Source organism: Neomonachus schauinslandi, chromosome 5 (genome assembly GCF_002201575.2).
Source record: "Neomonachus schauinslandi chromosome 5, ASM220157v2, whole genome shotgun sequence".
Classification (NCBI taxonomy): Eukaryota; Metazoa; Chordata; class Mammalia; order Carnivora; family Phocidae; genus Neomonachus; species Neomonachus schauinslandi.
The window spans coordinates 15,477,873-15,616,466 of record NC_058407.1 but is presented as its reverse complement, the minus strand read 5'-3'; the positions used below and the strand labels follow the sequence as shown (position 1 = coordinate 15,616,466).

At 38.5% G+C, this 138,594-nt stretch overlaps 2 protein-coding genes and 2 pseudogenes across 3 annotated transcripts; all 4 read right to left on the bottom strand.

Moving 5' to 3' along the window:
- Positions 1–5,325: 5,325 nt before the first annotated feature.
- On the bottom strand, positions 5,326–14,012 carry MTERF2 (mitochondrial transcription termination factor 2). Of its 2 annotated transcripts, none has more exons than XM_021687605.1 (2): positions 13,848–14,012; positions 5,326–6,872 (listed from the first exon to the last, which is right to left on the bottom strand). In XM_021687605.1, exon 2 carries the CDS (start codon positions 6,811–6,813, stop codon positions 5,656–5,658), a length of 1,158 nt encoding a protein of 385 aa, XP_021543280.1. In that variant the 5' UTR covers positions 6,814–6,872; positions 13,848–14,012; the 3' UTR covers positions 5,326–5,655. The 2 variants fall into 2 exon arrangements, with proteins under 2 accessions (XP_021543280.1, XP_021543279.1); XM_021687604.1 differs by lacking the exon at positions 13,848–14,012 and adding an exon at positions 11,963–12,152.
- A 3,926-nt stretch (positions 14,013–17,938) lies between these two features.
- Positions 17,939–104,769, bottom strand: CRY1 (cryptochrome circadian regulator 1). The gene is made up of 13 exons (XM_021687606.1): positions 104,000–104,769; positions 52,508–52,616; positions 35,717–35,859; positions 30,174–30,358; positions 29,707–29,795; positions 28,985–29,125; positions 28,590–28,901; positions 27,238–27,389; positions 26,800–27,002; positions 26,600–26,695; positions 19,715–19,786; positions 19,521–19,624; positions 17,939–18,569 (listed from the first exon to the last, which is right to left on the bottom strand). Exons 1-12 carry the CDS (start codon positions 104,155–104,157, stop codon positions 19,521–19,523), a joined length of 1,764 nt encoding a protein of 587 aa, XP_021543281.1. The 5' UTR covers positions 104,158–104,769; the 3' UTR covers positions 17,939–18,569.
- On the bottom strand, positions 43,383–43,499 carry LOC123324894 (annotated as a pseudogene).
- Positions 91,952–92,343, bottom strand: LOC110578083 (annotated as a pseudogene).
- Positions 104,770–138,594: the final 33,825 nt, after the last annotated feature.

The window sequence follows — 138,594 nt, the reverse complement described above, 5'->3', positions numbered from 1 at the left end:
AGAGTAAGTCAGAAAACATCCTTGAGAACTTAAAACAGATCACTCCAACACCCAAGGCTTAAATGTTTGTTTCTAAACCACTAAGAGTTTTACATTAATAATGTGGAACAACAAATGGATAAGAACATAACTTTTAAAAGCTTTCATAAACACCAGTAGGGATCTTAAGTAAACCTACAAAGGTTCTTGAACCTACCGCTACATAGAAAACTGAAAATTAAATGGTCGTTTATTTCATGCACTATGATTTAAGGTATATTTGTTGGTATATCCGGTCAAATGTCATAATCAGCAAAAGGGATTTTTAAAAGAAACTCCAAAGTTAATAGATGAACACTAAACAATGATCTAAATAATGGTATTGGAGAACTTGTTTCCTGCTATTTGAAAGAAATTATTGCTTCATTGCTAGTTTATATTTCTAATTTATCTTCTATAGTCATAGGCTCTGCTGTGCTTTGTACCTGAATTTCTAAATACAGACTTTAGTTTACTTTGTGCTTGCATATTTATTTTCAACCTTGCTTGTCTTTAAAATTGCTTGAGGAAAAATGGTTGTAATTTCTGCCACCTGGTAGATTTTATCTCATCAAGTTTGTTTTAAACTTTGAACTATAACTTTATTCAGGGGAGGCTTTTGCAAGGATGGCAGAGAAGTGTACAAATGAATGGTTAGTTATAGAGGTTCTTGTTGCAATGAACTTGCCATTTGATGATACGTACAGCTGTACACTTGAGTCTTTTCCAGTTTATTTGCGTAGACTTAGCAGCTTGACCTGTGAAACCGTACTGGTTCACTTCAAGAAACTACAGTTGATACATACACTTGGAGGCGTCTGTTATTCAATGTATCTTTTGAGTGGGAATTTGGCACAATGAGGATGAACTTGTGTGACCCACTTGAATGACTGATCTAATAATGTTGACATGAATCCTGTACTTAGTGAAATGTCAGATAAAGACGACTGGTGATTAATAAAATTTTTTTTGTATTAAAGGAATGGGAAAAGAATACATAAATCTGTTAATAAAACACTATGATCTACAAAAGATGAAATGTTTCATAAAGATCTAAGGAAATAAAGGAAATTTAAAGGAAAAACAGGGCAGTCTTAGAATTTTTATAGTTCAGAAAGTACTGTAGTCAGTTTTTAATTTTTGATACTAATGCACAAACATGACAAAACATCTTCGAATATGTATTTTGATACCAAGACAATGAAATGCAAATATATTTTAGTCAACTCTGATGAAGATTAAAAATGCGGATTTTTAGGTTTTACCCCAACTTTCTGAATCTCTGCAGGGTGGGGCCCAGGACTGCAATTTAACAGCCTCCACAGGTGATTCTTGTCTACCATTTGGGATCTGATGGAGAAGTAGAGAGCACTTTACTCTGTCCTAAGTAACTATGGAACCAACTTGCACCCCTCACTAGACAGAAGTGACTCAAAGAGATGGGAAACAGTTGGAGGAAGGTAGAAAATGGATATATACTGGGTATCTACTTACCTGCCAGGTGCTGTCCATACATTATCTGATTTAGTCAGTGCTGGGGAAGTACCTCTTTACAAATATGAAACAGGCTTTCCGTGTTAGCAATTTCCCATTATCACTTTTTTTTTTTTAAGATTTTATTTGAGAGAGAATGAGAGAGAGAGAGCACATAAGAGGGGTTAGGGTAGGGTGCCTGGGTGGCTCAGTCGTTAAGCGTTTGCCTTCGGCTCAGGTCATGATCCCCGGGTCCTGGGATCGAGCCCCGCCTCGGGCTCCCTGCTCCGCGGGAAGCCTGCTTCTCCCTCTCCCACTCCCCCTGCTTGTGTTCCCTCTCTCGCTGTGTCTCTCTCTGTCAAATAAATAAAATCTTAAAAAAAAAAAAAAAAGAGGGGTTAGGGTCAGAGGGAGAAGCAGACTCCCCGCCGAGCAGGGACCCCGATGCGGAACTCGATCCTGGGACCCCAGGATCATGACCTGAGCCGAAGGCAGTCGCTTAACCAACTGAGCCACCCAGGCGCCCCCCATTATCACTTTTGAATTCGAGTAAGTCACAACTTCTCCAGTTAATATCCAGAAACAGAAATGGGGCTACTCAGTAGCCAGTACTTCATTCTGCTGTTGGCAGTCAGTGCTGACTATACGCTTGATTTCCCAGGCTAACTTGAGTTCCCTGGAAGTCTTATAGGTAATCATTTATTTTGGCAGCTAATTACATTTTGCCACAGGAATGAATTTAGTGTAAACTGTTGAAATAATTTTGTTATTAGAGCCTTTTTTTTTTCCACGGAGGAAATAAAATCTGACTCTAGTGTTTTATGTAAGGCTGTCTCTCCTTGCTATATTGTTGATTTTGAAGATTTCAAATTTTATTCTAGGAAGACAGAAATAAGAATGCAATTATGGAAAAAGGCAGAAAGGTTCAAGGGCTAAAAACTAATGGAATAGGATTTGGTCTAAGGGAAAATAAAGTCCGTAGACTATGTTTGGCCATGATGGCCAAATTTTCTAAAAATTTAATCTTGTCAAGTCAGAGTAAGCTACACATGTATTTCTATAACCGTGACTGCCTCTGGTTTTCCACGCCTGGACCTGAGCACAATTTTGCTAATGTACTGCCTAGGCTTTTTACAAATTAATGGCCACTCAACCCTGCCAAACTTTCTTATATACCCTCTTGTATGTTCATTTTCTTATTCCTCAAAACAACACTTCTCTTTCCAGCCCTCCTGCAGTACTCCCCTCCCATCCTACTGCCCTTTGTAAGAGGCAACCTGACAGCAACTCTCCTCTCACACCACTTACCCCATCACCCTGCCTGCATCCGTCCCCATGCTCTGTGGACCAGGACTACGATCTCTGCTCTGATCCCAAGTCAGTCCGCTATATCCTGCAGTTTTTCCATCTCATCCCTGTCTCTCTCCTGGGTCATATTCATCAGCATATAAACATGTTCTGGTATTTGCTTTCTTTAAAGAAAAATTATGCTTAATCTTACAACCATCATTTTCCTGCTTCCCTTCGCAGTATTTTTGAGAAACTTTATACAGTCTCTGCATCTTACTCATCTCCTGTTCTCGAGACCCGCTCCAGTTTCCTTCTTACCTTTCTCGTTGCACCAGAATCGCTCTTGATAGGGCAACCAATGATTTCCTTTTTGCCAAATCCATTGGTCACTTATCTGTATCTTAATTGACCATCCCATGGCATTCAATATTATTGGACATGCCCTCTTTTCTCGGCAGACCTCTTTTGGTCAACTCCTTCCAGGTGTGGCCAGCCACTACTACAAATCTATAATTATTTCTGGGCAATCTCATTTAGAGTCGTAGCTTTTATTAAAGATTTTATTTGACAGAGAGCGAGAGAGGGAACACAAGGAGGCTTCCTGCCAAGCAGGGAGCCTGATGCGGGGCTCGATCCCAGGACCCTGGGATCATGACCTGAGCCGAAGGCAGACGCTTGACGACTGAGCCACCCAGGCGCCCCTAGAGTCGTCATCATTGAAACACAGATGATCCCTGAATATCTATCTCCCATTCTGACTTCTCACAGTTCCAGACTTTGCCATTTGCCTGTTTGACATCTCTGCTCAGATATTTAGTAGGCATCTCAAAATAAAATGAACTAGAACTAAGGTAACCATATAAATGTATAATCTGTTCCAAACTAGGCCACTCCTGAGAGTGGAAGATAAGCACACCACTGATAATTATGTCAGGACAACAAGCGAACTTTTCATAGCACATTTCATCTGGGATATAGACCCAAGTCGTCTTCCTCACCACCAGCTCTGGAACACCACTTTCTTTCCAAAGGTTCCAAAGGTTTCCCATCACACTTAGAACAAGATCCTGTTCCTTAGATGGACAGGTGACACTCATCCTGTCCCACTCTCCCTGACACTCAGTCCTGCCCCAGCTGTTGCTGCCTGCCATTCTTTTGCTCAAACAAACGTTCCTGTTTAACTTTGGGTGACACCCTTTCTGTGCCTCCATCTCACTTGTGTAGCAGTAAATGGCGGTACCCAACTCTAAGGGTTCTAAGTACAGCATGCCTGGCAGTCAGTAGGTGCTACTTGGGAGTATCATTCACTACCCTAAGGAACCAAACATTTGGATAGTGAGGGTTACTTGCATTTGCTTACTGAATAAAGACATGGCCAGCATTTCTAATAGGTTTTTCATTACTTAAGAAAAGGCCATGCACACGTAGGATACAGATGTTTGTCAGAGTCAACTGTCTGGTTGTGTATTTGTTACAAAATTCAAACTCCACAGCTGAAAGTGAGCCAGTCTTTATCTGTATAATGTTTATCTTGGACCAAGATTTAGAAGTAGAAACTTGGAATGCTACTAAAATCAGTACCAACCATCACACACTTTCCCGTTCAGAGCCAGACCTGGATTTTTAGAGTTTTCTAAAAAGCTGCTTACTTCAAATGTATATAAATTAGATCACTTCAGGAGCACCTGGGCGGCTCAGTCGTTAAGCGTCTGCCTTCGGCTCAAGTCATGATACCAGGGTCCTGGGATTGAGCCCTGCACTGGGCTCCCTGCTTGGCAGGAAGCCTGCTTCTCCCTCTGCCTCTGCTTGTGTTCCTGCTCTCGCTATCTCTGTCAAATAAATAAAATCTTAAAAAAAAAAAATTAGGTCACTTCATATTTAAGGAATTTTACATAAAAATCCCTAAGTTTGTTGTTGGTACTCCTTTGGCATGTCAGGTAAGGATATGGCTTTTCTTTTTAAAAGACTCCTTTATTTATTTGAGAGAGAGAGAGCATGCAAGAGGGGGACAGGGCAGAGGGAGAGACTATCCAAGCAGACTTCCTGCCGAGCATGGAGCCATGAGATCAGGACCTGAGCTGAATCCAAGAGTCAACACTCAACCTATTGAGCCGCCCAGGCACCCCACGGTGTGGCTTTAAAGCAATCCTTTTTCTATTCACAGGTTTGAACAAAGTCAGATCATAGTAAATCTGGGCTCTGTCACTTGGCAGGACTCTCTAAGCTTGTTTCCTCATCTATAAAATGGGGAAAGTAATGAATGCACATAAAAGAGTTCTATGAGAGGAGATGGTCAGTTTTAAACTAACCACACAAGTAAGCTCTATTCTTTTTGAATGAGAAATACTTGGTTCTCAAAGGCACTCATTTATCCCAACCAAGAGATGAAATCAGCTTTTTCTAAAAAAAAAAATGTATTGGAAGTTTTCTAATTTCACTTAACACTAAGCTACAGGATTCAGACCACAGTAGAATGGTGTTTCAGAGCTGGTGGTGAGGAAGACGACTTGGGTCTATATCCCAGATGAAATGTGCTATGTAAATAAAAACATATCCATACTTTGAATTAAGGGAGTGCACTTGTCAATTTCTTAGAAATGATTCACTTATAAAGTTATCACTCTGATGTGCCATTTACTAGTACAGGAGTTTTTTGACATAGCAGTTCAAGGTAAAAATTACCAACTTATTTAAAATAAATGCAGTTTATAGTTTAAAATATAGCAAATGAGTCCGAGATTATCTACTCAGAGGTAACTTAGACACAGCTCAGAAGCTAAGTAGTTTCTTAGTGCCTATAAACTGCCTGACTCACTTAAGTCTTTGCCCCTCAGCTTCACTCTGCAATGCTAGAAAGCAGCAGCAGTCCCCAAGTTACTCTTCCACATTTAATGGTGCCACAGGGTTAAATAATGGCCTTTCTTTTTTGGCCTGAATTTTGCCAAAGTTAGCCTCAAACTCTTCTTTTGTTCCATTTAGATTTACTAGATGTCCATCCTTTATTCTATAGCCTAGGGAATTCAGTTTCCTTATCCTGTACTGTACTATCTGTGGAGTTAATTCAAGCACCATTGGTGTCTCTTTTATCTGAGCTATGGAAATTCCTTCTTTCAGTAATCCCTGAATTCTCTCTTCCAAAACTGGAACAGAATAATATAAAATGGCAGGACATTTCAAAACTAATTGCTTCAGGTCACGATCTGTGCATTTAAAAGCACTTTTAGAGAAGGTAATGCTGTTCTGTATACTTTCTGGGCAAAGTTGAAAAAGAAATCCTTTCAGTTTGGATAGAAGCTGGAGAATTTCAGAGTTTGTGAAACCTTGCTCCTGGAGAAATTCTAGTGTTTCCTTTATAGCTGCAGAAGAATTTAGCAAAATAAATGGATTTTGGCTTAATAATTTCAGTAACCAAACTTTCATGTTGGCCTCGGAGCCACCTAAATTTAGATAACTCTCTTGGAGAATACCTATCATTTGCTTATTCTTCTCAATAGGATTATGAAAAATATTAGATGCAGTTGTCAAAAATCTGCTAATGACCACATTTTTGAGTCCCAACTCTTGAAAGAACTGAATGTTCAGCTTCTGGGTTTCCTGGTCCTTAACAGTAAAGAAAGATTCTGGAAACTGTTCTATTAATTTGACTAACTCTTGCTCGTTTTTGCAGACCAACTGCCAGAGTTCTCTCTGGGTGTTAAAAGTGGCTGGACTGCAGACAATTGCTTCTGGGCAGTGTTCCAAAATACTGGCTATAGCAGCTTCATTGGCACCTAGCAGTTGTAAAACATTTGCAATTTCCTCAACATAGGTTTCATCTTCAAAAAGTACCCATCCTTTTAATCTGCGTATTTTCCTGATATCCACTGAAAATTTATAGAGCTTTTCCACAGTTCTTTTATTTTCTTTGTTTGACTGACGATCAGTTGCATAGGTGAAGCATTCTAAAGAGGGTCTGTATTTTGAAGCTGAGAGCATCTTTCTGAAAGAACACAGCCTGCAGGGCTGGGAGCTTATCAGCAATTTCCACAGCATGCCGGCAGTCCATTGGCTAATTCCCACCGTCCTGGGGACTCAGAATGTACTCAGCCTACCTGTAACAAAGAAAACATAGGTTTTAACATAAGGGGCATTGACTTTTAGAATGCAAAAATAAATCTGGGCTCTAAGCAGTAGACAGAAATAACATGGATTTAAATTAGACAGGAAAACTGAATTTTGCCAAAGTTAGCCTCAAACTTTTTGTGGAATATTACATATATACTCTTAAATAATTTATAAAGAAACTAACATACCTCTTCACAACTTAGACATCTTATACATTATAAACACATTGTCTATGTGAGCTTTGCCACAACCTTGTGAAGTAATTTCCATTTTATAGATCAGTAGCAAGCCCATGAAGAGTTCAAAGATCTCAAATGTTATTCTGACACAAATTCCCTTTCCTACAACTGTTATGTTTTTCCTTAGGAGACATATTTTACTTCTACACACACACACACACACACACACACACACACACACACACGGTTTTTAAATTTTTTTTAACATTTTACATTTTCAAGTTTATGTTTAGCTGAAGCAAACACTTATTGGGGAAGGGGAGTCATCTCTAATTTTATATTTTAGAGTAAATATTTCTGCTGAATAATTATTATCCAAAGTCAATTTATTTAAAATGAGTTAATAAGTATAAACTTGTTTTATGAGAATTATATGAAAATCTTTTTTATAAATCCAAAATTAAAGTCTTAGCCAGATAACGTGAGGAATGCTATGTGACTGCCCCAGTGGAGCAATGGGCAATCAAATTAAGTGGAATGGGGACCATACTTTTACAAGTCTAACCAGCTGTCCCCACTTGACAGCTTCAGGTCCCTAGAGATGGCTATACTGTGCCTAATGCATTATGGACTTCGGCACTATTTTCTTGTTATCTCTGGTAATGTAAACATGCCTAGTTTGTTGTTGTTGTTGTTTTATTTTAACATGTTATTTATTTAAGAGAGAGAGAATGAGAGAGAGAGAGAGAGCATGAGAGCGGGGAAGGGTCAGAGGGAGAGGCAGACTCCCCTGCTGAGCAGGGAGCCAGATGCCAGACTCAATCCTGAGACTCGATCCTGGGACTCCAGGATCATGACCCGAGGCCAAGGCAGTTGCTTAACCAACTGAGCCACCCAGGCGCCCCGCCTAGTTTGTTGTTTTAACTTTTTTTTTTTAAGACCGTATTTGAGAGAGAGCATGCACAAACGGGGGAGGGGGATAGAAGCAGAGGAAGAGGGAGAAGCAGACTCCCCAGTGAGCAGGGAGCTGACAAGGAGTCGATCCCAGGACCCTGAGATCATGACCTGAGCCAAAGGCAGACGCTTAACCACTGAGCCACCCAGGCACCCTGTTTTAACTTTTAGTAGCTGAGAGTGTTAAGTGTCGCATCCCTGCCACAAAAGCATTAACTGTTTAGCTAGTCAATAGCCTTCCCTTATTACTTGTAGGTTTGAAGGAAAGTTGAAAAAAGCCATAATCCAATCTCTGCCTTTAATAATGCCATCACCATATATGTCAAGGACTTTGCACTTTCAAGCCTGTCCTAATGCAAATAAATTGCTATTCTCTAAGGAAAAATAACAAGTAACAATGTTCTCAGTTTGGTTTACCATTTGTAATAATAGCTCATTGTTAGTGCCCATGGTGTCCCAAATAATTGTAGGCACAGTTTGTTTTACTACTGGTGGTTCAACCAGAGTTTTGTTCATATAATTCCTAATACCAGTTTCCTTTAGAGGATTCCTAATTAAGCTATTTCAAAATTTCTAGGAGGACCATGGATTTTAACAGGAAGGAGGAGATACTACATAATGAGGATGGGTACATGCAGATCTAATCTGGAGCCCCATACTCCACAGTCTTGGGCCTCACATCTGTACCACATGCTGGAAGAAGCGTGGGCTCTGTCGCCAAAATGTCCATGCTCAGTCCTGGTTCTAATTTATGGGGTCATCTTGGGAAAGTTACTTAGCCTCAGATTAAGTCAGTAAACAAGTAGTGATTAGAACAGTACCGCACAGTAAATGTTCAATAAGTATGACTACTAATAGTACCATCTGTAAAAGGGAAAGAAAGTACATAAACTTTACAGGGATACTGTGAGTCCAATACTTTGCACAGGTACATAGTAAGCACTCAATAAACAGTAGCCATTACTAGGAAAACCTGGAGCTAAAATTCTTGTACTAATACAACTTTAGATTGTATTTTACACAGAAGTACATTATTTACAAAGAATAAGTGAAAATTGTGAAAACTATTTTAAATACTTTGGTTGTCCCAAATAACTGTTTATAAAAGCAATACACTCCCACTAAAGGAAATGTGCCAAATTCTGAAAAAAATAAGGAAGTGGAAGAGTCCTTCAAAACTGTTCATATCTGATATACATGTCTGTTTTTTTCTGATTCTTGTCCCTTTTGTTTTAATTTTTTTTTTTTTAAAGATTTTTATTTATTTTTTTGACAGAGACACAGCGAGAGAGGGAACACAAGCAGGGGGAGTGGGAGAGAGAGAAGCAGGCTCCCCGCCGAGCAGGGAGCCCAATGCGGGGCTCGATCCCAGGACCCCGGATCATGACCTGAGCCGAAGGCAGACGCTTAACGATGAGCCACCCAGGCGCCCCTTGTTTTAATTTTTAAATACATAAAGCAAGGCTACCTTGTATATGAGAAATAGGGTCTTAAGCTCAGCCTACAATTTGAAATTGTGAAGACTCAGAATTTTTCTTGAAAATGTCTTAAGCAGGCACCACACTAAATACTGACATAATGTCTTCCAGTAAGGCTAGCACAGCAAGGGGTTCCTCAGCACTGAAGGAGATCCCGGTGTTTGGCTAAACACCAGATGAAGTTATTTGGCTTAGTGTGGGGGTTACACTATACAAAATGACAGGTTAAATGTTAGCACCACATGGACCACGGCAAGATGCTTCTGCCCAATGAGTCTGAGGGTAAAGCAGGCCGTCTCACATTTCCTGCTTACTCCAGGATGAACCATCATGTGCCCGGTGAGTTGTCCCACAATTAACGCTATCTTGCTCTTTCTTATTCTCTCTCTGATGAGCAAACACAGTTGACTGCAAAAGTGAAGAGCACAAATGTTGTGACTCCTCTATAATCAACACAAATTATATATACATTGATTTATTTTATGCACTCTAAGTATCTAAACTTGGCATAAGAACACTCTATAAACATTTAAAATGAGTACATGACATATGACAGACACACTGTAATTCTGTAATTCATTCCCTAAGAATGAGTATTTGGGCTATTTGTAGTATTTGTAATATGCTGATTATCTGTCCACATTTCATCATTTTTAGGATGAATCCCTAGGAGAATTACTGAAAAAGAGATGTGAGAACATTTTAAGAGCTAGGTTGTTAATTTACTATTCAGAAAAAAGATCTCAGTTGACCTTGTCACAAGCAGTATGACTGGTTCATCAGTTTTAATTCTGATATGTGAAAAATGAACACAATACTAATTTAACTCCATTTTCTTCTTTTAATGAGGCTGAGCTTAATGAATTATTTTGGCCATCTTTATTTCCTTTTGTGAGTTAACTATTCCTGCTTTTTTAAACAGGAATCTTTCTGTTTTTTAAAAACTGACTTATATAAATTCTTCATATATTAAAAAAAAATCCTCTTGTTTTTGGATTTTCTCCAATTCTCTTTCAGTTGTAAATGGTATATTCCAGCATTACCAAAGTGGTTACATTTTTTTATTGTGGTAAGATATAAATTTTACCATTTTTAGGTATATAATTCAGTGGCATTAAGTAAATTCACACAGTTGTACAACCTCTACCACTATTTCCAGGAACTTTTTCATCACCCCAAACACAAACTCTGTTCCCATTAAACAATAACTTCCCATTCTTTCCTCCTCTCAGCCCCTGGTAACTTCTACTTTCTGTCTCTAGGAATTTGCCTATTCTTGGTACTTCATATAAGTGGTCATACAATATTTGTCCTGTTGCATTTGGCTTGTTTCACTCGGCATAACATCTTCAAAGTTCATACACAGTATAGCACATGTCAGAACAAAGTGGTTAATTTTAAGTGGGCAAGGGTCATGGAAGTTTCCCTCTTCTTGATGATTCCTACTGCTTTTATGTACCACATGGTTAGACAAAAATTCATCCATATGTCCTTCTGTATTTTTGTTTGATTTTAAGAAGTTAGCTCCTTTAATTCACTTGAAATTTCTGTTGTGAGCTGAAAGTCTAAATAGATTATCAATAGCTTAGCTATCTCCAAGCACTGTTTTTGAGCAATCCTTTTCTTCCCCATGATTTGTGAGGTTTCCTTTACTATACATTAAATGTAGCTTTTGATTCTACCTAGCCTCTGTCCTCACTCTCCTGATATTTTGCAATTCCCTGAATGAGCCAGGAGGCTAATTTCTTTGCTGCAAACTCGGCTCCCTCTGCCAGACCATTCTAAAACAATCTCTGGGTCAATGCACTCTTGCATACCCCCGACAACGATGTCAAATCTCCTCAGCTTGGACCTCCAGCTTCTCCTGACCCCTACTCCACTCTCATCCAATGCTCTCGCCTCTACTCTGTACAAAGAAAGGAGAGCAACTCATCACACCAAACTTGTACCTTCTGCTATCTCCCCTTTCCTACAATTATACCTTTCAGCATCCAGGGTAATCCCTGCTTCTGTACTGATCCCAACCTCTCTGGCCTGAACACCTCCAGAGCCCTTTTTTCTCATATACTCACTCCTTCAGCTGTATCCTTCCCTCTGGGGCTCCCACCCTTCAGCTCAATGGATCTTCTCACTGCCACTCCAGCTAAAACCCTATTTTCTCTTACCCTCAGTTAATTCTTGCAGATCCTTCTTTCTCTCCAATTCCTCTCTTCCTACTTATATAGATCCCAATAAAGACAATTCCCATGTGATTAGAGCCAATGAGGTCTGTTCGTTCCTGTGTCTTCTGACCTCCGCAGCTTTCAGCATAGTCGACCACTTTCTCCATGAAATACTCTCTCACCTGATTTCCAGGACTTCCCACTCAGTTCTCTTCCCCCTCTTGCTACACTCTCACTTCCCTTTATCTATCTCCTTTGCAGGCTCATCTTCAAGGCTTGATTCTAGACCCTCTCCTCTTCTTACCTTACAGTTTCTCCTCAGAGATCCTGTCCTCATCCAGGGCTTCAGTTAATCACTTGGGCTTCTCTCCAACTTCTTCTCAAAATGTGATCTTGTCACCTCCCTGCAATAAACTTTTCAATGGCACTTTAGGATAAAGACATAAAACAAAATACAAATGCCTTACACCATGGTCTAAAAGGCCTCTCTGTCTGGGCTCTGTCACTACCCAAATCTGTGCCCATCTGCCCCACCCCCAACCCCACCAGCCACACCAGTTCTTTTCAGTCCCTGGTGCTCTGCCTGTGCCCACCACAGGGTCTTTGAAGGCTAAGGGCTGTTCCCCATGCCCAAAGTGGCCCTAACTCCTAGGTCTGAGGGTCACTCTCTCAGGGAAACTTCCCTGACCATCTTGAATAGACTAAGTCTCCTGTCCCCATTATAGGCTCTCATGGCACCAGAACTGCTCCTCTGTGCCACCTGTCATAGCCGCAGCTGTTCATGTGTTGTTTCTGTCTCACCCTCCAGGAGGGCAGAGACTCATCACCACCATGTTCCAATGAATTGCTTCCCTATCCTTCACTTCACTGGCATTGCTGACTCTAGGAGGCATTCCTGGACAAGGAGGATCTTTGTGTGTGCTCTTCCACTGCATCTTGCTCTTAACCTTACTGTAGCACTTAACCTCCTGTAAAGTTCTTCATCCATTCAACCAGTGGTTTTTCTTTTTTCTTTTTAAGCTCATGCTGTGTTGTCAGGCATTACGTTAGATACTAGCTGTTCCGCCACAGTTTCTTCCTAACTTTGGATCACAGACCCACTGGAGAACCTGGTAAGAGCCAGAGCCTCTTTCCAAAAAGAAAAAAAGAAAAGACCTGTACTCATAACATTTGCAAAAGATTTTACCAGGATTCATGGGCACCCTGCAGCCCAGCTGTAAACAACCTGTACTAGATTGCAAGCACTGGGAGGGCAGGGTCTGAGTTCTGTTCTTCTCTGTCCCTTGTACCCAGCAAAGAACTTGGTCCACAGAGGAACAAAATAAGTATTTGTCAACTGAAACTGAATGAACAAATCCAGTTCATGAGGCAGCCTAAGGCAGTGTGTAAAACTGTGGTCTGTATGGACTTAATTCCTGGTCATTGGTTGTGTTGTGATGTGGGAAAGTCACATCATCTCTCTGTGCCTCAGCTGGAGTGTCAGGAAAATAGGGACACTACATTCTGGGTGACTGTGAAGACTACATTGAGTTAATACCATAACCACTTACAGAGTACTCAGAAAAGTTATTAAATCACCACAAAAACCCATTTTAAAGATGAGGAAACAGATGCAGGTAAAATAACCTGCCCAAGGTTGCTCAGCTAACAGGGCAGACCTTGGATTCAAACCCAACAACTTGGCTCCAGAGTACAGCTCTTACCCTGTGCCCTACACAGCAATGCTCTGGGCAAATGTTTGTTAAATCACAATGTGGTCTATTCCCAGATACTTCATGCTTCTTAAGCATTCCTGAGGAGATAAGTTCACTTCTGGAATATGCAGTTTTCGTACTTAATACAGTCTGCTCTACAACATCAGTAATAATTCAATTAAGTTCTACTTTTATAACATGTATGATCTGCTGACAGTTTCAAATTAACCCTAATGTTTATAAATAAGTAAAAAATGAGGACCGAAAGAAGATCTCGGGGAATGATTGACAGCCACACATCCATCTTGTGGGGCCGGCGCTTGTCCAAAGGAACTTCTGACCTCCGGCGCCTGGGCATGTGCCCAGGCCAGGGAGGCTGAGCGGCCGGCGGGGAGTCCCGTTTCTCGGTGCGCGACCCCGGACCCCGGCCTGTCGGCCGCTTTGTTGCTGGTGAGGCTCCCCCCCCCCGGGGGCGGAGAAAGGGGTGCGACTCACCTGTCCACTCCGCGCAAGACGCACTGAGTCCCGGGTCCCCGGCTCCGTCCTTCCTCCCTCCCCCCCGCCGAGGTTCCCCGTGGCCTGCCGTCTTCCCGAGGCCTGGGAAGAGGGGACAAGGTCCCAAGACTAGGGTCCCAAGAGGGCCGCTCATTTCTCCCAGCACTGCTGTCCCGGCCCCCTGCCCCTCTACCCGCAGCCAATCACGGCACAGGACACCCATGAGCCCGCAGACGGACGCCCCCTCAGTCCCAACTCAGCCAATCAAGGTGAGGGACGCAGGCCACGCGACCCTCACGCAAGGCGGGGCTGCGCGACGGAGGCGGGCCAGCGTGGGAATCAGCTTTCCCGGAAACAGCCGGGTGCAGCAATTATTGAGCCTGGCATTTTCACACCCTTTCCTTGCCAGCAAGTTCCGGTCGTTTTGTCCCTTGGGGAATGTCACTAGCCCATAAGAGAAAACGTAAAAGTAACTCAGAAACCGCTGTATCTTGAAGCTATAGCCATTCAGAATTCCCCAAATAATTCGATAGGTAAAGAACTAATTTACAAAAAAAAAAAAAATGTAGTTCAAAAAACAAAAAACCTCTTTGGAACATAGCTAGCCTTACTGCTACCCCTCCCACCCACCCCCAGTAGTGAGCGACTGTGTCTGATATGTCTTTAAAAGCCTCCCCCTGCCACTTTCGCCTAAATACTTGCCTTTTCCGATAAACTGTCCAGTGGTTTACATTCTAATTATTACCAGTGATGCCAACCTCATAAATTTCTCCTTAAAGCCAGTCCGATGTCTATCCCATTTATTCTTATATTTATCTATCAAACAACAAATACTTATGGTATGCCTATTAAGTTCCAAGCATGTGAAACAGCAATGAGAAGACAGCAGTGGACAAGACAAGGGGGAATAAAGTACATTCCCGGTCCTGATGCAGTTTACATGTAGGACAGCGAAGGACAAAGACATTAACAACCAATAACATGATTAATCCCAACTAGAGTTAAATGTTTCCAAAGACAGGGTGCCCCGACCCTGCCTAGTTGTCCTATGCTCCTGTATAGAGTTGGGAGTCGGGAAAGCTGTGATTTTCCCAGGCTGGAGATCTCTCCCTTCATGAGTTTCATAGCACACTGTGCACAGTTCTAACACAGCCTGAACACACACCACCGTAATTCTTCCAGCCTGCCCTCTCACTTTGTGAACTCCTTGTGGAAACTTATGGATTTATTTTCCTATGAACAATATCTGGCACATTATAGGAACCCAGGAAATGCTAATTGGAGCCTAGCCTTAATATTCAGTTTGTGCTCAATAGGCTTTTTGAGATGGACTGACATTTGCACTTTAATTAAACTGAGCAGCAGCAAGAATCCTAGCTCTTTATCGCAAGATCAACTCTGATTTCCAGGACATTCTAAAATTAAATGAGTACCTCATGTATATGAGGCTAGGGCTGCTTGTCCAGTAACCCTTCTCCTTCTGAGTTATCCTTATATAAAAATCCTATTATTCATGGCTTTACTGAACACTTTTTCCTGCAATTCAAGGATCTGGGACCTGGATTAACCAAAATGTTTCACTGCATTAGGAAAAGGGAATTAGAGTAGGATACAGAGAAGGGAAGGCAGTCAAGGAATGTAAACTCAAGCACTTTAGAACTGCATGCTGCAATCACTGGTCAGGAGGAAGGGAGCAGACATGTACACTAGGGTGCTGGCAGCTTAGCTTGTACAAGGGCTCCACATAGTTGTATAAGAAATGGTAATACATATGATCATGTGCATTGTAATCAAAACTTGAAACTGACCAAGTCAGCTATGCCAACTGTATTAAATAAAGGCTACCTAAAGTTTTTTCCATTCCAAGTATTTAGTGAATTTCTAGGACCACACAATCAGAAAAAAAGCACTTGGATGGAGAAATGGAAAAAAGAAGTATTATGGATATTACCTATAGGAAAATTACAAACATATTTGAAATTGTGGGAAGATCCTGAAGTTTCTAGTACTTAAGAGATGTATTAAAAATATACTGTTATGGGCTGCATGGGTGGCTCAGTCGGTTAAGCTTCTGCCTTCGGCTCAGGTCATGATCTCAGGGTCCTGGGATCAAGCCCCATGTCGGGCTCCCTGCTCAGCGGGGAGTCTGCTTCTCCCTCTCCCTCTGCTGCTCCCCCTACTTGTGCTCTCTCTCAAATAAATAAATAAAATCTTTAAAAAAATATACTGTTATCAGTCTTTTATATCCCAATTTTACTAATTTATTTCAAGTGAATGTAAAAGCATAAAAACTTTGCATGCGTTCTTTCAAAAGTTTGGTTTCCTCAACTCAATTTTTCCAAGTTGCATAACAGAACAGGTTTTGTTAATAAGATTTCAAGATACATTTCCTGAATGAATATAAGGTCTTAAATCCCTCAACCACCAGCAGGGTTTTCAGAAACTAACCCTTCTGGTTAGGGGAAAACACTGTATTCAAATATCTGCTTACCTGAAATACACTAATACCTGTCTTTCCCTTTCAGTGATTCTTTTTAGTTACAATTTAGACCAAACTGAAAAAGCTTTCCAAAAAACCCCCTAAAAGCCCAAATCCCCCTACATTTAAAAGTAAAGTATCAGTGTCTATGCTGAAACAATGTTCTTTTACTAAAATATTTATTCACATTGAAACTGAATCTTTTAGGGGCGCCTGGATGGCTCAGTCTGTTAGGTGTCCGTCTTGATCTCTGCTCAGGTCTTGATCTCAGGCCCATGAGTTCAAGCCCCGCATTTGGCTCCACACTGGGCGTGGAGCCTACTTAAAAACAAAAAAAACCTGGACGCCTGGGTGGCTCAGTTGGTTGGGCGACTGCCTTCGGCCCAGGTCATGATCCTGGAGTCCCGGGATCGAGTCCTGCATCGGGCTCCCTGCTCGGCAGGGAGTCTGCTTCTCCCTGTGACCCTCCTTCCTCTCATGCTCTCTGTCTCTCATTCTCTCTCTCAAATAAATAAATAAAATCTTTAAAAACAAACAAACAAAAAAAAAAAAACAAAAAAAACCCCAAAAAAACCCTGAATCTTTTATTCCCCTGGATGATGATGGCAAATCCCAGGTCTATGAATTTCTCAATGCTGTACAGTACAATCAGGTCCAAAGAGTAGGTTGCTAAATAGAAGCATCATGAAAAACAATTAAAATATCACTCCTTATTAACAGTGGTGAAAGAAGATAAAACATATTTTTTTTCTTTTCTCAGTAATGGAACTTATCAATCAGTGTTAATTCATTATTCAGGATGCTTTTTAAAATGGGTATCATATAAAAAATATGTTACTGTTTTTGCATTTTAGACTCAAATTATTCTTAAGTTACCTTTAAATACAATTATCACACTGAACATCTATCACAACTAAGAGTGGGAAAATAAAAAAAAAAACACTGGTTATAATTCCAAAAGGAAAAAACTAGCCTACGAGAGACAGGAATGGGATAATAATAGTAATGAGAATAACAACAGCTAACCACAGCTGTAGCATACAGTTAGGTAGACTATGCACTGCACAATCCAGGGAGCTATAAAGCATGGCAGCCCTGCAGCTAACACTTATCGACTAACCTGCCACATGCCAGGCACTGTTATGAGCACTTCATATGTAGTATAAAGCAGATACTACTCTCATCCCTATATCATAAATAAGAAAAAAAAAAGGCACAGAAGGTTAATAACTTGCCCAAGATCTCAAATGAGTGGCAGAGCCAGGTCTTTGACTCCAGAGCTCACATTATTAACTGTAGTGACTAACTCATAGTCATAAGCCCCATTATCTGAAATAACCTCTTTGGTTTTAAATCTTTCTTGCAGATAGGTATTATAAAAAGTATAAAGCATTTGGAAGTTAGTAATCTTATTTGGAATAATTTTGAAAAATACTATATTACTAAATAAATGGGAGCTGTTCCTTCATCCAGAATGGTTACATGTGGTTTATAGACTCTGTCTCTGATTTGTAATCACATCTCACAGAACAATGCTCTCCCCCTTAACTAAAACAAAAACTTAAAAAGAAAAGAAAAAACAACCACCACCAAGTACACAAGATTCCATATATGCATATACTTTAATAACAAGGTCACTTAGCTGTAAATGAACAAAGGGAGACAAAGAGAACTTAACACATGATACTTCCACAGATTTGGGTCAAAACAGGCATACATGAAGATTTAAAACATATACTGTCTATGTTAACAGAGGCTATAACTACCAATTTTGATTGTGCACATTTTCTAAAACATTATTATCAAAGACTGTAAAGTTAGATCAAACAATGATATCAAGAAAATTTTGCTCTAAAATTTTAACAAAGTCTTTTAAGAAAGTCTAAAAACCTATTTTCCCACATTGACTCTCAAAACTTTTTTATATCAGAATATCAGTTTGCCACTTTAACTTTTACCATACATGAAAAATTATCAAAAATATATGGATGGGTCTATATTAATTGTGACTATTTATATTTACATTAAGCAAAACTTTTACCAAGTTATTTATATACAAATTACCATTTGTCCTATGTGAAATTCATTAAAAAGTTTAAAACTATAGAAATGTCATTAGAAACAATGCATTTCAAAATGTAACTGCTTTCCATCAATGAAGAACATTTTAAAATAATTTAACTGAAAAAAGTAGTCAACTCCCCACCAATTTCAGCTGCAACAGTATTCCTCCTGAATGTTTTCTGTGATTTAAGGGGGAAAAAAAAAAAACTGGGTAAAGTTTGACTGCAAGGAATTAAATGATAAAAATTTGATGAGTGTTTACTGATCTTATCTTCAACAAATGTACAGTCTAATTAGGCTTGGTGCTAAAAAAACCCAGCAATTTTTTTAAACTTTTACTTTTTATTATTGCTGTTCATATATATATTACTACTGAAGTATAACTGACAGACAATATTATATTAAGTTTCAGGTGTACATCATACTGATTCAACAATTCAATACGTTACTCAATGCTCAACATGATAAATACAGTTAGCAGTAATTTAAAAATTGCAAACAGTTTAAGATAACTGAAGAAACATGTCTTTTAAAACTGGTAAATGTACTGTTTTAGATACTTTTCATATAAACTTAAATCATAAAATAGTATCCCACATCCAATTCAACTGAATATAGCCATGGCTTTTTGATACCTCTAAAAAGGGCCAATATTTAAAAAAATTGAACTATTCCTGAACTGGAAAGAATTTAGATTTCAGAAGTATCACAACAGATAAAAGAAACTTAGAAACATTTAAGAGGCAAAGATTTGGGGAAAAGTTCATAAAGAGATTATGTTAATACCACTAAAATAAAAAGTCACTTTAATTGTTTTAAACTCATGGTCACATAGTAAGGAATTGAAAAAGAGAGTTTTTTCTGAGAAAAAACTTGAGCACAACATTATTACTTTTTCAGATTTAAAGATCATCAATTAAGATGACCATAAAACTAAGTGCAGCAATTTGTCCAGTAGAGATTAACTTCTCTATCTAAGAATTAACTGATTTTGTAACAATCACTGAAAAATTTAAGCCTCAGTTTCTCTAGTTTGAAAAAAAATGATTAGCTCCATTTTGGAAACCTGTCTTAATTTATGTTGATCACACACTACACTAAAACAAGAAATAAAGGTGTAAAATATTTACCTAATTAGTGCTCTGTCGCTGGACCTTAGGACCAATACTCTGCGTGTCCTCTTCCTCGCTAGGACGTTTCCCAGTGCTGAGACCAGTGCCCATGGAGCTTCTTCCTACATATTTAAAAAAATGTATTTTTTTTAAGTGTATGTTTAATATAGGAATGGTAAAAAGAAAAGTATGCTCAAATGCTTCATTCTTACCTTGCTTTAATAGATGAGTTTGCTGACTGTCTCCATGAGCATAATGTAAAATGCCACCTCCTTGAGAGCAACCTGTTAGTATTTAAAAATACTTAAATTACTTAAATTTACTTAAAATTTAGTAAAATTACTTAAATCCCAAGTCGTATGTATTAAGACTACAAATCTAATTTTTAGTTAACAGTATTAAGGGCATTTATGCTTTTTAGGACTAAACCTCAATCCTTCATATGAGCCAAAAATCACATGCCCAAATCAGGAAAATTTAAACATAGGGTCATAGAAATGTTGACTTTTGGTTCAAAGGCAAAATCACTGATAATCATTTTCTAAAAAACATTCCTTTACTGAATAACAATTAGACACTTGACCATGGAAGCAAAATATAGAGCGACAGTGAGATATATATCCTCCTTTCACCTCTTGTCCCTTTATTCCACATTCTTCCCTCAATGCCTGTCCAAAACATATGTCCTTGGAGAGAAGTGAACGAGGGTCTGCCAGATGAGAATTAAACAATTCAAATCACACAAAGAGGAGGAAATACAATGTGGCAGTTACCTAGCCTAAGCAATTACATTAACCCTTCTAAAAAGAAACAATGTTACAGGAGAATGGGTTGGCACAGAAAGTAGGTTCTAGAGAAACATTTTTGTCAGTGTGTCCAGATTATGGACAAATATGAACATTCTAGCTCCTACAGAGAAGTCACCTCATGGTCTGAAAAAGGCAATCTACTTATTTTTTATTGTAATTTCATGCTCATCAAGTTCCTCTGGATAAAGAATTCAGCTTTTCAGGTACTCAAAATTGGGAAAGTGAATGCCCTGATCAGGGATGAGGGCTTCCATCACTGGAAAGGGATACCTCCACCATAAATAATAAACTAGTGTTCCCTGTTGATACATATTTTTTAAAGATTTTGTCAGAGAGAGAGGGGGGAGAGAAAGGGAGGGAGAGGGCACGAGGAGGGAGAGTGGCAGGCAGAGGTAGAAGCAGGCTCCCCCGTTGAGCAAGGAGCCCGATGCGGGACTCAATTCCAGGACCCTGGGATCGTGACCTGAGCCGAAGGCAGACGCTTAACCAACTGAGCCACCTAGGCGACCCTGATATTTTTTTTTTAATTTTTTTTTTAAGATTTTATTTATTTATTTGACAGAGAGAGAGATCACAAGTAGGCAGACAGGCAGAGGGAGAGGGAGAAGCAGGCTCCCCGCTAGGCAGGGAGCCCGATGTGGGGCTCAATCCCAGGACCCTGGGATCATGACCTGAGCCGAAGGCAGATGCTTAACCGACTGAGCCACCCAGGCGCCCCCCTGATATTTTAAATCACATGGTTGGGGTGTGTGTGTGTGTGTGTGTATTTATGTATGTATGGATGGATGGATGGATGGATGGATTTAGGGGGTAGTGCAGAGGGTGAGAATCTTAAGCAGGCTCCACAACCAGTGTGGAACCTGATGCAGGGCTCAATCTCATGACCCTGAGATCATGACCTGAGCCAAAATCAAGAATCGGATGCTTAACTGACTGAGCCACCCAGGCGCCCCTAAATCACACGAGTTTTAAACTTCTAGTCTGCCAGTCACAGGATGGTCACCTCTAATTATACTAAAAACACTCAGTTCTTGGACTTGTTGAAGGTCAGATTCTGGACTATAGCAAATTCACCACTGAATGGTGCTATTCCTGGTTTTACCATCAGCAGGGCTTCCCCTAATAGTGATAATTGTTGTCTTGCATTACTGTACAAGATTATTTAACACTTCACACAACAATGTGAACGTACTTAATTCCACTGAATTGTACATTTAAAATGGTTAAATGCTAGGCGCCTGGGTGGCTCAGTTGGTTAAGCGACTGCCTTCAGCTCAGGTCACGATCCTGGAGTCCCTGGATTGAGTCCCACATCGGGCTCCCTGCTCAGCAGGGAGTCTGCTTCTCCCTCTGACCCTAACCCCTCTCATGTGCTCTCTCTCATTCTCTCTCTCAAATAAATAAATAAAATCTTTAAAAAATAAAATAAAATAAAATAGTTAAATGCTAAGTTTTATGTTTACATATATTTTGCTATCAAGAAAACTTCAACAGGGGCGCTTGGGTGGCTCTGTCGGTTGAGCATTGGACTCTTGGTTTCTGCTCCAGTCATGATCTCGGGATTGAGCCCTACATCGGGCTCCCCACTCAGCAGGGAGTCTGCTTGGTATTCCTTCCATCTCCCTCTGTCCCTCCCCCTGATCACATACACACTCTCTCTAAAATAAATAAATTAAAAAGAAAGAAAGGAAACTTCAACAAATACATTTTTGATTATCGTATTTAGTCATACCTTATACATTTGTTGAGTGCTCCTTTATGCTAGAGATTATACTAGGTACTAGGGATACAAATATTACTAAGACATGAAGTCTTGTCTTCAAGGGGCTCACAGTCCAAGTAGAAGGTGACAGATACATAAAATCACTAAGTACAAATAAATGTTATTATAATGGCTCTGGGATGGAAGCTGTTACAGCATACAGTGAGGACACTGAGGAAGGAAAAGTCAATTTTACTGGAAGATTCAGAGGTAGGCTAAATCACAGACTAGTCACCTCATTTTCTCAACTTCATCAATTTTATTCCTCTTCCAGTTCTAAGATAAATGAGAATAATCTCATTAAAAAAATATTGAGTGAAAGCAGCCAGATACAAAAAAAAAAAAAGAGAATACAAACTACAGGATTCTATAAAGTTCAAAAATGGGCAAAAAATTATAGTATTAGAAGTCAGGAGAATGATTACTTTTAAAGATGAGAGGGTAAATTAATAAGCTCAATAAATACATTCAGAATTTCCTTAAGATAGCAGTTTATTTCTTTAGAGAGTTAAATGATAAGCAGGCACTTAGAATCTTCCTGTGGCCCTAAATTCATGAATATCTCAACTGCCTATAACTTCCCCATAAAAATGCAGTAAACTGGGGCGCCTGGGTGGCTCAGTCATCAAGCATCTGCCTTTGGCTCAGGTCATGATCCCAGGACCCTGGAACCATGACCTGAGCCAAAGGCAGACGCTTAACTGACAGAGCCACCCAGGTGTCCCAAATAAATAAAATGTTTTAAAAAAATTCTAACTCTAAGCTACTGTGGGGGGAAAATGCATAGAAAAGATATTCAAAGGAAATACACAAAAACTTAATAGTAATTATCTCTACTGGATGGAATTGTGGGTGATTTTTATTTTTCTTTTCTATTTTTCTGAATTTCCTAAATTGTATATAGTGAATAGGTTTTTTTTTTAAGCAGTTTTGAGGTATAATTTACATAACATAAAATTCACCTGTTTTAAGTATACAGTTCAATAAATTTTAGTAAATTTACAGAGTTGTGTAATCATTTGCACAATCCAGTTTTAGAACATTTTCATGCCCATTGCATTCATTCTCATTCCTACCCCTAAACCTAAGGTAACCATTAACTTACTTTAAAGAAATGCCTTTTCTAGATAGTTCATATAAATGGAATTGTGCAGTATGTGGTCTTTTATGTCTGTATTTTTGAGGTCTATCCATGTTGTAGCATGTACCAGCATTTTATTCCTTCTTATGGATTAATATTCCATTGAATGGATGTGCCACATTTTGACTACTATAAATAAAGCTATCATAAACATTCTTATGATTCTTAAGTCTTTGTGTAGATATATATTTTCATTTCTTTTGGATAGATACTTAGGAATGGAATTTCTGGGTTATATGTTAAATTTATGTTTAGCTTTTAAGAAACTGCCAACCTGTTTCCCAAAGTAGCTGTACCATTTTACAGACCACCTCTCAACAACATATGAGAGTTCCAGTCTCTTCACATCCTCCATAACACTTGTTATTGTCTGTCATTTTTTAGGTACTTGAGTGGGTACAGGTAACAAACTCACCCCAGTTTGTCTGGGATTTTTCAAGTGTTAGCACTGCAAGTCTCATGTCTCAGGAAACCCCTCAATCCTAGGTACTCAGTGATAGTTGGTTACCCTCAGTGGGAAGTCTCTTAGTGGTTTTGATTTGCATTTCCCTAAGGACTAATAATGCTGAACGGGTATTTTTAATAGAAAAAAAATAAATAAATACAAACATATTACTATCGTAAATAGATTGTGATTTTATTATAAGAACAAAAATACTTCAAGTCATCTGTGTACAAGTTATAAAGAATCTTGCCCTTTGATATGCCTTCGGAGACACTGTAAAATAAAAGTCTACAAACAGGGTAAGTAGAGGGCATAAAGGGATATGCTTCAGAAATATCCAAGTCCTTTCAAATGGAACAGAAACTAGAGGGAAGAGAAATGCTTAATAGCATAGTCCAAATCCTCAGGATCTTTCCATAATCACTCCCATTTCCAGGTCCACAATGCTTTCTCCTTCATCTGCCTCCCCAAATGCTACCCATCCCACCATCTTCCAAGAAAACTTCTGTAGTTCTTTCAGCTCTCAATGACTGTTTCTTTTCTTATTGCATATGGAAGCAGCATCTTACAATTTATAATTTTTTTCATTTGTGTTTCTCTTCCCCCCATTTACACTTGAAAGCCTCACAGCACCTAACTACAGAGTGTGTTACAGGCAACTATTTACATGATTAGAGTACTTCAAGATTTATTAATCCTATTATATCATAAAATATCATGTGTATTTGTAAAGCAAAATTATTCCAATTTAACTTGCTACCATGGTTAGTTTTTGCAGATAACTCCAAATAATGAATACAGATTTGAGTGGACCAAGAAGCAGTATGCACCATCACTATCCATTAGTTGGGTATCTGGAACCTGTTGCTTCCTACCCTTCTGTTACCTGCCTGTTATTTATGTGCTTCACAGAACTTCTATCCCTCAAATTCCTGTATGGACAAAGGAAGCAGGCTGTGAACTGAACAAGAGATCTGACAAAACTATTGAACTGATACCCTGATGAAGTTCAAAATGTAGCTCTGAGAAGAACATTTTGGAAGTATACTGCCATCACTGACCTACTACTAGACCGCTAAGTGAGACACGTTCCAGTAAAATGCTTTATCTTATAAACACTATATATGGCATTACATTTGCAGGGGAGGCCCAATAAGAACTTTTGAACTAGTCAGACCTGGATCTGAATCTTAGCTCAACTACTTACTAACTGTGGGATCTTGATTAAGTTACCTAACCTTTCTTGACCAATTTCCACCACTACCTCCCCAGATTATTGTGAGAATGTGGCAAAAATCCCCCTGTACTGGGCATAAAGTAGATAGTCAAAATGTGAGTGCTTTGTTCCTTTCTCCTTAATCTAATTGTTGGAGTAAGAAAATATATGCTCTCAAAAGGATACAAAGTATTTCTGAATAAGAAAGGTTCAATTTTTTAAAGGTTTTGTTCTTAATATCAATTTTAAACGTGACTTTTTGGAAAAAAAATAAGCATTCCTCAAATGCTGCCTTGTTTTTAATCAAATTAATTAGCCTCATGCTATTTTGGTTAGAACCTTTGCAAATGTATACAATGATTCAAATTTCCAGTACTGGCTTCTTGACATTATTAATATCATACATTAAGAATATATGTGGCGGGCGCCTGGGTGGCTCAGTTGGTTAAGCGACTGCCTTCAGCTCAGGTCATGATCCCAGGGTCCTGGGATCGAGTCCCGCATCGGGCTTCCTGCTCTGCAGGGAGCCTGTTTCTCCCTCTCCCACTCCCCCTGCTTGTGTTCCCTCTCTCACTGTGTCTCTCTTTGTCAAATAAATAAATAAAATCTTAAAAAAAAAAAAAAAAAGAATATATGTGGCAACTAAGTATATATCATATGGAAAATCACTACAAACAAGAGTGGAAGGAAAAATTCATGTGCAAAAAGACAAAAGGCCCTATGTATGTGTATGATAAATCTTTTGGCCATATTCACAGGACCACTGACCTTAACTAATTACCTTATACCTGATATGTACCTAAAGAAAGTAAAAAATAATGAACCTTCAGAAATGGGATCTTTGAGTTTCATTTTACCCTTAAAATTGCCCTTCTCAATATCATGCAGCCATCAAAAAAAATGAAATCTTGCCATTTGCAATGACATGGATGGAACTAGAGGGTATTACGCTAAGTGAAATAAGTCAATCAGAGAAAGACAAGTATCATATGATCTCAATGATAAGAGGAATTTGAGAAACAAGACAGAGGATCAGAGGGGAAGGAAGGGAAAAATGAAACAAGATGAAACCAGAGAGGGAGACAAACCATAAGAGACTCTTACCCTCAGGAAACAAACTGAGGGTTGCTGGGGTGGAGGGGGTTGGGAGGGATGGGATGGCTGGGTGATGGACATCGGGGAGGGTATGTACTATGATGAGCGCTGTGAATTGTGTACGACTAATGAATCACAGACCAGTACCCCTGAAACAAATAATACATTATATGTTAATTTAAAAAAATTGCCCTCTTCATTCAGTTTGCAAGATCTTTACTTTGAGCTAAATTCTTTTTTTTTTTTAAAGATTTTATTTATTTATTTGAGAGAGAGAGAATGAGAGAGAGAGCACATGAGAGGGGGGGAGGGTCAGAGGGAGAAGAAGACTCCCTGCCGAGCAGGGAGCCCGATGCGGGACTCGATCCCGGGACTCCAGGATCATGACCTGAGCCGAAGGCAGTCGCTTAACCAACTGAGCCACCCAGGCGCCCTACTTTGAGCTAAATTCTACTACATGTAATGATGCTTTCCATCTCCAAAATGTCACTAATGGAATGACGGGTGTGTGTGTGTGTGTGTGTGTGTACATGTATGCTGAAAAAACATTATAGTGAGATTTAATAAAAAATATATTTGATTATTAATCTCTTTATGTGGCTAAGTACATAAATTTCCTTTTCACTTACTTCCACTGCTGCTACAACCTGGAATATTTTCTCCAGGAGAATACCCCATGAGGCCTCCATTCCCATTAGGATTAGAAGGCACTGATGCAAGAAGACCTAAAGGGAAAAAATTTCCTATTAAATTATGATCAAGATCAAATTCAAGGATAGATACATAAACACCTGCCAAAGAAACAAACCAAAGGTAATTAATGACATACCTAGTCCTCTATATCGTGAAAGCTGCTGATAGATCTGCTTCATCCTCTCAATATTCAAACGGCTTGCCTCAGCATGATTCACCATTGGTTTAGGATAATTAACTCCTATCAAACATTTGGCTACCTTTTGGATACCTTCTGGTGCATTCCAGGGATCATAGATATATTTTGCAGGGAAACCTCTTAGTACAGGCAAATAACGCCTTTTGGGAGAAGGAAGAAAAATTATTAATAAAATGAACTACAAGCAAATTATAACAAACTAATTATTAGCTATGAATGACCAAAATCAAGTCAATACCATTTAATGATTTGTTTACCTATCTCCTCATCTCTGCTGCCCAACATGAGTGGGGAAAAACTTAAGTGTTGCTTAAACATGAAAAGCTCTTCCTGGATTAGCTATTCCAAACTGAATAATAACCACCCTTGATTTACCTGATATAGTCTCCATTGGGATCTGTTCTCCTACCAAAACCAACAGGGCAATAGCAGTGAAAAAACTGTTGGAAAAAGGAACTACAAGACAGCCACATCCAACTTCCAGCATTTATGCTCCAATCTGCATCAAGCAATAATTCTTCAAATACCTTCAGAAGTAACAGTAACCAATTAGTTTGTACACATATAATTCTCAAAGCAAGCATTTTCCAGGTCTCTGTAGATCAAAAGTCAAGGGAAAGAAAATCTAGCACAGAACTGTAAAATTAAACATTCCAAAGTTAGCCTCCTTGTCAATGTTCTGTTCTGTAATGAGTTATTTCAGGGAAAGAAAAAGATCAGTAATATAAGTGAATTTACCTTTCTAGTCTTTGCTGTGTTATTGGGGGGAGGGTAAAATAATGACTCAAGTCACTGATCCAATTAAAAAAGGGAAGAAAAAAAGCAGCAAACACTTTCAAGAAAGGAAAGATGCTACCAAATAAATCACTAACAAAAACTGAGAAGCCTGGTATACTGGCCTACATATAGGGAGCACCCAAATATAAATGACTTTTAAAAATGCACTTGTGAAAAAATCCAAAAAAACAAAACAAAAAATACACTAGTGAAAAAGCACAAAAAAAAAAAAAAAAGAAAAAAAGCACTAGCATTATAGAGTTTAAATTTGGAATTCCTTGACCAAAAGGGAAACAGATTTAAAATGCCTTTTTATAAATTCATTAAGTGTTTACTATACATCCACCTCATGTACAACTTTGTACAAGGAAATACAGGAGATGCAAAAAAAAAGGGGGGGGGGGATCAGAAATGGTCCTTGGATAGGGGAAATATATGATATAGGCAGGAAGGTAAAACAAGTCCTATTATATATAACCACAAGATGATGTCACAAAATGTTGTATGCTTCACTTTACATAATCATTAAAAAGTTATGATGTTGTAGTGAGGCAAAATGATATATATTTTAAATTTTATAATATAAATTCGCTATTTCTAAGAATTCTTGGGCAAATCCTTTTTTGTAACAGAAATGATCATCTATAAATATGTTAATCCAATGAGTCCAGAGTGTTAAACCTTATAGTTCCCTTGATGGCTAGGCTGGTTCATGGTTCAGTCTCTGAAATGACTTGGGGTTATAATCAAACCAGTTTTCACCATTTTTCCTGTCTGATTACACCATTCTGCTCTCCAAGAGTGTGCCTGTATTAGGGAATTAAATTCTTTACCTGCTGAAAAAAATTAGACTATAAATGAATCTAAGTAAGAGACAACTTCTAGGAATTGTTTTAATAAGTTATAGGCTCAAAATAAGACTCTGCTACATTAGTTAGAAAAATACTCACCTTCATTCCTTCTTCCCAACTAATCCACAGGTCACCCCGGGTCAGGAAGCAAGCCACTGCATGTCTGGCTAAATGGTGAATCCAACCCTCCTGACGAAGCTGTGTCATGATGGCATCAATCCATGGAAAGCCTGTCCGGCCTTCTGCCCATTTTGCTAAAGCCTCAGGATTCTTATCCCAAGGAATCTGAACACAGATGGGATTTCCTTCCATTTTATCAAAGCGTGGATTATTTGTTGCTGCTGTATAGAAAAATTCACGCCATAACAGTTGCCCATAAAGGGAAAGGGGAGGGGAACTGTTCTTCTTTACCTAAGGTTAAAAAGCAAAGAAGTATTACCAGCAATTTTTTAAAGAAGTTATTTTGAAAAATTAGCTTCAGTTTTAGGTAATACCTTTTTGTACAGATCTGTTAATTTGAAGTAAAATAGTCGACATGACAAACAACCAAATCGGAGATAAGGACTGAGTCCAGTAGGGCTAGCAAGCAGGGAATTTGCATTCATTCGAGGTCTTTCAAAGTTGGCTACCCAAGCCTGAAAACACACAGAGAGAATTATGCTGGCTAACTGTCTTTTCCATTTTAAAAGAGTATTTAAAACTGACATATTTTTTTTTAAAAAAGTTACATCGTTCTTGGGGAATAAAATTTTATTATCCCAGTCACAAACACATTTTAATAAACACAACAGAATAAAAGTGAGCATTCTTTTGTTTCAGCCATCCTCGTGTAGCACATACTCATGTGAAATAAATTATCTTCAAATTCCTAACACCAAGCTGAGAGCACTTTCAACCTGTCTCCTTGACATCGAGGTAAAGGTGAAATAGAAGAACTTTATCTTAGCTTCAAAGTTATGGTCATCAGATACCAGCTTACAAAGAAAGAAGAGAAGAGATAGTATTGGTAGTAGCTAAAGAAGAAATAGTCAGCAGAGGAGGAAAAAAATATTTAAATGAGGAGATGGTTGTTAATTTTCAAACAATTAGGTCTATGCTATTTTAACTATTTCTCTCAATTCTTCTTTTCAACAGACTATTTTTTGTTTTTAAAAAAGAGTGAAATTATTTTTTAAATGCCAGTTTGGAAATACAAGCATGACCTATATTATCATACTTTTCTTTCCAAATGCCTTTCCAAACGTGTAAGTGCTTCAGTTTCTCCGCCTGGCCATACTGCAGAGGGCAAGCCATCTGTATCAAAACCTAAAAAAAAAAAAAAAAAAAACAGAAAAAAGAAAAAGATATTCTTCTGTAACTAAAATAATTTTTATTGAACCACAATAATTGGGAAAAAATACTTCACAGAAAAATTAACAGTAGCATAAAAATTAACTGAGGGCCCTGGATAGGTCTTCACATATAAGGATATAATATGGTCTCTATTCTTTAGGACAAACATCTTAAGGTGATTAACAGATCACATTTATAGCACACATATGTACAGATTTATCACTTCTTAAAGAGTTTCTTTTAGATTTTTTTCTCCTTTCTTTCCCTCTTAATGCAAAATACTTTACATGTCAAATTAGAAGTGAGATTTTCTGAGTGATTTATTAACTCTTAAGCTTCATTTATACCTACCTAATTCTTCTAATGAAGGGACTCCATATTTCTCATCATGGTCATCAGAAAGAGGAGTTGTGCACTTTTCTATCACTTCGGAAGTAATTGTCTCTACTGGTATCTCTAGTGGTTCCATTTTGCTGATGAGAGTCTGGAATCTCTTATAAGTAAGAGGTGGTTGTCCACCATTGAGTTCTATGATCCTATTGTAGTGCAAAGTTAGTAAAGTGCAAAAAAAAAGTTAGTAAAATGCAGTTAGTATTAAGAAATGACAATATATTTTGATTGATGACTTCTGAAAATGCTTAAAATCAGAAAACAAAAATTAATTACTTAAGACTTCCAGGAGGATATAAGCTTCTCGAAACTTATTAAAATAGCTAATGAATCTAAAAATTATTCTCTTCATTTTCTAGACATCTGCTATGTGTCAAAAATATACAGCACACAAATAACAAAACCTTTAAGACAAAGGGTATTATTTAGTATCTATGAGTGAAAAAAACAAGTGGTTAAATCAGCCTAAAAGTAGTAACATAAAAATAATATATATGAAAGGTAAAAACATATTACAACACAACTCAAAGAATCTCTTAATCATCAGTAAAAACCAAACCAGACCAATATTATATTGAGGAGCAATAAAGCAAGTCTTATTAATTAGGATTCTATATACTATAGTGATAATCACTTGCTACTTTCTGTTGTGCTCATCATGGCTTTGTTAAATATGTCAGCATATGTATCTTATGGATATACTTTAAATTTCCCTCCTCCTTTTTAATGTACTGGTTCGAATCAGTTTCCTAGTATTTTGTGAAGATTTTTGCATCTATATTCATGAGAGATACTGAGTTCTCTTTTTTTATGGTGTCTTTATCTGGTTTGGTATCAGGCTAATACTGGCCTCATAGAATGAATTTGGAAGTGAAATTAAGAAAACAATCTCATTTACAACTGCACCAAAAAAAAAAAAATATCTAGGAATAAACTTAATCAAAGAGGTGAAAGACTTGTACTCCAAAAACTGTAAAACCTGACAAAAGAAATTCAAGATGACACAAAGAAATGGAAAGACACTCCATGCTCATGGGCTGAAAGAACAAATACTGATGGGATGCCTGCCTGGCTCAGTCAAAACAGCGTGCAATTCTTGATGCTGGAGGGAGTTCCACGTTGGGATTACATAAACAAACAAAAAATTTAACACAAAAGATATTGTTAAAATGTCTACACTACTCAAAGCAATATACACATTTAATGCAACCCCTATTAAAATATCGATAGCATTTTTCACAGGGCGAGAACAAACAATTCTAAAGTTTGTATGGAACCACAAAAGACCTCGAATAGCCAAAGCAATCTTAAAAAAGAAAAACAAAATTGGAGGTATCACAATTCCAAATTTCAAGTTATATTACAACGTATTAGTAATTAAAACAGTATGGTACTGGCATAAAAAGAGACACATATCAGTGGAATAGAAGAGAAAACCCAGAAATAAACCCACAATTATATATGGTCAGTCAATCATCAACAAAGGAAGAATGAATATACAATGGGAAAAAGTCTCCTCAATAAATGGTGTTAAGGGTGTGGGGCGGAGGCGGCGGAGAGGCCTGCGGTGGCAGGGAGTGGTGGGGCCGGGAGCGGGCGCTGAGCTGAGCCGGAGTGGGTGGCGCACGCCGGCGGGGCGAGCAGCCACCATGTCGGTGTTCTGGAAACTGTTTGGGGCAGGACGGGGCAAGGCCGGCAAGGGCGGCCTGACCCCTCAGGGTGCCGTCCAGCGGCTGCGGGACACGGAGGAGATGCTAAGTAAGAAGGAGGAATTCCTGGAGACTAAGATCGAGCAGGAGCTGACTGCCGCCAAGAAGCACGGCACCAAAAACAAACGCGAACTAGAACAAATATAGAATTATTTGGAACCACAAAAGGCTTGAATAACCAGAGCAATCTTGAGAAAGAACAATGCCAGAGGCATCACACTTCCTGATTTCAAACTATACTATAAAGCTGTGGTGATGAAAACAGTGTGGTATTGGCATAAAAACAGACACATAGATCAATGGAATAGAATAGAGAGCCCAGAAATAAACCCACAAATTGACCATATATGGTCAACTAAAAAATAGTAATAATAAATGGTGTTAAGAAAATTGGACAGCTACATGCAAAAGAATGTAACTGGACCATTTTCTTGCACCATACACAAAAATAAACTCAAAACCGATTAAAGACCTAAATGTGAGACCTGAAACCATAACAATCCTTGAAGAGAGCACAGGCAGTAATTACTCTGACATCTGCTGTAGCAACATTTTTCTAGATATGTCTCTTCAGGCAAGGGAAATAAAAGCAAAAATAAGCTACTGGGACTACATCAAAATAAAATGCTTCTGCAAAGGAAACAACCAACAAAACTAAAAGTCAACCTACTGAATGGGAGAAGATATTTGCAAATGACATATCTGATAAAGGGTTGGTGTCCAAAATCTATAAAGAACTTATAAAACTCAGGCGCCTGGGTGGCTCAGTCATTAAGCATCTGCCTTAGGCTCAGGTCATGATCCCAGGGTCCTGGGATCGAGCCCCGCATTGGGCTCCCTGCTCCGTGGGAAGCCTGCTTCTCCCTCTCCCACGCCCCCTGCTTGTGTTCCTTCTCTCGCTGTGTCTCTCTCTGTCAAATAAATAAATAAAATCTTTAAAAAAAAAAAAAAACTTATAAAACTCAACACCCAAAAAACAAATAATCCAATTAAAAATGGGCAGAACACATGAACATTTTTCCAAAGAAGACATCCAGATGGGCAACAGACACATGAAGAGATGCTCAGTATCACTCATCATCAGGGAAATGTAAATCAAAACTACAATGATGTATCACCCCACACCTGTCAGAATGGATAAAATTAAAAACACAAGAAACAACTAGTGTTGGTGAGGATGTGGAGAAAAGGGAATCTTCTTGCACTCTTGGTGGGAATGCAAATTGCTGCAATCACTGTGTAAAAACGGTATGGAGGTTCCCCAAAAAGTTAGAAATAGAATTACCCTAAGATCCAGTAATTTTACTATTGGGTATTTACCCCCAAAATACAAAAACACTAATTCAAAGGGATACATGGACCCCTACATTTATAGCAGCATTATTTACAACAGCCAAACTATGGAAGCAGTCCAAGTGTCCATCGATAGATGAATGGATAAAGATGTGATATGTATGTATGTATGTGTATATATACACAGTATATATATAAAAGGGAATATTATTCAGCCATAAAAAAGAATGAAATCTTGCCATTTGCAACAACATGGACAGAGCTAGAGAGTATGATGCTAAGTGGAATATATCAGTCAGAGAAAGACAAATACCAAATGATTTCATATGTGGAACATAAGAAACAAAATAAACAGGCGGGGCAGGGGAGGGGGGAAGAGACAAATCAAGAAACAGACTCTTAACTACAGACAACAAACTGATGATTACCAGAGGGGAGGTGAAGCGGGATATGGGGTAAATAGGTGATGGGGATTAAAGAGTACACTTTTACCATGATGAAAAAAATAAAATTAAAAAAAACAGTACATTTTTCATTATTCCACATACAGTTACATATAAATTGTATGTATAGAAAGTAAACACCACAAAAACTATCCTCTCTGCTTTTAGTAATTTTGTTTCAGTGTAATACTTGGAGTTTATACAAAGGGTCATAATGAAACTTGTGGACTGTAGCGATACTGCAGTGATACTAGTGAAGACACTGCTAATTATAGAACTTAAGCAAAATAAAGACCTGAGAAAAATGTTTTCTGTATATTTTTATATGATGAATTATATATGGTAAATATTCACATTCAATCCACTAACCAATCCAATTATATGCATAACACTAAATCTCCCACTTAGATGCATGCAACTGCTCTTAAACTATTTTGCCTCTGATGGGGTTTGGGACAGGTCACCCCAAAATATGTCACTTTGGCATATTGATTACTTTGAATTAAAATTACTTAAGAAACAGTATAAGGAGGACACTCTGACCCTGCTCTGTCTCCCTGAAAGCAAGAAATAAATTCTCTATGTGAAGGGTACTTTCCCAGAACCTGGAGAGTAAAAGGTATCCTTATCATCAGAGACAGGTTAATTCAGGCCTGAGAAGGCTGTATAAACTTCATACATTTGCTACCCTAAACCCAAACTTACTTGTCTTGGCATTTCTTCACTAACTTACTTTTTTTTTTTTCTCTAAAAGGTGTAAAAGCTGCCTGCTTTGCTCATTTCTTTCAGTCTTATATCCTGGACATATGAATTAAATTTATTTTTCTCCTGTTAATCTGTCTTAAGTCAATTTAATTATTAGACCAGCCAGGAAGTTAGAAGGGAAAAAGGGAAAGTCCTACCCCCTACCCTCACCCCAAATATACTTCCTTCTTGCTATCAGCTTCCTACAGTTAAGAAAACTGGTAAACTAGAAGGCAAGTTTATTTTCAAGAGATATAGGACTTCTGACTTAACAGCAAATAAGACCCCTGCCTGAAATCAAACCACAGTTTTTCCATACATTTGGAAAAGTAGAATAAAATTAACTAGTTTTTCATGTAATTTACAGAATTAGCTTTATTAACTAGATAAAATGAGTAAATAACTAAAAGCAAAATAATTTAAAAGGTGCATAAATTATGAGATTTTAAGTTCAGCACTTGTGAAGACAACAGTATGCCAAAAGTTACTAAGTTAATCTGTGAACCTTCAAAACTCAAAGCATATAATAATTCCTAAATTTAAACTTGACCACAGAATCTTTTTTAGACAAAGCATCACCAAGAAATGGTATTTCAAGAAATATACTTTGAGAAATAAGATATTATGTCACTGTTCAGAGGACTACAGCTATAGAAAGTAGTATTACATACAGTTGGCAACTGGACTTAAAATCCAGATCGACAAGATAAACACACATGAAATAAAAAAACTTCATACAATCATACTAAATATACCACAGCATTTCATGGTTTTGTGTCATATAAATATGAAATTAATATTGCTAAGAGCCCAGAAAGGTAAGACCACAGGCTGAGTTAGAATAGTCAAGGTAAATTTTGTGATACTCTTAACAGTTTGAAACTGAAATTCTAAGTATTTTTATCTTATGCACTCACTACATCTATAATTTTGGCATCTGTCACTGAGTAAGTTAAAAAATCAGAGCAGTTAAATAAAATGCTAAGGGTTTGATATATTCATTTAATTCTCCCACAATTCTATTATGTATATGTTGTTACTTCCATTTTAAAAAACTCCCACAGATTAAAACTTACTTGTCCATGTACTTTTTTTTTTTTTTTAATGCCCAGCGTGGAGCCTAATGTGGGGTTTAGGCTCATGACCCTGAGATCAAGACCTGAGCTGAGATCAAGAGTCGGACAATTAACCAACAGAGCCATCCAGGCGCCCCTTGTCCATGTACTTAATACCACTGAACTGTATACTTAAAAATGGTTGAGACAACAAATATTATGTGTATTTTACCATAAAAAATAAAAGAAAAAAAACTTACTTGTCCAGGTCATATAATGTATGTGAAATTCGTACAATTACTTCTACTCCAGCTTCAGTAGCCAGTTTCTTAATAGCTGCATCTCGTTCCTTTCCAAAAGGCTCAGAATCATACTCAATTGAAAGTTTAGTAATGTTCCATTCCTAAAGTAAGAAAAAGGAACAAAAATGTACACAAATTTAAATAATTATTTTTCCATTATAACAATACATTCTGGGAAAAAGTGAAAAGCTCAAACTCTACATATGAAACGATTATACATAAATCAAACTTTGAATATGCAGGAAGAAACCACACAATTTATAAATTCAGAATTATGTAACTAAGAAATGTACACTCACTAGATTTCAGGCATTATACTAGGCAGTAGACAATCTAGTAATATGCTTAAAACCAGCTTCCTACACTAAATTCGTTTGTATAGCACTTTACTTTTCAAATAATTTACACTTGTATTATTTCATTCGCTCCTCAAAATAACCCCCAGTTTGGCACTTTGGTTGATATCTCCATTTGGCAGATAAGGTTATTTTAAAAATTTAGGGACTTGGGCGCCTGGGTTGCTCAGTCGGTTAAGCGTCTGCCTTCGGCTCGAGTCATGATCCCAGGGTTCTGGGATCGAGTTCTGCATCAGGCTCCCTGCTCAGTGGGGAGTCTGCTTCTCCCTCTACCTCTGCTGCTGACTCTCTCTCTCTGTCAAATAAATAAATAAAATCTTTTAAAAAATATTAGGGACTTGCCCAAGTTCACAAAGAACAAGAATACCTGGAGGGTATTTATTGCTGCTGAATTTATGTCTGCTGATTCTAAGAATTGGTCTTTCACAAAACTTTTTTTTTTTAAGATTTTATTTATTTATTTGAGAGAGAGAGAGCATGAGTGGGGGGAGGAGCAGAGGGAGAAGCAAACTCCCCACTGAGCAGGGAACCCAATGCAATGCGCGGCTCAATCCCAGGACTCTGGGATCATGACCTGAGCCGAAGGCAGATGCTTAACCGACTGAGCCACCCAGGCGCCCTTTCACAAACCTTTGATAGTTAATACGGTATATGTTGCTTTGCGGAGGTACTCTGTTTTATAATTTTTTATTTCTGATTACCAAAAAATGTTAACTGTGGAGATACAGAGATAGTAATAATGTCAGATATTTATTGAGTATCAGGTGTTATATTGATAAGTTCTGTACACATCTCCTTATAGTGATTTTCTTTTTTTTTTTTTTAAAGATTTTATTTATTTATTTGACAGAGAGAGAGAGAGAGACAGCAAGAGAAGGAACACAAGCAGGGGGAGTGGGAGAGGAAGAAGCAGGCTTCCCGCTGAGCAGGGAGCCCGATGCGGCGCTCGATCCCAGGACCCTGGGATCATGACCTGAGCTGAAGGCAGAAGCTTAACCGACTGAGCCGCCCAGGCGCCCCTCCTTATAGTGATTTTCAATGTGGAGACTGTGACTTCAGGGAATTGTGATTTCCTAAGGGGGTAGTAACTTTAATTCTAAAATCTATTCTGATATATGTTACAAGAAAAAAAAAATCAACTGTAAGTCTACTATTATTTAACTCACTATATAGTAACACACTAATTCTCCAAACCTGTACAGTTTAGACAAGGGCTGTTCCCAATGGTGGGTTAAAAAAAAATACTACTATAAATCTTGCAGGGTATATCCTTATCTTTATGCATGCATCTTAAACATTTTTGGGCATTTGTTCTATTTTTCCTAGAAACAGTTCCTTGAAAAACAATGAATAGATAAGCATATTTAAAATTTTGACAGTGCCAAATTTTCCACCAGATACATTGTACCAATTCACACTCTCATCAGTAGTATACCAAAGTGCTTGCTCCCCATACACTTGCCAGTAGTATGTTAAAGGTTTTTAAAAACCACTAACATACAAATGGTATACACAAAAAAAACAGTACCTCATTTTAAAAATTTTCCTTTCTTGAACATCTTGAAGAATGCATACCAAGCTGTCAATAGCTGTTACCTTTAAATTTAGGAGTGCAAATAAGGTAATTATTTTTTATTTTACACACTGTTGCATTGCTCCCATTTGTTAGTTCAATCACATACTGTTTTTGAAATTCAGAAATAAAATAAGAGTAGGAAAGCATTATATTTGTTTTATAGTGAAACAGTATAGAGTAGTAGTTTAAAAACATAGGATCTGAAGTCAGACCTCCTGAGTTCAAAGACTGGCTCAACTATTTGCACAAATGGCTAAGCTCTTCATGCCTGCTTCTTCATCTATAAAATGGGTAGAATGTGAGTAATGTGCTTAGAGAGTACCTAGCACATAATAAACACTATGTGTTTGCTACAGTAAAATGAAAAAAAAAAATCATTATGTTACAGAGTTGCTGAAAGATTAAATGAGATAATGCATGTAAATTGTTAAGGACATAGTATACAGTTCAATGAATGACAGCTATTATTACTAGCCATTTGTATATTTCTTTTTTTGTGAGTTGCAGGTTATGTTTGCTTGGTTTTCTATTGCAGTGAATTTTTCTCTTATGGACTTGTAAGAGCTCCTTATATTTTAATGATAGCAACCTTTGTCTGCCATATATGTTACAACTTTTTTTCCTAAATAGTAGTTTGCAATTCTATGATTTTTTTTGATAAATAATTTTTTAGTTTTTAGATAGATGATAGAGTTTAAGATAAGTGTGTTAACACTTTTGAAAAGGAAGAGAACGTAACTCAGACACCTAAAGATCAAAATATAGACCACATTACTAGTAAAGATGAATTGGAGAAAACATACTAGGTTTATGGGCAGGTAAGCTTGCTAATATTTTACCCCTGAATTAAACAGATTTATCCACCCAATGATAAGCATCCCCTTCCCTGCAGTATGGGCTACCTCCATAAAATTTATCACACAGGAGAAGAGAATAGGATGTGTGCTCTCAGTAAGTGACAAGAAAAGGTACAATCTGAGCTATACTCACCTAGCTCCTTTTACTAAACTCACCAATGAAATCTTTCACTTCTTCCCTGGGGATAAATTAGTGAATATCTCTCCCGAAGAAAAACGAAAAGCTAGGGAGGAGAAGGTTCCCCAAACATTAAATGTATTCATTTATACATCAAATATTATAATCTTTATTACAGTCCAGATACAATGCTAGGTCCCTCCCTCCTGGAGCTTACTGAGGAAGACTGGTGACACAGAGGTAAATTTAAAAAGTAAATACAGGGGCGCCTGGGTGGCTCAGTAGTTAAGCATCTGCCTTCGGCTCAGGTCATGATCCCAGGGTCCTGGGATCGAGTCCCACATTGGGCTCCCTGCTCGGCGGGAAGCCTGCTTCTCCTTCTCCCACCCCCCCTGCTTGTGTTCCCTTTCTCGCTGTGTCTCTCTCTGTCAAATAAATAAATAAAATCTTAAAAAATAAATAAATAAGTAAAATAAAAATAAAAAGTAAATACATAATAACTATTAGAAAAAAACAGAATGCTATGATAGAGACTATGGAGATGAGGGTAAGGTGATAAGCTAATTATCTACTCTTTTTCTTCCCAAATTATGCTGGCAAGACTTTCAGTTAGTGGTGAAAGTTTATATCCTGGCTTTTCACCCTATCTTAGGTGGAAAGCACTCAGTATTTCACCATTAAGAATGACATTCACTATGTTTTTAATAGACAACTTTTATCAAATTAACATTTACCAATTTTCTATTCCTAGTTTGTTTAAAGTTTTTTTAAATCATAAATGGATGTTGAATTATATCCAATGCTTTTTCTTCATCTATTGAGATAATCATAGCTTTTCCTATATTCTATTAATAGGAAGGATCACCTTAATTGATTTTTATAATGTTGAACCAACTTTGTATTCCTGGGCTAAACTAATGTAGTATTATTTAAAAATATTGCTAATTTCAATTTGTTAATATATTGTTAAGGATATCTGAGTCTGTTTCTGGCAGGATATTTGGCTATTTTTTTTCCTTAAAATTTCCTAAAATTTCTTCATCAGGTTTTGCTGTTAGAGTTATGTTGGTCTCACAGAAGAAGTGTTTTGGGGAAGTGTTCCCAACATTTTCCTATGTTTTCTGAAAAGTGTTATAAAACTGGTATGATTTCTTTCCCAAATATGTGATAGAATTCACAACTAAAGCCTTCTTGGGCCCGGAGTTTTATTTATGGGAAGGTTTTCAATTATAAATTCAATTTCTTTAAGAGATATAAGGCTATTAACTTTCTCTTTTCTTTTCCTGAGAATTTTATAACTTGCACTTTGAAGAAGTTTTTCATCATTTCATCTTAGTTGCATAATTTATTGGCAATATGTTTATATTATCCTTTATTATGCTTTTAAAATTTAGAGAATCTCTAGTGATATCCCCCATTTTTTCTGGATAAAAGTGATTTTCTCCCTTTTTCACCCTGATCAAGATTGTTAGTGTTTATCAATTTAATCTTTTCGAAGACCCAGCTTTTGGCTTTGCTGACTGAATCAACCAGGGTTCAGTCAGGAAACAGAAACCACATCAGAAATTTGAACAGGGAAAATTTAATATAAAGCATTATTAGCAAGTAAAAGGTGGTCAACAATGACAAGGAGTAAAAGAGGAGTTAAGGCTACACTTTCCAATATGGTAGATAGTCAGTAGCCATAGAAGTGGCTTCTGAGCACTTGAAATGTAGCTAGTTGGAATAGAGATGTGCTGTAAGAATAAAATATACACTGGATTCCAAAGACTTCACATGAAAAAAGGTTAAAATAGCTTAAAATTTTAATAATTTTATATTGAAAGGAAAATATTTTGATATACTGGGTTAAATAAAATATATATATTTTTTAAAAAGTAAAATATATTATTAAAATTAACTTCATGTTTCTTTTTACTTTTTTAAATGTGGCTATTAGAAAATTTAGAATTACATTATGTGGCGTCTGTTGTCCAAGGTGTCCAAAATTAGCAATTGCAGAACACTACTACCACCACTAAATGGAGGGAAAATAAGAAAATAAAGAATTAAGAACTTCGAAAAAAAGAACCCTCCACTGAGATTCACACCTCAATGCATGGGTTCTCCTGCCACAGTAACACAAAACCTTCCCTGTAGGGAAGGAACTTGCCAAAGGGCAAAGCCAAACCTGGTTCATAGGAACAGCACATTGGGTGGCTGAGAAACTTGCTGCAGGGTGTAGGTAAGCTGGAGCTGGTCTGTGGAAGTGGCCTATCAAGGGGCAGGGAAATTTGCCAGAAGGTGTGGTTAGACTGGGGCTTGTCCAGAAGGGAGGCTGAGGTAAACACTACTGGGTCTCCCACATCTCAACTGCCAGCTAGTGTGCCAAGAAAAAAGCGAAAAGCACAAGGCTACCAAAACGGAAAGCCCCTTCTGTCCTACTATGACTTTGCAGAGAACCACCACCATCTCTCGACAAAACCTAGTATCAAGCCAGCTGACAAAGGAGAAATGTTGAGAGCATCCAGCTTCACTATCACAAAGCAGGATGTAGAAGGGTGGATTAGAGCTGAGAGACAATAAATGGACTATTGCAATTTATTTTCTCTATTGTTTGCTTTCTGTTTCATTGATTTCCATTCCTCTATTTTCTTTCTTCTACTTACTATACTATAGGTTTGATTTGTTCTTGTCTTCTACTTTTTAAAAAGATGGAAGCTTAGTTCTTTGATTCTTTCTTTTCTAATAGAGTACTGAAAGCTATTAATTTTTCTCTAAGCACTGCTGTAGCTGAATCCCATGTTTTTCTAATGGCAAGTTGAGTTTTAATATTTTAAAGAAATTACCCTAATAGTAACACTATTTTTTAACTGAAGTATGTTGTGAATCCCATAAATTTTTGTGGTTTTCATTAGCAGTTATAAATATTTGCAATTCTCTTGCTATTCATTTTAATTCTACTGAAGTCAAAGAATATATTCTATAAGATGTCAGTTTTTTGAAATTTATTGATATGTTTTGTGGCTGAACATATGGTCTATCTTGGTGAATACTTCATATGCGTTAAAAAAGAATGTGTAGTTTTGGGGTGTAGTGTTCTGCAAATACCAATATACCAAATTGGTTGATAGCATTATTCATATCACCTGTATCTTTATTAATTTTTGTATATTCTATTAATAAGAGTTAGTTTGAGATTCACATATTTTTATGCTGTTAGTTGGTACATACACATTTATAATAGTTATATCTTCTTGATGTAAGATTGCTCTTAATCTCTGGTAATTCTGTCTTGAATTCTACTTTCTTATGCTTACTATTTGCAAAGTATTTTTTTTCAGTCTTTTTTATTTCAAACTGTTTATTAATTAAATTTTTTTTTAGTAGAGTTGGTACACAATGTTACACTGGTTTCAGACCTACAACATAGTGATTCAAATGCTCTATATGTTATGCTATGCTCACCACAAATGTAGCTACCATCTGTGACTATAAAACACTATTACAATATCATGACCTATATTCCCTATGCTGTGCCTTTTATTTCTGTGACTTATTCATTCCATAATTGGAAACCTGTATCTCCTGTTTTTCATATTCTTATTTTTATTATTTATTTATATATTATAAGATTTATTTATTGATCTTAGAGAGAATTAGAGCAAGAGAGAGCAGGGGAAGGGGTTAAGGGAGAAGGAGAGAGAATCCTTAAGCAGACTCTCCGCTAAGCAAGGCGCCCAAGGTCCTTCCCAGGACCCTAAGATCAGGACCTGAGCCAACATCAAGAATTGGACACTTAACTGACCGAGCCACCCAGATGCCCTTCTTCATATTTTTAAAATGTCTCTTCTAATCAGCATATAGTTGGTTCTTGCTTATTCTTTATCCAGTCTGACAACTTGTGCCTTTTAAATGGCAAGCTTAAAGTAGACCATTTACACTGAATAAAATTATTGATATAGTTGAGCTTAAATCTACCCATCTGCTTTCATTTAAATGAGTCAAATATTTTTAGTATTCCATTTTAAACTCCTCTATTAACTTTTTTGAAATAGCTCTTTATGCTATTTTAGATCACAATGTACATTCTTATCACTGTCTACCTACAAATCATATATTATTACTGAATAATGTAAGAACTTATAGATACTAGTATTTATTGTGTGATCCTGTTATAAATTTTATTTCTATATATGTTACAAGCCCCTTAATATTGATATTATCTCCTACAATTCACTGCTATTAGTTGGTTTTAACCTGTCAATAGTCTTTTAAAGAAAATAGAATATATAGGGTGCCTGGGTGGCTCAGTTGGTTAAGTGACTGCCTTCGGCTCAGGTCATGATCCTGGAGTCCCTGGATCGAGTCCCGCATCGGGCTCCCTGCTCAGCAGGGAGCCTGCTTCTCCCTCTGACCCTCCCCCCTCTCATGTGCTCTCTCTCAAATAAATAAATAAAATCTTAAAAAAAAAAAAAGAAAATAGAATATATAAATATACATAACTAAAAATTTTAAAAAGTTGGTCTTTTATATTTACCCATATATTTATGTGTTCTTTCCTCTTTCTTGCAGATCCTGTCTTTCATCCAGAATGACCTCCTTTCACCTAGCAGAAGTTCCTTTAGTCTTTCTTACAGTACAGATCTGTTGGAAATGAATTATTCTGTTTTTGTCTGCCTGCAAATGTCTTCATTTTACCTTTTTAAATCTCTATCTTTCTATCATCATCTATCTGAGCCTAAAGAACCAGGTATTCCCAGGCAGTCTCCCACCCAAGTACAAACCAGGTCCAACCCTGCTTAGCTTCTGAGATCAAACAATCAGGCAAGTTCAGGGTGGTATAGCCTTAGACTACCTTCTTCTTCTTTTTTTTTTTTTTAAAGATTTATTTTAGAGAGAACAGTGGGGAGGGACAGAGAGAGAGAGAGAAATTCTCAAGCAGACTCCCCGCTGAATGTGGGGCCTGGTGCAGGGCTCAATCTCACTACCCTGAGATCATGACCTGAGCGGAAATCAAGAGTTGGATGCTTAAATGACTGAGCCACCCAGGCATCACTAGCTTCTCTTTTTTTTTAAATGAATATTTTTGCTAAGTTAACAAAGTTGTCTGTAGGGTTTTGTTTTTTTTTTAAGATTTATTTTTAGAGAGAGAGTACGCAAGTGAGGGGAGGGGCAAAGGAAGAGAATCTTTCAAGCAGACTCCCCACTGAGTGAGCAGCCTGATGCGGGGCTCAATCCCACAAACCACGAGATCATGACCTGAGCCTAAACCAAGAGTCGACACCCAACCAACTGAGCCGCCCAGGGGTCCTGTGTGTAGTTCTTTAAAGATGGCATTCAATTACCGTCTGGACTCAATGGTTTCTGATTAAAAAAGCCACCAATAGGGACGCCTGGGTGGCTCAGTTGGTTAAGCAACTGCCTTCGACTCAGGTCACGATCCTGGAGTCCCGGGATCGAGTCCCACATCAGGCTCCCTGCTCAGCAGGGAGTCTGCTTCTCCCTCTGACCCTCCCCTCTCTCATGTGCGCTCTCTCTCACTCATTCTCTCTCTCTCAAATAAATAAATAAAAATCTTAAAAAAAAAAAAGCCACCAACATTCTTATTGTGGTTCCCTGAATACGTCTTTTCACCTCTGGCCACTTATAAAATTTTCTAACTTTGGTTTTCAGTTTATTGACTTTGATGTGACAAGAGGTGGTTTTCTTTATATTTATGCCGTTTGGGGTTTTGTCACACTTCTTGACACTGTGGGTTGATATCTTTTATCAATTTTAGAAAATTCTTAATCATTATCTCTTCAAACATTTTTTTTCTGTCCCAATCTCTCTCCCCTTTTTTTTTCTAGGTCTACAGTTTTACATATGTTAGGTTAGTGTCACACTCCGTTCCCTTTTTAAAAACACTTCCTTCTCTTTGTGCTTCTAGTTAGGATAATTTCAACTGCCAGTCTTCAAGTTCACTGATCTTTTTTCTGCTCTGTCTACTCTGGAAAAGCCCACTGAATGAATTCTTCATTTCCTTCTTTTTGATAGTTTCCATTTTTATACTGACATTATCTTCTATTCACATTTTTCACCTTTGACTAGATTCTTTAATATCTATAGCATAATTATTGTAAAGTCCTTTATTCTAACCCCAACATCTTCATCAACTGTGGGACTATTTCTACTGTTCTTTTTTCTTTCTTTTTTTTTTTTTTACTTGATTGCAAGTCACATTTTCCTGCTTCTTCATGTATTTCATAATTTTTGATTATATGACAGACAATGGTATAAAGAAGAGAGATGGAACAAATAATATTTATCTGTAAAAAAGCACATACTTTGGCTCTTACTGCTAGAATTTGAATTACTGTAGTCTGTAATTGAGGTGGGGCTTGGCTTTGTTGCTGCTTTTGTTAAATTCCATTCACCACTGGGGTTCAAATATATTGAGGGTAGGATCCAGACTTTTCAACAGGGCTCAGGATTTGAGTATAGACAAGATTCCAGATGGCTTTACAGCCCAGTCAATAGCATTACAAACTGTGTATCTCTCTCTGCTTTGCTGTCTACCCATCAGCTCTATGGTTGATGGGGAATTCTCTTTGTTTTCCAGCCCTGTCCCCCAATTTTCTGAACCTCTGAAGACATCTTTCTGTCTGTCCTGCTGTGTGTCTGGAGACATCCTGCTGTCCCAGCTTCAGTGGACTGCTACTTTGCACTAAGTGAATGCCCAGTAGCACTTCAATGAGGGATCTCTCTCAGCTCTTCTGCCTTGCCCCAGCCTTTGGTATATTGCCACTGGTACTCCACAAAAGTACTGTAGGAAAGAACTAGAGAGTGCATATGAACTTGACTGTGACCAGGGTTTCCTGGAATTCTAATCTGCCATGTCAGTCCATGCATGACCGTGAAAAGCTTGGTAAATTTTGACTGGTTTTTTTTTACTCTCAACTATAGTGGATTCCCTTCTTTTTCTGCTGTGCCTCCATGGATATAGACATGAGTCTCTTTCCTATGAAAAGCTCATCTCTTTATGGAATTTATTTAGGTTTCTCTGTGTCCTCAACTCTCTAGCAGGTTAAAAAAAAAAAAACCACCTATGATTTTGTGGCATATTCACTTTCTTCTCATTGTTGAGACATTAGCCTTAGCAACATATTTATGGACATCTCCTCTGGCAAGGGAAACAAAAGCAAATTAAACTATTGGGAGTACACCGAAATAAAAAGCTTTCACACAATGAAGGAAAACAACAAAACAAAAAGGTAATCTACTGAATGGAAGACGATATTTGTAAATGATATATCATCCAAGAAGGAATTAATATCCAAAATATATAAAGAACTTAATAAAACTCAACACCATCCCCCCCCCAAAAATCTGATTAAAAATGGTCAAAGGACCCTCAGTTTGTTTCCTATAGTTAAGAGTCTCTTATGGCATTAAGGAGGGCACTTAATGTAATGAGCACTGGGTGTTATATGCAACTGATGAATCACTAAACTCTACCTCTGAAACTAATAATATACTCTACGTTAATTAATTAGATTTAAATTTAAAAAATGGTCAAAGGACCTGAATAGACATTTTTCCAAAGAAAATATACAGATGGGCAACGGATACAAAAAAAAGATGCTCAACATCACTCATCATGAGGGAAATGCAAATCAAAACCACAATAAGATATCGTCTCACACCACTCAGAATGGTTAGTATTAAAAAGACAAGAAATAACAAGTGTTGGCAAGAATATGGAAAAAAGGGAACCCTGATGCAATGTTGATGGGAATGTGAATTGGTGCAGCCACTGTGGAAAACAACATGGAGGTTCTTCATAAAATTAAAAATAAAAATACCATATGATCCAGAAATTCTACTACTGGGTATTTACCCAAAGAAAATGAAAACACTAATTCAAAAAATATACGTACCTCTATGTTTGTTGCAGCATTATTTATAATAGTCAAGATATGGAAGCAACCTAAGTGTCCAATGATAGATGGATGGATAAAGAAGATGTAGTATGTGTGCGTGCGTGTGTGTGTGTGTATGTGTGTGTGTGTGTGTGTATATATATATATATATATACACACACATATATGATGGAATATTACTCAGTCACAAAAAAAAGAATGAAATCTTGCCATTTACAACAAATTGATGTATTTGGAGTCTGGAGTCTATTATCCTAAGTGAAATAAGTCAGACAGGAAAAGGCAAATATATGATTTCCTTATATACGGAATCTAAAAAACAAAACAAATGAACAAACAAACAAACCAGACTCTTAAATACAGAGGACAAACTGGTAGTTGCCAGAGGGGACGTGGGTGGGAAGATGAACAAAATAGATGAAGGGGATTAAGAGGTATAAATTTCCAGTTATAAAATAAGTAAGTCATGGAGATGAAAAGTACAGCATAGGGAATATCATCAATAATATTGTAATAACATTGTATGGTGACAGATGGTGACTATACTTATGGTGAGCACCGAGTAATAGATAGAATTGTTGAATCGATATGCTCTATACCTGAAACTAATATAACACTGTATGTCAATTATACTTCAGTAATAAATTTTAAAAAAAAAAAAGAAAAGAAAATGTAAGTGAAATCATGTCACTCATGTTACTCAAAAATCGCCATGGATACCATTTCACTCAGAGTAATAGCCAAACTCTTAAATATGGTCTATAAATAAAGTCCTATGATATGGCTCCTTGCAACCTCTCTGACCCTTTCTCTCCTTTTCACTCACTGCTTCTAGCCATGCTGGCCTTCTTGCTATTCCTAAACAAGTCATGGCACACTTCCACATGAAGGCCTTTGTAACTACTGCTCCCTCTGCCTGCAACATTCTTTCCCCATGCTGCAGTGATCTTAGCAGCTCAAAATGACAGATTCTCACAAGTCTGTCAATTAACTAGATGGTGGTTCTGTTGGTCTCACTTGGGACTCACCTATGAGTCTGCAATCAGCTGACAGCTTGGCCGGGCCTAGAGGATCTGAGATAATCTCTCTCCCACATCTCAGATCTTGGTGCTGCCTGTTGACTGGCCTTCTATCTCTATATGGTCTCCCATAATTTGATATTCTAGCCCATATTCCCTGCATAATACAAGAAGCATTCCAAAAGGGCAAAGGCAGAAGCTTCAAGGTTGCTTGAAGCTTAGAATTTGGAACTCAATGTCTTCCTTGTCAGTTGGTCAAAATAAGTTATATGACCAACCCAGATTTAAACGCGACCTTTTGATGGAACGAGGTGCAAAATGTTGTGAATTCACAATATCACACCCCAGATATTTGCATGGCTCAGTCCCTTCACATGTTTGCTACATGTCATCTTAGAAGTGAGGCCTTCCATGATTCCATATAAAGTAATTACCTTCCCCTCACCTTGGCATTTAATACTCCACACTTTATTTTAGCACCACCTGACATGCATATTTACTTGTTTATTATCTGCCTCCTTCCCACTATCATATAAGCTCTGCCAAGGTAGGAATATCTTCTTTTTGGTTCCCTAATATATCTGCACCACCTTGAACTCTGCCTTGTACATAGTAGGCACTCAATCAAGACCTGCTCAATGAATTCTCTTATTGAAATGAGCATGTACTATAAAATAATAAGGCAAGAATCCAAAATAACTCAAAAAGCATAATACAAATTCTATGCATGTGAAATATTAGTGGCTTTAGATGTTCTTTGATTTATTCTAAGATTTTGAACAGAACATTCTGTTACATTTCAGTGAGTCCATCTATACAGACTTTAGTCCCTGTTTCTTGAATATAATGAGAATGTTTTAATGTTTCAACTCTTCATTAAAAGTTTCTGCTGGGCCCAGAATGTATATGGTCTTGGTAGCTTACCGTTCTGGCACCAAATGTGGAAGCTGCAAGATTTAACTGCATAATAATAATAATTTATGTAAGATTCATATGATTAATAGCATATCCAAGTTTTGCCTACATTAGTGTCTGCTAAGTTTATCATTTCTTCAGAACATAAAAAAAGAAGTTAAAAAAAAAGTCCTATATTAAGTTCAGAATTTAACTGGGAAAAATTCTAAGTAGAAAACACATCAGAAAACAACAGTTTATCAGACATATATGTAAATATGTGTATATAAAAAAAATAAAAATACTCTGACCTCATCCCTAAATCTACTCAATATAAACAGAATGAGTGAATGCTATAGAGAGGAGAAGATATATACTAGACATCAGTACTGGAACCACTCTCACCATCCCAATCAACTAAAGCACTGTTATCAGGTCTAAAACAGTTTTACCTTCCATGTGGGAAATAGGATTACTTACCTATTAAAAATTCTATTTTCTGTACTAGAATAATAAAACTAGAGACAATAATGTAAATGAGTCAGCTGGTTACCAACAAAAGAATCTTTTCCCTCAGAGAAACGGGTATGTGAGGGTGAAGGGGTGGGAAGGAGACCTGCTTTTTATTGTATATCCTTTTAGGCTCTTTTTTCTTTTTTAAACACATGGATGTAGCACCTCTAAACAAAAAGTAAAAATAAAAACATCAACGCAATTTTTTTTTTAAAAGATTTTATTTATTTATTTGAGACAGAGAGAATGAGAGAGACAGAGAGCACATGAGAGGGGGGAGGGTCAGAGGGAGAAGCAGGCTCCCTGCCGAGCAGGGAGCCCGATGCGGGACTCGATCCAGGGACTCCAGGATCATGACCTGAGCCGAAGGCAGTCGCTTAACCAACTGAGCCACCCAGGCGCCCCATCAACACAATTTAAAAAAAGGAATTAATTCCCTCTCTGGCTCTAGACATAGTATATAATCTGAAAGGAAGTTTTCATAAGTGGCATTTTACATAGTACATAGCCCAAGGAAAAATCAGAATAAAATGGTAAGCACTCTATATGCCTTATGTGTTTCATGTATCTGTATTTTATGGCCCATGTGGAAATCACTGCTTCTCTGCCAAACTGACAAAGACCGGGATAGCATCTAAAGATGGTAGGTAGTTTAATCCAATAATGTTAATTTAGGTAGAAGAAAACTTAAAACTAAGAATATAAAAGATTTGCTACCTTAAAACAATTTTTTTAAAACAAGTAAGTTTTGTGATTTGATTTTATTTTATTTTTTGGTTTTAATTCCAATATATTCAACATACACTGTTATATTAGTTTCAGGGGTACAATGTAGTGATTCAACAATTCTATACATCACCCAGTGCTCATCACAAGGGCACTCCTTAATCCCCATCACGTATTTCACCCATCCCCTTACCCCCACACCCCTCCTCTGGTAACCATCAGTTTGTTCTCTATAGTTAAGAGTCTGTTTCTTGATCTCTCTCTTTTTTTTTTAAAGATTTTATTTATTTATTTGAGAGAGAGAGAATGAGAAAGAGCGAGCACATGAGAGGGGGGAGGGTCAGAGGGAGAAGCAGACTCCCCGCCGAGCAGGGAGCCCGATGCGGGACTCGATCCAGGGACTCCAGGATCATGACCTGAGCCGAAGGCAGTCACTTAACCAACTGAGCCACCCAGGCACCCTCTCTTTCTCTTTTTCCCGTTGCTGATTTATTTTGTTTCTTAAATTCCACATATGAATGATATCATATGGTATCTGTCTCTCTGATTTATTTTGCTTAGCATTATACTCTCTAGCTCCATCCATATTGTTGCAAATGGCAAGATTTCATTCTTTTTTATGACTGAATAATATTCCATTGTATATATACACCACAACTTCTTTATCCATTCATCTGTCAATGGACACTTAGAGTCTTCCATACTTTGGCTATTGTAAAAAAATGCTGCTATACATGTAGGGGTTGCATGTATGCCTTTGAATTAGTTTTTATATTTTTTGAGTAAATACCCAGTAGTGCAATTACTGGATTACAGGGTAGTTCTAGTTTTAACTTTTTGAGGAATTTCCATATCGTTTTCCATAGTTGGCTGTAGCAGTTTGCATTACCACCAACAGTGCAAGAGGGTTCCTTTTTCTCCATATTCTTAAACACTTGTTGTTTAAGCTTTGTTATTTTAAAGCAACAAAGTCCTCTTAGGATTCATTTTACTTATACCACATGGATTTAGAGATACATACACTTTTACACTCATGAGTTGTTGATAAACTATTACACCATTGTTTCTGATGTGCTTTCTACTCAGAATTCTTCCAGGTACCTAGATTAAATTCTGATTCTAAGTAGCCATAGTAGTAAAACATGCTTTGATAAAGTAAATCTTCACTAGCCAAAACTGCTGCATTAGCCAAATCCTAAACATTAAAGGTTTCTTTCATACCAGTGAAAAAGATTAGGTAGTTTATTTGACTCCCAGCACTGGGGACATTTTCATTCAGGGAAAGGAACTATTCTCTTCTGCATTAGAAATAGGAACATTACTATAAAAAAAAAATTGATGGGGGCGCCTGGGTGGCTCAGTTGGTTAAGCGACTGCCTTCGGCTCAGGTCATGATCCTGGAGTCCCTGGATCGGGTCCCGCATCGGGCTCCCTGCTCGGCAGGGAGCCTGCTTCTGCCTCTGACCCTCCCCCCTCTCATGTGCTCTCTCTCTCTCATTCTCTCTGTCTCAAATAAATAAATAAAATCTTTAAAAAAAAAAAAAATTGATGAATCAAACAGCTGCCAAAAAAAAGGCAGATATACATTAGAAATTCTAATGGTAGGAAAGAGGAAGGGATGGATAAACAAGAGATAACCAGGAATCACCTTCTGGTCTGAGCACTTCCATGACCTAGCTGTAGTCATGGAAGTGCTTAGTCAACTCTTTTAACCTCTCCAGGACTCATTTTTTCATTTAGAAAAAAGAAAAAGAAGGGAGACATAAAACCAGGAGATTTAAGATTCTCCTTAAGTTAAAAAAAAACCCACAAAACTACAGTTTTGTATTATTAGTAGCATGTTGTTCATTATAGCCCTTGGACCCAAAAAGTTCTCTTATAAGAATTATGCCAAAAATGTACTAGCACATGTGAGCAAAGATATTTGTATCTGGACAAGGATGTTCACTGACAGCATTATTTGTATTAGCAAAAGCCTGTGGAAAATGACCAAATGTTCAGTAGACAGCTTGTTAAAGAAATCATAGCATACCTACACAATGGAATACTACAAAGCCATTTAAAAGACTGAGGGAGCAGTAGGAAACAACCTCTAAAATACATGGCCATATGAATAAAGCATGGCACAGATGGTATAAAATATAGTGCGTCTTTTTTTTTCTTCAAGATTTTATTTATTTATTTGACAGAGAGAAACACAGCGAGAAAGGGAACACAAGCAGGGGGAGTGGGAGAGGGAGAAGCAGGCTTCCCGTGGAGCAGGGAGCCCGATGCAGGGCTCAATCCCAGGACTCTGGGATCATGACCTGATGATCCGAAGGCAGATGCTTAACCGACTGAGCCACCCAGGCGCCCCTATAGTGCGTTCTTATCTTGGTTGTTAAGAAGGGGATGTTAACATACACAAAAATGCAAATTTATATACACAGATGGACCTACAGGTATTTTATATATGTATATATAGACACATGCACATATATATTCTTATTAATGCAAAAAATATTTCTAATGCATACACAAGAAACTGGTAGTAGCTGTTGCTTCTGGGAGGGGAACTAGCACTTTAAGGCAGAAGTAAGATTTAAGTTTTTACTGTAAACCACTTTTTTGCTGTCTGATTCTACCATGTGAAGCTTTTATTAAATAAATTAAAAAAAAACATAAATTTTTTTTAAAAAAATACTTATATTTCCCATACTTTAAATTACCTCAAATACCTTACTTATCAAATATGTGTCTTCTCTGAAAAAAAGATTATTATTTTATGCAAAGATTTTTCAGATTACCTTAAAAAGCCTGGGAAACACATCTGCTGGTTGTCCACGAATCACAAACAAACGAGAATTTAATTTTCGCAGATTGGCATCAAGGTCTTCAAGACATTGAAGCAAAAATCTACAGAGAAAAATATTATTAAAATTCTTAAACATGTATACTTAGAAGATATAAAGTATTACAAAATCATGTTATTCTAAAAATTGACATGCCAACCCCATAATTTTATTACCTCTTATTATCTTATTATTTCTAACTGATCTGTAAATTACTGTTTCCAGAGATCATACTTACAATTTTCTTATTACAACACAAGTTTCTCAGTATTTTAATGAAATTCCTAAATTAAATCACTAACTTCCATTAAATAATAGTGAGTGAATGTTAGCATGGTTTAATTTGTAAGCATAAAAATTATATAAATTAAATGAATTGATTTCACTGTTTCATTGATGAAATGAACTCAAGTTCAAACAGAAAAGCCACCTTGAAAAATCTAGAACATTTTTCTACTGAAAAAAATGGAAATATCCTATTTAATCACTCTGAGCAAGTGAATAATTTAAGAATTTGAGTATTAGGGGATACTGTAATCATCTATGAGAGAGAAAACATGTCTATATTCAAGTTTCTTATCTAATTAAAGAAACTGATTAAATAGACATGAAATTATGTGGCATAACTCTGAACGCCAGATTAATTAAAAAAGAAAAATTCCATGCAACAGGTGGGCTTTTCTCAATGAAGTAAGTACCAACAAGGCTTACACATGATAGTATGTTGAGAAATTCTGGGGTAGTACTAGAAGACTGCTCACTGTGCATCTTTTATTGTAAAGAAATGGAGCAGTCTCCAAGAGGAAATCTGAAAGAGAGGTCATCCCTGGAAAATTCAACCTCACTATTTGCCTCATTTCATCTAGATTCTCTTCCCCTCAGCTGGACATATCTTATTTCCTCTTTACTCTGCTCCTTTCATGTATCTGAACTTAAGGTTAAATATGTGTCTGCCTTTTCCACAGGCCATGTGTTCTCTGAGAATAGTGATTGTGTTTACTTATGAGGAGAAGCTAATACGAATGAAAAGGCACATTTCAGAAATGCATTGTCCAATATGGTAGCCACTATGCACATATAGCCATTTAAATTTAATCACCAATTCAGTTTCTCAGTCACACTTGCCATATTTCAAGGCTTCTCAACAGTCACATGTGTGCCTATTAGTTACCATATTGGACAGCACAGGTGAAGAACATTTCTATCACTGCAGAAAGTTCTACCAGACACCATTATTCTAGGAGGCTGTTCAGTTCAGATCATTTGCCTATTCTGATACTATCATTTCATCAAGAAAGTTTTGTTAATTTTTTACAGTTGTAGTTATTACTGACATCAGTATACCTAGTCAAGTTTAATACTCTTTTCTATTTAGGAGCCATCATCTCTATGGGTGTGGGAACTCATGAGGACTCATGACTATATATATCACCTTTATTTTTTTTTTTTTAAAGATTCTATTTATTTATTTGCCAGAGAGAGAGAGAGAGAGAGAGAGAGAGAAAGCACAAGCAGGGGGAGTGGCAGGCAGAGAGAGAAGCAGGCGCTGAGCAAGGAGCCAACACGGGACTTGATCCAAGGACCCTGGGATCACAACTTGAGCCGAAGGCAGATACTTAACCGACTGAGCCACCCAGGTATCCCCCATCATATCACCTTTAGGAAGTTGCACAATTGTCTTTAAACAAATAGGAAACAAATCTATCTTCACATTTATATTTCACCTCACCCCTGTTCTGTTTGGGTTTGGAGCCATCGCCCTAACACTGACCCCTACCCTCAACTTACCACTACAAATGTGCAAATACTCTGGGGGAGAAGATTGTTGTTATTTTTATACCAATACAAAAGTACCTGAATTTTATAAAATTATCCATAACTATGAATAATTTTTCATGTTTGGTGATAAATGTTTATTACAAAACATCTAGTTTTATGTATTTGCTTGGCAAAACAGTTTTTAGACACTCTAAGAGTCAGATAAAAAATTAAGAGGTTGAATGAACTAGCAATTTTAAGTTTTCTTAAATTTAAACAGTACAAAACTAAAATGTCCTGGAAGGATAATCCAAGGCAGAGATAATTCTCAAATCTCTTTTGTGCCGTTAGTTTCAGAATGGAAATGTTTCCATATGGTACAAGCAGGTCAAGGATAGATGGGAAAAAATGGGAAAAGAAAAAAAACCTGATTAATGCATAAAATGAACAAGCCTGGATTAATTAATAATTGGCCTTTTATTTTTCCCTTTCTTGTTCACAGGCTAAGCATTCTTAATACTTTTCAATAAACACCCCATGAACCAAACACTGGAGAGAATGATATGAACTGAAGCAATGTCTTACAGTGGAAAATGCAACCAAATAATTAGTTTTGTTTCGGTACTGCATAAAACAAAGGAATAGATATATTTAAATATGGTGTTTTTCTTCCATAGTATGATATTTTTCTTCCACAGATGTTATCATTTATATCATTGTAATTTCACATAAAAATTAGAGAAGTACAGTGGACTCAAATATAGGTACTTTTTTTTTTTAAAGATTTAAAAATTTTTTTTATTTATTTGACAGAAAGATAGCGAGAGCAGGAACACAAGCAGAGGGAGTGGGAGAGGGAGAAGTAGGCTTCTCGTGGAGCAGGGAGCCTGATGTGGGGCTCGATCCCAGGACCCTGGGATCATGACCTGAGCTGAAGGCAGATGCTTAAAGACTGAGCCACCCAGGTGCCCCCAAATATAGATACTTTAAAAAAGAACATTGTACCTTGCCACTGTGACTTCTGAAACCAAATGCATATATTTTTTTCATAAAATAAAATTTACTTTGCACATATTTACTTATGTTATATGTACATAAGAAAATTATTAGAAGAATACTTACCAAGCTGTTAATAATAGCTACCTTTGGGGAATGGGACTGAAGATGAAACAGGCTTTTTTTTTTTTTTTACTTTTTTACTTCCTAGCGCTTCTGTTCTTGGTATAATAATTCTAGCCCTTATTATCTCTTGCTGGCATTATTTATTGCAATGTCTTAAAATACATTTTCCTACCAACATCTCTTCCCCACTCTAATCCATTTTATACAGTACCCCAAATCTTTCTGACGCACACTTACCTGTACAAAGGTCTTCAAAAACTCATTCCCTAAAGCACATAATTTTGTTTGGCCACTAACTTAGGGTTCCAGATTCATTTCTTACTATTCCCCCTTCCTTCTCACCAAACCAAACTACTCTTTTCGCTCTCCTGGAATGTGCTCCATGATCTTCCCTCAGTCTAGAATACCTTTCCCAATTCCCATCTCTTCAAGTTCATATACAACTAATCTTCAGTCTTCCAACTGAAAGTAATTTCTCCATCATCTAAACTATTAAAGGACATATGGAACTCATCCTAGAGAAACGTTCACATTGTACTTTACATTACAGCTATCATATATACACAGCACCTTCTCCTTCTGATGGATTCCAAATTAGTATGTGTGTCTCATTCCTAACTATACAGTTTTCTTAACGAGTGTTTTGGTTTCTACATTTGGCAAACAACTATCATATGATCAATACAATCTGTTGAAAAGATTAGAAACAGGATTAAAAAAAAAAAAACCCATAGAGTTGTCTTGTATGACTGTTGAAAAACTAGAAACACACACACACAAAAAAAAAAAGAAAGAAAAACTAGAAACACTATAAAATCACCTAGTAGAATTACTAGCACTTGGTAGATATTCATTAGCATAAGTTGGTAGCATAAGTTATCATTATTCTCCTCTTGGAATAATTTATATTTCCAAAAAAAAGGAACACATATTTCTATGTAAATACCTGGGAATGAGAACAGAAGACAATTAATTAGTTGGATGCCTACATCTACACGCATAATTGTCTTGGATTCATAATTTCTCCTGAATGTGACTTTGAACAAAGGTTCAATGAATATCTTTCCCAGTGACAAGGCAAATGCGAACATGAATAAGTATATAACAGGAGCAAGGGAAACAAAAGCAAAATAAACTATTGGGACTATATCTTGGGACTTTTCGTCACTCCACTCCACAGTGAAGGGAAACAATCAACAAAACTAAAAGACAACTTATTGAATGGAAGAAGATATTTGCAAATGACATATCCAATAAAGGGTTAGTATCCAAAATATATAAAGAACTGATACAACTCAACACCCAAAAAGCAAATAATCCAATTAACAATGGGCAGAAGAAATGAACAAACGTCTCTTCAAAGAAGACATATAAATGGCCAACAGACACATGAAAAGATGCTCAACATCATGCATCATCAGGGAAATGCAAAACAAAACCACAATGACATACCCCTCACACCTGTCAGAATGGCTAAAATCAAAAACTCAAGAAACAAGTGTTGGTGAGGATGTGGAGAAAAAGGAACTCTTGTGCACTGGTGTGGGAATGCAAACTGGTGCAGTCATTTTGGAAGACAGTACGGAGGTTCCTCATAAAATTAAAAATAGAACAACCTTATAATCGAGTAATTGCACTACTGGGTATTATTTACAATAACCAAACAATGGAAGCAGCCCAAGTGTTCATCAATAGATGGATAAAGAAGATATACAGATATGCATATATCATGGAATATTACTCAGCCATAAAAAAGAATGAAATCTTGCCATTTGCAACAACATGGATAGATCTAGAAAGTATAATGCTAAGTGAAATAAGCCAGTCAGAGAAAAACAAATACCATATAATTTCACTCATATGTGGAATTTAAGAAATAATACAAATGAACAAAGGGGCAAGGGGAGGAAAAAAACAAACCAAAAAACAGACTCTTAACTACACAGAATGAACAAATGGCTTCCAGAGGGGAGGTCGGTGGGGGAATGCATGAAATAGGGAAGGGGATGGAGAGTACACTTATCTTGATGACCACTGAGTAATATCTGGAATTGTTGAATCACTAAATTTATACCTGAAATGAATAGAACACTGTAATATTAACACTGGATACAAAACTTTTCTATAAATATCTCAAGATATAGTACAATTAAGATCCTGAATCAACTAATCTCTAAGTATATAATCCTTCCTTGATAATACCATAAAATGAAACCTCTAATATCCTAGGTTCAAAGTATCAACTCATTGACATACAAGATTTCTTTTCAGTGCTGAAGGGATAGTGTTACTTGAAAGGGTGCTATATAAAATCTAACCTTTCATCCTTTACCCTTAACTGGGAAGAGTGAGTTCTGTCAGAGTTCAGATTCAGTGTGTTCCAGAGAACACACCAATTTCAGCCTTTATATATTACGGTTACATGTGCCTCAGAACAGGCATCCGATATTCAATGGAATAATTCAATATAATACATTGAAAATACACAGGGTACACTTCTAACAGGAACATATGTTCAGATCTTCTCTTAATATGGCATATTACTATACCCATTTGGAGGCTCAGTTAATAATGCTATTAACTACATGCAACAAATTACTTTTAAAGGCCAAACAGTAGTAAAACTCACTACATCTCTTTGCATAATTGTATTACCTATATAGAACCACAGTTCTCTTGTTATTTAATTGCATTACTAATTTGCATCACTTCAAAATAGAAAGGGTGTTAAGAAAATATACTTCTTCAGTTTAAACATATTAAAGACTTAAAAAAAAATCTCCAGAGATCACTAATTTATTGCTAAAAAAAAAAGTTACATGCAGTGAGTTTCCTTATACCATTTCCAACAGATGATTTCAACATGAATCAAGAGAAACAGTTTCTTAAAGTAGGTCATTGCTATAGCAACCAGTGGGGGGTTTGGTATACTCCCCATCACAATGACCTACTTTCTAGCCTGTGCTAGAATAGCTTTATATAACCAGAATTTCTAGTTCTGTCTATAAAATAGTCTAAAAAAGGCAATGATGAGATACAACATAATCCCACGGTTGTTGAAAACAAGGCATACAAATTAACATGTATCATACCAGAATAAAGCCATCTGGTTCTGCACTTTAGTTTATAAAATATATCTTATCATATGCTCAAAGATGAAAAATACACTTAGAATATCTGAATCAAAACAATTCATTGCTAATCCTAAAGAACTAATTTAAGGAATATAAATTAAAATTAAAATCACATGTAAAATACCTTCTGTCCTCTGCATGAAACAATAGTCAAATTTTTAAAAATTAAAGTTCTGGACATATTAATTATAATGAAAACAAGTAAAGAATCTTAGTCATTAACCAAAGTCTATGACGTTTTATTAGAAAATTTTAAAATTATAAATAGCAATTTGCCTCTCTATAAATTGAATAAAGTTTACATATACTTTTTTCTGGTTTGTAACAAATTTTTGGTGCTTTCATCTAACTTAATCATTATTCAAATTGTCAGAATAGTTTGTGATACACATTTCCCCTAAAGAGAATAGCTTAGGGGCGCATGGGTGGCTCATTTGGTTAAGCGTCTGCCTTTGGATGGCTCAGGTCATGACCCCAGGGGTCCTGGAATGGAGCCCCATGTCAGGCTCCTCAGCAGGGAGCCTGCTTCTCCCTCTCCCTCTGTCTCTGCCCTTCCTTCCCACTCCTGTTCTCTTTCAAATAAATAAAATCTTAAAAGAGAGAGAGAGAGAATAGTTTAATGTTCTATAAAGACTAAATGTATATTTTTAAAGTAAATTTTTTATTTTGCCAGGCTCTAATAGTCATAAAATAGTGAACTTATAACATGACACAATGTTGCTTTTTAAATAGATTTTATTTATTTGAGTGAGCGAGAGCAAGTGAGAGAGAGAGAGAGAAAGAGAGCGCACAGGCCAGGGGAGAGGCAGAGGGAGAGAGAGAAGCAGGCTCCCCACAAGCAGGGAGCCCAAAGCGGGGCTTGATTCCAGGACTCTGGGATCATGACCTGAGCCGAAGGCAGCCGCTTAACCATCTGAGCCACCCAGGTGCCCCACAATGTTGCTTTTTATAACAAATATTTTGCAGTGCTCTCTTCTAAATTCTGAAATTTAAATAAAAATTTAAAAGAAATTTATAGATAAAATAACATATCTATATGTACAAATTTAAAGCATTAATATAATGCTTTACTGTAATATATGGCAGAAATTAAAGGAAGGTCATTTATATTTTAAAAAGAAGTAACACATACTTCCAAATGTAAATATCTGAGTATGACAAAAGAAGACAATGAATTAGATGGCTGCCTACACCTACATCCAGAATCATTTTAAATTCAATAGCTACAAAAACGGACTGACATTTATATTAATGGTGACTCAAACACCAGGAGTGGCACTGCCTTTGGTGACATGATTTTCTGTAATGTTGAGCAAGACTTAGTAAAATTCTGGACAAAACAAAGTACAAGCTTTCCTTGATTTACAAAGGTGATAAATATATTCTGGGAAAACTCAATATATATCACTCAGTGTGTGTGTGCATATGTGTGTGTATATATATATATATATATATATATATATACACACTCAGTATATATATTAAATATATATATCTTATTTCATAAGAAATACCTAGCATTTACATATAAAAATGGATTTAGGCTCTAGATTCAGAAAATTGTAAGTTTTTCACTTACATGTAACATCTGGTAGAATATATGAAAGTTATTGGCACTCAAGACAATAATTTATCCTGAGAGACTATCCTGAGCATCGCAAGAAGTCTTTCATTCTTGGTCTTTCTTCACTAATTCCACTGGTGCCCTCCAATCATTGTGAAGAACAAAAATGCCCCCACAAATTCCTAAAACACCTCTAAGGAGTTTAAAGATTTATTTGTCAGAAAGAGAGAGAGAGTGTGCAAGAGTGAGTGCGCACAAGCAGCAGGAGCAGTAGACAGAGGGAGAAGGAGGCTCCCTGCTGAGCAGGGAGCCCAATGCGGGACACAATCCCAGAACCCTGGGATCATGACCTGAGCCGAAGGCAGACGCTTAACTGACTGAGCCACCCAGGCATCCCAGGAGTGATATTATTCATTATTCACATAATTTCACTGATTTGAGAGATACAAGATAAGTGATAGGTATGTCCAATACTCGAGCTGAAAATCTAGAAAAGAAACTTAAAAATACACATGATGTATATGCATGAATATAACAGAACCTGCCAGGTAGAATGTAATATATATTATAAGAGATATGTATGGATAACATGAATATTGCTTTTAAAAATCAAGAGGGATAAATCACTTCTGGATTTCTCTTTTTGAGATGGGGAAAAATTTAGGCAAAAATTTCAAAGATGTGCTGACTGTAGAGAGAGGCCTTCCAATATTAATATAATTTTAATAGGCAGAGATAGGGAGGGAGAATTACTGACTGCTGGACTGTAACTTCCTTAAAGACTGGGACTAGATCTCTCTCCCTGTCATTCCACCCCCTCCCCCACTTGTGCGCACTCTCTCTCTCTGACAAATAAATAAATAAATCTAAAAAAAAAAAAAAAAGATCGACTAGATCTCATTCACTACCTTCCACTGCCTAGACAATGCTAACATATAGAAGTTAAAAAAATATTTATCTAATAACCTATGAAATAAATTCATGAAGGCAAGAGAAAGGGAGTTTTTTTTCAAGTTTTTATTTAAATTCTACTTAGTTAACATACAATGTAATATTAGTTTCAGGTGTACAATATAGTGACTCAACACTTCCATACAACACCCAGTGCTTATTACAACAAGTGCACTCCTTAATCCATATCACCTATTTAACCCATCCCCTGATCCACCTCCCCTCTGGTAACCATCAGTTTATTCTCTACAGTTAAGAATCTATTTCTTAAAAAAAAAAAAAAATCTGTTTCTTGGTTTGCCTCTCTTTTTCCCTCTTTGCTTATTTGCTTTGTTTCTTCAATTGCACATATAAGTGAAATCATATGGTATTTGTCTTTCTCTGACTTATTTCACTTAACATAATACTCTCTAGCTCCATCCATGTTGTTGCAAATGGCAAGATTTCGTTCTTTTTATGGTTGAATAGTATTTCATTGTGTGTATATGTATGTATGCACATGTGTGTATACCACTTCTTTATCCATTCATCAGTCAGTGGGCACTTGGGCTGTTTCCAAATTTGGCTATTGTAAATAATGCTGCTATAAACATCCGGGTGCATGTATCCCTTCAAATTAGTATTTTTGTATTCTTTGGATTATTAAATACCTAGTAGTGCAATTGCTGAATCGTAGGCAGTTCTATTTTTAACGTTTTGAGGTAGTACCATTTTTCACAGTGGCTGCACCAGTTTGCATTCCCACTAAGAGTGCAAGAGGGTTCCCTTTTCCCACATCCTCGTCAATACTTGTTGTTCCTTGTGTTTTTGATTTTAGCCATTCGGACAGGTGTGACGTGGTATCTCATTACAGTTTTGATTTGCAGTTCCCTGATGATGAGTAATATTGAGCACCTTTTCATGTGTCTGTTGACCATCTGGATGTCTTCTTTGGAAAAATTTCTGTTAATGTCTTCTACCCATTTTTAATTGGATTATTTGTTTTTTGGGTGTTGGGTTTTATAAGTTCTTTATATATTTTGGGTGTCAACCCTTTATCAGATATGTCATTTGCGATTATCTTCTCTCATTCCACAGGTTGATTTTTAGTTTTGTTGTTTCCTTTGCTTTGCAGAAGCTTTTTATTTTGATAAAGTCCCAATCATTTATTTTTGCTTCTATTTCCTTTGCCTTAGGAGACATATCTAGAAAGAAGTTGCTATAGCCAATGTCAAAGAGGTTGTTACTGAATATGTTCTCCTGTGGGACTGTTATGGTTTCAGGTCTCACATTTAGGTCTTTAATCCATTTTGAATTTATTTTTGTGTATTGTGTAAGAAAGTGTTCCAGTTTCATTTTTTTGCACGTTGCTGTCCAGTTTTCCCAACACCATTTGTTGAAGAGACTGTCTTTTTTCCATTGGATATTCTTTCCTGCTGTCAAAGAGTAACTGACCATATGGCTGCATGTTCATTTCTGAGTTTTCTATCTGTTCCATTGGTCTATGTATCTATTTTTATGCCAGTACCACACTGTTTTGATTACTACAGCTTTGTAATATAACTTGAGGTCCAGAACTGTGATGCCTCTGGCTTTGTTTTCTTTTTCAAGGTTGCTCTGGCTATTCGGGGTCTTTTGTGGTTCCATACAAATTTTAGGATTGTTTGTTCTAGCTCTGTGAAAAATGCTGTTGGTATTTTGATAGGGGTTGCATTAAATGTGTATATTGCTTTGAGTAGTGTAGACATTTTAACAATATTTGTTCTTCCATTCCTTTGTGTCATCTTCAATTTCTTTCATCAGTGTTTTACAGTTTTCAGAGTACAGGTTTTTCACCACTTTGGTTAGTTTTATTCCTAGGTATCTTACTGATTTTGGTGCAATTGTAAATGGGATTGATTCCTTAATTAGTAGAAAGGGATTTTTAATACTTGAGTCAATAGTCAATAGAAAGAACATTCTCTGAATGTTTGTACTAGGTACTTTACAAATATTTCCAACAACTTTACAAACTATCTCATTTAAAAAATGATCAATCTAAAACTCATTAAGGACATTTTCTGAAGTAACTCAGCTAAAAATAAAGTAAAAATTTTAATTTGAATACGTCTGACCCCAAACCCATGCTCTTTGCACTATGTAATGCTACTCTCCTACAGGATATATAATAATCTAAAATGTTTTAGGGAAACTAGTTTGACAGCTTTAAGGACATAAAAAAAGATGGCCAGAAAACAGTTTCTGCCTTCAAGATGATGGACAAGCATGTGTGACATGGGACGCCTGGGTGGCTCAGTTGGTAAAGCGTCTGCCTTTGGCTCAGGTCATGATCCCAGGGTCCTGGGATTGAGTCCCACATGAGGCTGCCTGCTTCTCCCTCTGCCTGCCACTCCCTCTGCCTGTCGCTCCCCCTGCTTGTGCGCACGCTATCAAATAAATAAATAAAATCTTTTTAAGAAATAAGGTTTATTTCTCACTCATGCTATACATTGATTGCAGATCAACCAAGGCATTTCTGCTCACATTTAATTGGTGAAAGCAGGTCACGTGGCCAAGCCAGACGTCAAGAAAGCTGAAAGTACAAAATAAACTTCCTGCAGGAAGAGACACCAAATAATGGTAAACAAAATAACATCTACCATAATATGTAAACCAAACACTGATATATACGTACCACGTGGTGAATTTCTTAATGGTGTATTATGGCAGCACAGAAGAAATCTAACTCTGGCAGGGGGTTGGCAGGGAAAAGGGGACATGAGAGGGCATGAGGAAGAAAATATTTGAGCAGAGTTTGGAATCAATAGGCTGTTGATCAAGAGGATAAAAAAGAAAAGGACAATCAAAGCAGAGAAAACAGTATCTTTAAATCAAGGAATTCTTAAGAATTGTGTGTATGTGTCTGGGGGAAGGAGAATGACTACAAGTATCATACTTCCTAATACTAAGATGTATATTCCCCCAATCCAGTGTTGACACTTCAAAATATGTTCATAATCAATGTCAAAGAAACCTATCAACTTCTATTGCTGACAGTATACTGGATTAAGATACCCTAACAGAAATACCTAACAACAAACTAACAGCTACAACAAAAGAAAACTTTAAACATAATTCACTGGACTGCCCCAAAAGTAAGGAATCATAAAAGTAAGTAGGTTACTAAGGTCAGCTTTAGCTGTGAGGATTTCTATAGAGCACTGGAAACCGTGAGTTTAATCCAAGTTGAGGAGGACAGGAGATAAAGCCCCAGGTCCGTCCAAGATGAGGAAGCTAATAATAAACCCTCAATATAAAGCCTGGGCTTCAAAAAGCTCCACCCATAGTTCAAATATAAATAAGGCATAAATCTCAAGTCATAGCATAGAGCAACAAGGAAACTTGCCTGTCTTTACTCAGTCTGGATTGAAAGAAAATAAAATCTCCCATTCCTGAATGGAAAGGGATAAAATAGTAACTTTACAGTGGAGAAACCTAGCAAACACCATCTTAACCACATAATCAGAGTAAACACCACAACATGTTGATATCCTGTATATTCTGACATGATGTGATAAGAAGAACATTTTACCACTATGGATTTTTCACAAAACCTATATCCCAGTCTAATCATGAGAAAAACATCAAACCTAAATTGAAGGCCAGTCTACAAAATACATAACCAGTACTCAAAATCATAAAGGTCATAAAAAGCAAGGAAAACTTGAGAAACTGTCATAGAAGAGACTAAGGAGACATATGACTGAATGAAATGTGGTATCTTGGATGGGATCCTGGAACAGAAAAAAAAAAATTAGTGGAAATATAAATAAAGTCTGGAGGCTAGTTAGTGCTTATAAGAAAGTGTGTAAGATGAAGCAGGAAAGAATATCCAGTGGAAAAAAGACAGTCTCTTCAACAAATGGTGTTGGGAAAACTGGACAGCCACATGCAGAAGAATAAAACTGGACTATTTCCTTACACCATACACAAAAATAGACTCAAAATGGATGAAAGACCTAAATGTGAGATAGGGATCCATCAAAATCCTAGAGGAGAATAATGGCAGCAACCTCTTCGACCTCGGCTGCAGCAACTTCTTGCTAGACATCTCTCCAAAGGCAAGGGAACCAAAGGCAAAAATGAACTATTGGGATTTCATCAAGATAAAAAGCTTTTGCACAGCAAAGGAAACAGTGGCCAAAACCAAAAGACAGCTAACAGAATGGGAGAAGATATTTGCAAATGACATATCAGATAAAGGGCTAGTATCCAAAATCTATAAAGAACTTATCAGGGGCGCCTGGGAAGCTCAGTTGGTTAAGCGTCTGCCTTTGGCTCAGGTCATGACATCGCGGTCCTGCATGGAGCCCCGCATTGGGTTCCCTGATCGGTAGGGAGTCTGCTTCTCCCTCTCCTCCCCGCTCATGTGTTCTCTCTTGCTATCTCTCTCTCAAATAAGTAAATAAAATCTTTAAAAAAAAGAAAACTTATCAAACAACACCCAAAGAACAAATAATCCAATCAAGAAATGGGCAGAAGATAGGAGCAGACATTTCTCCAAAGAAGACATCCAAATGGCCAACAGACACATGGAAAAATGCTCAACATCACTTGGCATCACGGAAAGACAAATCCAAACCACAATGAGATACCACCTTACACCAGTCAGAATGGCAAAAATTAACAAGTCAGAAAACGACAGATGTTGGTGAGGATGCGGAGAAACGGGAACCCTCCTACACTGCGGGTGGGAATGCAAGCTGGTGCAGCCACTCTGGAAAACGGTATGGAGGGCCCTCAAAAAGGTGAAAATAGAGCTACCCTATGACCCAGCAATTGCACTACTGGGTATTTACCCCAAAGATACATATATAGTGATCCGAAGGGGCACCTGCAACCCAATGTTTATAGCAGCAATGTCCACAACAGCCAAAATAGGGCCCAGATGTCCATCGGCAGATGAATGGATAAAGAAGATGTGGTATGTATATACAATGGAATACTACGCAGCCATCAAAAATTAAAAAATGAAATCTTGCCATTTGCAATGACGTAGATGGAAGTAGAGGGTATTACGCTAAGCAAAATAAGCCAATCAGAGAGAGTTAATTATAATATGATCTCAATGATATGTGGAATTTCAGAAACAAAACAGAGGATCATAGGGGAAGAGAAGAAAAAATAAAACAAGATGAAACCAGAGAGGAAGACAAACCATAAAAGACTCTTAATCACAGGAAACAAACTGAGGGTTGCTGGAGGGAAGAGGGGTGGAAGGATCAGGAAATAGGTGACGGACATTAAGAAGGGCATGTGATGTAATGAGCACTAGGTATTATAAAAGACTGATGAATCACAGGCCTGTCCCTATGAAGCCAGCAATACATTATATGTTAATTGAATTTAAATAAAAAATGTTAAAATGGCAAAAAAAAAGTGTGTAAGATGTTAATATTAGGGGAGACTGGGTACAGAGTACACAGGAACTCTCTGTACTATCTTTGTATGTTTTCTACAAATCTGAAGTTATTTTCAAAAATTTATTTAAAAAAAAATCTTTTGCCCCCTGCCCCCCAAAAGCATAATCTCAATACCAATTCATGGAATTTAAGTGGTCCTAAACACTTCAAGCATATCATTGCATTTAAAGTGGTCCCAGGTTGGTTATGATCTGGGATAACTGTTAAAAGAAATTACAAATCCTCTCTGGATTCAAACGCATGCCTCAATTTCAAAAAAAAAATCCACCAAAAATTAATCAATCACAAAATATCCAAGGAAACAAGAATTTAATCTGAGTTGAAGAATGAGAGGTCTTAAGATGACTAAGAATTTTCTGGAACTGCTAAAAGTACCAATTCAAGGAAGTCACAAATCCCAAGCAGGGTAAGAAAGAGAGGGACATAGGGTAGGAGAGGAGGCGTAGAACAGAGGTGGTAGGGGAAATAAAGATAGAAATAAAGAACAGACAGAAATGGGCAGAGATATAAAGAGGGAGAGTCAAAAGACGGAGACAGACAATGTACATCTAGACACATCCAATTGAAACTACACAAAACCAAAAACAAAGATACAGTATATAAAGCAGCCAAAATACAGTTATACCCAATAAGCAAAGAATATGTATTCAAGTGTACATGGAACATTTATGAAAACTGACCCTATACTAGATCATAACACTGTACTTAACAAATTTAAAAGAATTGGTATTCTTATATCTTGAAATTTAAAAAACACTTTTCTAAACAAATTAATGGGACAAAGAACATCGTAACAGATTTTGGAAAATACCCACAACTGAACGATAGTGAAGAAAATATATCTCAAATGTGAAGAATGCAAAAAAAAAAAAGTGGTGTTAGAAAAAAATGTATAGGCTTAAATGCTTTATTAGAAGACTTGAAATTGAGTTAGAAAAACAGTAAAGGGGCGCCTGGGTAGCTCAGTTGGTTAAGCAACTGCCTTCGGCTCAGGTCATGATCCTGGAGTCCCGGGATCGAGTCCCACATCGGGCTCCCTGCTCAGCAGGGGGTCTGCTTCTCCCTCTGCCCTCTTCCCTCTCGTGCTCTCTGTCTCTCATTCTCTCTCTCTCAAATAAAAAAAAAAAATCTTTAAAAAAAAAAAAAAAAAAAAAAACAGTAGAATAAATCCTAAAAAAAAAAAAAGAGAGAAAGAAGGAGATGATAAAGAACAGTAATTAGTAGAAACAGAATACAAATACATAATAAAACAAAGCCAAAATTTATTATTTGAAAGATAATTAAAAGGAAAAAAGGGGAGGAGGCAAAATAAGCAATATTAATAAAAAGGAGATGTAATCTCATAAATTTTTTTTTTAAAGATTTGTTTATTTATTTATTTGAGACAGAGAGCTGGGGGACGGGTGGGCAGAAGGAGAGAGTCTTAAGCAGACTCCACACTGAGTGCAAAGCCTGATACGGGGCTCAATCTCACGACCCTGAGATCACAACCTAAGCCAAAACCAAGAGTGGGTTGTTCAACTGACTGTACCACCCAGGCGCCCCTCAGATAAAAATTTTTATTAAGAGTGAAAAATACTGCCAGGATTAAACAGAAAATAAGGTAATATGAACAATTTTATGCCAATAAATTTGAAAACTTAGATGAAATGGATAAATTCCTCACTAAAACTGACTCAAAAGCAAAAACGGAACATGAATAGTCCTATGACCATTAAAGAAACTGAATTCGTGGTTAAAAATCTTATAAGCAAGACACAAGAGCTTTACAGATAAATTCTACCAAATTTTCGGGCGCCTGGGTGGCTCAGTTGGTTAAGCAACTGCCTTCGGCTCAGGTCATGATCCTGGAGTCCCGGGATCGAGTCCCACATCGGGCTCCTTGCTCGGCAGGGAGTCTGCTTCTCCCTCTGATCCTCCCCCTCTCATGCTTTCTGTCTCCCATTCTCTCTCAGATAAATAAATAAGATCTTTAAAAAAAAAAAAAATTCTACCAAATTTTCAAAGAATACATAACTCTAATTTTATAGAGGATGCTAATCTCATACAGAGGATATACAAAAAAGGAACACTCCTCAACTCATTTTATGAGGTTAAATTTACCTTAACACCAAAATTAGACAAAGACAGTACAAATGGAAAATTACAAACTAATCTCACTCACAAGGATATTAAACACATCACATCAGCAAACCAAATCCAGCAAAATATAAAAAATATACATAAGTTGGACTTATCTTCAGAAAAGTGATTAGTTTAATATTGAAGATTAGTTAATGCAATTCACCTCGTTCAAAGAATAAAAGAAAAAATCATATTACTAATTGAACAGATGCAGAAAGAGTAGCCACTAAATTTGATTTAGCCTCAATAAACTAGGACTAGAAAGTAACTTCCTTAACATGAAAGAGGACATCCAAAATAATACTTACAGAAAACATCATATTTAATGGTAAAATGTTGAAAACACTGCTTTTAGGTTGGGGAGAAGACAAGGATGCCTGCTATCACCACTTCTATTCAACCTGTAGGTAGCAGACCTAACCAGTGAAGTAACAGAGCAAGAGATAAAAGGTATAAAGAAGGGAAAGGGGAAGAAACAAAAGCAGGATTATTTATAGATGATAGGAGTATCAATACTATCAATATAAAAAAAGAAATACACAGAAAAATTATTTGAAATAATAGGGCTTAAAAGGGTTAAAATCAGGGCGCCTGGGTGGCTCAGTTGGTTAAGCGACTGCCTTCGGCTCAGGTCATGATCCTGGAGTCTCTGGATCGAGTCCCGCATCGGGCTCCCTGCTCAGCAGGGAGTCTGCTTCTCCCTCTGACCCTCCCCCCTCTCATGTGCTCTCTCTCTCATTCTCTCTGTCAAACAAATAAATAAAATCTTTAAAAAAAAAAAAAAAAAAAAAAAAAAAAAAAAAAAAAAAAAAAAAAAAGGGTTAAAATCACTTAATTCCTAGAATCAATTTACACTAATACAATCTATGTAACTTAGGCCTCTCTGACCTCAAATATCACAGAAAGCTATTTATAATTTAGAACTCTTATAATTCCTGTCTAATTTTAGAAACCACTGCATTGTGACTTTACCAGGTTAGAACAAAATTAAGTATAAGATGTACCTGTGGGCTTTAAAGGATTTACATACAACTAAATAAAATCTGTCCAACATGAGGTCAAAAGCATGCTGTCCCAGATCTATGTATAATTCTTTTCTGTAGTCTAGTAGTACTATTTGAGATTTGTCACAGTTATATCTCAATACAGCTGGAAAAAATTAATATTTCAGTTTTCACTTAATAAAATTCCAATATTCATGTGTGAAAATTAAAAGACTAATAATGCTGAAAAAAAATTTTTTTTCCCTAAATATATGACCAAGCACATGTCACACAGGTCTATCTACGGTTTGGCCAATGGTCAAGATCTTTCCCACATTGACATTACTCCAAAAAGTGATAGTTACCTAATGCAATCTATCCATCTACCTTTTCATAAAAAACTTACTGAGAGCCTACTAACATTGTCGTGGTCCCTGGGATAAAGGAGAAAACAAAATTAAGTGCCTGGTCTCATGAAGTTTTCATGATGATGATAACAGCTGCAAACATTTAGAAAGTGTATTATCAGATGCTGCTCTAAGCGCTTTACATGCACACACACAACCCTTTGATATAAGTACTTCCCTCATTTACAAATGAGGAAACTGAAGCATAAAGAAGTAATTCTCCCAAAAACACATGAATAGAAAAGTAGCAAAACTAGGATTTAAAACCCATTCAGCCTGCCTGCCTTCAGATTCTAAGCTCTTGAATCACTACACCACATTTCGGTTGTGATAATTTCTACAGAGAAAAACTAAAATATGGTAGAGGAATATTGGAGAAGAGTATAATTTTATACACAATGGTCAGAGCAGAATTTTTTTTAGTTTCTACAGCCTTGATTCAACATCTTCCTTTGAAAATCCCCTCAAACCTCTCTTCCCACAGTCTCTCCCAATCTTAGTTACTGATGATTCCATCCTTCAAGTTACTCTGACCTGATTGGTCAGAACAGGATATACTTATGTTGAGAAACAACTCCCAAATCAGTAGCTTGACAAAACAAAAAATTTTATGTTGCTCATGCTAAGTTCACTGCAACTCCAGGCAGTTATCCTCTAAGTGGTGACTTCACCATTCCAGTTCCTTTAATCTTGTGGCTCTATAATTTCAACACAAGGCCTCCTTCCCAGCAAGAAGAACCAGAGAAGGCTATAGGGGCTTTGCTCTGCCTCAGCCAAGCACATCCTTACACAATTCACTGGCCATAACTAGTTATGTGGCTTCACCAAACTACAAATGGAGATAAGAAGGGAAATGTCAAATATGTCCAGGTAAGAACTGGATATTGGTGAGCAGCATCATATCGTCCTTGACTCCATTTTCTTTTGTAGCCCACATGTAAAACTTCGGCAAATCTTATCAGTTGTACCTTCAAAATACATCCAGAATTTAACTACTTTGCACTACCTTTACCTTACCACTCTGGTTCAATCTTCCATCATTTCTGACTTAGATTATTACAATGACCTTCTATCTCACTGCTTCCATACTTGCCCCCACTGGCCGCCCCCCCCACCGTCTTCACCCAAACACCAAGTGGTCATGAACAAAACCTCCAACTGCAATGACTTCCCATCCCATTAAAAAAGAAAAGTTCTTAAAATGACCTTCTAGGCCCCACAGGATGAACCTGGGCAACAGTTATCTCTCTGACTCCATCTCCTACTACTTTCCTTTTCCTTTACTTTGTTCTAGACACAGACCCTCTTTGAGATCCCTTGAAGATGACAGAAATGCTCCTATCTCAGTGCCTCTGCAAAGGCTATTCTTTCCATCTAGAATACACTTCCCTCATATACCTACATGGCTCAGTTCCTTAGTTTCTTCAGGTCTTTGAGCTCAAATATTACCTCTGAAGTGACACCCTCTGACCATCCTATTTAAAACTGACCTCCCCTCACTTCTGCCCCTAGCAACCCAGACCCCCTTTCCTTTCTATATTTTTCTTTTTAACACATGCCATCTCTTACATACTAATATATATTATTTTTATATTTATTCACATTCCCATCTAGATATAAGTTCTGTAAGAGTGGGGTTTTTGCCTCTTTTGCTCACTGCATTCATTAAATATATTTTTTATATGAAAAAATGAAGATATCATTTGTGCAGAGAGAAACACTTAAGAGAGTAAATGACCTATACAGATCTCTGAGAAAAGAGAATATCCATAGAGGGTAAAGACCCAGATCCATGAGGTCTTGTGTTTGTTTGAGGAACAAAAAACATGACTGGAGGCCACTCAGTGAGGGAAAAGAGTAAGAAAATGATAAATGATGTTAAGGATGCACTAGGTGTCAAATCACATAGAGACTTTGACTTTTACTCTGAATAAGATAGGAATCCTTTGAACAGTTTTGAGCATAGGTTGGGACATGACATGAGTTAACTTGACTTCTGGGTAGAAAATGGGTATCAGACAAAGGGCAGAAATAGGAGACCACTTAGGAGACTTACTATACTTCTGTAGAGAAGAGATGATGGCATAGATAAGAATGGTAATAATGGTGAAAATTATAAGAACAATTGAAATCTGGATAGAAATTTAATAGATAACATAGCAAAGGAAGTGGGATTACGAAGTCTAGAGTCCAAGTCTTCAGTCCAAGTATGGGCTGAAGATATAATATTGGAAGTCATCAGCACACAGATCGTAGTCACAAGACTAGATAAAGGAAAAGAAAAACAGATGGAAGAAAGGACCTTCACTTGGAATGAAAAGATGAAATGACAGACAGGAGGACAGAAAGAAGGCTAGAGAGAAAAGGAAAAAGAAAAAGGATGGGATGAAGTCTAGATAGATAGAAGCAAGGGATAAATGTATATATTCCCAGAAGGAAGGATGGATAGAATGACTGATGAAAGGAAAGGAGGGAGGAAGAGCAGTTAAATGGGATAACAATGCTATGACACATGGGAGAAAGAAGGACACATGATAAACTCTCCCTCTTCACAGATGACATGATACTTTATGTGGAAAACCCAAAAGACTCCACTCCAAATTACTAGAACTCATACAGCAATTCAGCAATGTGGCAGGATACAAAATCAATGCACAGAAATTAGTTGCTTTTCTATACACTAAGAGTAATTGTAGAAAGAGAAATTATGGAATCAATTCCATTCACAATAGCAACAAAAACCATAAGATACCTAGGAATAAATCTAACTAAAGAAGTAAAGGACCTATACTCTAGAAACTAAAGAACACTTATGAAAGAAATTGAGGAAGAGACAAAAAGATGGAAAAATATTCCATGCTCATGGATTGGAAGAATAAACATTGTTAAAATGTCTATCCTCCCCAGAGCAATTTACACTTTCAATGCCAACCGTATTAAAATACCACTGGCATTTTCAAAGAGCTGGAATAAAAAATCCTAAAATTTGTATGGAACCAGAAAAGACCCTGAATTGCCAAGGGAATGATGAAAAAGAAAAACAAAGCTGGGGGCATCATGTTGTCTGACTTCAAGCTATATTATAAAGCTGTGATAACCAAGACAGCATGGTATTGGCACAAAAAAAGACACATAGACCAATGGAACAGAACAGAGACCAGAAATGGACCCTCAACTCTATGGTCAACTAATCTTTGACAAATCAGGAAAAAATATCAAATGGAGAAAAGACAGTCTCTTCAATAAGTGGTGCTGGGAAACTGGACAGCTGCATATAAAAGAATAAAACTGGACCACTTCCTTACACCATACACAAAGATAAATGCAAAATGGATGAAAGACCTCAATGTGAGACAGGAATCCTTCACAATCCTAGAGGAGAGAACATAGGCAATAACCTCTTTAACACTGGCCACAGTAACTTCTTTCAAGACACGTCTTCATAGGCAAGTTAAACAAAACCAAAAATGAACGTCTGGGACTTCAACAAGATAAAAAAGCTTCTGCACAGCAAAGGAAACAGTCAGCAGAACTTAAGAGGCAGCCCATGGAATGTGAGAAGATATTTGCAAATGACATTACAGATAAAGGGCTGATATCCAAGATCTATAAAGAACTTCTCAAACTCAACACTCAAAAACCTAATAACCCAGTCAAAAAATAGGCAGAAGACATGAACAGACACTTCTCCAAAAAGACATACAAATGGCTAACAGACACATGAAAAAATGCTCAACATCACTAGCCATCAGGGAAATACAAATCAAAACCATAATGAGATACCACCTTACACCAGTTAGAATGGCAAAAATTAACAAAACAGGAAACAACAAATGTTGGCAAGGATGTGGAGAAAGGGGAACCCTCTTACGCTGTTGGTGGGAATGCAAGCAGGTACAGCCACTTTGGAAAACAGTATGGAGGCTCCTCAAGATGTTAAGAACAGAGCTACCCTACGACCCAGCAATTGTACTACCAGGTATTTACCCCAAAGATACAGATGTAGTGAAAAGAAGGGGCATGTGCATCCCAATGTTCATAGCAGCAATGTCCACAATAGCCAAACTACGGAAGGAGCTGAGATGCCCTTCAACAGGATGAATGGATACAGAAGATGTGGTACATATACATGATGGAATATTATTCAACCATCAGAAACGATGAATACCCACCATTTGCATCGACCTGGATGGAACTGGAGGGGATTATATATTAAGTGAAGTAAGTAAAAAAGACAATTATCATATGGTTTCACTCATATGTGGAACATAAGCAATAGCACGGAGGACCACAGGGGAAGGGAGGGAAATCCAAAGGGGCAAAATCAGAGAGGGAGATGAACGATGAGACTATGGACCCCGAGAGACAAGCTGGGGGTCTCAGAGGGGAGGAGGGTGGGGGAAGGGGGTAACAGGGTGATGGGTATTGAGGAGGGCACATGCTGTGATGAGCACTGGGTGTTATACTTAACTAATGAATCATTGAACACTACATCAAAAACTAATTATGTACTATACAGTAGCTAACTGAACATAATAATAAAAAAAAGCAAGAGTATATGGGACAAAAATGCAAAGAATGATGGGGTAGAGAAGCAAGAACGGATAGAAAGACAAGGAGTGGGGGACAGGATGGTAAGAGAGAAAAAGGGGGAAATAGGACAGAGGTAGGAAGGAACAATCCAACTGAAATTTGAAAATCCTAAGTTTTCAGTAACAAAGAAAGGGTCAGTTTGGTTTAATTACTAATAGTGAGTTATGAACCAGTCACGGACCTCAAACACATCCCAAACAGACTTGATTTCACAGTTGAAAGTAAGAAATGGGGCGCCTGGGTGGCTCAGTTGGTTAAGCGACTGCCTTTGGCTCAGGTCATGATCCTGGAGTCCCGGGATCGAGTCCCGCATCGGGCTCCCTGCTCGGCAGGGAGTCTGCTTCTCCCTCTGACCCTCCTCCCTCTCATACTCTCTGTCTCTCATTCTCTCTCAAATAAATAAAATCTTAAAAAAAAAAAAAAAAAAATTTAAAAAAAAGAAAGTAAGAAATGTCTCTTTTTTGATGCATGCTATATAACTATACACAGAACTTGTTCTATGCTTAGACAAATTTATGAAGTAAAACTAAATGAACCCAAAATATATCACCATTTATTTGGTAAAGAGACTAATTTCGATTCACATTAACTTTTACTCTTTTTAGAGACATTTGAGAGTTAATTATTAGCAATCTAATAAAATGTAGAATCACATATTCTGAAGTGTAGTCTTTCATTTATACAACCAACATTTGGGCACCTACACAGGACACAAAAAATAAATCCAGATTTCTAGTTCTCAGAGCCTCCAAGTTTAATGAGAATAAGACATGCAGCAAATTTATTATAGTAATTAATACACTGTATTATTGAAGTCCCTATTATTTTGTTTTGTTTTTGAAGTCCCTATTGTTAAAGGACATATAAAGGAAGGCAATTAGGCTGAGAAATATCTGTAGTAAAGTTTTACAAAGAATATAACTGATCTGGATCTTTTAGGAACTATTGAGTACTTTGTAATAGCAGTTTATTTTTTTTAAAGATTTTATTTTTATTTTTTAATTTTATTTTATTATGTTATGTTAGTCATTAGTATTTGAGGTGGTGATCCACTATTCATTGTTTTCGTATAACACCCAGTGCTCCATGCAGTACGTGCCCTCCTTAATACCCATCACCGGGCTAACCCATCCCCCCACCCCTCTCCCCTCTAAAACCCTCAGTTTGTTTCTCAGAGTCCATAGTCTCTCATGGTTCATCTCTCCCTCCGATTTCCCCCTCTTCATTTTTCCCTTCCTTCTCCTAATGTCCTCCATGCTTATGTTCCACAAATAAGTGAAACCATATGATAATTGACTTTCTCTGCTTGACTTATTTCACTTAGCATAATCTCCTCCAGTCCCATCCATATTGATGTAAAAGTTGGGTATTCATCCTTTCTGATGCCTGAGTAATATTCCATTGTATATATGGACCACATCTTCTTTATCCATTCATCTGTTGAAGGGCATCTCGGCTCTTTTCACAGTTTGGCTATTGCGGACCTTGCTGCTATGAACACTGGGGTGCATATGGCCCTTCTTTTCACTACATCTGTGTCTTTGGGGTAAATACCCAGGAGTGCAATTGCTGGGTCATAGGGTAGCTCTATATTTAATTTTTTAAGGCACCTTTACACTGTGTTCCAAAGTGGCTGTACCAACTTATATTCCCACCAACAGTGTCAGAGGGTTCCCCTTTCTCCATAACCTGTCCAACATTTGTTGCTCCTTGCCCTGTCAATTTTTGCCATTCTAACTGGTGTAAAGTGGTATCTCAATGTGGTTTTGATTTGAATTTCCCTGATGGCTAATGATGATGAACATTTTCTCATGTGTCTGTTAGCCACTTGTATGTCTTCTTCGGAGAAATGTCTGTTCATGTCTTCTGCCCATTTTTTGACTTGATTATTTGTTTTTTGGGTGTTGAGTTTGAGAAGTTCTTTATAGATCTTGGATACCAGCCCTTTATCTGTAGTGTCATTTGCCAATATTTTCCCCCATTCTGTGGGTTGCCTCTTTGTTTTGTTGACTGTTTCCTTTGCTGTGCAGAAGATTTTTATCTTGATGAAGTCCCAAAAGTTCATTTTTGCTTTTGTTTCACTAGCTTTTGGAGATGTATCTTGAAAGAAGTTGCTGTGGCCAATGTCAAAGATGTTATTGCCTATGTTCTCCTCTAGATTTTGATGGATTCCTGTCTCACACTGAGGTCTTTCATCCATTTTGAGTTTATCTTTGTGTATGGTGTTAGAGAATGGTTGCAGCGAATATCATCCTCAATGGGGAAAAGCTGAGAGCCTTTCCCTTAAGATCAGGAACACATCAAGGATGCCCACTCTCGCCACTGTTGTTCAACATAGTACTAGAAGTCCTAGCAACAGCAATCAGACAACAAAAAGAAATAAAAGGTATTCAAAATTGGCAAAGAAGAAGTCAATTCTCTCTTTCCACAGATGACATGATACTTTATGTGGAAAACCCAAAAGACTCCACCCCCAAATTACTAGAACTCATACAGCAATTCAGTTATGTGGCAGGATACAAAATCAATGCACAGAAATCAGTTGCTATCTTATACACTAACAATGCAACTGTAGAAAGAGAAATTAGAGAAACGATTCCATTTACAATAGCACCAAAAACCATGAGATACCTCGGAATAAACCTAACCAAAGAGGTAAAGGATCTATACTCTAGGAACTATAGAACACTCATGAAAGAAATTGAAGAAGACATAAAAAGATGGAACAACATTCCACGCTCATGGATCGGAAGAATAAACATTGTTAAAATGTCTACGCTACCCAGAGCAATCTATACCTTCAATGCCATCCCAATCAAAATTCCAATGACATTTTTTGAAGTGCTGGAACAAACAATCCTAAAATTTGTATGGAATCAGAAAAGATCCCGAATCGCCACGGAAATGTTGAAAAAGAAAAACAAAGTTGGGGACATCACGTTTCCCAATTTCAAGCTATATTACAAAGCAGTGATCACCAAGACAGTATGGTACTGGCACAAAAACAGACATATAGACCAATAGAACAGAACAGAGAGCCCAGATATGGACCCTCAACTCTCTGGTCAAATAATCTTAGTTACTGAAACAAATGTATTTATATATCCCTCCGTGATTATGAGTTTATTTTTCTTTTTAGTTTTTTTTTTAAGGTATTTTTTATAAGATTGTATTTATTTATTTGAGAGAGAGACAGAGTGCGTGAGAAAGAGAAAGAAAAGGAGCAGGGAGAGGGACAGAGGGAGAAGCAGACTCCCTGCTGAGCAGAGGCTCCATCCCAGGACTGAGCTGAAGGCAGACGCTTAACCAACTGAGCCACCCAGGCACCCCTCTTTTTAGTTCTATCAGTTTTGGCTTTTTGCATTTTGGGGCTATGTCTCACACATAAAATTTGACTAAATATCTTCCTTGAGGACTGACCATTTTAATATCCATGAAATATCCCTCTATGTCTCTAATAATAATGCTTCTTTGCTTTAAATTCTACTTTATCTGAAATTAGTAACACCATATCACCTTTCTTTCTATTAGTGTATGCACAGGCATATCTTTTTCCATGCTTTTTTAACTTCAGCCCATCTTAAGCTCCACATTTAAGGTGTATTTCTTATAAACACCATATTTTAGGTTGAACCACATGAAATTGCTAATATTATACTGTTTTTGACCTACAAAAACAGAAATTTCATAGCTCAAAATCTCAGTTTTTTTAATTCAAACCATCTTTGTTAATTGGAAAATGTGGTCCATTTATAATTAATAGAGTTACTGACATCCATAGGTTTTAAATTTACCTTCTTAATATTTGTTTCACTTGTTCTATGCCTCCTTTCTTGTCTTCTTTTAAATTATTTTTTTACTATGCCATTTTCCTCCACTCTTAGGCTGTTATAACTTCTTTTAGAGGTTATCTATAAATCAAAATATAATCCCTAATTTCTTAAAGTCCAATATAAATTTTATTTTTATTAAATTGTATTTTTATTGATTCTCTAACAATGCAAAGATCGTAGAATATACTGACTCCATTTAACTCCATTTAACATAGATACATACACAAAAGATATTATTACTTTGAACTGTTGGTATTCATTTATTCACTTATTCATTCAGTATCCACATACTAACAGTTTCTATTACTTAACTTCTGTATTTCTTTTTTTTTTAAGATCTTATTTATTTATTTGAGACAGAGTAAGCCGAGAGAGAGAGAACTATCGGGGGGAGAAGCAGAGGAAGAGGGAGAAGCAGACTCAACTGAGCAGGGAGCCAGATGCGAGGCTCGATCCTAGGACTCCAGGATCACGACTTGGCCCAAGACAGACACTTAACCAAATGAGCCACCCAGGTGCCCCACTCTTCTGTATTTCTATCTAGAATCTTCTTCTTTTGCCTGACAAACCCTTTCTAGAATATTCTTCACATCTGATCTGCTACTCCTGGATGATTTTCTCTCCTCTCCTTCTGGAATTTCAATACAAATACACTAGACCTCTTTGCCATGTCCTATATGTCTCTCACACTCTTGTATATTTTCCATCCTAATGTGTCTCTGCTTCAGTCTATTTTTTTCTGAACTATCTTTCAGTTTACTAATTCTTTCCTCAGCTACATCTAATCTTCTGTCAAACCTATTCTCTGAGTTAACAATTTCAGCTATTGTATTTTTTCATTTCTAATATTACTTGATTTTTTCATAGCTTTTTTCCAAGATTCTCTTTTATCCAATTTCTTGAAAATATTAATCATGATTGTTTTAAAGTCCATGATTAATTACTCTAATATCTGGATTTCTTATAGGTTTGCTTCTAATTATTTTCTTCTTTCACTTATTCATGGTTTCAGTAATTTCTTGTCTTTTAGTATGCCTGGTTATTTTTTACTGCATGCCAAGCATTATGTATCTAAAAAAACTATAGGGTTGCCTAGGTGGCTCAGTCGGTTAAGTGTCTGACTTCAGCTCAGGTCATGATCTCGGGGTCCTGAGATTGAGCTCTGCATCAGGCTCTGTGCTCAGTGGGGAGTCTGCTTGTCCCTCTCCCTCTTCCTCTGCCTTCCTCCCTCCCCCCGCTTGTGCTCACATGCGCACGCTCTCTCTCAAATAAAATCTTTAAAAAAAAAACTATAGTCTTCTTTAGAATTATTAACTTTTGTTTGTAGCACTTCTAAAATAAAGTCTAAGACCATTAATCAATCAATAATTAAGTTGATTTAATGCTGGATTTCAGTGCTTCAACAGGCTGTTGTATTCAAACTCTGCTCCTAGAATATTGCCCTTCAAGGATCCCAAGCCAAAGTTGAGAATTTTCAAGGGCCTTTATTCCTTGGTAGGCTCTGAACTCCACTATTTTCCCCTTCTGGCCCCATGAAACTGCTGGAAATTCTGCTCAGCTTCTTAGTCACAATTTTAATTTTCAAAAGTGACTTCTGGGGCGCCTGGGTGGCTCAGTCATTAAGCATCTGATCGGGCTCTCTGCTCAGCGGGAGGCCTGCTTCTCCCTCTCCCACTCCCCCTGCTTGTGTTCCCTCTCTCTCTGTCTCTGTCTGTCAAATAAATAAATAAAATCTTAAAAAAAAAAAAAAACACGTGACTTCTGCATTAAGGAAAAAGCAGCATCAAATGCCAGGTTCAATTGTCTTCATTTTCCTTTTCTTCTAGATCTTATTCCACCAACTCTTAATAACTTTGTAACTCTCCAATAACTTCAAAGAGATTTTTTTTCAGGTTTTCTACATGCTTTTAGCAGTTAAGTTGGCCTAAGACAACCTAATCAGCCATTTCCAGAAGCAGAAATGCTCAGGAGTTCAGTTCTACATATATTTGGTTTGAGGTGTCTATTAGATATCCAAGTGGACTCATTAATTATTAAATGACATATGTAACCCTGCTATTCAGGAAAGATATCTTGATAGCTAGACATAAACTTGGGATTCATTGTATAAACGGTATTAACAGCTGTAAGGCTAGATGTATGGATGAAATGACAGATGGATAGAAGTAAAAAGAAAAGGAGTTGTAGAAGGAAAGCCTCAAGGAAGTGAGGAGATAAAAAAGGAATGGACTCAAGAGTAAGAGAGAGATACATAGGGGAAAGAAAATAGAAAGAATAGTAAGAGAAGCTGGAAAAACTGGGAGGATATAGGGGAGACTATGAGGAGAACTAGACAGAAGATGGCAAGGGGAAGGAGGTTGGGAAAAAGAATTGCAGGATGCACGTGCCCACACACACACACACACTCACAAAAGAAGGAGACAGACTAAGGAAGAAAGCTTGGCAGAAAGGATAGGTCTTTGTAAGACAGATCTCTGAAAGAATGACATGGATGAAACGATCAGCCTTTGAAAGGACAAACTAACCAAACTTACGACAGATGGATGTCTAGATGTCAATTAGGAAGTTAGGAGGCAGGAAGAATGAAGGCAAGGAATGGTGGATTGGAAGGGAAAGAAAGGAACAGACACATGGATGAAGAGGACTAATGGGAGGTGAATGTAAGGGCTCTAAAGAAAAGAAGAAAAATGGAAGAATGAAAAATATCCAATTAAGATAGCCACTAATATGACAGAGTTTTCAATGCAGGGTGAAGAGAAGGAGAGAAACCTTTCTTAAATTCCAAAAAAGAGGGTCTGGACCTGTCATGGTCCACAAACTCTAACTGCATGTGTTTGCACATCTGAAAATAAGAAATGTTCCCTGACCACAAAGATATTACATAATCATACAAAAAAACCATATTCTAAATAAAGAAAAAATAACAACAGAAGTGCACTTAATGAACTAACTGTGCAAACTACAGTATCTTATTTAGGTAAAAAGTCACATTTCAGCCTGTATTAATTTCTACTATCTTTCTGGCCCCTAGTAGGATGCTCCATACCATTTTGATGCTTCCATAGTAAATTACCAGTGACTAATAAAATACAAAAAAGCATATCAGAAGCACTTTCAATCATTCATTCATTCTTTAAATCAACATTTGAGCATTTTCTTGAGATACAATAATAAATATAAATTCATATTCCTTAAGGCCTCCCAAATTTAATGAAAATAAGGTATAAAAATAAACTATTAGTTATTGAAAGTGTTATAAAACTTCATGGCACTGAGGAAAGACAGAAAAGTCAAATCTGTTACGGAGGACTGTAAGGTTTCACAAAGATGTTTGATATGTATGGGTCTTTTACTATCATAGCATTGTACTTTATAACAGCAGTGTAAGATGATCTTTAACAGCAGTATCATATATCTTCTGGAACTGAATTACACTAGTACATGTATATGTAATTTATTCCAACCTCATTTTAAAAAATCACATAAAAGTATTTGTAATCTAGGCCTCATACTAATCTTTGTCTATTTTTAGAGAGCACTGCATTTTGCCTTCAAAAGGACCAGCAAAATCAGGTAAGAGAGCTATTTGGGGGCTTTAGGAGACTTACAGGGAATTAAATAAAATCTGTTAAACATTTGTAAAAGACAAACTATCTTAGAGAGCTATATATAATGACTTTCTGTAGTTAGCCTGAAAGAAATTTCTTTCCTGAAAAATATTCAAAAATGCTGCAAGTTATACTGATTTTTCTGATCTATGACCTAAATTGCACACAACTATCTCAAGTTTGCCAGCGGTTTTTCCCAATCGTAACCAAATAAGAACACCCCCCCCCAAAAAAAATAAGGGGGAAAAAAAAAAGAAGAAATCAAGAAGTTCACAGAAAGTAAACCACAGGGCGCCTGGGTGGCTCAGTCGGTTGAGTGTCTGCCTTCAGCTCAGGTCATAATCCCCGGGTCCTGGGATCAAGTCTCGCATCAGGCTTCCTGTTCTGTGGAGAGTCTGCTTCTCCCTCTACCCCTCCCCACTGCTCATGATCTCTCTCTCTCTCTCTCAAATAAATAAAATCTTTAAAAAAAAGATAGTAAACCACAGTATTATAATTAGATTTGTGACTCCTTCCCAAAATGACAGTACCTACTCTCACCACAATGGCAATCCCTTGAACAATGCCATGTAATCATTTTTCCTTCAATAAATATGTTTTGAGAACCTATTATGTACTATGAACTGCACTAGATGTTAGGGACATAGTTATTTAAAAAAAAAAAGACATTCCTACCATTTATTATGTAGCTTATATTTTAGTGAGGGAGGGATGCAGACAGAAAAATAAAGGAATGAGTCAGATGGTAATAACTGAATAATACAAGATTAAAGAGGAAATGGCGATTTTATACAATAAAGAAATGGAGATTGTTATTTCACATAAAATTGTCAAGTAAATCCTCAGTGATAATGGAACACTTATGCAGAGACCTAAAGGAAAGTGAGGGAACAAGTCACACTGGAAGAAAAACATTCTGTGCAGAAGGAATAGCATATGTATAATCAGATGAATATGCATAGTATCTTTGGAAGAATATTCAAGAGATTAGTATGGCTACAGCTTAGTGAAAGGTAGAATGCTAAGAAATTAGGTTAGAAAGTTATCAAGTTCCAGTTCACACAATATCTTATAAAGTATTATATGGACATCACATTTTATTCTGAGATGTCATTACAGAATTAATCTTACTTATGATTATGAAGGATCATAACACGTTAAAGGAGAGAAAAGGAAGAACCAGGGAACTCTAAAAGGAAACTACTGCAACATTCTATGCAATGGCTTTGGTCAAGATAATTATGAGACATGGTCTGAGCTTGGGTACATTTTGAAAGCAGAGAAAATATAATTTAATCAATACGTTTAAAGTTAAAAAAAAATAAACAAAAGCAAGCAAACAAGCAAGAACCAAAAACAGTAAGTTTAGGGAGTAAAAAATGGAGTAAATTTTTTTTTTCAGATATGTGAAAAAGAATGAAAGAAAACTCTATAAAAAATATAATTGAGATAAAACAATGATACAGTTAAAAAGAGAATTATGTAATGGAAAGCTGATATAAAGAAATTTTACAAAATGAAACAGAGAAGCAAAAAATGGAAAGTATGGAGAAGTAAGACATTAAGAATGCAGTGAAAACATCTAACAAGTGTACAAATGGAATTCCAAAAGGAGAAAGGAGAATGAGGTAGGAGCACTATTTGAAAAGTTAACAGCTGAAGAATTTTCAGAACTGATTAAAGATACTAACTCAAAGGTTCAAGGAGCCTTACAAATCAAGAGGAATGAATGTAAAAAAACAAAACAAAACAAAACACCAAGATCCATTATTGAAAAGCTGAAGAACATACCAAAAAAAGAGAAGATTTAAAATTAAACAAAAACACCCTCAACAGGGCACCTGGGTGGCTCAGTTGGTTAAGCGACTGCCTTCGGCTCAGGTCATGATCCTGGAGTCCCAGGATTGAGTCCCACATCGGGCTCCCTGCTCAGCGGGGGGGTCTGCTTCTCCCTCTGACCCTCTTCCCTCTCATGCTCTCTGTCTCTCATTCTCTCTCTCAAATAAATAAATAAAATCTTTAAAAAAAAAAAAAAAACACCCTCAATAAAGTAGCAGCAGGCATGGCAGCTGACTCTACTACATCTCTAATATGCTGAAAGAAAATAATTGTCAACCTAGAATTCTATACCCAGCGGAAATAAGGACAGAAAGACAGTACCTTTAGACAAACAAAACTTGAGTGTGCCACTAGCAGTCCTTCACTATAGAGCATTCAAAAAGATATTATTAATGTAAGAGAAAGTGATTTCAAGTGCATGATTTGAGATGCTAGAAGGAATAAGGAACACAGAAAGTAGAAATATGTAGGTAAATAAACATTAGCCTTATAAAACAGCAAAGACTGTATTTTGGATTTTTTAAAAGCAAAAAAGAAGGGGTGCCTGGGTAGCTCAGTCAGTTAAGCGTCCAACTCTTGATCTCAGCTCAGGTCTTGATCTCAGGGTCTGAGTTCAAGCCCCACATTGGGCTCCATGCTAGGTGTGGAGCCTACTTAAAAGCTAAAAAGAGAGAGATAATTAGTATGTAAGTCAGGAAACTAATTGGACTTTAAAATTTTAAGTGTTTCAAGGGCCTTGTATTAGCTAAAAAGGGGCAGAGTTATGGATTAACTTTAGACACTGATCAGTGTGCCTGCAGTAATTTTTGGATAAATACTAAAAGAAGTTAAAATTATGTGTAATTTAAAGCTAGTATAAAGAAACGAAAAAAAGTTAAAACAATTAATTTTAAAGAAGGGAAGATAAAGCAGACAGGACAGAAAAAAAAAAAAGAAAAGAAGATGGTGGATATAAATCTAAATGCCCTGGTAATTACAACAAATGCAAATAAGCTTAAATTATAAAATAAAAATTGTCAGACCAATTAACTCATTTACTAAACATCTTGACATCTGAAGATGCTCTTGTGATTTTTCTTTGGTCTATTAGTATAGAGATTATATCACTGTATTTCCAATATTGAATTACCCCTGCATTTTCAATATGCATGTAGAGCGTATCTTTAAATATGACTTTTGTATTCTATTTGATAAATATGTATATTTTATTCCTAAATAATATTGGACTATAGATTCCTCCTCTTTTATTATGCTCTAGAACAGTGCTTTTCATGGCACTAAATTTACATATTCCTAAAAGTTCTGTAGAACCCAACTATGAACCTATCTGGGCCTGATGCTTTTTCTAAAAGTAACTCTTTGACAATATTCTGTATTCCTTCTGTAAGAACTGTCCTTTCAAAAGATCAATAAAATTGAAAAGCATCTGGCAATCTAACTAAGAAACAAACAAAAAAAGAGACAAAAATACAAATACCTATTAGTAATCGTGAAAAAGGGACTATAACAGCAATTCTGGTGATTATTAAAATAAAAGAATGGGGCACACAACTTTAGCAATACATATGAAAATATAAAACTAGATTAAATGGTAGACATTAGGAAAATATGAATTATTATCAAATTAAATGACCAAACTGACTGAAAAGAAAACCTAAGAAAATTAATAAACACCAATGGAACTGAAAAGTATGACAAAGATGATCTAAGTCAGGACTTGTTTCACTGCAATAAACAGAAATCTACTCAAACTAAGTCAAGCAAAAGAAAAAAAAAGTATTGGGAAAATACTGGGGTATCTCACAGAACCTGTACTCAGGGAGTATAGTCAGCTAAGGATTCTATAATGTTAGGAACCCAGGATTCCTGCTCCCTTTTGGAACTGAATGGTCTCATTTGTTCTTTCTATACATGTGCCCATTTTTTTTTCTTTCTACAATCACTTTTCTATGTAAGATTCCTAGCTTTTTATGCCTGCTAATGTCAAGGCCCAATACCTACCAACTAGAGTCTCTATGTGCCTTTTTGAAACTTCCAAATTCCAAATTGGTAGAGCTTGGGTAAGGTACAACTCTAGATCCAATAAACTGTCCACAGGAGAAAGACAAAAAATAGAGTACAGAGTCATAAGCTACTTAAAAAAAGGTAAATTCATCCTTTCAGTAAGGGTTTTGACAGGGACAGTATAATGTGTGAACTGCACAGGTAGGTACCCTGAGATATCTACAAAAAGAACCTTTCTCCTCCCAAAAGCCCCCAACCCAAAAGACTTTATGGGTGAATTCTAGCAAACCTTTTTTTTTTTAATAATATTTTATTTATTTATTTGAAAGAGAGACAGCAAGAGTGAGAGACAGAACACAAGCAGGGGGAGTGGGAGAGGTTGAGCAGGGAGCCCGATGCAGGCCTCGATCCCAGAATACTGGGATCACAACCTGAGCCAAAGGCAGACACTTAACAACTGAGCCACCCAGGCGCCCCAAATTCTAGCAAATCTTTATAGAACATAAAATCCCTGCTATTTATTCTGTTAGGGAGCATAAAAAGGATGTAATGTTACAGATTTATTTTACAAGGCTAACAGGATCACATTGTCACAAACCTAACAAAATTAACTCCCAAAGCAATGGTCAATGAATTACATTTTTTTTTTTTTTAAAGATTTGATTTGACAGAGAGAGACACAGTGAGAGAGGGAACACAAGCAGGGGGAGAGGGAGAGGGAGAAGTAGGCTTCCTGCCGAGCAAGGAGCCTGATGCAGGGCTCGATCCCAAGACCCCGGGATCATGACCTGAGCAGAAGGCAGATGCTTAATGACTGAGCCACCCAGGTGCCCCGAATTACTCACATTTTTAATAGAGATGCCAAAATTTACATACAAATATGTACACATATTCATATGAATTCACATTTTCATATTTTTAAAACTATTACCAATAGCATACTTCTTAGGAGTGATACTGTAGAGATACTTTCTTCATATTATTTGATTTATAATTATCAGTCTTCATCAGAAAAAAAAATTTTTAATTTAAATGGCCTAGAAACAAACCTCAAAATGTTAAAAATTTAGTATATAGTTAAGATAACAGTTCAGTAGAGATATTAATTAGTTAGTACTGATGGAAAGACTGACCACCATTTTGGAGGAAATGACCATTGTTTGAGGTAAAACAAGTAAAAGTTCAACCTCAGTGTCAATATAAATTCTAGATAGAAGAAAAATTTTTATGTATAACTGAAAACATAAGTGTATTAGAAAAGCATATAGATAAATATCTTTTTACAATTTTATTTGGTTTTTATTGTTGTTGTTGTTGTTGCTCTTTAGAGAAAGAACGTGCGCAAGCGGGGGGTGGGAGGGGAAGGGCAGTGGGAGAGGGAGAGAGAGAATCTTAAACAGGCTCCACGCAGGGCTTGATCTCAAGACCCTGAGATCATGACCTGAGCTGAAATCAAGAGTCGGACGCTTAACTGACTGAGCCACCCAGGTGCCCCATCCATTACCCTCACTTTGATAACACCTTAAACCAAGTTTATCATTCTAACCCCCAAACTAGCTCCTTTGGACTTTGTCTCCCTTTCTGTGATCCCAAAACTTAGAATCATCTGTCTCCTCCTTTTCTAAAACCTCTCATATATATCACAAAATCCTTTTTAGTATTTCTCTTTCATTGATTCAATCTTTGCTTTCTATTCCTATTATATGACCCAAGGTTATGACCCTCATTACAAAAAATAGCAACACTAAACCCTATAATAAACAAGGTATGTTAACTCGAAACTGAGAATCTGACCACCCATCACATGTTAATATCAATAAAAGGACTGGCAGGCACATTCTTTAATACATATACACTATACAGTAATTTAATACTAAGTCATTCTATTTATACATAGCCTTTTAATTCCAGCTGGCCTATATCACTTAAAACAGCAAAACTTAAAGACACCACATATGTCATCAAGATATTTAGTTTGTTGTTATTGTTGCTACTGAGAGGTAAGGCTGGAATAAGATAAAAATGGCAAAAGTAACTATAGTCAATAGAATCCCATTTTTTAAAATAGCATTTTTCCTTCTTTCATTTCTAGGAAACCCTAATATCCAATTAAAACAAGTAAGCAATCCAAAACAAAAATATGTGAGAGTTTTAAAATGTCAAATCTTAAAAACCTTAGTTACATCTTTTATAGTACTAGGAATTATTTTTCCTAATACCATCACAGAAATCATACAATCCCTCCAAATCCTCTGTAAAACAGAGGCCAACACTCACTGATGGCCAAGACTAATTTCACCTTGAGAAAAGCAAGCTATCACTTTCTAGCACATCTCATTCCTGTTTCAATCAGTTAAAGTTCTAGGCATATCAAGAGTCAAACCTGGGGCACCTGGGTGGCTCAGTTGTTAAGCGTCTGCCTTCGGCTCAGGTCATGATCCCAGGGTCCTGGGATCGAGCCCCGCATCGGGCTCCCTGCTCCGCGGGAAGCCTGCTTCTCCCTCCCCCATTCCCCCTGCTTGTATTCCCTCTCTCACTGTGTCTCTCTCTGTCAAATAAATAAATAAAATCTTTAAAAAAAAAAAAAAAGAGTCAAACCTGCTTATGTCAGTTGAACTTAACTGTAATCACATAATTTAATTAAGTTTTAATTAATTACTGATTAAATGAGTGTAAAAAGAAAGCAGTTTGTCAAATCACTATGTTGTACACCTGAAACTAATGTAACACTATGTTAAGTATACTTCATTTTTTAAAAAGCTGTTTTATTGAAAACTAAACTGAATGCTTCAAAATGGCTCGATAAAAGGTGAATCACTAAAGTTTCTAATTTCCTGTGGATAAAATATTTATAATATATCATAAGAAAAAATGTACCAAAGAAATGTACTCAAGTTTGCTTCACAAGAGTCTTTAAGGTTTTAATCAACTTTAAAAAAAAATAGGCACTATCAGACTATGGGTGTAATTTATGCATGAAAGCCAACATGAAACTCCATCAATGAAATCAGCAGAACAATATTCATTTATACACTCAACCTACAGGTACATGTTGAATACCTGTATGAACTTTTTGGTCTCAGGACCTTTTATATTCTTAAAAATTACTGAATAATCCCAAAGAGCTTTGTCTTATAGGTAATATCTACCAACATTTATGTGAGAAATTAAAGCTGAGAAAATTTTAAAATGCAAGACTATACGCGCACACATTCCATTAGCCATCACAGCAATAATGTCATTACTTATCAGCATCTGGAAAACTTACTTTATACACATGTAAGTGACAGTTAAAAAGTCAAATAATGTCTTAGTATTATTATAAATGAAGATAGTTTTGGCTTAACTATAAGAGTCTCAAGAACCCATAAGCATCTCTGGACCAACCAATGAGAACCACTATTATAGGGTTAAAGCGCCAATAATGAATAATGAGGAAGCAACAATGAATCAACCCCTTTTGTGTAATTTGCTGAAGAAGTAAGACAACAAAGAAGTAAATCAATAAACCACAAAAAAATGTGTGCCCATTAAAACAGGGCAAGGAGACAGGGAAAAGTGGGAGGTATGTAGAAGTAGGGGCAATTACTTTACATAGGATGGTCAGAAAAGGTCTCTTTGAGAATGGCTATTGAAGGAATGAGCCCTGCTAAGGTCTGAGATAATATTCCACGTAGAGAAGCAGAAAATGCAAACACCTTGGAAGCCATGGGAAGATTTTGAGCATAGAAATGACCTGATCTGATTAAGGTTTTTAAAATATTCCTCTGGCTTCCACATGGAACAGACCAGGAAGACAGGTATAAAAATTGAAGTAGAAAAGTTAGGAGGCTATTGCAATGTCCTGAAAAAAAAAAAAAAAAATTGGTGACTTGGACAGTATAATAGCAATGGAATGGTGAGATTTGAAAGGATATGAAAGTTATTTTTTAAGGAAAAGCCATAATAACTGCTGAAGGACTAGACACGAGGTTGTGAGGAAAAAAAGAAATGAAAAAAAGATGGCTCCTACGATTTTGCGGAGCACCAAGGTAAATGTTGCCATTTACTGTGATACAGAGAAACCATGGTAGGTGGGGAAGATGGAGGCAAAACCAAGCTGAAGATATTTATTTGGAATCCAAATAAAAACACTGGATATGTGGGTCTGGAGCTCAAGATAGAGGTCAGGGCAGGAAATGCATGATAGGAAATCATGAGGCATTCAAGTATGTGACTAGACAAGATCACCTAACGAATAAATGTGGATAAAGAAGTGAGTAGGAGAACTGAGATCTGGACTTTTGTCTTACATCAAAAGTTGTCAAATTAACATAAATTTATGTAAGTGTTCTTTTTTATGTTTGCCGTTTTCAGAAAACTAATTGCTGGTCCCAATGGTATCAGATATCAGAGCTTTTTTCGTACTTCCCTTTTCATATTAGGACACTGACTCAAGAATCTCTGGAACTTCTCTCAAACCAGTATTTCACTCCCTCCTTCCTCCCACCCACTCCCCCCCTCCACACAAACACTAATCACCTCTACTCCTAATTTCTCCCTCTCCTTCCCCCAGGGTTCTCTCTCCTCTGTGCTCCCAAGATTTGCATATTTCTACAGAGGTCCTATTTAACATTCTATATTCTAATTATTTGTCCTTTAATGGTGTGAAAGTTTCCTTATGGGCAGGAACCTTGACTTTAATCTTTGTATCCCCAGGGCCCTGCAAAACAGGCTCTTAATGTCTCCTAAATGAATAAAATGAAGGGTGAGTGACCTACCCAAAATCAGTACCACTACTACTCAGTAAGAAAGTAGGGATTAGAATCTAGAGAGCCAGATATTCTAAACTCACTTTAGTCTGTCATTCAAAGAACGCTACATTGGGGCCTCACGTTATCTATATATTTCCTATTTATCATCCTGTCTTGACCGTAAGTCTGGTGATGTGCCCAAAATTCACTTTCTTCAGCCTGTCCAGAATCTGGTAAGATTTATGTCTTACCTTGCCCATAAAAACTCTCATCAATCCCTCAATCATTGCCCTCCTCCCCCACACCAGCCACACACACAAAAATCAGTATCCCCTTATATAATCTGATTTCTGATCTTACAGCTACATTGAAACTATTCTTTCAAAGTTTACCAAAGGCCTTTATAAGTTAAAGTGTAATTTTCAAAACAGTAAAATCATGATTCTCATAAAAATATTAAATATATAGCAGAGATTTTATTTAATTCATTATAATGAATTAAGGAATCAGTAAGATGCTAAAATTGGTTCAAATGAGAATTGGACATACAGAGATTTACAATGCTCATGCTACGAAATTCATTTGCATGACATGAATAGGAATAATTTACATTGGTATGGACAGGAAACATTTGTTCTGTTATCAGTTTTCTAAATCTTAACTTTTTAAAAAATTGTATTTCAAGTGTAATTAAACATACAGTGTTCTATTACTTTCAGGTGTACATTGTAATGATTCAACAACCCTATACATTTCTCAGTACTCATCAACATAAGTGTACTCTAAATTCCCTTTACTCTTTCACCCACCTCCACACCCCCCTCCCTCTGGCAGCCACCAGTTTGTTCTCTGTATTTGAGTTTGGTTTTTTCGTTGGACTCTTTTTCATTTGTTCATTTCTTAAATTCCACATATGAGTGAAATCATATGATATTTGTCTTCCTCTGACTTATTTCACTTAGCATTATACTTTCTAGGTCCATCCATACTGTTGAAAATGGCAAGATTTCATTCTTTTTTATGGCTGAGTAAAATTCCACTGTGTGTGTGTGTGTGTGTGTGTGTATGTACACCACATCTCCTTATCCATTTATCTTATCAGTGGACACATGCGTTGGTTCCATTCTTGGCTATTGTAAATAATGCTACAACAAACACAGAGGTATATACATCTCTCTGAATCAGATGCAGAAGATGTTTTCATTTTCTTTGGGTAAATACCCAGTAGTGGAATTACTGGATCATATGGTATTTCTATTTTTAATTTTTTTTTGTGGTTTTATACCTTTATTTGACAATCAGCGATTAGTTCTCATCCACATTAACTGTCTGTAGATTTTTGAGAGTGGTGACAGGTACATAGGTAACCAGTGTGTAGAGCTTGTTTGGTGAATCTTCATCCTTGTTACGTTTTCTGGACAACTGCACATGGATACGGTATGGAACATTCCTTTGGCCCAGACAGCTTTGTTGAGCCTCGTGTCAATGCATACATCTGGAGTTCCCATCTCCTTCATTGCAAATTTCCGGATCTCTTTGAGTGCCCGAGGGGCACGCTTCTTGAAACCCACCCCATGGATGCACCTGTGAATGTTGATGGTATATTCTCTGGTCACTATCTCGTTGATGGCAGAACGGCCCTTCTTCTTCTCGCTACCCTTCTTCACGGGAGCCATTCTGCCAGGCCCTGGTTGGAAAGGAAGCTATTTTTAATTTTTTGAAGAATCTCCATACTGTTTTCCACAATGGTTGCAGCAATTTGCATTCCAACCAATAGTGCACAAGGGTTCCTTTCTCTCCACATCTTCACCAACACCTGCTTCTTGTGTTTTTAATTTTAGCCATTCCAACAGGTGCGAGGTCATAATCACATGGTGGTTTTGATTTGCACTTCCCTGATGATGAGTGATGTTGAGCATCTTATCATGTGTCTGTTGGCCATCTCTATGTCTTCTTTAGAAAACTGTCTAGGGGCTCCTGGGTGGCTCAGTCATTAAGCGTCTGCCTTCAGCTCAGATCATGGTCCCAGGGTCCTGAGATTGAGCCCTGCATCAGGCTCCCTGCTCCACAAGAAGCCTGCTTCTCCTTCTCCTATCCCCCTACTTGTGTTCCCTCTCTCGCTGTGTCTCTGTCAAATAAATAAATAAAATCTTAAAAAAAAAACACAAAAAAAACACAACTGTCTATTCAGGTCCTCTGACCATTTTTAATCAAATTGTTGAGTGTTGAGTTGTCTAAGTTCTTCATATATTTTGGATATTAACTCTTTATCAGATACATCACCTGCAAATATCTTCTTCTTTCACAGATTGCCTTTTTGTTTTATAGTTTCCCTCACAAAAGCTTTTTACTTTTGTGTAGTCCCAATAGTTTAATTTTGCTTTTGTTTCTCCTGCCTGAAGAGACTTCTAGAAAAATGTTTCTACAGCTGATGTCAAAGAAAATACTGTCTGTACTTTCCTCCAGGCATTTTATGGTTTCAGGTCTCACAGTTAGGTCTTTAATCCATTTTGAGTTTATTTTTGCGTATGGTGTACAAAAGTGGTCCAGTTTCATTCTTTTTCATGTAGTTGTTTAGTTTTCCCAGCACCATAACTTTTTTTTCCCCCAGAGGTAGAATTTAGTGATTTATCAGTTGCATATAACACCCGGCATTCATTCTGTCAAGTGCCCTCCTTAATGCCCACACCCATTTACCCCACCCCCCCACCTACCTTCCCTCTAGCAACCCTCAGTTTGTTTCCTATAATTGAGTCTCTTATGGTTTGTCTCCCTCTGATTTCATCTTATTTTTTTCTTTCCCTTATGTTCATCTGTTTTGTTTCTTAAATTCCACATATGAGTGAAATCATGATATTTCTCTTTCTCTGACTTATTTTTCTTAGCATAATACCCTCTAGTTCCATCCACATCATTGCAAATGGCAAGATTTCATTCTTTTTGATGGCTGAATAATAGTCCACTGTGTGGGGGCGCCTGGGTGGCTCAGATGGTTAAGCGTCTGCCTTCGGCTCAGGTCATGATCCTGGAGTCCCGGGATCGAGTCCCGCATCGGGCTCCCTGCTCGGCAGGGAGTCTGCTTCTCCTCCCTCTGACCGTCCTCCCTTTCCTGCTCTCTGTCTCTCGTTCTCTCTCTCTCAAATAAATAAAATCTTAAAAAAAAAAAAATAGTCCACTGTGTGTATATATGTGTCTGTGTGTGTGTGTGCACATCTTCTACATCTTCTTTATCCATTCATCTGTTGATACACACACATCTTCTTTATCCATTCGTCTGTTGATGGACATCTGGGCTCTTTCCATATTTTGGCTATTGTGGACATTGCTGCTATGAACATAGGGGTGCATGTGTCCCTTCGAATCACTATATTTGTATCCTTTGGATAAACACCTAGTAGTGCAATTGCTGGGTTGTAAGGTAGCTCTATTTTTAACTTTTTGAGGAACCTCCATACTGTTTTCCAGCGTAGCTGTACCAGTTTGCATTTCCACCAACAGTGTGGGTTGGAAGGGCTAGGAAGGGTTCCCCTTTCACCACATCCTTGCTAACATCTGTTGTTTCCTGAGTTGTTAATTTTAGCCATTCTGACTGGCCAGCACCATAACTTTTATCTACACTTTGCCTTTTATCTCTTTTTACAGAGTTGTAAAGTAGTATAGACAATCAAGAACAAAAGTACATATCCCTAAGTTAGAATAATATAATTTCTGGAGGGTCCTCTATATCCCAGAGGGTCTACTGCCCGGCATTCAAGACATGCAGTCATTTCTTCCACCTGTTTCCAAGTCATTGAGTATTTTTCCCATATAACTGTCAAAACTCATCCTAACTTGCCTTCTTCAGCACAATGAAGAAAAATTCTTGCCACCTTTGGTTTCCATGATGCAGTACTCACCAGGCTCCTCTTTCTACCTCTCTGATTGATTCTCTCAGTCTCCTTCACCAGTTTCCATTCATCTTAAGTATAGTAACCACCAAGATTTTGATGCATTTTACTCTATCCAATATCATCAGTCATGTTTCACCTATTAATTATATAGGAAATATTCCCATATCCACAGTTCTAATGTCTATAATCCCCGAACTTGAACTTCTCTTTTCTCCATTTCCCATGTTGATATCTTAGCAGTCCCTCAAATTCAGCAATGACCTAAACTAAACTCATTCTTTTCCTCATCTAAATATGGTCTATTCCTGCATTCTCTAACTAAAGAGCTAATTGTCAAAGAGGCACAAAGCATGAGAATCTTACATTCTAATGCCTCTCTGAAACTGCCTTTTTGACAGTCACCTAAACTGTCCACTGAACCTCTACAATCACTCTCTTGCATCTTCCCCTTCCTCACAGACTTTTCCCTAATTAAAGCCTATACTATCTTTCAATGGACTATTGATAAAGCCTCCATACTGCTCTACTATCTCTTTCCTCTATCATTCACTCAACTGCCAAAGTTATATTTCCTCAAACAGGAGTCAAAGTTTTTCTGACCTTTTGATCTGAGTTCTTACATAATAGGCATCTATTGTTTTAGGACATCCACCTACTTTCTACTCATTCTACTTCAGTTACTTCAGTCCATTTGAGTTGATCCACCCATGAGGCACACAACTGCAGCTCACACAGATGCTCACAATGACTGGCTCATAAATTGATCCAAACAGAGCCACTGAAGTACCACAGACTTTGCTGAGACTTCTGGGGCAGAGACATATGCTTTTTACTACTGTAACTGCTATTGTTATTGCTATATTTCACCACCAGAGGACAGCCTGAGAAGCCAACCCAGAATAAGTGAAGTTTGGAGATGTAAAGAGGGAAATTTGGTCCTGGAGACATCTTCTGAGCCCTAGCACCAACCCATATGTCTGAAGCCACTTCCCCTTAGGTTGTTCAATTATATTTGCCAATAAACTCTCTTTCTGCTTAAGCCTGTTTGAGTCAGGCAAAACCATCCAGAGTACTAAACAATACCTGTCTTTTCATGCACCATATGACTCAGTTACACCAACATCTATACCAGTATCAGAATATTGTGCCTTGCCTCATGTTATTTTCTTAGCCTGAAATTTTCTTCCCTCAGCCTGGATGGAATTCCTTCCCTCTATTCTGTGTTTATTAAGATTCATCTCATACTTCAAGGCTCAGCTCAAATGCCTCAGTGAAGCAATCCTGTAAGGCTAGAAAAAGAAGCAAAGGACTAGATTACACAAGGATTTTAAACTATGCTATGGCTTTTGAACTTTAACCTAAAGGTAAAGAAATGTCACTGAAGGATTTTAAAGAGTAAAGCACATGAACAGATTAGCAATTTTAAAGGATCACTCTGGTTGCTGTATAGAGAATGAATTAGAGAAGGGCAAGGGAGACAATGATTCATAAACTACTCAAATAATCTAGCCAAAAGGATGGTGGTATGGAAGTGACAGTGGAGAGAGAAGAATGTATTTCTGTGGTTATTTTATTGCTGAATAAATCCCTCTTTATACTGTAAACTCTCTAAGGGCAGAGAAATTATCTACTGACTTCCATTTACCCACAGAAATTAACAAAGTGGTTGGCACACCAGTAGAACTCAAATATTTCTTAAATAAATTAATATATAATTAACAATCTAATCTGTCAATTGAGCAACTGGGCAAATGATGGTATTATTTATGAAGATAGGACACACAGGAAAATTCAGTTTGTTTTTGAGATAGAAATAATGGAGAAGATGATCTTTGTGGTTTTTAATTTTTTTAGAGGGGGAGGGGAGAGAGGCTGAGGGGGAGGGAGAGAGAATCTCAAGCAGGCTCCACGCCCAGCCCGGAGCCTGACACAGGGCTCCATCTCACAACCCTGAGATCATGACCTGAGCTGAAATCAAGAGTCAGATGCTTAACCAAGTGAGCCACCCAGGTGCCCTAATGATCTCTGTTTTGAACAAACTGAGTTTAAGGTAATATAATACAATCAAAGAGACAAGGAATCTATATATAATGGATGCATATCTGGGGATCAGGAGAGAGATATGAGCTGAAGATGCTGATTTGTGAATCTTGAGCAAATGGATGGTAACTGACTTTTTGAAGAGAGAGGAGACTGCCTAGGAATTATGTAAAATGAAAAATGGGTGATCACAGACCTAAGGGGCATTTAAGAGCTGAACAGAAAAAGAGAAGTAAAGGAAGAACACTAATAGCTTTGGCAGAAAAAAAAACAAGAGGAGGGTCCTCTAACCAATGTAAAGGGAAGAAGAGGAAAGTGTGGTCAAAAGTGTCAAACATGGTAAAAACTCAAGGAATGAAAAGTTTAAAAGTATCCTTTGGATGGACACTGTCTTGGAGTAGATGCAGTGGAACCCAGACTAGGAGTGGATTGAAAAAGGGTGAGTAGAAAGAAGATAAAGAAATGAAGTCAGCCAGTATTAGATATCTTATACATTAAATTTGGCTATAAAGAAACTGAGAAACATAGTTAGAGAAAAGGAACATACTCAAAGGGTAGGTTTTCTTCCCCTGTTGGTTTTCCTGTTCTTACAGAACTGGGACTTATGCATGTTTAAGTGCCAATTGGAAGCAAACCAAAAAGAGGTTAAAGAAAGGATAAGAGAATAAATCATCAAAAATGAGAGTGACAATATGTGTGTATATCAAAACATCATGTGGAACACCTTGAATATATACAATTTTTGTCAACTACACCTCAATAAAGCTGTAAAAAATATGAGTTTAAAATGGGGTATACCTGAAAAGACTGGTTTTGAATAAGGAAAGCAATGTCTCTTCTACTGAAGTCAGACAGTAGAAGGAAAGAATGGGTAAGGATGTAGGTATATTTATAGGTTTGGTTATTGAAAATTAAAAGAATCTACATGTGATAACGTCAACTGTGTTTTTTTAAGATTTTATTTTTATTTATTTGAGAGAGAGCAAGAGAGAGAGAGAGAGAGAGATAGCGCACAAGCAAGGGAGGGGCAGAGAGAGAGGGAGAAGCAGGCTCCCCACTGAGCAGGGAGCCTGACGTGGGACTCAGTCCCAGGACCCCAGGATCATGACCTGAGCCAAAAGCAGACGCTTAACCAACTGAGCCACCCAGGCGCCCCTGTCAACTGTGTTTTAAACATGCTGAAGTTTAAATGTCAAAAATAATATCTTCACTGAAAATTATTTCTCTGAATTATGAGTTTAACACATATTAGCATCAAAGTTAAATGAAGTAACTGTCACATTCCTAAACCCTAGACTTAACAAAGAAAATTTTAAAAAGATTTATTTAATGCCTACTTTGTATGGACACTGTGGAGAACACAGAGAGAGCTCTTCCCCCCAGTATCTGTACAGCCTTGTTACCTCCCTTTCTTTAGGGCTCTGTTCTCACAGTCTGCTCTATCTCTCTCCATTATACTTACCACCACCTGACATATTATATATGTTTTATTGCCTGTTTCCCCTCCTAGACTAGAAGGACCTCAAGGGCAGGGACTTTCTCTTATTTACTGTTGTATCTCCAGTACTAAAACAGTGCCTACTATAAATATGAACGAAAAATAAATCTCTGATTGAATGAAATGGTACCTTTCTTCAGGAAAAAGAGTTGCAATCTGTTAAATGAAGGAGAAATGAATATATGAGGACTATATCAATATTCACAAAGTAAGAAGTATTTACTTCTTTTTAATGGTATTTAATGGTGATGTGGGAAGCAGTATCAAAAAATGGCCTAAGACAAGATGTCCATCAACAGATGAATGGATAAAGAAGATGTGGTATATATATAGAATGGAATATTATGCAGCCATCAAAAAACGAAATCTTGCCATTTGCAATGACGTGGATGGAACTGGAGGGTATTAGGCTAAGCAAAATAAGTCAATCAGAGAAAGACAAGTATCATATGATCTCACTGATATGAGGAATTCTTAATCTCAGGAAACAAACTGAGGGTTGCTGGAGTGGTGGGGGGTGGGAGGGATGGGGTGGCTGGGTGATAGACATTGGGGATGGTATGTGCTATGGTGAGTGCTGTGAATTGTGTAAGACTGTTGAATTACACACCTGTACCTCTGAAACAAATAATACATTATAACAAAGAAGAAGAAGAAGAAGATAGTAGGAAGGGAAAAATGAAGGGGGGGGAATTGGAGGGGGAGACGAAACATGAGACTATGGACTCTGAGAAACAAACTGAGGGTTTTAGAGGGGAAGGGGTTGGGGGGATGGATTAGCCCAGTGATGGGTATTAAGGAGGGCACATATCAAATGGAGCACTGGGTGTTATACACAAACAATGAATCATGGAACACTACATCAAGAACTAATGATGTAATGTATGGTGACTAACATAATAAAATAAAATTTTAAAAAATGGCATAAGAGTTCACAAGACTGTAAAGTGTAAAGCATCCCAGACAACATGATAAAAAATGTATTATGGAAAAGGCGGCGGGGTAGGTAGATTTTTTTTAAGTGTACAGTTCAATGTTTTTTTAGTATATTCAAAGAGTTGTGCAACCATCACTGTCTAGAATATTTTCATCACCTCCAAAAGAAACCCCATGCCCCTTAGCTACCACCTCCCAACTCCCCCAAGTCGGCTAGCCCTAAAAAGCCACTAATCTACTTTCTGTCTCTACATATTTGCCTATACTAGACATTTCATATAAACATAATCAAATAATTTGTGAAATTTTGTGACTGGCTTCTTCACTTAGCATAATGTTTTTAAGGTTCATCCATGTTGTAGCATGTATCAGTACTTCATTTCTTTTTATGATTATTACTCCATTGTATGGATATAACATATTTTAACCATTCATCAGTAGATGGCCATTTGGGTTGTTTCTAGCCTTTGACTATTATGAATAATAGTAAATTATTAAAATAATAGTCCTATGAACATTCATATATAAGTTTTTGTGTGGTGTAATTTTAGTAAGAGATAAGTAAAGGAAGGAATTGAAATTTTTTTTTAAGTAGGCTCCACCCACAAACTGGGGCCTGAACTCACAACCTTGAGATCAAGAGTGGCATGCTCTACCAACTGAGCCAAATGGAAATATTTTATATCATTCAATCCCAAATATGACAAATTCAAGATAATGTTTTCACTGATGAGGCAAAGTGAATTTTCATAAAGCTTAATTTATTCAAGTCAAAGGACTGTCCTTTATTTTCCAACAATGTCCTTCAAACTTTCTTGTTAAATGTTAAAGCATCCCTTTTAAATGAAATTATAGCAATATTAAAAGGTAATTTTGAGGTGCGCCTGGGTGGCTCAGTTGGTTGGGCATCTGACTTTTGATCTCATCTCAGGTCTTGATCTCAGGGTTGTGAGCTCAAGCCCTGCACTGGGCTTCACGCTGGGCATGGAGCCTACTTAAAAAAAAAAAGGTAGTTTTGTTAATTTACTTAGGTAAAATAAACTTCATTAAATCCAATCCAAAAATCTAGGAAATGCTGTTGACTGAAGTAAATGGCACGAAGGAAAGAAGGTAGAAACTCACAAGATAGCCTGAATGCCAACTAAGGAGATTGCACATTATCCTACGGTCAATAAGGAAATGAATAAAGTTGTTTCAGTATCAAAGTACTGACTTCCGGATGCCATTTCATTCAATGAACTGTAACTGAGCTACAACTATATAAAAAGTGCTGAATTCGGTGCTATGAGAACAGACTAAATAAAACTCTGTCCCTGCCTTTTTATAACTTAGTTTTTAGTATAAGAAAAAAGTTTCTATTCATTGTTTACATCTTTACCCATCTTTCAGAGAGGACAATATTTAATAGTTAAAAATAATCTTTTAAAAAGGAAAATATGGGGGTGCCTGGGTGGCTCAGTCATTAAGCTGCTGATCTGGCTGTCCGCTCAGCAGGAGGCCTGCTTCTCCCTCTCCCACTCCCCCTGCTTGTGTTCCCTCTCTCTCGGTCTCTCTCTCTGTCAAATAAATAAAATCTTAAAAAAAAAAAAAAAAAGGAAAATATGGGACTATTCTTACTGTGCTTACAAGCTTTATTTCACTCATTTGACAATGTGAGTTGCTGGGTGTACAAAGATAACATATAACTCCTATCCTACAGAAGCTTACAGTCTAGATTTTATAAACTTACCAAATGCTCTAGAGGAAACTGACTGCAAACATGTAATTAGATATTATTCACCTAGGGCTTTCAATTTAGTAGCAAATAACAAAAAAGCACTTACAGTCACATTTTAAGCATTTTACATTTGTTAACTAATTTATTAACAATTTTATGAAAAGGTTATTACTATATTATTTTAAGATATTATTAATACATTAAAATATATTACATTTATCTTTTCCCAGAATCTACATTAATGACATCAGTTCTGCTAATGAGTGCTTTTATATACAGTTGCTGTATCATTCCCATCAGCACAAACATACGGTAATTTCTCCAATCTTAAAAAAAAAAAAAAAAATCCTCTCTTGAATTCACATTCCAACCCAGGCACCTCATCATTTTTCTGATCCCCTTATAACAAAACTCCCTAAAATAGCTGTCTGTAGATGTCCCCCAAATTCTCTCCTCTCAGCCTCTCTTTGCCATTCCAGAAAGGCTTTGCCTCTGACACTACTGAAACCACTCAAGACTATAAATGACCTCAAAATCCTAAATAGGATTTTTAGTTTTTAGTCCTTATCTCACTTGACCTATCAGCAACACCTGACATAGGTAAAGCATGCTCTTGGAAATACTTTATTTGGCCTCTAAGACACCATACTCTTCTGGGTTTTCTTCTCATCTTACTAGATACTCCTCAATCTCCTAGGCTAATTCTTCCACAGCTCCACAATTTCTACACATTACAGTATCCAAGACTCTGACCTTGGACCTACTCTGTTTTCTATCTACACTCACTTCCTTATGTTCTCACAAAGTCTCATGGCTCCACTACAATTTAACTTTAACAGGGTAGGGATTTTTTTTAGCTATTTTTGTTAATGCTGAATGCCCTGAACCTAAAAAATGCCTGGCATGTAGTAGGTGCATGACAAATATTTGTTCAATGAAAGGATGAATGAATAAATGGCTTTAAATATTATCTACAAAGTGATGACTCCAATTTATACCTCCTGCCTGGAACTCTGTCCTGAACTCCCGATATATCCAACTGTCAATCTGCCATCTCTACTTGGATGTATAATAAACATCCCAAACTTAAGTCCAAAAGAGAACTCTAATCACCCTCCCAATGGCTTCTGCAAATGACTTCACTTTCTTGGCCAAGTGCAGCTTTAGCCTAGTTCCTCAAACCAACAATTTCAAAATAATCCCTAATCTCTTCTCTTTCTCTAATACCACATAACCAATCTGCCAACAAATACTGTGGATTCTTTTTTTTTTTTTTTTAAGATTTTATTTATTTATTTGAGAGAGAGAATGAGAGAGAAAGAGCATGAGAGGGCGGAGGGTCAGAGGGAGAAGCAGACTCCCTGCTAACCAGGGAGCCCGATGCTGTACTGGATCCTGGGATTCCAGGATCAAGACCTGAGCCGAAGACAGTTGCTTAACCAACTGAGCTACCCAGGTGCCCAATACTGTGGATTCTTCCTTCAAAATATACTCAGCACTCAACTACTTCTCACCACGTCCACCACTATCACTGTGGTTCAAGCTGGAAGAATGCAATAGCTTCCTGTTTCTTGTCCACCTTCTCCTCCCAATCCAGAACTATGACCAGAGAAATTTTTTCAAACTTAGATTAAACCACTTCTCTGCTCATAATCCTGCAATCATTCCCTCTTTGCTCTGAGTAAAAGCCCAAATCTTGACAACTGCCTATAAACCTCTACTCAGCCTGGCCTTATTATCTCTGACCTCACCTACTACCACCACTAGTCTGCTCCTTTTTTTTTTTAAAGACTTTATTCATTTATTTGACAGAAAGGGACACAGGGAGAGAGGGAACACAAGCAGGGGGAGTGGGAAAGAGAGAAGTAGGTTTCCCGCTGAGCAGGGAGCCCGATGTGGAGCTCGATCTCAGCACCCCGGGATCATGACCCAAGCGGAAGGCAGACGCTTAACGACTGAACCACCCCGGCGCCCTTATTCTGCTCCTTTCATATTGCTTCTTTTGCTGTTTCTTCCAAAGGTTAAACACATTTCCACTTCATGGCCTTTTCCCTCACTGTTCCCCCTGCCTGGAATGCTTTTCCCCTAGACATCTGCAATCCATTACCTGTTTCATCAGTTTGTTTAACTGCCACCTTCTGAGTTCTCGGCGATCACCATATTTAAAACTGCAAGGAGGGGCACCTGGGTGGCTCAGTCCGGTAAGCAGCTGCCTTCAGCTCAGGTCATGATCTCGGGGCCCTGGGATGGAGCCCCAAGTTGGGCTCCCTGCTCAGCGGGGAGTCTGCTTCTCTCTGCTCCTGTCCCTGGTTCGTGCTCGCTCATTCTAGCGCGCTCTCTCAAATAAATAAAATCTTAAAAAAAAAAAAAAAAAACTGCAAGGATAATCCCACCCCATTGTATTCTTTATCCCCTATCTCTTCTCTATATTTCTCCACAGCTTTTATCACCATCAACTACTATATATTTGACTTTCTGGGACATAACGCTCGAAAAGGATAAGAATTTCTGTCTGTTTCATTCACTGCTATATCCCTGGTGTTTAAAGCAGTGCCTGGTATACAGTAGTGATCAATAACCCATCTGTCAAACAAATGCTTTCATTTCCACCAGGGAGCCTAACAATCACCTAGCCTGGTATTCAGGAAAAGACCATAAAGCTTCCCGAAAATTTTTTTCAGGGCTCTGATCCCTAGAAGGCTTTATACTTTGCCTAGAAAGAAAAACTGTGCTTTCTCTAGTCAACCACAAGGAGGAGTTGAGAGGAAGAGCTGAGCAAAGAGAAACCAGATGTTTCCCTTGCTTTTCCTACGGCAACCTCGAGGTGGAAGAAAAGTGGATTTGGAGGTGCCTGTACTGAATGATTTTTCTCCACACTATGCGTTACCTAGACACACACAAACGTAAACACGCAAAGCCGCGATCCTTTCGAATGCCACAAAGAGGCCAAGAAAATCAATCCACCGGCCACTGAGAACTCGGGAGGGTGTTTAACTCCACCGCTAAGAATTCCCCATAAAACCAGGGGAAGAGTTCCCAATAGCGCAGAGGCACGTAACTCATACATGAAGGCCAAGGTATTCCAGGTTGCTGGTACTCTCTGGCCAGAGAACTATTAAATCAATTCCATTTCACACTCAAGGCACCTCCAACTTGGAAAACGGCGTAAGTACCGCGGTCCCAGGCCTAAATTCTCAGATTCGGCCGACTGCAAGTCAAGTCCTGATTCATTAAACACCAAAATCCCCATTTCCCACGGGATTTCGACTTACCGCCACCTGTTGATGCCCACATTGGAGGAGCCGGCGAACCAGGGGTCAAGGATGTAGACGCAGCGGATGGTGTCAGCGCCCTGAATGCACTCCTTCAGGGCGGGGTTGTCGTGAAGCCGGAGCCCCTTTCGGAACCAGTGCACGGCGTTCACCCCCATCCCGGGGGCGCGGCGGCGGGCGAGTCTTTGCCCAGTTCCCCCACCGAGAAATTCAAGGAAGGAAGGGCCGGCTCATACCCAACACCTCTGCTTCCAGGGGAACCGCCACACCCAAGGAGAGGGGAGAGGGCGGCAGAGGGGAAAAAAGGAAAAAATGAGTCCGAGGAGGGGACCGGAGGAGAGGACGCTGGAGGCGCAGCTGGAAGATGAATGGAGGTTGCCGTCAGCGGAGTCCGGGTGTGACGCCCTTTAGGAGCCGGCGCCCGCCGCAACCGCCGGCACGAGCCGCATCGCTTCCAGGGCCTCGGAGCCCTGGGAGTGAGCACGTTCCACGAACCCGAGCCGCCACGACGGCGCCGACCGGCACCGGCAGCCCCAGGAGGTTCGTCACGGAAACCTCGCCCCACCGAGGCGGCCCTGGAGGAGAAAACGGCCCGCCTGAGGAGAGCCACCGAGAGGGATGAGAGGGGATCCAGCCACAGTCGGCCACGCCGTCTCTCGGCCGGGGGAAGAGGAGTGAGCGCGGAGGCGGTGGTCGAGGCCGCTGGACGGTTGCCGGCCGGTGACCGGTCCCGAGGCTGCCCGGGTGACTCCGCCGCCACCGCCGCGTCAGCGGCCTCGGCCCCGCCCCCGGATCCTCATTGGAGAGCGCGCTCCCCACGTGACCCCCGGCACCTCACGTTTCTGAAGTGTGTTTACTACAGCGGCTCTGACTGAGGAATCTGCTCGCGATTCAGTCGCTTCTAGGGGGCGGCAGCTGCTTGATCTCAAAGCCCTCGACCCTCGCCCAGACTCCGAGCTTCCTTTCTCTGCCCTTTTTCTCCGCCGATTGATCGCCTAGAAGCGCCCACGGTGACCACAGGCCGCATGTGAGGAAAGGCTTAGCCCCGCCCCTGGAGGCCGTGAGCGTCCCCTATTGGCTGAGGCTCTCTGAGACCCGGATGAGCACGGGGATGCGGGGAGCTCACGGGGGCGCGCTCAGCTGGGATGGCGCGCGTGCGCTCTCGCTGCGTTCTGGAGAGAAGGAGGGCGCGGCCGAACGTCTGGAGCGCGCTCTGGGATTCCGCGTTCCGGGAAGGCCTGGAAACAGCCCGGTGTCTTCCCGGAGCCGGCAAGGGAGTCCGGCGGGGAGTGAGCGCGGGACGGGTTGAAAGGAGAGAAGAAAGCTCCGTTAGACTTCAAGCCCAACCTTGTGCTTCAGTGCAGCTTTGGCTAAAGAAGCCGACTTTGGAGTGTGTGGAGCTGGCGCCCCCCCCCATTCTTCTGGCCCTCGTGGTGTGGCTCCCTCGGATGTGTTCTGGGGAATAGGGGTAATGGGCAGGGCAGGCGCCAGGCACCCGGAATTCCTTAATACTATCTATGTATCTTCAACCTGTCAGCCCTGATTTCTCACCCTTAGTGTGGTAGAGCGACAGTGAGCATCAGGCCCGGTCATTCCTTTCGACATGTGATGGCCTTATATTCATTAAGCGATTTACTGAATGAACCAGGCACTGTTCAGAGTGCTCGAGGTACAGGAGAGAAATAGACAAAAATCTCAGCCCTGGTGGAGTTTACGATGATATGTCTCTTAACCTTCAAACGTGCTATTTTTTCTTTTATAAAATGCTCTTTTTTAGAATGTGCTATTCACCATAGCAACCTTTGAGCTACCTAGTATATTTCTACACATGCCCTTAGACTCAGATAAAGTGGTACCTAATTTGTGAAAATATCCCTGTCATCCAGAGCAGATTTAGGACGTATACCCATCTCCCCAGGTGTGTCTCTAATACATTACTTAACATACTATTGTGAAGATTAAAAGTACATACTTTAATACCTAGCATGAAGTAGGTGTTCAATAATAGTATTTATTATCATAACAATGTGTCTCTGATTTCCTCTCAAGAACAGGGTGGCTGTCCAGTTTGTTTTTTGCATCATCAATACCGAGTATAGAGCCTGACACATACGCATTACAATGTGTATTGAATGAATGAGTGAATGAATGAATGCTCTCTGCCACCAGTGTGTCCGGCAAGGTTAAAAGGAGGAAAGATATGGTAATTGTTATGGGTTGAGTTGTGTCCTAAAATTCATATAACCCCTCGTACCTGTGCATGTGCCCTTATTTGGAAGTAAGGTCTTTGCAGATGATCAAGTTAAGATGATGTCACTAGGGTGGGCCCTAATCCAACATGACTAGTGTCCTTATAAATTTGGAAATTTGGACACAGAGACAGACCCACACACAAAGAGAATGCCATGTGAAGATTGGAGTCATGCTACCATAAGCCAAGAACTAACTATTCAAAGCTAGGAGAGTGACCTGGAACAAATCCTTCCCTGGCACCTTCAGAGGGGGCATGGCCGTGCTAACACTTTGGTTTCAGATTTCCAGCCTCCAGAACGATGACACAATAAATTCCTGTTGTTCTAAGCCACTTATTTTGTGGTACTTTGTTAATAGCAGCTCTAGGAAACTAATACAGCAATACTAAATTCAGTCATCTAGTGAGCCAGTGTCTGGATAGTCTTCCCTAACCCTGCTTCTATTGCCATAAAAAGGGCATAACATCCTTTCTTTGGTTTCTTAAGAGCATTTAAAGTTATATATATGAAAACCCTTTGTTCACTATAAAGTATTAAATATTTGTTATTTTTATCAGTGGAGATGAGCCTTGGGTAATCACCACTCTGAAAGATCCATCATCTATGCATAGGATGTAGCACACAGAGCTGTGCCCTCACTTGGATTACCTCATTCTCCAGGGTCTATTGTACTTTTTAAAATACAGTGTTTGGGGCGCCTGGGTGGCTCAGTTGGTTGAGCAACTGCCTTCGGCTCAGGTTATGACCCTGGATCGAGTCCCGCATCGGGCTCCCTGCTCAGCGGGGGGTCTGCTTCTCCCTCTGACCCTCCCCCCTCTCATGTGCTCTCTCTCATTCTCTCTCTCTCAAATAAATAAATAAAATCTTTAAAAAAATAAAATACAGTGTTTTGTGTTTCACTTTAGGCAGTGTTTAAGTAGATCATGCCTAAGGACATAGGAATTGTTTTCAAGCAATCAAATGAAATTGTGGAATGGAGGGAGAGAATACTGATTTGTGTAGAGTTGACTTATGTTTGCCAATTGTCCATTTAATAAAGACGGATTTTTTTTCCTAACAGGCAGCTGTATGTGGGTGTGTGTGTAACTTTCATTCACACAGAAATGTACTGATTTATTATAAAAGTGTCAGTATTGTCAACTATGCATTCCTCGAAGACTAAAAGGTTTTTAGGGCACACAGGTGGTTACTTTAATATATCTATTATGAGGAAGGAGTAACCATTTAATAATTGCTGTGATTTATTGAGCACCTACTGTGTGCCAAGCACATTAGGTTATTATTAACCCTCATAATAATCTTCTGAGGCAGCTTTTTATTATTATCAATTAATTTATGCCTGCTTTCCTGATGAAGACACTAAAGCTCAGAAATACAAACAAGTAGTTAAACAAGATGAAAAGCCAAGACTGTTTCTGAATCCAAGCTCCTTGCTTATGTATACTATCCCTCACTGGTAACACCACTCCCCTTCTTTTTCGGTATTTATGTTTAAAGGGGTAAAGGAGGGATTGAGAGCATTGTCAGAAATCTGTGAGGTTCTGGTTGGCTCCAACATCATGGGGTAGCAAGAGTATGGGACTAAGAAGAAGAGACTAGGTAATTATCTCAGCTAGCCATTAATTAGTTGATGATCTTGAACAAGTCACTTAGGCTTTCTTAGCCTGATTAATTCATCTATAAAATCAGTGGATTGGTGGTGCCTGGGTGGCTCAGTCGTTAAGCATCTGCCTTCTGCTCAGGTCATGATCCCAGGGTCCTGGGATCGAGCCCCGCATCGGGCTCCCTGCTCTGTGGGAAGCCTGCTTCTCCCTCTCCCACTCCCCCTGCTTGTGTTCCCTCTCTCACTGTGTCTCTCTCTGTCAAATAATAAAATCTATAAAAAAATCAGTGGATTGGACCAGATGATTTCTAAGTTTTTTCTACTATTTAAAAATGCTAGGACTCCATGAACACAACCTGACACAGGCTCAAAAATATCTACCAAGAGTCCTGTTAAACATCCTTTTAACTGCCAACAATGTTGGATCAATATCTCTTCAAGTTCATGAGCACCCTTGATAAAAGTGTATAAGCCTCTAAATTGAAGGCCTGTGTTCTCTCATGACCCCATCTGGCAAAGGTGATTTGGGGGTATGTTACCAATACACAAATAATGAAGGAGGAGAGCATGCGATCAGCTCATGCAGCTACAACCACACCTCTCCAATGAGGTCTGAATCTCACCCTTGGAAAAGACCCCTTACACTCTCCCAAGTTTGTCCTTCCTTAGGTACTGTCCCTCAGGCCTGTGGTATTCATCATAGTTCCCTTCCCCCCCTTTATCATTAATTATAATTAATTATAAATTCCCTGTTATCACTAATAATTCTTTTTATGAAACATTCCCTGTTGGATTTACTGTGTGGTTTCTGTCTCCTCACTGGACACTGACTGATAGAATCTGTTAACTGATTGAGTCCACACAGATGTACTTGCGAACAGTTTTCTTGGTTGTTCTTACCCTTTTTGTTGCCCAAATGCATTTAGAAAGTGTAAATAGTTACAAATGTGGCAATATGATATTGTGAAATATTAGCCAACATTTTTACGCCACATATCTTTTTTTTGTCCTGTGACCATCCCCCTTCAGGTCATTGGATGGGAGTCTTCTGTTGCCTCAGAGGGGCAGAAGTTGAGGACAAAGGTAGTCCAATGTTTTTGTTCTAAATTCAAGGGCTTAGATCTAGATGTAAATCAGGAAGAATTTGCTGCTCCTCTTCCCTCTCCCAACACTATATAAAAATTCTTTAAGCTGAGATGGGATATGTATACAAGGAAAATAAGACAGATACACACTGATCTTTTCTAAAACAAGATAGTATTTCACCTATCCTTGTAGGATTAGCTCCAGATTCCTAGAAGAGCTTAGGGTGTTCTGAGAGTAGAAGACATTGATGCCAACTTCCCATCTGAAATCCGGAGGCTGACCCTTAGGGAGTCCCCATACCACTTTACTGGGACGCAGAACAAAAGCCTATGAGGGATGCCACTGGACAGAGAGGGCGTGGAGAGCCCTGCCAAGCCTCCTACTGGCTAAGAGAACAGCTAGATTTTTTTACATGTCCCCTCTTCCTTAGAGGGCTGCAAAGGTTAGCTGAAAGAGAAAACCAACTAATTAAGGAGTTTTGCCAAAGGGGACAGAACTGTGCAAAATGTCATGAAAGTTTATAACCGATGATCAAAAGGGGACGTGGGCATCTCAACAGACGCCATCCTGGAGAGAGAGCAACACCTGAGGACGAGACAAGATCACACATTCAGTAGATGGCAGCGTAGACAATTGAGGAATGACAGCCAGATCACCCCCTTCCCTCCAAAGATGTACTGTTCCTTAAACATCTGGGAACTTAAATGCTACCCTGAAGAGAAGTTGAGGAAAGGAGATGTTTTTCACAGTTGACTGAGTTGGGATGACAGGAAAATTCTGAAATGACCAAGAAAACCTGGAATTCACCAACCCAGTTTTCAACCAGGGAGTAGTTTGAGATGTTAAGACAGAAATTAAGTTTAGCTATAGAAAATAGGACTGCTAGGAACTCTCTAAAGAACATACTCATAAATGACCAGTATTATTAACTCAAGGCAGAAGAAGAAAGAACAAGTTAGAGGAGGCAAGGTATATAGGCTGGTGTGAGAACAGGTACTGCCCAACCTGCTGCTTACTTTCCCCAACCTAACAATTCCTGGAAAGCAAAGGTCGCCTAGGGCTGGTCATGCCACCTGGTGGCTAGTGCAAGAAGTACAAGCAGTTCCACAAGAATCCATACAATGTATTCAGAAAAATCGCCACTCTGCAAAGAGGTACTGTTAAAACAATAAGGTTTATGAAAAACATTTGGTTGAGATGGACCACTTAAAATGTATACAAGTTAATAACGGAATCACTAACAAAAAATAACCATCCTAATTGTTGTATTCCCCTGCAGCTTGCTGTGTCCAGCTGTGTGCACCCACTTTGACATTCAGCTGTTGTTACTTAGTGGAACAAAACATTAACCTATTGGGTAAAATTGCATATGAATCAATACAACTTTTGCCTTTTTCTGACATCATTTCTCTATTAACCAATCACGGACAGACAAATTTGCATATCAGAAACCCTTGTAGTAGAAGAGCTTGTGAGTCACTTTCCCTTCCCCAGCTCTCAAGGGGACCTTGACCTACTGAGCACACTGTATCCAATCTCCATGAGCCCCTCACCCCAACTCCCATGCTCACACTTCTTCCAGTCTTCAAAACATAATCCTACTTCAAGCAAGGTCTTTATAACTCTTATTTAGCTGTTGTGACTCAGTCCACAAAACCAGGTGTAGAGAAAAATCATTTTCTATAAATCAACTTAAGGGGGGCTGGGTGGCTCAGTGAGTTAAGTGTCTGCTTTCAGCTCAGGTCATAATCCTGAATCCTGGGACTGAGCCCCGGGTCGGGCTCCCTGCTCAGGTGGTCGTCTGCTTCTCCCTCTTCCTTTGCCCCTCCCCTGTCTTGTGCTCTTTCTCTCTCTCTCTCAAATAAATAAATTAAATATTTTTAAAAAATAATAAATCAACTTGATTTCTCATGTCATGCTCTGCTAAGTTGGCAGGAAATCTAACCTAGTCATTCTTGGAGTTTTCCTCTCACTTCCTGGGAGCCATGTCAAGATTATGTGGCCTCATGCAGTGGGGCCCACGTTTTGGGAGCCCTCAGTCGTCTGTCTATACTTGCCTCTGCATCTCTGCAGAGATAGCTAATGTCTCTCTCACATGGTCCCTTCAGATCTGGGTGCCATCTGCTGATGACAACAGGGCATTGGGCACAAGTCTGCCCTAATAAACACAATCCTCCCTCAACTGTCTGTTACAAATGGGGGCACCATGGGCACTGGGCTGCTCTCTGTCCCTTGACCTGGGGGAAGGCGGGGGGTAAGAGCCACCAGTAGCCTCCCAGATGACTGCCCAAGAATGAGGAGGCCCCCTCCGGTCCCCCACCTTCAAGGATCCACGACTGGAGCCAAGGGTGCAAATGGATGTGGCAGGTAGGCCAACTATGGTCCTACTTGATACTGGGGCCACCTATTCCACCTTGACTTCCTTCTCTGGAGCCCACTCCTCTAAAACCTACACCATCATGGGAGTGTCTGGCCTGCCAGCCATCAGACATTTCACTGATCCCCTGTTCTGCATTTGGGAGGGACAAGCATTTACTCATAGTTTTCTAATTATGTGTGAATGTCCCAGCCCATTATGAGGCAGGGACCTCTCACAAAAATGGAGGGCTGAAGTCCTTTTCGGGCCTTATACTGAAAACTGTCTTTGAAACCTGCTAGGGGCTCTCTTAACATCACCTTCACCCATTCCAACACAAATCCTAAAAGGCTGGGGGGCGCCTGGGTGGCTCAGTTGGTTAAGCTACTGCCTTCAGCTCAGGTCATGATCCTGGAGTCCCTGGATCGAGTCCCGCATCGGGCTCCCTGCTCGGCAGGGAGTCTGCTTCGTCCTCTGACCCTATCCCCTCTCATGTGTTCTCTCTCCCTCATTCTCTCTCTCTCAAATAAATAAATAAATAAATAATCTTTAAATAAATAAATAAATAAATAAATAAATAAATAAAAGGCTGGGATTCCCTAGTCAATCCAGACATCTGGGATCAGGGAATCCCTGGAAGGGCAATATCAACCACACCCATTATCATTCAACCTAAGGAACCCATTACCACCCTCATAAAAAACAATACCCTCTTAAACCTGAAGCTAAACCGTGGCTACAGCACATAATCACCATGTTTTTAAAACATGGGCTTCTTCTCCCAAACAACCTCACCCTGCAACACTCCCATCCTAGCAGTTAAAAAAAACAGGACAACAGTTATCACCTAGTCCAAGACTTATGAGCCGTTAATGAGGCTGTTACACCCCACCCAATGGTGCCAAATCCGTATGTCCTCCAGGGCACCATTCCTTCAAACAGTCTCTGGTTTATGGTCCTGGACCTTAAAGATGCTTTCTTCTGCATCCCATTGGCTCAACAATCCCAATTTCTGTTTGCATTTGAATGGGAACCCGCATGTGGGCCACCCAACAACTTACCTGGACAGTACTCCCACAAGGATTCAGGGATAGCCCCATCAGCTTGGCCAAGCCCTCTCTAAGGATTTATAAGACTTACAACTTGAGGGGGGAACCATCCTCTAATATGTGGACGATTTGCTCCCCCACTCAAGAGTTAGCCATCCAACATACTGTCCAAACCCTAAACTTTTTGGCAAAAAAAGGACACAAAGTATCCAAATCCAAAGCTCAACTGATACAGCAGCAGGTGTCCTACCTGGGAGTTATCATAACCTCTGGGAGACACAGTCCTTCCCCAGAACAGAACCAAGCCATAATTAACCTATCCATACCTACCACTGGTAAGCAGCTAAGGGCTTTCTTGGGTCTAACGGGTTACTGCAGAGTCTGGATTCCCAACTATGGACTTTTTGTGGGGCTCTAAAAGGCAAATCAGACTCCACTCCCCTTAATTGGGGACCCTTCACAACAGTCGGCTATGGACAATTTTAAGAGCCTCTTAAGCAGGGCACCTGTTATTGGCCTACTCAACCCAGCTAAAACTTTCCAACTTTATGCGCAGGAAAAGGAGGATGTTTTAACACATAAACCTGGGACTACTCCCCAGCCCAGGCTCTGGAGGTGTGGCTGTTAACCTTGGTAGTTAACAGCCTCATGCCTAACTACCTGCCAAAGCTTATGTTCCAGGCTCTGTTCTAAGCACCAGAGACACAAGGGTGAGCAAGTGGGTCCTCTGTCCCCAGTGGAGCTGCCATGTTGTACAAAAACATTTGTCCCTCCCAAGCTCTGTTTAAATTGCACACTTTTTTGGGTGGTTACACAATGTTGAAAAGAAAACCACAGGCCCAAAATGGCATCAGTTAGGCCTAGTCACCAAACCCAGGGCTTAATTCCTAACCTAAGTGCAGTTTCAACCTCCAGAAATATAAATCTTCACTGGTGAGTCATGCATTTTCTTACGGGCACCAAGAAGACAATCAGTCCCATGAACCCTCTCTACCCAACACCAAAGGAAGATTGAGGGTAAGTCACCTCATAAGACACACCCCTCCCCCCTTTTCCCCCTAAGGAAAGGTGACCTTGCCCGGAACAATCCTTTCTTTTCTTTTGCTGATAACTTCCTGGCCCCACCCTCCCTCCTCTCAAAATCTTCCATTTTGTACAAGTCCACAGAGATCCCCTCTGCTTGTTAGAAGGGATGCTGCCCAATCCCTGAATTGCTCAAGAAAACCAATGAGATCTTCACATTCACTGGGTTGAAATTTTGTTCTTGAACAACAATAATGGTAACTGCAACACCACTTGTAAGCCCAAAAGAAATTCTAGTATTTACTGATAAACGTAAGGCTAATGCTAACAAGATACTTTTATCAAGGATAAACAAGACATTTTGAAATTATAAAATAAATAATACTAGTAACAATAATAATAGCATCTGTACTCATCAAATGCTTTTCCCCTTAATTTTTTTTAAAGATTTTATTTACTTATTTGAGAGAAAGAGTGTGTGTGAGAGAGCACAAGCAGGGGGAGCAGCAGACAGAGAGAGAAGCAGGCTCCTCACTGAGCAGGGAGCCCAATGTGGGACTCCATCTCAGGAGCCTGGGATCATGACCTGAGCCGAAGGCAGACACTTAGCCGACTGAGCCACCCAGGCGCCCCTGCTTTTCCCCTTGGATCCATGTGCACTGTTCTGAATTTCCATGAAGCACCTTTCCCAGGCTCCTGGCCCTCTGGCTTCCAGATAGGTTTGGCCAGTGGTGATGAAGGATAGTTGGAAGAAAGACAGGCAGGGACAAGAGCCCTCACCCTAAGAGGGAAGTACCCTTAAAAGGATTTTATACCACCCTGGAAGGAGCCCTCCACCCTTTCCCACATGATAGGTAGATGACAAAAACCTGATTGGGTGCCAGGCTCATGGAGGGTTAATCAGATTAAAACAGCCCACCAAAAAGCCATAAAAACCCCTAGACTTAGAAACTCCAGTGGCAACCCTCTTGGGAGCTTTGTATTTTCGCTCAATAAACTTTGCTTTGCTGCCCACCACTCTTCTGCTGGTCTGCCTCTTCATTCTTCTAAGCTGCGTGACCAAGAACCCCGGACACCAAAGGAAAAGAAATCCTGTACCAGTGGGAAGCACAGGCATTAGGCAGGAAGGGAGAAGCCGGGGTTTATCTCCACCCACCCCTCTTTCCAGCCACCACTATTTCTTGTGACATCCTTTCTGGCATTGGCTGTGACTCCAGGGTCCTACCACCAGCTGGATAGCCCCTCTCTCAGGGGTGCTGGTTTCTGCCTACTCCTGCTTCTGGGCCCCGGATAAGACTGGTTCCTCCATTTGCACCTCCATGTCAAGGGATGCTACCTACTTCCTGCTGTGAGTGACCTCGGGGTTGTCTTACCAGACGGGCTTCTTAGCTCTTTCAACACAGAGGCCCTTTGTTATTTTCCCTTTATTGGAAACGCTTTAAGTGGTTCCTATTTCCAGGCTAAACTGTGATTGATTCAATCACTAATATTTATTGTGTATTCTAGGAACACCTCTATTAAAGTTACTATTATCATTTCCATTTTCCATGTGAGAGAAGGCACGGAGAGATTAAGCTGCCCCAGATCACACATTCAGACTCGGTGCCATTAATATCTACAAGCAATGAATACCGTCAGGAATTACTTCTTAATTAATGTTGAATAAAATTGACAGTCATTGTTAGGGGTCACTAGGAGGCCTTCTGGGGTGCTGGGAATGTTGGGTTATTGTAATCAAACCAATGCGAGTTTGTTCCTTGGTAAGTCAGAAACTGCCCCAGGTTGAGTTGTCCCACGAAGAAAACTTTCATTTGCAACAAATAAGGAGATCCCCAGGAATGGCTTCCAAAGCTGGGACTCCCTGAGAGATGGTGAATGGGTTCCTTTTGTTAAGGGTTAGAGATGAATTTTTAGATAGGGAAGTCTTGTCATCATATGTAGGGATGGCCATAAGGTCGCACATGCTCCATAAGGAAACATGCCTATACATACATTGTATGCTATGTAAATGAGGCTGAGCCTCCTCCGTGGGTGGAGATTTTAGTATTATAATGAAGTAAAGGTGATTGTAGATCATTCCAGAGGTCACTCCAGGGTAGTCTGCACAGGAGCAAGGTTGGGGGGCGCGGTTAGCTCAAAAAGTCCGGTGGTCTGGGCCAGTGGGAGGTCTTGTCAGGGCTGTTGCCCTCATCTGCAGGGTGGTTTCAGGTTTCATTTGCCTGAGTAAAGAGGTAAACTGGAAAGAAGAGCTTAAGGAAAAATGTAAAACAAAGGTTAGTGAGTACAAGCGGGTGGGCAGTAAAGATCAAGTCTTGGGGTCTAGCTGGTGACACTATTTGATCTGGGGCTAGTTACATGAAAGTGCTCAATTCGTGAACACTCATAAAGCTGTACGTTGATTTGGGCACTTTTCTGTGTGTTATACTCCAATAAAAGTTACTCTCTGTAGACTATGTCCATTTTTGAAATCTCCAGAAATCTTTGAGTCCTCATTAAATCTAGAATTCTCAAATCTTAAATTTCAAGATGCATTATTTCTTTTTGAATTCTAGAGATTCCAATTTCAATTCAAGTCCACGTTATAAATAGTTTTGGTGGCACAATTATGTGCCAGACAGGTGGGAATGTACCTGGACGTAAACAAAGCCCTCCCCCTGGTGGAGCCATGGGGAAGAGCACATTGGAAAGGAATCCCAACCCAGATGTGGGACCCACTCAAGTGGAAGTTTATTAGAATATGGGAGCTTATAAAGAGAGGAGTTAAGCCAAGTGGAACTGAAACTAAGATCTGAGGCTAAAGGTGGGAGTGGGGGAGGGGAGAAGGAGGGGCTGAAGAAACGCCAGAGTAAAGGAAGTGAAAGGCTCCAGGGCGGCCCCGCGGGCTAGGCCTAGGCAGGGAAAGGTAGAAAAGAAGCCATAGACAGAAAGATAAAGCAGACCAGCAAAGGCCACATTTCAGAAATGAATTTTCTGGCAGAAAATTGTTATCAGTGGCTATCAACAGCTCTCAAGTCTGCCTGCAAACAAGTACTAGGGATACTTGGGTTAACAGGAAGTCAGAAGTACATCTTTCCATGTAGCATGAGATGAGACCCTACCAATTCCCCCACGATCACCACGGCACTGGGAGGAGGGACGGAGGCCACAGTAAATCGAGGACAGGGTTTGGAAGAGTAGAGGCTCCATGCCTTGAGCCTCTGTTACCATCATGCCTCTCCTCCCGAGGACACACTTCTTGATGTCCAGTCAACTTCTTCCCTCTCTCATTAAACGCAGAGGCCACTATCTTACCGTCCCAGGCAGACACTCTTTCCCCATCCTGCCTGACACACAACACAGCCTCACAGTGATCCTGGGCAGCTTTCCTTCCTTGAAGCTAACACATGCCATGGGTAAAGACTTAAAGACTGCAGATAGCAGACAAAGATAAAAATGTTAAAAATAATGCCCAATTCAATCAAACAGTGAAAAGATGAGTTGAAGCCACTTAAAGCACCATGGGGGATGGGATGGGCTGGGGATTCAAATAAAGGCCAGGAATTAGATAATGGTGTAACTCAAAACCAGAAGGCAGGTTTAGCAACACCAACCATTTCCACTGGAAAGTTTTGGGTTTAACGTCCCCCGTTGGAATAAGTGACTAATTTTTTAAAAGGCAAGTGCATCTATTTTTGGTGCTGGAAAAATAACCCTGGAATTCAGATCCTGCCTTGGGCCAGAAATCTCTGGCAAGAAATCAATGCAACTTGCTTGGGGTGAGAACATCAACTCATTCTGAGATGGTCTAACTTAGTCTGGTGTGTGTATGTATGTATTTTAGCCTTGGGAAGATTTAAATTAGATACAGAAAAATCAAGAGACCAAATCCACACTATTGTATTAAATTTAGGAACAACAATCTGTGTATATTTGGTATTCACAGTATTTATAATGTTTAAAGTAATTGGATATATGAGACTATCTCAGAGATTAGCCTTCTGATTCCAACTTGAAATGTATAATGGAGTAATTGACCTTAGATTTGTAATTTAGTGCTGAAAGTTATGAGAGGATTTTATGGTTTGCAAGCTGTAGAGTTTTGGAATATTTAGGAGATTTGTTATATTTATAAATTTAGTCTGTAAGTACTTGAGAGTGCTTTGCTTGTCAGAGTAGGTGATTAATGTACTTAAGAAAATTGAATATGTTAAATTTATTAATGAAGTTTAAAACACTTAAGGGAAATTTAATTAAACTAAGCTTGTAAAAATAACTGGTTGAAGGGAGTTTAGTTTGTTCAACTTGAGTATATTAATCAAAGCCCCCTTATTAAAATATACTAGACTTATTCTTAGAATAATAAAATTTGTATGTCGAATCTAAAGGCTTAAGGGAAACTGGATTTAAAATTTTATCATTTAAAAAAATTGATTATAGGTTTAAAAAATAATCTTTTCTGTACATATCACCAACCTTCCACCTCACCTCCTCCATGGACACCAAGCTAAAAGAACAGTCTTTTGGGACGCCTGCGTGGCTCAGTCAGTGAAATGTCTGCCTTTGGCTCAGGTCATGATCTCAGGGTCCTGGGATCGAGCCCCGCATCCAGCCCCACATCAGGCTTTCTGCTCAGCGGGGAGTCTGCTTCTCCCCCTCCCTCTGCCGCTCCCCCTGCTTGTGCTTACTCTCTGTCTCTCCCTCTCTCTCTCTGTCAAATAAAGTCTTTAAGGAAAAAAAAGATTCTCTCTCCCTCTCCCTCTGCCCCTCCCCCACCACTCTTGCGCTCTCTAAGGAAAAAAAAATTAGATATAGTATTACAAAAACTGCAAGGAGAGCAGCCACATTAGCTTATATTCACCCACTCCTGTCATAGACTGTAAACTGGGCCATATACAAAAGTACGCATCATTATCTTCAGGGAAAGACATTTGCAGCTAGTTCACAGTACTCCCCCTTGGATATTCTTGCATTTTCCCCCTCATTTGTGACAGTCAACGTCTGACTTCAACCTTACAAATGTTTGTGTTTTAAAAGATCTAAAATGTGATGCAATTTCATTTCAATCAAAACAACTTTGTCAACAGTTAGTTCCCCAAGCTTATTTCATTCATACTGTAGCTAAAATAAACTGCATTTGAACTGAAAACTCTAGAAAACAGTACTGCCACATTATTTACGAGAGCCCTCAGCATAGAAAGCTATAATAGATGTGTGTTTCGTATGTGTAAGTGGCTGTGGAGGAGAAGCTGGTGTAGCTCGATTGGCCTCTTGGTCTCTGAAGCTCTCCTCCTCTCTCCACTCTCATTTCTTCTGAACTCTTGGGATTTCATCCAGCTGGGAAACTTTCACCCTCTTTTTTCCTTTTCCCCAATCTTGCAAAAAGTTAAGGAAAAAATTAAAAGTCTGTTTTGTTTTTAAGATTTTATTTATTTATTTGAGAGAGAGATAGTGACAGAGCGAGAGAGAGCACAAGCAGGGAGGGGAGGGAGAAGCAGGCTTCCGTGGAGCAGGGAGCCTCACTCTGAGATCATGACCTGAGCCAAAGGCGGACACTTCACCGACTGAGCCACCCAGGCGTCCCTGGAGAGAGAGAATCTTAAGCAGGCTTCACACCCAGCCCAGAACCTGACACGGGGCTCTATCTCATGACCTTGAGATGCTGACCTGAGCAGAAATCCAAGTTTATTTTTATTTTTATTTTTTTAAAAGATTTTATTTATTTATTTGACAGAGAGAGAGACAGCTAGAGAGGGAACACAAGCAGGGGGAGTGGGAGAGGGAGAAGCAGGCTTCCTGCCGAGCAGGGAGCCCGATGAGGGGCTCTATCCCAGGACCCTGGGATCATGACCTGAGCCAAAGGTAGACGCTTAACTGACTGAGCCACCCAGGCGTTGCACTATATCTAATTTTAAGGGTTATTAATGAGTATGACAAGGTGATATTAGCTAGCGTGTTCTCTCTCCTCAACCCCTCCAAAAAGTCCTTTGAATTTCTTCCTATTTACCATGTGGTTTAGCCCCTCAAACAGACTGGACCACTTCAGTTGATTCAGGGAGAGGGGACCGATGCCCTCTTGCCTGCTGCACCTCAGGACACAGAAGCCTCTTGCAACTGCACTAACACAGTGCTCACCAGCACCTGCAGCTCTCGAGCCCTGGAAATGTGTCTAATCCAAATTGAGATGCGTGTCAGCATAAAACACATCAGATTTTACTTAGCATAAAAAAAAAGAATGTAAAACATCTCACTGATAAGTTTTATATTGATTGCATGCCAAAATAATAATATTTTGGATATATTAGATCAAATAAAATTAGTAGTAATTATACAGGTGCTCACCTTATAATAACTCATTCAGCCATACATTTGTTATAAGGAACCAATACTGACTTTTTAAAAAGCATGCGGCTACTACACAATCTTAAATTACATATGTGACTTGCATTATTTTTTATTGGAGCGCTCTGCCTTAGAAGCTTCCAGTATCAGAATATTGTTCCATTTTGCCTTTGCGTGAAACTTTCCTGCAAGGTGCTTGTCAGGCTCTAATAGGGCAGAGAGCGGGGACTTCACTGAAATTATGTGACTTTTCGTGCCTGCTTGCTAATGAATGTACATGTTGCTTCCATTGAATGATACCATCTGGTAGTGAGATTGTGCCTAGGGACAAATTAGTCCCTGTAACCATGGGACCCTCCTGATTCTTACCAAAAGAACCTGACAATTACAGGACAGACAAATTAATTTAGGTCCGTTTGCAAGGAAGAACAGGGACTTTCCACAGTCCCCACAAAAGGCTTAGGAATGAGCAGAGAGAGTGGGCTTACAGAAAAATTCTCAATTCCAGTGAGGGGTTGCTACAGAAAGCAGAGTGAGTGATGCTGCCTGGGGCATGGCTCCCTCAGCAGAGGCCAGCATAAAAGAATGCCCATGCCTGGGTGATAGATACTGGGGAGGGTATGTGCTATGGCGAGCGCTGCGAATTGTGCAAGACTGTTGACTCTCAGATCTGTACCTCCGAAACAAATAATGCAATATATGTTAAAAAAAAAAAAAGAAGAAGAAGAAGAAGAAGGTAGCAGGAGGGGAAGAATGAAGCGGGGGAAATCGGAGGGGGAGATGAACCATGAGAGACGATGGACTCTGAAAAACAAACTGAGGGTTCTAGAGGGGAGGGGGGTGGGAGGATGGGTTAGCCTGGTGGTGGGTATTGAGGAGGGCACATTCTGCATGGAGCACTGGGTGTTATGCACAAACAATGAATCATGGAACACTACATCTAAAACTAATGATGTAATGTATGGGGATTAACATAAGAATAAAAAAAAGAATGCCCACGCCCAAAGTTCAGTCGAAATTTGCCCTTTGAACCAACATCAGTGCAGGACTGAGGATAGCGGCAAATCAGACATTTCCCTGCCTTGCTTCTAAGCTGCCTGGGACTTAGATAGATCCCGGGAAAGAGGGAATGAAGAAAAAAAGAAGGGAAAATTAAAAATCAGCTTGAGTTTTAACCAAAGGTGGTTCAGAGCAAAAACTTCCAGACTGTTTTCTGCCCTCAGGCAGACTGGGAGCTCAGCTAGAAACAAAGTCTGGCTAGTGAGAAATATGCTTGATATCTGTTTTTTAAACATCTGAGTTCTGTGGCTTACGAAATTCATAGTTAATCCATAGGCTGATGAGCCATATTTGCCTAGTTTATCTAAAAGATACAAAACGTTGGTCGTTCCTGTTGGTAGAGGTGCACCAAATACACATTTTGGCCAAATTCCCAAGATATTATAATCAGGCCCAAAAAGTGAATATTACCACCACAGAATTAATTTCTGGCTTCCGAAAATGGGGTAGATTATTGGAAAAAATGGCTTCTTATATTCATGGCCCCTGTTTGAAGGTGAGGATACAATTTTTTGAGGCAGTCCCCCACAAATAAAAGCTCTGTGAGCCATCTGAAGAAGGTGTGCTCTATTTTCCAAAGCAGACATAAAACGATCGTCATCACTTCCATTTTTTTTGTTCCTAATATTTCTGCGTGTACTTGCTGCCTCATGCCATCACTTGGCAAAAAAAAATTTTTTTTGTTCTAAAATCTTGGGTCCAGAAATGTGGCAATGGACCAATTTAAATGGCTTCCAAGGTAACACAATTCTCTGCATTTCCATTCGCAACTCCGCTTTTGTGGTCTGCACACCAATTTTTAGCATCTTCCCTGGCAAAGCATGATAGGAGCATCTTTGCGGATAAGAATTACTTGCCCTCTTAAGGCCTATTGCTTTGGTTACTTCTTCAGCAGTTTCTGGCATATGAACCACTTTCTCTGCAGGCAATATTTGGTGGTTAGTAAGTCCTGCAATATTGGTATTTCAATCTGCAAAGTAGATTAAAGGCTTTTAAAGGCTTTCTTTTGTTCAAGCAGCCTTTTAAGAATGTAAAAGCCGCCACTTCATCTTGTTTGAACGTCTTGCATAAGTACGTGACAAGGCGATTCCAAAATCCCTCGTCTGCTTTGTGGTTTGTCTTTGCTTGAAGGAAAATGATGAAAGTGGCCTGTTATCTTTCTGTTTACAGAACATAATTCTGCTTCATTAGGCTGCACGCTTATTAGTTGCAGAAAACACAACTGAAGATTCATGGCCTAAATGGAATTAAATAACTAAAAGCCAAATACACTTTTTGGAGGTTGTTTTAATGTTATGAATCCTAGAACACCAAGCAGTACTATGAAGATTAGAATTAGAATCTAGGGGCACCTGGGTGGCTCAATGGATTAAGCGTCTGACTTTGGCTTGGTCATGATCTCAGGGTCCTGGGATCAAGCCCCACATCAGCTTCAGCGGGGAGTCTGCTTGTCCCTCTCCCTCTGCCCCTCCACTCCCCTCCACTTGTTTTCTCTCTCTCTCTCTCTGCTCCTCCCCCCGACTTATGCATGCACATATTGTGTATTAGTAACTTATTAGTAATTTTTTCATAACATGAAGCATTTTCAAATCTTCATTAATTATTCTAACACTTTACTCTTGCAAAGTAAAAACATACATTTAGACTCCAACTGAGTGATAGGAATTCAAAATCCAAAACACACAAATCTTTTTTTTTTTTGCTCGATTACATCTAAAATGCTTACCTATATTTGAAAATACATATTCAGATATTAATAATGACTCTGAATGATAGATCTCATTCTGCTATTGACATTGTCGTGCTGATTAGATTTAATGGTAGCTCTGCAGTTGCTTGTGTATCGATCAGACGCAAGTTCAGGGAGGCCAGAAATAGTATTAAAGTTGGCATATTGCTGGGCGCCTGGGTGGCTCAGTTGGTTGAGTGACTGCCTTCGGCTCAGGTCATGATCCTGGAGTCCCGGGATCGAGTCCCGCATCGGGCTCCCTGCTCGGCAGGGAGTCCGCTTCTCCCTCTGACCCTCCCCCACTCTCATGTTCTCTCTCTCAAATAAATAAATAAAATCTTAAAAAAAAAAAAAAGTTGGCATATTGCTACTCAGAATGCCGGAAGGCTTTTGACCCTCAGAAACCCAATGCCAATGGGAGCCTGGGTGGCTCAGTCGTTAAGCGTCTGCCTTCGGCTCAGGTGATGATCCCAGGGTCCTGAGATCAAGTCCCACATCAGGCACCCTGCCCAGCAGGAAGCCTGTTTCTCCCTCTCCCACTCCCCCTGCTTGTGTTCCTGCTCTCGCTATCTCTGTCTCTGTCAAATAAATAAATAAAATCTTAAAAAAAAAAAAAAGAAACCCAGTGCCAAAAATGGATTTTGTCCAAATACTGTGGCTGAAGCCAGGCTGTGATACAGCCCTCATTCTTAGGACACAGTGAATGAATGGAGGTCCAGGCATTTAGGCAGGAAGCAAAGGAGAAGGCAGCTACCATAGACAGAAACGACTTGTTGCTCAAATTAATGGGGGATATAGAGTTAGGCCAGGAATAGGATTTGGTGATCAGGGCTAAAGGACATTGCCATCAATTAAAGGGGAAGCTTAGATTAGGCCTATCCTTTATGAAAAGTCTACTAAATATCACACGTGCTAAGTGTTTTCCATGTGCAGCCCAGATGTCTGCTAGATTGATGGGCCCTGCTGGTTAGCAATACCTAAACCTGTCCCCACCCTTATCAGTGCCTCCAGTTATTTCCAGAAGACACTCAAAAGTGTGACTCACATCTTCCTTCTGTAGGTTGGTATCACGTGTCTGTGGACACTATGTACACAGCTGCTTAGAGAAGACCCACCGCACAGCGTGGAAATCCCCAGGACCCTGCCAAGGACACTGCTTCTGGGTACACTCAGTACCAACCCCCGGGTGCCTGAGCGGTGTTTGGCAAGGATTTGGGCAGTGTGGTAGAGTGGTTTCTTCCCAAGTAACTTTGCTTATGCCCAGAGCCCCTCAAATCCCTCTTGATCAGCCTTGCTGGCCTCTAAACTCCCCCCTCACTAGGGGCTGAAAACTAGACCCTGGTCTAGCACCTTTCCCTTTTCTGGATTTTTCCTCTCCCACTACTTGGCTCTTCCCCTCATAAAAACACTCCTTCATCTTCTTCCAGTTTAAAAAATAACAAGCAAAAAACCCACGTCCAAATGTAGACAGATAAATCAGTACAAGTATGTGTCGAGGGTAGAGAGAGAGGAACAAGATATTGTTTCTAGCCATTCCCAAGTTGGGATGTTATTCTAGTTTTCTGTTGCCGCATAAAACATTACCACAAGACCAGTGGCTTAGAACAACATCCGTTTTACTATCTCACGGTTCTGTAGGTTAGAAGGGCAGGCCAGTTCCCCTGGGTTCTCTCCTTAGGATTTTACAGATTTTCTCTTCTGCTACCAGCTGGAGAGACCTCTCTGCTCTTGAAGGGCTCATGTAATTCAATGAGGCCCACCCAGATAATCTCCGTTTTGGGGAGTGACATCTCATTTTAACCACAGGTTCCATCCATACCCAAAAGGGAAGGGATTAGGCAAGAGTGAGGGTCATTGGGGGTCATTCTTATAATTGTGTCCCCCACATACATACATTGGAATTATTACTTTGATCAGAGTCAAATTTCCAGATTCTCAGGCATCTCTCTTCCTCTCTGAGATCCTGGTTTAGCAGAGCTGAGCATAACTCAGGAATCTGTACATTTTATGGGCTTCCAATGTGATTCTGAGGCATAGTCTTTTTGGAAGAGGATTGGGCTATCAATAAAGAGTCCAAAGAGGTCTGCTACAGGTATATTCATCTTTTATCTTCATGATAATTTTTTTTCAGATAAGTATTATTTTTCCTCCATTTTGGAGTGAGAAAATTGAGATACAGTGTCTAAGTAACTTCCCCAAGATTTCACAGTAAAGCAGAAGAGCCAGGCTTAGAATTCCCGAAGTGTGGTTTGCAAAACTGCGTGGTTCATCGATCTCTTGGAAATAGATTGATATTAAAATGGATACTTAGAGTTTTCTGGGAGCCAGGCAGATGGGCTTACATTTAGAATAAGTTGGACTAGGATGTTGGGCAGGAATCCCAAATTAAGGGAACTAGTAGATGCACTCCATATTTGCTAAATTTAACTTCTCCCAGACAAAGTTAGACTTTGTCTACTCCATATATCTTTAATTACTTACCTATGTTCAAATCAACTGAATATACTTATCGAATGTCTCATTCATTCATTAACTCATTTAAAAAAAAACCTGTTTACACGCTCAAATATTCAAAAAATATTTGAACATTAGGTATGGGTTGATCCACGCTGGTAAAATTTGTAAGAGAAATTTCATATAGAGAAATAGATGTATAATTATCAAAGTTCACAAAAGCATCTAACCTGAGTATTGCACAATACATATGGCCATGATGCAGTAATAAGAATACACTATGCAACAAAGAAAACAGTCAGCAAAACTAAAAGGCAACCTATGGAATGGGAGAAGATATTTGCAAATGACGTATCTGATAAAAGGCTAGTATCCAAGATCTATAAAGAATTTATGAAACTCAACACCCAAAAAACAAATAATCCAGTCAAGAAATGGGCAGAAGACATGAACAGATATTTCTCCAAAGAAGACATACAAATGGCCAACAGACACATGAAAAAAAATGTTCCACATCCCTTGGCATCAGGGAAATACACATCAAAACCACAATGAGATACCACCTCACAGCAATCAGAATGGCTAAAATTAACAAGTCAGGAAACAACAAATGTTGGTGAGTGTGTGGAGAAAGGGGAACCCTCTTACACTGTTGGTAGGAATACAAGCTGGTACAACCACTCTGGAAAATGGTATGGAGGTTCCTCAACAAGTTAAAAATAGAGCTACCCTATGACCCAGCAATTGCACTACTTACTGGGTATTTACCCCAAAGATACAAATGTAGTGATCTGTAGGGGCACCTGCACCCCAGTGTTCATAGCAGCAATGTCCACAATAGCCAAACTGTGGAAAGAGCTGAGATGTCCATTGACAGACGAATGGATAAAGAAGATGTGGTATATATATATATATATATATATACACACAATGCAATATTACTCAGCTATCAGAAAGGATGAATACTTACCATTTACATCGACATGGATGGAACTGGTGAGTATTATGCTGAGTGAAATAAGTCAATCAGAGAAAGACAATTATCATATGGTCTCACTCATATGTGGACTATAAGAAACAGGGCAGAGGACCATAGGGTAAGGGAGGGAAACCTGAATGGGAAGTCATCAGAGAGGGAGACAAACCATGAGAGACTCTTAACTATAGGAAACAAACTGAGGATTGCGGAAGGGAGGTGGGTGGGGTGATGGAGTAACTGCGTGATGGGCTTTAAGGAGGGCATGTGATGTGATGAGCACTGGGTGTTATACGAAACTGATAAATTACTGAACACTACATCTGAAACCAGTGATGTACTATAAGTTGGCTAATTGAATTTAAATAATAAAAAAAAAGAATACACTATCACACACTCATTACACTGTGAGTTCCAAAGGACAACAATTTAGGACCTTTTCACAAAGGGAAAATTCTATTAGTCCAAGCACTGTTTGTTCGATACAACATTATACATTTGTATTTCCACTCTGTAACAGAGGAATATCTTGATAACTATTTGTAAATAAAACGTATTGCTTGTTTAACTGTTTTTTTTCCTGACCTTATATATTATTTTACTCATTCCTCAGGCAATTATTTTCTGCCTGTCATGTGTCAGGACTTGTGTTGGGGGCTAGCAGTATGAGAAAGCATCAATCCTTCAGGAGTACATAGCCTGGTTAAGGAAGAGGGACGTGTAAACAGAAAACAATATATATTTTTCTTGTGTTTTAGACTTTAGGATTGTTTATTGTGTAATCATTGTATTCTTTTTAGATTAAACATCAAAACTTTTGCTTTAAATCTGGTGCCACTTCACCTGAAAAGGAGTTCTGAAGATGGAAGAAAAATTTATTGAGTATATTCTTTGAAAATGTAGTGCACATCCTATTTAAAAATAAATGTATCCCATGTTTCCTAACTTTTCTGGCACCCTGTGAAAATGGAAGTGCTGTGGTTGAGCAGTGATTTTTATCAGAGGCACCAGAGAAGGTACTTTCTGACCTTTGAGCCGTGGCTTGAAGAATCTGTAGGAGACCAGCTGCTTTAGTAAAAGTGCAGGAAGAACACACGGTCCAGGCAGAGAGAACAGCAAGTACAAAGGCACAGGGGCATGGTATATACGGGAACTGAGAAAGATCCCTTCACTGAGCCTGGAGGAAAGAGAGTATGAGAGAAAGAGGGAGGACATTGCCTAAAGCCAGTTCGGAAGGCAGCCTGTCTACCCAAGTAAGGACTGTGGACACTTCCTGGAGCTTAAGGGAATTAAATAAGTCTTTTAAGCAGGGGATTGAGCTGATTCATATTTTAAGAAAAGAGGCATTTCTGGCAGCAGAGAGGAGGATCGACCAGACCAACCAAGGAGATCACTCTCGGCAAGAAACAATGAGGTATGTGGGAGTGAAGATAGAAAAGGGCGCAAATTTGAGAAGTAATGGGAATGTGGGACTTCCGTCTCTTACTAAATGTAGCCCTTGAGAGCTAGCCTGGGGATCATGGGAATTCGGAAGTGGTGATTAGACATGGAGCTTATTGTGTCAAGTTAATGGATAAGGGCTTTGTAATGCAACCCAGTATCTTTATCATAAGATCAATGTAAGCCAAGATCTCGGGGTGAGAGGGACACTGGTGGGAGGTGGGATGAATGTCATACACAGACCGGATGCAAGCCACTTGAGAGTATTTACTATTGCCTTCTTGATGGGTCTGATTAACTTTAGATACTCTGGAACAAAGGTCAATTTACTTTTTCCCTCTCCATTCTACCCTTGGTTCCAGAAGCTTCTCCCAGATAGCCCCATGGCTTATTTTCTCACTCCCTTTGGGTCCCTGCTGAAGGTGGGGAGGAAAGATTACTGGTGTAAACTAGAAGATTGAAAAAACAAATCCAAGATTTTTTTTATAGCATTTTTGGGAAACAAAGACAAGGGAATCTAATTTCTTTGTTTCAAAATGTTACTTTTATGGGGCTCCTAGGTGGCTTAGTTGGCTAAGAGTCTGCCTTTGGCTCAGGTCGTGATCTCGGGGTCCTGGGATCAAGCCCCGCATCAGGCTCCCTGCTCAGCGAGGAGTCTGCTTCTCCCTGTCTCCACTCCTCCCACTGCTCTCTCTCTCAAATAAATAAATAAAATATTTCTTTTTTTTTTTTTAGATTTTATTTATTTATTTGAGACAGAGAGAATGAGAGAGACAGAGAGCACATGAGAGGGGGGAGGGTCAGAGGGAGAAGCAGACTCCCTGCCGAGCAGGGAGCCCGATGCGGGACTCGATCCAGGGACTCCAGGATCATGACCTGAGCCGAAGGCAGTCGCCTAACCAACTGAGCCACCCAGGCGCCCTAAATAAAATATTTCTTAAAAAGACTTTAATTTTTTTTGTTTTTATTGGATACTGAATATATAAAAAGCAGGAACTATAACAGATGTGAAAAACTTAAAAAATAACAATACCTCGAACACCCATATATTCAATATCTAGTTTTATTTATTATTATTTTTAAAGATTTTATTTATTTATTCATGAGAGACAGAGAGAGAGAGAGAGAGGCAGAGGGAGAAGCAGGCTCCCAAGGAGCAGGGAGCCCGATGCGGGACTCGATCCCAGGACCCTGGGATCATGACCTGAGCCGAAGGCAGACGCTTAACCATCTGAGCCACCCTGGCGCCCTATTATTATTATTATTATTTAAGGATTTTATTTATTCATTTGAGAGAGAGAGAAAGCATGAGCACAGGGAGTGGCAGTGTGAGAGGGAGAAGCAGACTCCCCGCTGAGCCGGGAGCCTGACGCAGGGCTCGATCCCAAGACCCCAAGATCATGACCTGCGCTGAAGGCAGACGCTCAACCATCTGAGCAACCCAGGCGGCCCTAGTTTTATTTATTTATTTATTTATTTATTTATTTATTATTATTATTATTGGCATTGTGGGGTGAGGGAATTGGAAATGGATGTTCAACATCTAGTTTTAAGATGGACTATTACCAGTGCCTTTGGAACCCAGTCCATTCTTTGTGCCTCCTTGATCTCTCCCCTCTCCCTTCTGCCCAGAGGTAACCATGACCCTGAACTTTATGCTTGTCATTTCCCTATTTTTCTTTATGATTTTATCATGTATCAATCTCCAATCAATATATTGTTTAATTTTCTGTATTCCTGAACTTTTTAAAGTTGAATCATACAGAACCTAGTCTTCTGTGACTTGTTTTTGTTACTCACCTTATGCTTTTGAAATGCAGCCAAAGCGACTGATTTCTACTGCTGCATAGTATTCAATTTAAAGAACAAGCCACAATCTATCCGTTCTCTTATCAACAGATGTATGTGCATTTTATTTTTTTGATATTACAAACATTGTTTCTATAAATATTTTGTCTTCTGGTATTTATATGCAAGAGTTTCTTTAGAAAATATACCTTTACTGCATGCAGCACTGGGTGTCGTGGGTCACCACATCAAAAACCAGTGATGTATTGTATGGTGACTAACATAACAAAATAAAATTAAAAAATATATATATACCTGGAAGTGGATTGCTGGATCATAGGGTATGTGTACCCTTGAAATTATTAATTAACATCAAATTGTTTTCCAAACAGGTAATACCTACTTGTACTTCCACTAGAAGAGTATATGAGTATCTTTTGCTCCTTATCTCCAATCAAATTTGATATTGTGAGGATTTAAAATCTTTGCCAGTTGGGTGGATATAAAAGATCTCATTCTATTTTATTTATTTTATTTTATTTTAAGTAGGCTCCATGCCCAAAGTGGGGCTTGAACTCATGATCCTGAGATCAGGAGTCACATGCTCTACCAACTGAGTCAGCCAGGTGCCCCCAAAATATCTCATTTTAGTTTTGATTTGCAGTTTCTCAAATAATAATGAAGGTGAGAATCATTTCATGTTTATTTCCCATTGGTTTTATGTTTTTTCCTCTCTGAAGTTTTCTATTCCAGTCTTTTGCCCATTTAAAAATTGTTGTTGTCTTTTCCTTATTGAAATTTTGGAATCCTTCACACAGTTTGGATGATAGTCCTCTGCCAGTTGTATGTGTTGTTAATATCTTTTCCCAGTCTGTCTTTTCATTTTTCTCATGATCCTCTGATGAACAAAAATTCTGCATTTTAATGTAGTTGAGTTTAACCAATCTTTTCTTTTAGAGGTTGTGCCTATTTGTGTCTTGTTTCAGAAATCCTCTTCTTTTCGAAGGTTTTTTTTTTTTTTTTTTTAAGATTTATTTACCCATTTGAGAGAGAGAGAGCATGCGTATAGGAGCAGGGTGGGCAGTGGGGGTCGGGGTAGAGGGAAAGAAGCAGACTCCCTGCTGAGCAGGGAGCCTGACACAGGGCTCCATCCCATGACCCCAAGATTACGACTGAAAGCTGAAATCAAGAGTTGGATGCTCAACCAACTGAGCCACAAGGCACCCCTCTTCCAAGGTCTTAAGTTTATTCTCTCTCTTTTTTTTTTTTCTAGAAGTTTTATAGTTTTACTTTCTACAATTAAGCCTTGAATCCATCTGGAAGTTTTTTTTCTGATGTATGAGGTATGGACCCAATTACATTTTATTTAACATACATAACCCATTGTAGAGGCCCTCCATTTCTCACTAGCTTGTAATTCCAGTTGTGTTTGATAACCTCCAAAGATGGCTATGATCAATTCCTTCCTCCATATATATATGCCACTCTATCCATCAAGAGCTAGGGCCTGTTTTTTTTCCCCTCGAATCTGGGCTGGCCTGGCTACTAGCTTGAACAAATAGAGAGAGGTCATCTGGAAGAGAACTGAACCCCAGACAGCACTCCGGCCATGGGAGAGCAGTCTTTTTGGACTTTCCAGCTGGGTCCAGCGAACACCTGAATGCAGCTGGAATGACTGAGTCAAGGTGAGACATACACTAGGACAGGCCAGTCAATCCAAAGAACTGTAAGAAATTATAAAATGCTTGCTGTAATTTTAAGACATGAGGTATTGGTGTAGTTGGTGACATAGCCATTGATAATCGCTCTGTAACAAATCCAGTTTCCACACATGTTAGAGTCTATTTCAGGATTGTTTATTCTGTTTCTATTGGTCTGTTTGTCTCAATGACTATCTGATAGGGCAAGTATTTCTACCTCGTTCTTTTTTCTGTTTTCATATAATGTTAGAATTAGCTTATTTGATCACACACACATACCCCACATCTATTATATATGTTTCTCCACTTATGTGGTCTTCTTAAAAGATAAACTGAGGCATATTACAATTTATAAAGTTTATTGGAGCAAAAATCAGTTCAAGTTGGGCAATGCCAAACTGGAAACAGGAGGGCTCCACCAACAGGAGCTAGGGGAAAGACTTACAGAGAAGAGGCAGAAGCAAAGCCAGGGAATTATCTGGCTATAGATAAGGGGTTGCATTACCTGGGAGAGCTAGTGGCTCTTTCCTGATTGGCTGTCCTTGGGTTTCGGTTTCTTAACTTTGAGGCATTATAGGCTTAGGTTTTGGTTTGCTTACGTAGGCTACTAAGGCATTAAAGCCACTTCAGCCTAACAGCCTTCTTGTTTGATTAACTTAATAGTCTTCTTTATTATCTTTTTAACATTAGATTCATAATCTTCTCCATAGAGGTCTTACATGTCTTTTATTGGATTTATTTCTACTTTTTATTGTTGTTGTAAATCCTCTTTGTTACTGATATATACAAATGCAATTTACTATTGCATACTGACTTCGTAAGCAGAAACTTCTCTCTAATTAATTTTTAGACTTTGGATTCTTCAGAATTCTGTCTGTAGATAATCCTATCATCAGCAAACAAAGGCAGTTTTGTTTCTTCTTTTTCAACCTTATCTATTTTTTTATTATGTTATGTTAATCACCATACATTACATCATTAGTTTTTGATGTAGTGTTCCATGATTCATTGTTTGTGTATAACACCCAGTGCTCCATGCAGAATGTGCCCTCCTTAATACCATCACCAGGTTAACCCATTCCCCCACCCCCCTCCGCTCTAACACCCTCAGTTTGTTTTTCAGAGTCCATAGTCTCTCATGGTTCGTCTCCCCCTCTGATTTCCCCATCTTCATTCTTCCCCTCCCAACCTTATCTATTTTATGTCTTGCTCTTATCTTATTCCCTGGTCAGAACCTCTAGTGCGATGATAAATAGAAGCCTTGTTCTTGATCTTAAAAGAATATTTATATTTTTAAATCTCACTGTTTTTGGGCGCCTGGGTGACTCAGTTGGTTAAGCAACTGCCTTCGGCTCAGGTCATGATCCCGGAGTCCTGGGATTGAGTCGCACATCGGTCTCCCGGCTCAGCGGGGAGCCTGCTTCTCCCTCTGACCCTCTCCCCTCTCATGCTGTTTCTCTGTCTCTCTTTCTCTCAAATAAATAAATAAATAAATAAAATCTTAAAAAAAAAATAGATCTCACTATTTTTTTTAGAGATTTTATTTTTAAGTAATCTCTGTATCCAATGTGGGGCTCGAGCTTACAACCCTGAGATCAGGAGTTGCACGCTCCACCAACTGAGCCCGCCAGGCACCCCTTTATATATTACTATCAAGCATGAACTTTGCTATAGCTTTTTTTTCCTCTAGATAAACTTTATAAGGTTAAAGAGGTTTTCTTCTATTCCTTCTATTTTGTTGCAAAGAATTTTTTCCCCAAATCATAATCTAATGTTTCATTCTATTAAATTATTTTCCTACTTCTGTTGAGATGATCATATGGTTTCTTCACTCTTAATTTGTTGCCTTGGTATGTTAAATATTTTCAAAAAGTAAACCAATCTTGAATTCCTGGAATGAAGCCAACTTTGTAATAATCAAATATGTTTTTTATTAGTTCCTAGAGTCAGTTCAATTTTGTTTAGGATTTTTGCATTTGTTATCATTATTGAAATTGATCTATAATTTTTCAATCTTTTACTGCTTTTTGTCTGTCTTTGATGTATGTGATCTTATGTTGACACTATACAGTGACTTGGAAAACATCTTCTCTTTTTCTATATCCTAACAGAATGCCAGATTGGATTTACTTGTTCCTTAAATATTTGATAAAATCTCCCCGTGCAACTATATGGGCATAGTATTTTTCATGGAAAGATTTTTGATTAATTATCCAACTTTTTAAAAGGTTATAATGATTGTTGAGGTTTTTTATTTCATGTAGAATCATTTTTGGTAAGTTATAATTTTCTAGGTATTTGTCATTGTATAGTTGTTCTTAATACCCTCTTATCTCTTTAACAGTTAATTATATCCCTTTTATGACCCTAGTAGTATTTATCTATGTTTTCTCTTTTTTTTTCTTAATTGTTTTTTTTCCCAGAGATTTGTCAATTTTATTAATCCTTAAAAAAAAACTTTTAGGGACACCTGGGTGGCTCGATCAGTTGAGCACTGACTCTTGGTTTCAGCTCAGATGATGATCTCAGGGTTGTGAGATCAAGCCCTGCATCGGGGCTCAGCACTCAACATGGAGTCTGTTTAGGATTCCTCTTTCCCTCTCCTTCTGCCCCTCCCCACCTAAATAAATAAATAAACAAATAAGTAAATAAATAAAATCATTTTATTTTATTTTATTTTATTATGTTATGTTAGTCATCATACATCATTAGTTTTTTATGGTATATTTATTTTTTTTATTTTTATTTTTTTTATGTTGTATATTTTTGTTAATCACCATACATTACATCATTAGTTTTTGATGTAGTGTTCCATGATTCCTTGTTTGTGTATAACACTCAGTGCTCCATGCAGTATGTGCCCTCCTTAATACCCATCACCGGGCCAACCCATTCCCCCCACCCCCCTCCCCTCTAACACCCTCAGTTTGTTTCTCAGAGTCCATAGTCTCTCATGGTTCATCTCTCCCTCTGATTTCCCCCCCTTCATTTTTCCCTTCCTTCTCCTACTGTCCTCCATGCTATTCCTATGTTCCACAAATAAATGAAACCATATGATAATTGACTTTCTCTGCTTGACTTATTTCACTTAGCATAATCTCCTCCAGTCCCATTCATGTTGATGTAAAAGTTGGGTATTCATCCTGTCTGAGGCCTGAGTAATATTCCATTGTATATATGGACAACATCTTCTTTATCCATTCATCTGCTGAAGGGCCTATCGGCTCTTTCCACAGTTTGACTACTGCGGACATTGCTGCTATGAACATTGGGGTGCATATGGCCCTTCTTTATACTACATCTGTGTCTTTGGGGTAAATACCCAGGAGTGCAATTCTGGGTCATAGGGTAGCTCTATATTTAATTTTTTGAGGCACCTCCACACTGTACCAACTTGGATTCCCACCAACAGTGTAAGAGGGTTCCCCTTTCTCCACAACCTCTCCAACAGCTGTTGTTTCTTGCCCTGTCAATTTTTGCCATTCTAACTGGTGTAAGGTGGTATCTCAATGTGGTTTTTTGTTGTTGTTGTTGTTGTTGTTGTTATGTTAATCTCCATACATTACATCATTAGTTTTTGATGTAGTGTTCCATGATTCATTGTTTGCGTGTAACACACAATGCTCCATTCAGTACGTGCCCTCTTTAATACCCATCACCAGGCTAACCCATCCTCCCACCCCCCTCCCCTCTAGAACCCTCAGTTTGTTTCTCAGAGTCCATAGTCTCTCATAGTTCATCTCCCCCTCCGACTTCCCCCCCTTCATTTTTCCTTTTTGCTATCTTCTTCTTCTTCTTTTTTTTTTAAACATATAATGTATTATTTGTTTCAGAGGTACAGGTCTGCGATTCAACAGTCTCACACAACTCACAGAGCTCACCATAGCACATACCCTCCTCAAGGTCTATCACCCAGCCACCCCATCACTCCCACCCCCACCACTCCAGCAACCCTCAGTTTGTTTTCTGAGATTAAGAATTCCTCATATCAGTGAGGTCATATGATACATGTCTTTCTCTGATTGACTTATTTCGCTCAGCATAATACCCTCCAGTTCCATCCACGTCGTTGCAAATGGCAAGATTTCATTCCTTTTGATGGCTGCATAATATTCCATTGTATATATATATACCACATCTTCTTTATCCATTCATCTGTTGATGGACATCTTGGCTCTTTCCACGGTTTGGCTATTGTGGACATTGCTGCTATAAACTTTGGGGTGCATGTACCCCTTCAGATCCCTACATTTGTATCTTTGGGGTAAATACCCAGTAGTGCAATTGATGGGTCATATGGTAGCTCTATTTTCAACTTTTTGAGGAATCTCCATACTGTTTTCCAGAGTGGCTGCACCAGCTTGCATTCCCACCAACAGTGTAGGAGGGTTCCCCTTTCTCTGCATTCCCACCAACATGTTGTTACCTGACTTGTTAATTTTAGCCATTCTGACTGGTGTAAGGTGGTATTTCATTGAGGTTTTCATTTGGATTTCCCTGATGCCGAGCGATGTTGAGCACTTTTTCATGTGTCTGTTGGCCATTTGGATGTCTTCTTTGGGAAAGTGTCTGTTCATGTCTTCTGCCCATTTCTTTCTTTTTTTTTTTTTTAAGATTTATTTATTTATTTGAGAGACCGAGAATGAGAGAGAGAGTACATGAGAGGGGGGAGGGTTAGAGGGAGAAGCAGGCTCCTCGCTGAGCAGGGAGCCTGATGCGGGACTTGATCCAGGGACTCCAGGATCATGACCTGAGCCGAAGGCAGTCGCTCAACCAACTGAGCCACCAGGCGCCCTTCTGCCCATTTCTTGATTGGATTATTTGTTCTTTGGGTGTTGAGTTTGATAAGTTCTTTATAGATTTTGGATACTAGCCCTTTATCTGATAGGTCATTTGCAAATATCTTCTCCCATTCTGTTAGTTGCCTTTTGGTTTTGTTGACTGTTGCCTTTGCTTTGCAAAAGCTTTTTATCCTGATGAAGTCCCAACAGTTCATTTTTGCCCTTGCTTCCCTTGCCTTTGGCGATGTTTCTAGGAAGAAGTTGCTGCAGCTGAGGTCGAAGAAGTTACTGCCTGTGTTCTCCTTTAGGATTTGATGGATTCCTGTCTCACATTTAGGTCTTTCATCCATTTTGAGTCTATTTTTGTGTGTGGTGTAAGGAAATGGTCCAGTTTCATTCTTGTGCATGTGGCTATCCAATTTTCCCAACACCATTTGTTGAAGAGACTGTCTTTTTTCCATTGGACATTCTTTCCTGCTTTGTCGAAGATGAGTTGACCATAGAGTTGAGGGTCCATTTTTGGGTTCTCTATTCTGTTCCATTGATCGATGTGTCTGTTTTTGTGCCAGACCCATACTGTCTTGATGATGACAGCTTTGTAATAGCGCTTGAAGTCTGGAATTGTGATGCCGCCAGCTTTGCTTTTCTTTTTCAACATTCCTCTGGCTATTCGGGGTCTTTTCTGGTTCCATACAAATCTTTGGATTATTTGTTCCATTTCTTTGAAAAAAGTGGATGGTACTTTGATAGGGATTGCATTAAATGTGTAGATTGCTCTAGGTAGCATTGACATCTTCACAATATTTGTTCTTCCAGTCCATGAGCATGGAACGTTTTTCCACTTTTCTGTCTTCCCTGCCATGTTCCTGACCTTTGGGGGAAAGCTCTCAGTTTTTCCCCATTGAGAATGATATTCGCTGTGGGCTTTTCATAGATGGCTTATATGATATTGAGGTATGTACCCTCTATCCCTACACTCTGAAGAGTTTTGATCAAGAAAGGATGCTGTACTTTGTCAAATGCTTTTTCTGCATCTATTGAGAGGATCATATGGTTCTTGTTCTTTCTTTTGTTAATGTATTGTATCACATTGATTGATTTGCGGATGTTGAACCAACCTTGCAGCCCAGGGATAAATCCCACTTGGTCGTGGTGAATAATCCTTTTAATGTACTGTTGGATCCTATTGGCTAGCATTTTGGTGAGAATTTTTGCATCCATGTTCATCAAGGATATTGGTCTGTAATTCTCCTTTTTGATGGGGTCTTTGTCTGGTTTTGGGATCAAGGTAATGCTGGCCTCATAAAACGAGTTTGGAAGTTTTCCTTCCATTTCTATTTTTTGAACAGTTTCAGAAGAATAGGTATTAATTCTTCTTGAAATGTTTGGTAGAATTCCCCTGGGAAGCCATCTGGCCCTGGTCTTTTGTTTGTTGGGAAATTTTTGATGACTGCTTCAATTTCCTTAGTGGTTATAGGTCTGTTCAGGTATTTTATTTCTTCCTGGTTCAGTTTTGGTAGTTGATACATCTCTAGGAATGCATCCATTTCTTCCAGATTATCTAATTTGCTGGCATATAGTTGCTCATAACATGTTCTTATAATTGTTTGTATTTCTTGGTGTTGGTTGTGATCTCTCCTCTTCATTCATGATTTTATTTATTTGGGTCATTTCTCTTTTCTTTTTGATAAGTCTGACCAGGGGTTTATCAATCTTGTTAATTCTTTCAAAGAACCAGCTCCTAGTTTCATTGATCTAATGTTCTTTTGGTTTTTATTTCATTGATTTCTGCTCTGATCTTTATTATTTCTCTTCTCCTGCTGGGTTTAGGGCTTATTTGCTATTCTTTCTCCAGCTCCTTTAGGTGTAGGGTTAGGTTGTGTATTTGAGACCTTTCTTGTTCCTTGAGAAAGGTTTGTATTGCTATATACTTTCCTCTTAGGACTGCCTTTGCTGCATCCCAAAGATTTTGAACAGTTGTGTTTCCATTTTCATTTGTTTCCATGAATTTTTTAAAATTCTTCTTTAATTTCCTGGCTGGCCCATTCATTCTTTAGTAGGATGCTCTTTAGCCTCCATGTATTTGAGTTCTTTCCGACTTTCCTCTTGTGATTGAGTTCTAGTTTCAAAGCATTGTGGTCTGAAAATAGGCAGGGAATGATCCCAATCTTTTGGTACCGGTTGAGACCTGATTTGTGACCTAGGATGTGATCTATTCTGGAGAATGTTCCATGGGCACTAGAGAAGAATGTGTATTCTGTTGCTTTGGGTTGGAATGTTCTGAATATATCTGTGAAGTCCATTTGGCCCAGTGTGTCATTTAAAGTCTTTATTTCCTTGTTGATCTTTTGCTTAGACGATCTGTCCATTTCAGTGAGGGGGGTGTTAAAGTCCCCCACTATTATTGTATTGTTGTTGATGTGTTTCTTTGCTTTTGTTATTAATTGGCTTATATAATTGGCTGCTCCCATGTTAGGGGCATAGATATTTACAATTGTTAGATCTTCTTGTTAGATAGACCCTTTAAGTAGGATATAGTGTCCTTCCTCGTCTCTTATTACAGTCTTTGGTTTAAAATCTAATTTGTCTGATATAAGGATTGCCACCCCAGCTTTCTTTTGGTGTCCATTAGCATGGTAAATGGTTTTCCACCCCCTCACTTTCAACCTGGGGGTGTCTTTGGGTCTAAAATGAATCTCTTGCAGACAGCATATCGATGGGTCTTGTTTTTTTATCCAATCTGATAGCCTGTGTCTTTTGACTGGGGCATTTAGCCCATTTACATTCAAGGTAACTATTGAAAGATAGGAATTTAGTGCCATTGTATTGCCTGTAAGGTGACTGTTACTGTATATTGTCTGTGTTCCTTTCTGGTCTATGTTGCTTTTAGGCTCTCTCTTTGCTTAGAGAACCCCTTTCAATATCTCTTGTAGGGCTGGTTTCGTGTTTGCAAATTCCTTTAGTTTTTGTTTGTCCTGGAA

Excerpts from the sequence above, each read along its gene's own strand:
- CRY1 (XM_021687606.1), bottom strand. The coding sequence starts at position 104,157 with ATGGGGGTGAACGCCGTGCACTGGTTCCGAAAGGGGCTCCGGCTTCAC. Across the intron at positions 28,902-28,984 it reads TAACAGATCTGTACAAAAAG|GTAAAGAAGAACAGTTCCCC; the intron begins GTATTACCTAAA and ends TTTTAACCTTAG. Across the intron at positions 19,625-19,714 it reads AACTCATCTATTAAAGCAAG|GAAGAAGCTCCATGGGCACT; the intron begins GTAAGAATGAAG and ends TTAAATATGTAG.
- MTERF2 (XM_021687605.1), bottom strand. The coding sequence starts at position 6,813 with ATGCTGTGGAAATTGCTGATAAGCTCCCAGCCCTGCAGGCTGTGTTCT.